This window comes from Monodon monoceros, unplaced genomic scaffold (assembly GCF_005190385.1).
Source record: "Monodon monoceros isolate NGI ecotype Baffin Bay Population unplaced genomic scaffold, NGI_Narwhal_1 Super_Scaffold_20, whole genome shotgun sequence".
NCBI lineage: Eukaryota > Metazoa > Chordata > Mammalia > Artiodactyla > Monodontidae > Monodon > Monodon monoceros.
This window is the reverse complement of record NW_021703777.1, coordinates 107,850,616-107,992,759: the sequence shown is the minus strand read 5'-3', so window position 1 is coordinate 107,992,759 and position 142,144 is coordinate 107,850,616. Positions and strand designations below refer to the sequence as shown.

The 142,144-nt window shown below is 37.5% G+C and overlaps 1 protein-coding gene across 2 annotated transcripts; it reads right to left on the bottom strand.

The window, feature by feature from the left end:
- Positions 1-38,032: 38,032 nt before the first annotated feature.
- On the bottom strand, positions 38,033-141,929 carry ENPEP (glutamyl aminopeptidase). 2 transcript variants are annotated; one of them, XM_029235927.1, is made up of 21 exons: positions 141,399-141,849; positions 140,934-141,368; positions 126,681-126,822; positions 124,286-124,417; positions 99,579-99,699; positions 97,113-97,267; positions 96,570-96,683; positions 92,000-92,134; positions 90,092-90,157; positions 85,033-85,098; positions 84,745-84,896; positions 68,836-68,915; positions 58,676-58,812; positions 58,495-58,550; positions 51,548-51,698; positions 50,446-50,519; positions 50,230-50,334; positions 49,971-50,141; positions 47,943-48,083; positions 39,834-39,912; positions 38,033-38,800 (listed from the first exon to the last, which is right to left on the bottom strand). In XM_029235927.1, the coding sequence occupies exons 1-21, from the start codon at positions 141,587-141,589 to the stop codon at positions 38,654-38,656; spliced, it is 2,850 nt and encodes a 949-aa protein (XP_029091760.1). In that variant the 5' UTR covers positions 141,590-141,849; the 3' UTR covers positions 38,033-38,653. The 2 variants fall into 2 exon arrangements, with proteins under 2 accessions (XP_029091760.1, XP_029091758.1); XM_029235925.1 differs by having other exon boundaries at positions 140,934-141,929.
- Between the last annotated feature and the right edge of the window lie 215 nt (positions 141,930-142,144).

The following is a 142,144-nucleotide window of genomic DNA, read 5'->3' as shown; positions in this document are numbered from 1 at the left end:
GTTACTCAGCCAAAGAATGACTAAAAGAACCGTCTACTTTTAAAAGAAAAAATTTTTTTAACATTTAATGAATATATGGTAAAAGTGTTTACTTTTAAGGGGTTGTGTGGAGGACTGCATTTTTTTAATTCTCTCAAAAGGGCTAAGAGAAGTTCAGACTCACTGGGCCCTCCCTGAGCAGGGTGTGTGTCTGCATCCCCTGACTTTGATGGATCTTTCCAGAGCCAGTTCTCCTATTCTGTTTTTCCTGCAAAAATGTTTAGGGTGTTCGCCCCACCCCTTGTTTCCCTGTCTTTTCCTCCCCCTATCTTTTCTCTCTTCTGTTTTCTTTATCCACTCCAAAGTGGGGTTTTTGTTTATTGACTTGCTTGCTTGTCTTCCATCAACTTAGAAAATGATCCCCTGATGCTGTGACCTGTTGTACCAGGACTAAGGCATGGTGTGGTTTCCTTAGAGCTCCGAGACTCCCTCTCCCAATGCTTCCTCCGTCCAGAAGCAGTAAAGTCTTCTGACTCGGCCACCAGTTTACATCAGAGCGGGACCACCCTACTCCCCCCCCCCCCCCACCATTCCCAGACCCACCTCCCCCCCGCCCCCGCACGCAGTCCTGGGCAGGACCTTTATCCTAGTCCCTTCGGGGAGATGAGACCTAGAGCCGTTTCCGCTGTCCCCGAGAAGCCAGTAGAGGAGCATACGGAATGTGACTTGGAACCTCGACCGGTGGCAACCCAGTTCTTGGGTGCTTTCCCCCGTTCTGCTAGTGTCAGCAGCCCCCTCAACTCTGCTCCTCTGGGCGGGGTTACTGCACCTATTTGAAGCTTGGTGGCGTCTTTCCTGGTCCTCTCGGATGAACTGGCAGGGCCTTTTCTAGTGTCACTTTACGCGGCCGCCTGTGTTGAATGGACCGCGAGTCTGACTGATTCACCCCGCTGTGTGTGGGCACGGGAGGACGGGAGCGCTGTTGTGGGCAGAGGCAGAGACCCTGCAGGCTGTCCCCAGCGCCACAGAAGGGGATTTGCCTGCAGAGCCCAAGGCGACAAACGACAGGTCACTTTGTTAGAAAATAAGATAATATCAAATAAAAGAAAGTCAAATAAAACCCTTCTTCTGCGGACCCTGGGCCTCCGGCGATGTTCATTCACAGGGCTCTCCTAACCTCAACGCCTCCACCCCCGCCTAAAATCCGTGAAATCGTAGGAGCCATTCTTATCGGATGAGGCAGAGTCTTGTTTGTCAGTTTCTCTGACGGCGGGGGGTTGGGAGGGGGGGAGCCTCCTGCAAACTCTGGGCTGCAGCTCCCGGCGCGAAGCTCCCTTCCCCAGCCCGGAGCCTTCTTCCCCCGTGCAGCCCCGCCAGCCTGTCAACTGCCCAGCGCCAGGGGATGGCAGCCTGGACTGCGGACCGGGGCCTCCTGGACCCCTGGATTCCTCGGGGCCACGCGGCCCAGCCCTTAGGAGGACCCGCGGCGCCGCCGCTCCAAGTGAACGTGCCCCCGAGGGCGGCATCGCCTTGGGCCTCACTGGCCACCCGCCCTGTGGCTTGGGCACGACCGTGTCCTACCGCTTTCTATTGACCACAACAGCTGCTTTATCTTAATGTTCAATTTTTGGCCGGCGACGTGGGAGAAGGGCGGTGGCAAGACGTGCTGCCTCGCATGACCCTGACGGTATTTTCAGAGGCACCCGGAGAAACAGCGGCCCCGAGGGCAACCTACGGAACTCCGGGGACTCCTGTCGTGTCCCCGGGCTGGTGTTTGCACGTCCCTCCGGACAACAAAACAGGAATCGAATCTGCAGCTTCCGCCACGCGCCCACCTCCCTCCTCCCGCGGCGTCCGCAGACTGCCGACCCAGGCGAGCGTCGGATCCGGGCGGCCGGGGCGCCGCAGCCCGCCCTCCGAGCCCGCTGGGCCGAAGCGCCGGTCCTCGCGCCCGCGCGCCCTATGCCCCTGCACGCGCCGCTCCGGGCCTGGGCGTCGGCGTCGTGGGCGGTCGGGGCCTGTCCAGGGCGCGGCCTCCCGGCTGCGCCTCCAGGGACGCGCGCTGGGCCCGGGCCGCGGATCCGCCCGCTTCTCTGCCCCCTCAGAGTCGGCCTAGGGAGGCCCGGGCCGGAGGAGCCCGCCGCCACATCGCCCTCACCCTCTCTCGGGCTTCTGCGCCTTCACTCCCGAGCGGCCATATACCTTGCACGGGTCGTCCCTGTCTGCTTCCCTCGAGCTGCCTCTCGAAGCCCCGGGTTGAACATTAACCAGCCAGAGCTATAGAGTGGGGTAAAACGTTACATATAAAAATGAATCATCTATCCGATCCTGGGAGAGAGGACCTATAGCGAGCTCGGCGACTAGAGCTGCCCCAGCCATGTCCCCGGCCCGATGCACCGACCCTTCTGGCGGCCACTTCCCAAGGACCGCTGCTGGCGGCTGAGGTCCAGTGGGGGCGGGAGGGTTCGGGGTTCTCGGACCAGCCTTTCTATTTGAGTAGCCGAAGTTTAGGTCTTCTAACACAAGCGAGCGCCCTTTCCTCTCACACTTGAGGTGCACAGAAAGGTCTGGAACAGCCTTTTCTCTCTTCCAAAGGTTAGTGGGAGCAGCTGCAGTTCCAGGAAGAGACGCAGCCCACAGGGTCGAGAACCCAGGCTGAGCGGTCGACTCCCGGGTCGGTTGCCAGCCCTGACGCTCCAGGTAGACCCTGGGAGGCACGTCTGGGTGGGTAGGGAGTGGAGCGGGTGCCGGCAGGGAGTGGAGGCGAGCGGTGGGCGGCGCAAGGGGCGCGGGCCTGGTCCCGAGGCTGAGACCGCGCGCAAGCCCTGGCCGGAGGTCGGGCTGAAAGCCGAGGTTCGGGTCCCACCCCGACCCGCCCTCGCCCGGACTCTGCTTCTTTCCTAACTCAGACCTATTTGTTTCTTTAAACATAAATAGTAGAAAGTTACAGTGGTACTTCAGCACTGACATGTGCTAGACCCAGCTGCCCAGTCAACTGTACAGAACTTATGAAAAGATAACAGAGCTGGAGAAGTAGTGCACCTCCTGAGTTCTTGTGGCCTCACCTGGAAACATTAGCATATTCCTGAATAGGAAGGTGATTCCCTTTACGTACCTCTCTCCCTCTCTCTCTCTCTCTCTCCTCCCTCTTTCCCTCTCCCCCATTCAAGGAAAGAGATAAAGTGGGTGCAAACCCGAGAAAGATGTGATGTTACAAGAGCTTTCAGGAATTGCCAGCCAACACGCGGAACAATTCTTCTACCTCTTAAGAAGATTTGTTTAATTCTATGCAAAATAGCTGCTTTACTCAAACTAGAGTGCTTGACCCATAATAACCTCTGGGTAAATATTTTTGAACAGGTAACCTCCACCTCACCCTACAACCCTACCTCTGATCTGTTCATTGAAGCAGCATGATTTTTACTGAGAGCATTCACCCAAATCCTTGTATTAGGTGTGTAATAAAGTGGCCGTGGTAGCGTGGATGTCTGGGGTGAACTCTGCATCATTCCATTACCCTCATGGTCATGTCTTAGCTTCCTCAAAGGCCACTGCTTCTCCTTCAGTGTGTGCATAGCGATCCTGAGAGTTTCAGGGGACAGGGGGAGGGTGGCAACTGAGACATTGGAGAACAAGGTTCTTCAGAGAATCAGAGGGTATCAAGCACGTGGTGAGTATCATGTATGAGTATTGTTGGACATTAATCAGTTCCAGAAGAAATGGCTTTGAATTTAAGATGTGTTCACAGGATATGCATTGCTTCATGTAGTGTCACTGCTCTAACTTCAGTGCACACAAAATTCTATGTGATTCCCATAGAGCAATACAGCCCTTTTGTCATCACCCAGCTTTGTGTTATCCCTCTTCCCCAAGAAAAGGAGGATTGACTCAAATGTTCTGCCAGTTAGCTCCCCAGAGAGAGTGAACACATCAAAAAAAATAAATTTAAAAAGGTATGAATCACAGTCAGTTGCCCTCCAGTGACTTAGACACACGGAGAAACATAGGTGGATAAAGGGCATCTACTTTTAAAGGTGTGTGTGTTCGGGGAAAGGGGTATTATAGAGGGTCTTGTGGTGCTCACTCAAGCTGTCTTCTCCCCCACCAAATTACCATGTTATCTGACACCCTCAATCTATTTGTGTCCTGGGTAACAGACAGTTTGACCAAGAGGTCACAGACTACAGGGCTTGGGTGATTGGAAACAAGTTTGACAAGAAAGGAATCTGGATGGGGTGCCACAGTGGAGGTGGAGAGAGGATGAGGCCACAGTAGCTAGAGTAGCCTGGCAACCCTGAGCCTCTCCTGGACCTTGCATTCGCACACAATGCCTTGTCAGAGAACAGGGGAATAGGAAGAGGTATCAGTACAGCTTCATGGATGGGAGAAATTTCAGTACCTCTCCTCATCCCTTTTCTTTACCTTCCCTTTATTTCCTGCCTTCTTCATGTCCTCCTTTTTGCCCTTCTCCCATCTCAGGAGCCTCTCCTCAGAATTCTAGCTGCTCCTGGATTATCCTCTGCTTGTCCCCTCTTTTGAATTAAGGCTTCAGATTGTTTGTAGTGTTTACTCTTCCAGATAGGAAATGTTGTTTTATCCAATCAAGAGTCTACCTGTAAACCATTTGTATTCATAAATATCGAGTGCTTAAATGAACAATAAAGGTGTCAGGGCCAATAGGTAAAGCATGCAATACGGAAATCTATCTTTTCATGGCAACTGACGGACTGTGCACCATTCTTTTGAAAAGCCCCATTGCATTCTGGGTATCCCGGAAGGGTCAGTGAGCACACTCCTTTCATCCCAGGCAGCATTACCCTTAGCACTGGGACTGCCAAAGTGGTAAATCTCAGTTCAGTTTACTAATTCTCACTTTGGAAGCTCCTTCTCTGCCTGAAACTACCAGCTCTGGATTTGCACACATTGTCCAAATTATGTGTTCCAGGAGAGCACAGATATAGTTCTGTGTAGAGTTTATGTGCTAATGCGAGTTCCTTTCTGAATCTTTCCATATAAAAGTATTTATTTTTCTTGTGTTATATCCTATTGTTATTATCTTAGCAGTATCTTGTGGTGACTTTTCTTCCTTTCATGGTTGGGAAACACCATTATTGGCATTCTGTAACGTTCAGATTAGAACTTGATGGAAAGTCTTCTTCCTCCCAGAAGGGCGGCCCCATTTCCATCCTCCTCTGTGTCCTTTCCTTTCTTATGTCTTCCAACATGTCTGTTGGAGGTAAGTCTGATTCTCACATCTCTCTTCCTTTTTACTTTTTTTTTTTTTTATGCGGTACGCGGGCCTCTCACTGCTGTGGCCTCTCCCGTTGCAGAGCACAGGCTCGGGACGCGCAGGCTCAGCGGCCATGGCTCACGGGCCCAGCAGCTCCGCGGCATGTGGGATCTTTCCGGACCGGGGCATGAACCCGTGTCCCCTGCATCGGCAGGCGGACTCTCAACCACTGCGCCACCAGGGAAGCCCTCCTTTTTACTTTTTAAATTTCATTTCTGGGCGCTCATTGTTCCCACACCTGAAAACTATCTTTTTTTTTTCATTGTCATGTGTATACGTTAATCCCGAACTCCTAATTTATCCACACACCCCCTTCCCCCCTTTTCCCTTTGGTAACCATAAGTTGATTTTCTAAGTCTGCGGGTCTATTTCTGCTTTGTAAATAAGTTCATTTGTATCTTTTTTTTTTTTTTTTTTTAGATTCCGCATATAAGTGATATCGTATGATATTTGTCTTTCTCTGTCTGGCTTACTTCACTTAGTATGATAATCTCTAGGTCCAACCATGTTACTGCAAATGACATTATTTCATTCTTTCTATGGCTGAGTAATATTCCATTGCAGAAAACTACCTTTTGTCTATATTATGCCTTTGTTAATTACCACGTGGGAAGTTTTAATATGAGTTAAGATTTGGGGGATCATTTTCTTTTAAGCTTTTTGTGGGAGCGTGGCATAATACTTGGTAAATAGTAGATGTTCAATAAATGCCAGTGCATCAAACAGTGTAACTAAAACGTTGTTCACAAAAATCAAAGTTCAAAGACATTAAAATATATTGAATTGGCATAAATTAAATCTCAGATTAATTCTAATTAATTTCTAAACTTTTCTCAACAAATCAAACATGTAAAAGGATTCTACAGAAGAAATTTCATCTTAATCTTTTTTATCATCACTACTATTACCTTTATGTCAGCATTTTTATGATGATGAATCATATCATTCATCATTTTTCATCAGGGTTCATACAATAATGTATATATTTTAATGTTTCTTAATATATCTCTATTAAAATAAAGGTTTAAAATATATATAGCTTTGGGCATGTGTGTGGTAAGGGAGACAGGAGATTTGTGTGTGTGTGTGTGTGTGTGTGTGTGTGTAGGGGGCGTCAAGACACATAGAAGACAGAATTTTTCCAGCTTACAATGTCAAAACCTAGGATCATTTTACTAGTTAAGAGATTATGATCTCCAACTCTCACAATTATTTTACACTTTTAACAGTTTCGCTATTCACAATATACAGTAAAATTCAGTGCATCAAAATATACTTGGGGGCTTCCCTGGTGGCGCAGTGGTTGAGGGTCCGCCTGCCGATGCAGGGGACGCGGGTTCGTGCCCCGGTTTGGGAAAATCCCACATGCCGCGGAGCGGCTAGGCCCGTGAGCCATGGCCGCTGAGCCTGTGCGTCCAGAGCCTGTGCTCCGCAACGGGAGAGGCCACAACAGTGAGAGGCCTGCGTACCGCAAAAAAAAAAAAAAAAAAAATATATATATATATATATACTTGGACTAAGTTGTTTTTTCACTTTTATAGTTAAAGACAAAGAAACTTGAGAAGTTAAGAATGTTGGTCAACCAAAAAACAACAAAAAATTGTTAACCCAATTAGATGTTAATTAAAGTCATAAGTTAAACAAACCATGGTTATATTTATCTCTGCTAATTGTTGCCCAGTAAGCTTCAAATATTTTTTTATTAATTTGTTGGTGGCAAAATATTCCTTAGATCACTTATCCCATCCACTCCCACTTTCTAGCGGCTACAATAAACACATATCACTACACCAATGGGAGAGTGGCTTTACTTTTGATGAGACACCTATGAAGCACTTAATAATTCTTATTATACCAGAAAAAACAATGTTTTGCCTTATCCAGCTAAATAAATGAACATACAAACAAATACATACATGAACAAACAAGTAAATGTAGGGATTGGGTTGGTAGGGAGTTACAATGAAATGGGTTTTGCAGTGCCCATAGAGCTTTCAAAGACCCCAGTTTCTACTGAAGAATCACTAGCCCTGGCCTGGCTGTTTCTTAGGAGCACTCCAGAGAGGGTTAGATGACTGGGGATTCACAAAATCAAGGGGGAGGATGCCTGGGAACTTACAAAATGTGATAGAGTAGACAAATATCTTTGATTGGCTAAGGCACTATAATCATCATTTAAAAAAATTATCTACACACTCATAAGACAGTGGGCCAATATTATTTTGATAGCACTCTACATATATTTTTACCATTATTTTTTGAGTTATTTTATATATAACCTTTTCTAAATGTGACTATAGAGTGATACAGAAGATCTGATTTGTTGAGTACTTTCTATGAGTCAGTGAGCTAAGTGATTTTCATATGTTACCTCAATCAGTTCTCACAACAACCCTACAAAGTAGGTACTATTACTTCCTTATTTGACAGATGAGAAAACTTATGCTTAGAAGTAACTAGCCTCAGGCTACCCATTTAAAGAATGGCAGAGGTGAGCATAGAATAGGACTCAAACTAGGCACAATCTCCCAACTAATAAGCAAACTGCCACTGTGAAAGAATTTAGTCTTCGGTATCACTTTCTGTTGATGTGATTAGAAAATGCCATTCATAAAAGGCACATATAGGGGCTTCCCTGGCCGTTCAGTGGTTAAGGCTTCGCCTCCCAATGCAGGGGGTGCAGGTTTGATCTCTGGTCGGGGAGCTAAGATCCTAGATGCCTCTGGGCCAAAACAAAACAAAACATGAAACAGAAGCAATACTGTAACAAATTCAATGAAGACTTTAAAAATGGTCCACATCAGGGGACTTCCCTGGTGGTCCAGTGGTAAAGAATCCACCTTATAATGCAGGGGACATGGGTTCCATCCCTGATCAGGAAACTAAGATCCCACATGCGGTGGGGCAACTAAGCCCGCGTGCCACAACTACTGAGCTCGCGTGCCTCAACGAGAGAGCCTGCGTGCCACAAACTACAGAGCTCACGCACTCTGGAACCCGTGCCACAACTAGAGAAGAGAAAATCCACACGCCACAACTGAAGAGAAGCCCACACGCTGCAACTAAGACCCAACGCAGCCAAAAATAAATTAAATAAATAAATTAATTAAAAATCTCAAGAAAAGATATAAAGTCATTTAAAAAATGGTCCACATCAAAAAAAAACTTAAAAAAGCACATATATTAAGGAAATATATGAAAAGTGCTATGAGAATAATATTGCTTAGTTTTTGAGATGAATAGTGTTTGAAAAAATGATTATAGTGACTAAGCCAATCAAAGGTAAAATTGTTCTTCACTTTTCACATGCATTTCAAGGCACATTTCTTAGACTAAGGCAATAGACACAACCTCTTAAGATATTTTGAAATGTGACATGTTAGATATGATAGGAAAAGGAGCATTCTTACTGATATTAAAGAAAGGATACACACACACACAGAGACATCAGTTGGCATATGATCAAGTGGTTTTTCCTTGGTCTTGTACATTACAACCTGCTTCACTCCCATTGTGCCTTTTCGAGGCTGACTCTAGATCTCAGCCTAGACATCCTTACTCTGGAAAAGGCCTTCCTACATCTTGGCATTGAATTAGGTCAAGGTGCCGCTCCTGTGTGCTCCCACAGCTGTATCAAAGCACATAACACAATTCCATGAATTTAACACTTGAAGATTATAGGCCAGTTATTTTGAAGAATGTCTCAATTTGTTCTGTGTGAGTGATATTTTCATATAATTAGATTCAGATTGCATATATCCTATGATATTCAGGAATATCACAGAAGTGATGCTGTGTTCTTAGGCACACAATGTCCACTTAGACAGTATTTGGTGACATTATATTGATCACTTGATTAAGGTGGTGCCTGTTAGCTTCTCTATTGTATTATTACACCTTTCCCCACTGTAGTTAGTATTTCACCAGCAGCTTTATGGTGAGGCACCGAAGCCTCCTTTCATCAGCCATCTGTGTGAGCTTGGGAGCAGATTCTTTAGCTCTTCATATGTCTGCAGCCCTGGCCAACAACTGACTGCAACCTAAGCTGCTTCCAGATTCCTGACCCTCAAAACTGTGTGAGATAATAAATATTTATTGTTTTAAGATGCTAAGTTTTGGAGTAATTTGTTACATTTCAAAAGATAACTAAGACACACTATACCTACCTCCCATCTTCCGAAAGTTTTTGTCGCTTTTCATCTGTTATAGTCTTTTGCCTTCTTCTTTGCACTTAGGGGTTTATTCTATTTTCCTTTCTTGCTGCCATTTTAAATGCATTTGTGGGAAAATAAAGATAAACAAATATATTCAATTTTCCACATTTTATCAGAAGTCCAAGGAAGTGAATCTTAAGTACAGATTTGAAGGAAGGCAAGGGTAGGACTTAATGATGCTGTGTAAGAAAAACATTTGAGACAGAAGAAATATGAGATAAATACCAAGAGGCAGAAAAATACTTTTATAGAAAATAATAAGCAACTGAAAAGTATTTTAATTTCATATTTAGTAAATGTAATTCTGATTTTTAAATGTATAATTTTAAGAATAATTTTTTTGTCTGTCCAGCATCTCACTCCGTCTTCTGGAAGCAGAACTGTCTTCCTTTCGGAGGAACTGCTCTTCTCTTTATTCAAACTCTGTTGTTCTAGTCAGGCTGCCGATTATAGAACTGGTCATTCTGTTCATAGGAGGAGGCATATGATCTAAGGCTGGTATCTTTTGTCCTTCCCTGAGAATTTTCAAATGAGATTTAAAGAAGAGAAGTAGTGCTTTTCATGATGAAGAGATGAGATGTCAAAAGCCAGGTTCTCCAGGGCAGAATGTTGTAGTGTCTAGTAAGACCGAAAGCTGACTCAGAAAAGCACAAATGAGAGCTGGCTGGAGAAAGTCTAGCTGTGTCCTGTTCCTGTGATCCTGGAGGTCCAGCTAGATCCATGCCCTTCCTGAGGTTTTGCTGCTCAGGTCAGTATATTTCTTGTTTCACCCATGGTAGCTCAGATTTGGTTTCTGTTACTTGCAACCCAAAGAGTTTTTGCTTCAACAGTGTCCTCTCCCCGACCCCCATGAAGTCTTCTTCCCTGAGGAGAGCAGAAGAGGGTGCTTTGGGAACCGTGATTTGAGATAGCCTTTTGGGGTCCTCAGGGGCTCCAGTGTAAGTAGAAAATCTCATCTTCTAGTGGCCTTCTGCTAACACTGCTCAGGAAGTATTCAGGGGGTGAAGAAGGAGAGTTGTGTACATAAACACACACACACACACACACACCTGTCCAGCTTTTTTGCCAACACAATAATATTTATTGAAGGTCTATTATATTTCAGGCACTTTCACAAACATCTGTTCTGCATTAGTCTAAGAACCTAGATTTTCAGACTGTTTCTAATTATAGATGAGATAACACCTTTAATACAAAAGATGTTAAATATTAGTCTTTATGAAATGGGAAAGTTATGAGCAAAGACTCATTCTGTGCACTTTTCTATACCTTCTCCAGGTTTAATCACCATTTGGGTGTCTCTTTTGCTTTCATAATAAAAGGTTATCCCAAGAAACTTGAAAGAAGATTGCAAATGCAAATGCTATTTCAGTATTACTGTTTGAATGACTTGTTTCTAAAGACATCTTGAAAAAGACTATAAAAAATGAACAAAAAATCCAAATTAAACTATAACTAAATAGCGTGACTTGCCTTGAAATTCTAGCTTTATTCATGTAAGTTTGTGTCCTCCAAAGAAGCGGACTGAAACAAGTCAGCCCAAATCTATATAAACAGACTTAAGTTTGGGAGAGCTGCGGTGTTAAAGGCATTAATTCCAACTTTGATTATTACTTTGAAACTTGGACAAGTAGTGTTTGTCCAGTAATTTCTCATGTGTTTTTCCCCCCTCAGTCTTCCTGGGGGAAAATGGTTATGACAGCTTAGAGCTTTCTTCTGAAGAAATTTCCACACTGGCAAAGGTACCAACTTTTCACTTTCACAGTGGGTGGTCCAGCACAGAAATTCCCCAGTGGCTGAGATTCTGGAGCCTGACTGGGCCTCCCATAAGCTAAAGTGTTTAAACATTTTTATATGTAATTTAAGATGTGAACTGTTATAATTAAGAATGGGTAATTAGATTTTTCCCATTGGAAAAGTGTAAGGAATTCCCAGTATATTCTGTAGAGTTAAGACTATAAGTCCATGTCAAAAATTAAATTCCTTCTTGCTCACTTTTTAAAGCAATGTAATTTCTTGATTCCTTATTTTGCTTTTCCGTTTTTTACCCTGTATTCTATACCCTTCTAATGTTTTTCTTAATTGTTAAATATACACATATATTTAACGTATAATTCATAATGTTTTGTTTTCTAAATTTTTTAATAAAAAGTTGTTGAACACTGTTGTAAGACTGTTCTAGAAACAATAGAGGATAGGAAGCTAATAATCATATATACACTACCAAACGTAAAATAGATAGCTAGTGGGAAGCAGCTGCATAGCACAGGGAGATCAGCTCGGTGGTTTGTGACCACCTAGAGGGGTGGGATAGGGAGGGTGGTAGGGAGGGAGACGCAAGAGGGAGGGGATATGGGGATATATGTATATGTATAACTGATTCACTTTGTTATAAAGCAGAAACTAACACACCATTGTAAAGAAATTATACTCCAATAAAGATGTTAAAAAAAAAGAAAACACTAGGATGGTTTGATCTGACATCAGCCATAATGCTGCATTCATTTTTTATCTCTGAAAAATAAAATTTAAAAATACTATAAATCAACTAAAAAAAAAGTTATTGAACACTGTTGTAAGACTGTTCCAGAAACAATAGAGGATAGGAAGCTAATAATCATTTATTAAGATAAGTGTTCTATACACAACACCTCATTTAATTAATCATTTAACAAATCTATGAAATAGGCACTGCTATTCCCATTTTACAGATGAGGGAACTGAGGTGCCAAGAGATTAATTTGCCTAAAATCACCTAACTAGAAACTAGTAAAACTAAATTTAAATCTGGTATTGTTTGACCTCCAAAGGTTTTTCTCTTAACCACACTATACTGTTGTTTCTACTCATTGAACCAAACCAATTTATAATACTTACTCAACTCATTACATGATGGTTCCAACTCAGAAACAACCACCTCTAAGTAATGCAGATGTGCTAACTACTACACATAGAATGATACAACCTATGTAGGTAGAAAGTTTAAGATAAACAAGAAGAGATAAATCATGTAAGCCTATAACTGAAACCTAAGTTAGAATTCAGTAAGTACTTTAGGGGTGGTACAAAGTATCTTGGACTTTCAGAAAGAGTGAGCATACTTCTGGTTGGGAGGATTAAGACATCATGCTTGAGATTCCTTTAGATTTTGACTTTGAAGATGAGCAGGGTTTTAATAGAAGTGGAGGGAGAGCATTTCAGGCAGAGGAAAAAGCATGATAAAGACTTAATAGTAGCTGTGGGATGAGTTCGGTGAACCAAGAATAATGCAGCCTGGGGAAGTAGTGGAAGATAAAGCTGGGAAGCTAAACTGTGGCTAGAATGTGGCAATCATTGAAAGCTAGACTAAGAAGTTTCGAGTTCACTGTGCAGGCACTGAGCAGACGGGAGTGAGGTTTTTGTGCAGTATAATGAATGGAGAGATGCTGTACTTTAGTAAGTTGATGTGGCAAGGATGTGTAACCAGACTGCAACAAGAAGTAAACTAGATAGTTTAAACTGGGGTATGATAGAGAGAAAAGAGGAGATAGAGCTGAGAAAGGCAGCCAAAAACTACATTGCATGAGACGGTTTAGAGAAAGGACAAATTCAGAAAAACTTCAAGTGTCTGAGTTATAAACTTCAGTTATTCTGAAGTTATAAACTTCAGTTATTCTGCTGAATGATGATGCCATTAGCAGAAATATGGAAATGATATTCATTTGAAAATGATATTCAAATGATATTCATTTGAAGAATAATTTCTTAAGTTGGGTTAACAAGAAAAGGAATCATGGCAAGGCAGATAGGGAGAAATACAGTTTTGGAATCCCACCATCAGGAAGTCCAGATTTTCCTGATACAAAATTCCCCAACTGACACATTCAACCAAGACTGATTTTACTGAGAGTTCAAGTTGCTGGCAACCTATTATGATTTATAAGGCAGCCAAAAGCTTACCAAAAACTTTTCATTTATTTGTCAACTGTATCCAAAAATCCACACCATTAGATAGTCTGATATGGATTCAGGCTTCGACAAAAGGTCCCTAAATGTCATTAGATTGTCCACCTTTTTTCAAAAAGATCTGAATAGGCTGAAATACAGAATTGAAACTACAATTGGAATTCAATGATAGATATGGGTAATTTTTACATTAAAAAAAATCAATAAATAACCAAAGTGATGAAGTTGGCTTACAGAAACTCCTTAAAACTAAATTATCAGGGATTTTAGTGGACATAGTAGCCAGCCTTCATGATGACCCCAATTATTCCAGGCTCCTATAATTCACATCTTGCAATCCCCTTTCAAAATGAATAGGGTTAACCTGTGTAGCTAATAGGATTTGTGGAAGTGATGATGTGTGGCTTCCAAGGCTGGGGCATAAAAAATATAGCACCTTCTGCTGTGCTTTCTTTTGGATCACTTTCTCTGGGGGAGAAGTAGCTGCCATGTCATGAGGACACTCAGGCAGCCTTACGAAGAAATCCATGTGGTGAGGAACTGAGGCTGTCTGCCAACACTCAGTATGAACTTCCAGACATGTGAGGGAGCATCTCTGAAGCAGAACCTACAGTGCCAGTCAAACTTTCAGATGGCTACAACCTCAGCCACTCTCTTGAATCCAACCTCATGATAGACCTTGAACTAGGACCACTTCTCTAAGCTGCTCCCAAATTCCTGACGCACGGAAACTGATATTAAACTGAGATACGGTTGTTTTCAGCCACTAACTTTTGCAGTAATTTGCTACACATTAATAGATAATATATTAGGAAGTGGGTTGCTGCATAACAAATCCTAAAAATGAGGGAGAGGCATTGGAATTAGGCAGTAGTAGAAACTAAAAGGATGTTGAAGAAAGTATTAGTGGAAGTTGAAAATATCTTGAACAGACTGTTATTATAAACCTGATGGCCTTTGAGGAGGGTGCTAGTGAGGAAAATGTTATAGGAAACTGGACGAAAGAGGATATTTTTACTTCAGTGGCAAAAGCTTGAGCAACAATATCACCTGCAGTGATGTGGGAACTGGAAAATGAATCTAATAAAATAGATGATCTAGTTAAGGGATTTTCAGTCAGAGTGTTAAAGGTGCTGTTTGATTTCTTCGTGCTGTTTATGGTCAAAGGAGAGAGGGGGAAGATAAGCTAAAGGATGGATTGTTAAACTAAAAAGAAAGCCAAGACTTAGTCTTGAAAATTTCCAGCCTCTCAAGATGGGAAACAATGCAAAAACAAAGAAATGGCTTCTGAGCAAAGATCAAATCCAGGCACTGTCAGGCAATCATAGCATAAAAATGAAGCCGAGGATATGATTGTAAAATCCTTTGCTAAGATCTGAGAAAGATCTAAGATTATGACTCATGAGAGCTAGTCAGTCAGGCATTAGGGCTTCTAGGAAGCTTTAGGGTACTGTCCATCAGTAATCTCAGCAGAAACCCTGAGTAGATAAGGGATTATCTCAAACAGATTTGTAGGTGTGGCTTTTGTATGATGGAGTAAACCCCAGTAAGATTCACAGGACACCCGCAAATTTTTAAAAAATACTTAATTGTTAGAAACATCAGCAGCTTGGACTGAAAGGAACAGAGATAGAACAAAAGGAAAAGAGCCTTTGGACGTATAGGCAGGAACCAGACTGAGAAAATTACACAGCTTCAAACGTAGGCTGCCTTTCATGGAAAAATAAGTTAACTCAGAAGGCAGAAACCAAGAGCTTAAAGGTCAGAGCCAAGATTCATGGAAAATCATTCCCAAGAGGCAGTAGGAATAAGTTCTAATGAAAGAAGCTCCAATATTTGTCTAGCTGGACTACAGAATCACTATGGACCTATATTCCTCTTGCTTTTTGCCCTTTGAACAGGAACATGTATAATGGTTAACCTATTCCTCCTCCATCATTGTATGTCAGGTGTCGGGGGGCATTGGCGGTGGGTGGACAGATATCTTACCTCTTTAATCACAGGTCTTCAGATCAAAGACCTGTTCTCAAGGAGCTATGCTCAAGGAACCATACCCAGAAAGCTTCATCCACACCTGGGCCTGGTTGAAATGACAAGATTCTAGACTTTGAGATGATGCTGTAACGGGATGAAACTTTTGGTGGCCTTGAGAAGGTGTGAGTACAATTTACCTGTGGGATGAAGGATAGAGGATGGACTCCAGGGTTAGCCTCCAACATGGCCCCCAAATAATTCTTGCTTCCTGATATTCATGCCCCTGTGTAGTCCCTCCCTTCCCACACTGGATAGGGCTGACTTGTGTAACCAGTAGTATATTATGGAAATGACAATATGTGGCTGCCAAGACTAGGACATAAAGGTTATTGTGGCTTCTGCCTTGCTCTCTCTTGGATCACTCACTCTGGGGGAAGTCAGAAATCATGTCATTTCATGAGGCCACTCAAACAGCCCTAAGGGCAGACCCATGTGGTAAGGAACTGAGCCAGCATGAACTTGACTGCCATATAAGTGGGCCATCTTAGAAGCAGATCCTCCAGCCCCAATCAAACTTTCAGAGGATTGGAGATCTAGCTGAAATTTTAACTGTAACCTCACGAGAGACACTAAACCAGGATTACCCAGCTAAGTTGCTCTCAAATTCCTGAACCACAGAAATTGTGAAAGATAATAACTGTTCATTGTTGTTTTCAGCCACTAAATTTTGGGGTAATCTTTATGAAACAACAGATAACTAAAACCATGAACTACAATCTTATGAGGTAATAAATGACTGCTTAAAAATATTTTGTGTTTTTCAACTGCATCAATTGAACAAAGGTTCCGTATCAGCTATGGTAATAGTTCACTTCTAGACTTATATCAATTTAAGATACCATATATAGTTTGAGTCATATACTTTGAAAGACATTGGCAAACACACTGAGAGCACTAAAGGACTATCAGGATAGTGAAGACAACAAAATATAACATGAAGAGTACGTGAAAACAACTAGTGATTTGTCCTTAAGAACAGCTGGTGACCCTTTGAGTAAACTTAGAGGTGACATGGCCTCTGTGCATGTGTTTAAAGCATGAGCACAAGAAACATGTAATAGATATATCCTGCATATCCTACGTTAAAAGGGCAGAAAGAGAACAAAAGGCTAAAAGTTATAGAACAGTAGATTTCAAATAACACAGAGAAGCATTTTTTGATGCTTCCAATTCTCTAACAGAAGAATAATCTCTTCATAGGAAGAGTTGAAACACAGGCTAGATTATCACCTTGAAAAATGTAGTACAGAAAAATACTGGATTAGGATGTTGGATGAACTTTGCAAAATGTCTTTAAGGCTGCTTTCCGAGCTGATCTAAGATACATTTATTCAGTTGCCTGCAATAAATAGCAGATTTATAGGAACTCCCTTCCACAAACTTCCAAAGTCTTGTAGAAGTTTCATCACAGGTGACACAGTGGACATTTTGCAGATCCATGGAATGTAATTATTGTTTTCCCAATTACATGAGCATCTAGAAACAAACCAGAGGGACAACTACAGAAGGAAGACATCTCCATGATCCTAATTTGTCCTGAAGATTTAAAAAAAAAAACGTCTCTGGGATAGATGTATTTTCTGAAGCTAAGATTCACATTCAGTTTTGACCTCACTTTAAAGCAGAACATTGTGGATTAGATTGATTTATAAGATTTAAAGTCAACTTGCATATCACAAGGTACAAAGAAGGTAAGCAAAAATCATTTTCTCCACTGGGAGTCATTTCATTATCTACTGTTTGAGGAACATCCAGAGGATCCATTATGTGCCATATTTGTAAGTGTTAAGCTTTCAATCAACTAAGCAAAGTCATAAAATTGTTGATGACAGAGTTCAGAAAAGATCTGAGGATTCTTAATTCTTAATGTAATCCTCACAATTTTGGGGTTTCTTAAGAGCTATATTATTTTTTCTGGAGGGATAAAAATAAAAACTACACAGGAGGCACAAACTTCTATGTAAAAAGTAAATAAGTTACAAGCATATATTGTACAGCACAGGGAGTACGGCCAATATTTTATAATAACTTTAAATGGAGTATAATCTGTAAAAATATTGAATTACTATGTTGTACACCTGAAACTAATATAATGTTGTAAGTCAACTATACTTAAACAAAACAAAAACATACACAGAAGATGAGTTGATATCCTCATCCTTAAAAAGTATCTTAGGAACTACTGCTGGGAAAATATTTACAATTATAAAAACAATATGCCTGCAACACTTTATTTATTAGATAATTTTGTCTAATGTAATAATAGTTCTTTAAACAGAAATGTGGTAAACAAAACTATACTCTTTTCCAATTGTCTCTGAAGTTATTAAGGAATCTTTTCTCATTTTTACCATCTATAAATTGGGATTAATATTTATGTAGAATATATATGAATGTTATGCAAACACTGATTTGTTATCTACTGTGCTTTGAAGAGGAAGATTCTGACAATTGTGAAATACTTTTTAAAAAAAGTTTCATTTCTCAAATTTATTAAGACAGTGATCGTATGTTCACTGAATAATGCATATTAAAATGCCAACCTTAAGCCTAAAGTAAACATTTTTTTTGATGTTACACAGGCTCAGTGTCCTGAGCTCTTCCCAGGGAATGTAAAAGCCCATTCTTAGGTTGCTGTCTTAGAAAAAGCTCATGTTCAGCATCTTTTCTTATCATTGATCCCCGAGGCTAAGCCTCCCAAGTTATTTTTCCATCATCATTATTTTTATTTTATATTACCAGTATAGATTAAGTAGAAAAATATATAAGGCAAAGTATTCATAAATATATCAACATTTGAACATGGATACTTGCCTTTCAAACTCTTAGTTAATATGCCAAGATTTTTAGATTGTAGTTCAAAGTTCTTAAGTTCTTTGCTTTATAACTGAGGGGGAATGTCTGCTTTTTTCACTTCTTACAAAATGTTTCTAGCCTATGAGCCTTCACCAGTCCCTGGGATCCACTGGGATTAACATTTATAAACTGCAAATACACAAAAAGCAAAGGGACAAGGCTTTCCAAATAGGTATAAATTTGTTTTTGTGGTGGTAAATGAGGTAATCTTAATTATTAAGAAGAATGGAGAACACTCATTTTCAACATATATTGCAATTAAATTCAGTTTGTTTAAAAACTGAATTGTTCCGGGTTTAGAATCTAGAAAATGTATAAGAAAGTATATTTCTGATAATGATAGGAGTACCCACTTTTCATACTGGATGGCTACTTATATGTGACAATGCTAAATATTTAAACTACTGAAAAATTAATGTATTTATTTCCCTTCTTAGAAAGGCTGCAGGCTTTTTAATTCGAAAGGCATTGTTAACCTATGAAGGTTTAATGTTAAGGACATTATAATATAAACTAACTAAAACGTTGAATGTCTTTGTACATGGAGTATAATTTTTTATAGCTATGTATTTATTTCCTATAATGGAAACTAACCTCATATAATTTTTATTTTATCTTTTTTACTCCTTTTTTTTTTTTTTTTTTTGGCAGTGCCGCGCGTCTGGCGGGATCTTAGTTCCCTGGCCAGGGATGGAACCCTTGCCCCCTGCAGTGGAAGCGCGGAATCCTAACCCCTGGACTGCCAGGGAATTCCCTATAATTTTGAAAAGAAAATAAATTTTAAAATGTAGAATGAATGGATTTCTATTTTCTCAACCATCTTTATAAATCATATGCCAATATCAAAATGTCTCATTGTTATTGGCATACAGAATATTTATGGAAGTTCAATATCCCTTTTCTTTTAAGTCACAGCTTAAAGTAAGTTTTCAGTGTTTGACTTAAAATTAATTCATTCTCAACTTGTATAATCCTTAGCCCTAATATATTAATTACAGTTCTTCCTTTGTGGCTCTGATATTTACAGTTTAATTCATAGTAAGATAATATTTGAAATAACACTATCAGTGCAACAAAGAACATGCATCTTCATATTTTAGAATATAATTTCCTAGAGACTTTGATACATTATTATAGCTATAAAAGCCTATGGTTAACTCCGTGCATTAAAACAACAGTGAAGAAATAAATACATACTATTTCAGATGGTATAATGGAAAAGAAGAGAGATTCAGTGTGGAATACACTGACCATTACCAGGGATTCATGGGTCACCTATCCTCTTTATTCATTTTTAAGTAAAAGCAAGATCAAAACCATCAATTCAATAGCACAAGTATTCAGACTGCATTTCTTTAAAAAGTGTTTTGGGGAATGCAGTTTGGAGAACATCTGGCCCATCGACATGCAAATAAATACTAGTAAATACTTGACTTGGAGGTGCTAATATTGATCACTTATAGTCTAAACATGGCACATAAGACTCTAAAACTTTTCTTTAGCTCTGAGCTCTTATGATGGTTTCCCACTGATTAAAAAAAAAAAAAAAAAAATGCAGAAATGCCATTCCTTTCAGTAAAGGATTTGAGGGAAATTTTTAAGGACATAGAGTTTTTTTTTTTTAATTTAACATAAATGTAATTAAATTATTGGGGAAATTTTTTCTTAAAAACAAACACTAAATTATGAGCTAACCTGGATCTTATATATCTTTGTATCCTCAGATCCTAACAGTATCCAGCACCAGGTAGAAATTCACTAAATAGGAATTGAATTAATTATTTTACGAATGAAATAAAACAAATATTAAAAAAAATTAGCATCATTAGTATTATTAAGTTTGGCATTAATTCAATGATAACAACTCAGTATATTTTGTTTTCAAGGGTCAAATCTGTATCATTAAACATTAATATTTTATAGGTAATTCAAAACTTTATACAGTTAGGCACAATTGTATAAATACTATTTATTAACTCATATTAATTTTAAATTAATATGGAATTAATAAATGTTTTTCTGGTTAAAATCCCAAGCATGAAATATATCAAATAGGATGTAAATGAACTGTTGATGTAAAGTCACAAACAGCTAAAAAATAGAAATGTATAATAGAAATGTGAATAGGTCTGAACATCTGTCACATATTGCTAACTAGAATAAGTGTCTTTGTTTAATTGAATCTGGAGTTTATTTGCACTTATTCCAGACACTTGGAAACAAGCTATTGTTACTGTGATTGTTGGTGAACTTTTAATGGATCAGATGCTATGCCAATTTTAATAGGCAGTAATTTTTGGTCTAAAAGTATGAATGTGTGAAAATTAAAACAAAATGGAAATGCTGACAGATGTTCAGCTTGAAGATCACTACCTTGGACTTTATCTTGTGTTTTCAAGTTCTTTTCTCATCAGATGCTGTAAGAAAACCTCTAAACAGCCCTTGAAATGACAGTACATCTTTGCTGAGATGTCCTTCTTGAATCTGCATATTTTTATTCTCAAATTATGTTATATGTCCAGATCTACTCTAGGACTACTAAATATATAATAAGTAATACTAATTTACTAAAAAGAATTGCTCCCTCTAGTGAATTCACAGTATTACTTCAATCTCTGGCACAGTGGCACTGAGTAATTTAATAAATGATCAAAATGATAATGACTATTAGGTTGATGATAGTGGTCTGGCCTGCTTTTGCGGTATTAACTTTTAATGTTTTCTGTGCTTGAATATAGGGAAGTTTCATAATGATCAATTAGAGCTGCTTTCTGGATATTTCAGAACACTACATTTAAAAAACCTGCATCGAAAAGATAATTTATTTCTAAAACTCTTCGGATTACTTTGAAACACATTTGGTGCCAAGTTATCTCCAGGGCTATGACCATGTTAACTTCACAAAGTAAAGAGGGTGATTTAAAGCAATTGTCCTAATAGTTAGATTATGGTAGAGTAAGTTTAACTAGAAATCTAATTCTAGACATACTGCCTGTCTTTGCTCTGATTGTCATATACCTCAGAAAAATTAGACATTTTTAACCTTTTTCCTCTCTGCTAGTCAGAAATGCTGTGCAACTAATGATACAGATATAAAAATATTTGACATTCTTTGGAGTTTCATTTAAATTTCTATTACAATACCTTAAAATAAAGTAAAATAGTGGGGCTGCTGTGAAAGGAAGAGCACCATTTAATTCTCAGTTTGTTAATGCAAGACCTGCCTGGCCTTCAAATAATTCATTTTAAATCACAGGAAGGAGAAATTAAAATTGTGAAGTCATGCAGGTGATTACATTTATACAACTAATTAATTTAAATGTGACAATAATAATAGAGCAAAACAAAACGAAATCAGTCAGGGGACTCACTTTTCTTTCAAAGCAGGATTCCATTTTCTGGGGAATTTGAATTACCTGGATAATTATTTCCGTACTTGACCACTTTGCCTGAACAGGCAAAACCTTTTTACAGTGTAATTTCAGTTAATAAAACAGATGGTATGGGTTACCAATCCCATCATATTATTCTCTGTATCAATAATAACAGAGTGACTCCATCAAGTTTTATGTAGTTTTCACCTTCCAAGTGCTTAGCAAACATTAATTTATCATCGCAGCACTCTCATGAGGTAGGAATTTTTAATAAATAAAATATAATAAAATATATTCTAGATTGATTTACTTGAAAGCACCTGTGAAAGACAAACAGAGAAACTCTAAAAATTAAATGATTATATTAATTATATGAAAGAAGGTAATATTGTTTTATGACTAACTCTTCTTGGAAGTCATTTCAGGAGGAACTCATGGGCGTAAGGGGCCTGTCAAGGTTTTACAAATTTCTCTTCTTTCTCAAGTGAAGGAACCATTAGCGACTTTTCCTTGGAGACGTGACTGAGCCCAGGCTAGGTGCAACCCTGGTCTCACGAACCCATGCGGCCGGCTTTTCCCGGTATTCCCCGGACACCCCGGAGCAGAAGCCCCGCCCCGAACACCGCCGCCGCCCGCGCCCGCGCCCCCTTCGGCCGCTCGCCCGCTGGGTGAAGCGGGGATTCCGGTGCCGGGAGCCCAGTTAGGTAGGTCATGCTCAGGGTTTCAGTCACCTCTGCCTTTCTCGAGCCTTCCTCCCTCCCCTCCAAGGCTAACTGCGCCACTAATTCTGAAAAGCCTGCAGCTTCGTCCTCGCCCCCGGCCTCTCCGCGCGCACCTCTTGCTCCTTGCTCCGAGGTGGAGCGGCGCTCTGAACTGGAGGAGGCCTGGGCCGGAGCGGGAGGCCCGCGGTCCTGCGCGCGAGGCCGGCCTGGGACTGGTGGGCGGTGGAGGGCGAGGCGGGCCCCGGGCCGGGTGTGCGGGCGCCGGGCGCGGCTCGGGCCTCGCCAGCCTGCGCTCCTGTCGCGTCGCGACCCCGGCGCGGCCGTGCCAGGAAGGAGCGGAGCAGGCGGTGCTCTAGGCTTCAGAGAACGGGAAGGGTATCCATACACCGGGAAGGCGAGCGACGCTTGCGGCCTTCGCCGTCCCACACGTTCCCAAACGGTGGGGCCTGATTACAAGTCGAGGGAGGCGACCGACGTCCAACTGGGCGCGGAGTGACCTCCGTCTTACTCGGAGTCTGCAGTTCGTGTCACAGCTCTCAGTGACTTTCCCAATTCCCGGGCTCTGTCCTTTGTGGAAACTTAAAGAATGGCTGCCCCTGAACGTACTTAAAGCTTTCTGGTTGTCCCTGTGTGGAGTGTTGAACGTTGGTTTGCTCCAAAGCGGTTGAGGTATCACTATGGGCAAACCTCACATCCCAGCACCGCTCGTTGAGTGACGTTGAGTGTCCAAAGGTGACATCGGTGCCTTTTTAGTAGTAACTGAGGAGGAAGAACATTTTATTTACTTATTTATTTAAATTTCATAAGTAGAGAGAAATCAAGGGTTTGGTTGAGTGTATAAGAGTTCAGAGGAAGGAGAAAGGCAGGGGTATAAAACCAGAAGACATTTATTTGGTATATTCCCGGCCTTTCTCTTGCACTGTACGAGAAAAGGGCCCCCTTTGAAAAGATGAAATGAGATTCAGGAAGGTTCATTGTTTCTCAGATGGAGAAGATATTTCTGTTTTCCTCATAATATTTCTGCTTTTGATCACCCTTGATTTAGGGAGATAGAAAGGCTAAGTACGAATTGGACTTCATTTCATCAAACCTATCTGTCTTCACTGAGGTTTTGTTAGCCCTTTCGTTCCTTACAGTTAAATACGGCACCCCTCTCCCCCCACCAATGGTTCAGATATAGCGCATTCAGTTAATAGTCTATCTCTGTCTACAAAGAATTTGATTTGGTTTTTAAAACTACACATACGGAAAAGAATACAAATAAAATAACTATTAAGACTCAAAGTGGGGGTGAAATTATTGTTGGCTAAAGTTGATTAGCATATTTGGCTCTGAGCTTCCCCATATTCCTTGGACGAAATGTATTGATACTTTCTGCTCAGACTGAATAGTAAAAGAACTAGAAGGCATTTTGGTTTCTGCAAGGGCATTCTGTAACATCCTTAACCTGCCACTAGAGGCTGCTCTTAATTCTTAACATGAGAGGACTAATCACAGTCAATAAGGAACAGGAAGTTACTACTTTGGAAATTGCATTGCTTTGCTATTCACATGTTGATGTCTTTTTCCCACTAACAGTTCTTTCTTTTAAGAAATATTGTTATTATTATCATATATTTTTGGACTCATATCAATTCTGTTTGTTTGGTTGTTGGTATCCAAATAGAAGATGAAGACAGTCTTACTTTTGGCTTATACTCTTGTATTTCAGCATGGTATGTAGGTAGGCCTGGGTTGCTTTTGGTTGCTATTACTGAATTTCCTTTTATGCAGTTAGAAAGAAAACTCACTTTTTATTAAGGCACAATTCATGACCAAAATGCATTGTGTCTATCACTTTTCTTATTAACCATTATGGTGAATTAAATGGTTATTCTCATTTACCCGCTGTCTTTTTTAATAAAATAAGGGATATTCAGAAAGGACTTTTCAAATAGGCAAGATATAATTAGGTCTCAAATAAGCAAAGAACGAATGAGTACAAGGTGAAGACTTATGAAAAGTTCCGACAGCTGAGAGAGGCTTTATTTCTCATCAGAGGCATATTGCATTCAAAATATTTTAATTTCTGACAAGTGAGATCCACCACTTAAGTGTCATATGGCAAAGTATTAAGCTGAAACATGAGTCTTAAAGTAAACATTCAGCTTTCTACATGATATACAAGACCTGCCCTTTTTGACTTCCAGGTCTCATTGCAACTTGCAAAGGGGATGGATTTTAGCATTTATTGAGCTCCTGCTATGTGCCAATTACTGTGCTAGGTGTTTTATGAACAGTTATTTCATTTTATCCTTACAAGTCTTATGGAGCAGATATTAGCACCTTTTTAAAATGAGGAGATAGGCTTAGTGAAGTTAAAAGTAACTTGTTCAGGATCCAACAGCTATTGAGGGGCGAAGCTGAGATCAGATCTGGTCTGGTTGATGACAAAGCCATCTTTCTAATTCATCGTGCTTGAAGAAGTTTAGCAAGAACAAGGGTACTATTAAGGAATCATTCATATATTTGATAAATAGTTCTTAAATTTTATTTTCATCAATTAAGTTCCATACTTATTCAGATTTCCTTCATTTTTATCTATTGCTCCTTTTCTGTGTCAGGATACCATATTGCATTTAATTGTTATATGTCCTTGAGGCTTCTCTTGGTTGTAACAATTTCTCAGACTTTTATTGTTTTTGATGCCTTTGACAGTTTTGAGTACCAGTCAGGTATCAATATTTTGTAGTCCATCCCTCAGTTGCAATTTGCCCCATGTTTTTCTCATGATTAGATGAGGGTTCTGGATTTGGGGAGAATGACCAGAGCCGTGAAGTGCCACCTCATCACATCATATCAAAGGTGTATACTAACAGCATGATTTATCAGTGATGTTGACGTGGAACACCTGGCTGAGGTAGTGTTTGCCAGGGTCTCCACCTTAAAGTTGCCTTTTTTCTCCCTTTTCATGCTGTACTCTTTAGAAGGAAGTTATTATGCATAGCCTGCACTTAAGGAGAGGGAAGCTATGCTCCACCTCCTTGAGGGTGGAGTATCTACATCAATTATGTGGACTTCTGTACAGGATATTTGTGTACTCTTCCCCATTTATTAATTTATTTAATCACTTATTTATGTCAGTGTGGACTCATGGTTATTTATTTTATACTTTGGGTTATAATTCAGTACTACTTCATCTATCAGTTAGTCCAGCTTTGGCCATTGGGAGCTCTTTCAGTTGGTTTCTGTGTCTCTCTCTTTTATATGCCCCCATGATGATGATGCGCTGTTTTGTTTTGTTTTTGAGCACTTCCTTACTTTCTGGCATTATAAGATGCTCCAGACTCATCTTGTATACTTCCTGCCCTAGTCCTAAGATTAGCCATTTTTCCAAGGAGTCCTGGTTTCTTTTCTTGGAGAACAGTATTAGAAATCAAGATATGGGTGCTAAATGTGCTCAGTACTACTGGGGTGTTGTTGCTTCTAGTCTGTCAGCTGACAGAACAAGGAAAGCTATGTGTGTATACTGAGCTCTCTATATACATATATCTATAAATATCTCTATATGCAACCATCTGTCTCTGTATGAAGCTAAACATGAGTTCATACTGATGCCTCAAACTCGAATCCATTATCACATGGATCATTCTAGCCCCCTTCCCTTCCTTATTTGTAACCTCTCATTCCCATAGTGCAAAACCTGGCTCCCAGCATCTGCCATCCATTTGCTTAATTGTTCAGTTCCACCAGATATGTATAGCAGAGTCAGAATTGTTAACCAGAACTTCTATGGGAAACAACTTTATCAACTAAAATACAGTGCTTATATATAGTTTCTTCTGCCCTTAGTCTTATAGAATCCACTCATTTTCACAGTTACAGAGGTCAGCATGTTTCCCTCCACCCCATTCATTGACGTTGTAAATAAATTTGTAATTTTTGGTCACATTCTGTATTCAATCTGGGATCCTCTGACCTCCTAAAGGTTTTTTTTTTTCTAATTTGCACACGTTAATGTTTATTCTTTGTACTGTAAAGTTCTGTGGGATTTGACAAATGTAAGGGATATAGATTTTTCAGGTATAGATTTTGGAGGCATCTCTGTATATACAACAGTTAAAGTCATGCAGGCGTGGCACCCCAAAGGGTAACATGTGGAATAAAAAATAGGAAGGAGTACAGAACCTGGGAAACATCAACACTTAAGGGGCAGGTGGAGGAAGAGAAACCAGAAAAAGAGAACAAGAAAGAGTGGTCAGAAATGTATGAGAGAGAGAGAGAGAGCTCTAAGGAAGCCCAGGGAGGAGGATGTCAAGAAGGAGGATGTTAGGGGTTCAGTTGTGTCACCCCAAAAATTCATATGTTAAAATTCTAACCCCCAGTACCTCAGAATGTGACCTTATTTGGAGATAGGGTCTTTACAGAGGTAATCAAGTTAAAGTGAGATCTTTAGGGTGGGCCTAATCCACTATGACTGGTATCCTTTTAAAAAGGGGAAATTTGAACACAGAGATGCACAGGGAGAGTGCCATGTGAACATGAAGATAGCTATCTAAGCCGTCAAGAGAGGCTTGGGACAGATCATTCCTCCACAGCCCACAGAAGTAAACAACCCTGCGGACACCTTGATTTCAGACTCTAGCCTTCAAAACTATGAGACAACAAACTCCTGTTGTTTAAGCCACCCAGTTTGTTATGACAGCTTTGGCAAACTAATACAGGAGTGGTCAGTTATCTTGGTTGTTAATGATTGTTCACGTAAGATAAGGAATGAAAACATGCCCATTGACTTAGCAGGAACCATTTCAGATGCAAAAATTATGATGTGGTGGATTGAGGAGTGAATAGTAGGTGACCAAGTAGAGACTAGTCATAGGCTTTTGCTTTAAATAAAATTGGTGATGCAGGAAATGAAGGCAGTTTGTTGAGGCTCGCACCACTTCAAACTTCCCACTTAGTTGTACTTGATTCTCTTTCTACTTCTAAACACCTTACAGTAGAAAAATCAAATTAGTATTTCTAATTCTTTATTTTCAGTTTTTTTTTTTTTTTTTTTTTTTTTTTTGCGGTACGCGGGCCTCTCACTGTTGTGGCCTCTCCCGCTGCGGAGCACAGGCTCCGGACGCGCAGGCTCAGTGGCCATGGCTCACAGGCCCAGCAGCTCCACGGCATGTGGGATCTTCCCATACCGGGGCACGAACCCGTGTCCCCTGCATCGGCAGGCGGACTCTCAACCACTGCGCCACCAGGGAAGCCCCATTTTCAGTATTTTATTTCTCTATTAAAAAAATTTTAGTGGTTCTGCCATGACTTTGTTAAAGTAAAATTTGTTACGTAGAGCACAGGGTGCTGGATGGTGAATCATGGTACAACAGACCAGTAGAGAAACTGGAAGAGAGGAGTATATTGCTCACAGGTCCTGGAGGAAATACAAGGCATGTCTTGAGGGGCCGCATGGGGAGGTCAAGGCAGAGTGCAGACAGAACAATAGGAGCTGGGGAACATGCTTTCGTAAGGGTTCATGGGTGGAGTGCTTTGGGGTTCCCTGGGCTAAGGCAGAATTGGTCAGTTCCGACCAAAAGAGCGAGGTTTGGGTAAATTCCATGGGGGTTTTATCTAAGAAACACACAGGGTCCTGGGAGGAGGGTAGACTGTTGCTTACAAGGGCTATTGAGGGAGTCATATCAGGAACTTAATTTGTGACTTTGTGGGTTGTTATCTAGGGTGTGTGCTTGCATGTTTAAGGTCCCTCTAGGCCACTTGGTCAAACAAAATGATGCCGAGGCAGCAGTACCATGAAGTAGTTTACCTGAACTCTTGACAGTTTCCTTAGTTGCCTATGGGATAAAGGCCTCAGGTTAACTTTCAGGACTTCACGTATTCTGGACCCTATACATAAATTCAGGTTTGTGATCCTGCGTTGTGATCCTCGTCCCTTCCTCTCTTCTACATTATATCAAGTTTATTAAAAACTCTGGCCTTTTCCCCCCAACTTTGTTGTGTTCCTCTAGCTGTATCTTACTCATCCTTCAAGATAAAGTTTGAGGCCTAATTCAGTTAGGACTTGGCCAACTCTTTTTTTTTTTAGTTTAATTTAATTTTTTTTTTTTGGCTGCGTTGGGTCTTTGTTGCTGCACACGGGCTTTTCTCTAGTTGTGGCGAGCAGGGGCTACTCTTTGTTGCGGGGCGTGGGCTTATCATTGCGGTGGCTTCTCTTGTTGCGGAGCACGGACTCTAGGCGCCCGGGCTTCAGTAGTTGTGGCACTCAGGCTCAGTAGTGGTGGCTTGTGGGCTCTAGAGTGCAGGCTCAGTAATTGCGGTGCACAGGCTTAGTTGCTCTGTGGCATGTGGGATCTTCCCGGACCAGAGCTCGAACCTGCGTCCCCTGCATTGGCGGGTAGATTCTTAACCACTGCGCCATCAGGGAAGTCTGGCCAACTCTTTAAATTACTGTTTAAGGCCAACTTTTGTTATTAAAATATCAGTTTAAAGCTAACAGTTTCTATTTACTAATATACATTTAAAGATGTATCTTCAGAGGCAAATAGTAGAAAATCGGGAATGTTTCTGAAAAATGCTAGTCAAACAGCCCTACTTTTATCTAAAAACCTCACATAGTACATCGGTTTAGCTGATGTGGTTGAGCAGATATAGTTTCGTGCAGCCCTGGGAGGGACTTCATGTTGGTGTCAAGTTTCAATCCATCAGCAGTTTATATGCCTCCTTCCTCCTAGCTGAATTCTCAGCCAACTGAGAGACAAATAAAGAGTTATTACAGATAAAGACTAGGTTGGAGGACATAGCTTCGTAAGCAGTAAAAATAACAAACCCAGAGAATTAGATAGACGCCCCACTCTGCCATGACTCCGTGGGCAACTTCATGTCCACTTCCCCTACCCCACAGGGAGCCTTTATTGCTAAGTTTGTTTTATTTCTGAAAATGTATCAGAACATTACACTCTCTGGACAGGTAGACTCCTAGAAGAGAAAAGAAGTATGAATTGACCCAGGTATGCCCCAAATATGAGGGGAGAAGTGAGTAAAGAGACAGAGAAGGGTCCTACTCCTAAATATGAGGGGAGAAGTAAAGGGGCAGAGAAGTGTCAGTACTTTTGCTCCGTTAGAAGATACCTCTGCATTGAAGGACACATTAGGTGTTGGAAATACATTCATTTCTAACATTTGGGGAGAAAGAAAAGGGATTCTTGCCAGAGAAATTTCCTAGGGACTTATAGCACTTGCATCAATAGTCTTGAAAACTTCGAGAAAGAATCTTTCTCTTCTACAATCTCTGAAATAATCCAAAGATCACCCTAATTCTTTTTTTTTGGCTGCATTGGGTCTTTGTTGCTGTGCACGCACTTATCTAGTTGCGGTGAGCGGGGGCTACTCTTTGTTGTGCTGCACGGGCTTCTCATTGTGGTGGCTTCTCTTATTGCAGGGCACAGGCTCCAGGCTCACGGGCTTCAGTAGTTGCAGTATGCGGGCTCAGTAGTTGCGGCACGCGGGCTCTAGAGTTTAATGTCCCCTGCATTGGCAGGTGGATTCTTAACCACTGCACCACCAGGGAAGTCCTTATCACCCTAATTCTTGAGTTTGCTTTGTGGATAGCTACACCCTTGACTTAATATTTATAATTTCCTATTATCTGTTGACAGTGTCTGGTTTGAAAAAGATTGGCAGTTAACAAAACAAGGCACAACTAAAACTATGGCCATATCTGTAAGGTGTACATGAAATCGAAGTGCCCATGTTGGAACTTGTATACTTAAATCTTATTCTTTATTGTTTCAAATTAAAGACCCTCCTTCCCCAATACCAACATGAAATATGAAAATAAAAACGTCCACGTGAGAAAATCTAAGCATGGCAGTCAGAACCAGAACTTAGGGTAGATTCTGGGGCAGTGTTACATGCAGCATGAATTTGGTGAATGAGGTTAGAAGATCAGATCCCAGTTGACCACTAGGACTCTTCTCAGCTAACTGCTGAAAATGTTGTAGATCCCATGTTGCTCTGTTCTATTCTCAAGTTATGACTGCACATTTGATTTAAAAGTTTAACCTAAACTTTGATAATTTATATACAGTCATTGACTAATCTTAGCTGGATCCAGAGTGTAGCCTATCACTGTATATTTGAAAGAAAAAAAAAAAGCACAGCCCTTTACTTACCCCAAATTATGCATGTGTTAGTTTACCAGGAATTTTGTCTAAATTTTTTATAGCTTCCTTCTTGATAAATTTCAAGTTTAGACGTTCCTGAAAAATCAGAGCATTGAATCTCCTTATTGTCATGTTGTGGGTAAATTTTTCAGGAACAGCATACATTTATTTGAGCTTTTATTGATTCTTATACCTAGACCTTTAATTCCTTGGGTAGGAATCATTTACACCACTCAGGGATAATCATTGTCATAATGTTGACATAGATCCTTCCAATTATAATACATCTTTAATTTATCTTGAAGTGTTGATTGCAAAGGTATATTAATTAAAGTTATAGATTTTATGATACTGTATCAAGAGTTGTTTTATTTTTTTCCCCTAAGAGAAGATAGCTGAGGAGGAAGCTTAGCAATATTTTCTTTAAATCTTTTACAGGCTAAAACAACTGGAGCCATGCTCTACATCCTATAATTTTGGACCTTAATAATTAGCCTATGTGTTAGATGCAAAATTGTCTATCTGGGAAAATCTTACCTTTGTACAGTGGTTCTACTTTTGGAATGGAAGTCTATTCATACAGCTGCTTCTCAACTTTCATAAGAATATGTCAACATTTCTCTCAGTTTGTCTGTCTGTTAAAATAACAAGAGAGAAAATCTGTATTCAGACTCACTACTATTTTGATAAAACATCAAAACTCAGTTGAAAATAGTATTTTGGAGAGGTTATATGAAGAATATATAGTCCATTTCATTTGTCTAGAAGTCTTAAAATTTAACTTTGGATTAAGTCAGATATCAGTTAGCTGAGAATTGACTTTTGAATTTAGCAAGTCCTGACCTCAACAAGCGCACTTTAAGTGGAATGGTGGGGATTAAAGCCTGATTAGAATGGGCTCAAGGGAGAAATTTTAGGTGAACCTAGACAACTCTGTTTTGTTTTGTTTTGTTTTTGTCTTTTATTTGCTGATAAAATCTTGGACATAACAAATGCTGTATAATATCGGTTGAATGAATAAATGAATATCTCTAAGTACTTATCTAAAAGGGATCCCTGATATTGGAATTGCTAGGTCTGATGGCATACCCATTTAAAATCTGATAGTTTCTGCTAAATTCTCCTCTAAAAAAGAATGGACAACTCTTTAGAGAAATTTGCAGTAAGTAGGAGAGATCTGGAAAGAGAAATAGGGTTAAGAGATTTTGGGAGGGGAGGTTATTTTGGGGGAAAATAATACCATGGTTCTCTGCTGTTGCAAAGAATCCAGTAGATAAGGAAACACTGATGGTATGAGAGAGGACGTAGATTTATTAGTGCAGTGCTTTGGGAAGTTGAACAAAGATGAGACCTAGTGCATTGGCCTTAGCTAGGAGCTCAGCTGTAATGGAGGAGAAGGTAGAGCATATGGGAATGGGAATGCTGGTATCTTATTCTGGTGTACGGGAACATCATAATTTATTTAACAAGTTTAGTAACTGCTATAAGTTTTTCACTTTCAGGAGCTCTGAGGTGAAAATCCTTTCATCCCTGTATACCATGTGAGTGTCTTTATATAGCATCTAAAGGATAAATCTCTAGAAGCTGTATTGCTGGGTCAAAGGAAAAGCATATTTAAAATTGTAAAATATGTTGCCAAATTCCCATTTAAAACACTGTTCCAATCCACACTGCTACCAGCTGTGGTGAGAGGGCCACTTCCCCATCCCTGCATCAAAGTGAATTTTACCAATCTCTTTAGTTTTGGTTGATCTGGTAGGTGAAAAATGGTATCTCTGTTTTGATTTTGTGTATTTGGGGATATTCTTTCTCTATTTTCAATTTCTGGGTGGCTTTTAAAAACATCTTATTGAGACATGATACACATACCATAAAATTCACCCGTTTAAAGTGTACAATTAAATGATTTTCACAGTTCATGTATGTTATATCATGTATCAGAATTTCATTCCTTTTCCATAATATTGCACTACAGGTATATACCGTCTTTTTAAAATCCATTCATAATTTGATTTGTTTCATTTTTGACTATTACGAATAATATTGCTATAAACATTTGCATACAGCTTTTTGTGTGGGCATATGTTTTCATTTTTCTTAGATATATACCTTGGAGTAAAATTGCTGGGTCCTATACTAACTCTGTGTCTACTATTTGGAAGAACTGCCAAACTTTTCCAAAGCAGCTGCAGCATTTTAAATTCCTACAAGCAATGTATGAAGGTTCCAATTTCTCCATATCCTTGCCAACAGTTGTTATTGTCTGTCTTTTTTAGTATTGCCATCCTAGTGGGTGTGAAGTGGTATCTCATTGTGGTTTTAATTTGCATTTCACTATTGGTTTGTAATGTTGAGCATCTTTTCATATACTTACTGGATATTTGTTTATCTTTAGAGAAATATTTATTCAATTCTTTTGCTCATTTTTTATGGGTCATTTGTCTTTTTATTATTGAGTGTAAGAGTTCTTTATATAGTCTGCATACCAGTCCCTAATCAGATATTTGATTTACAGATAGGATTGTCATCACTTTCCTGATCGATTTACTTGCATTTTTTATTTTTATTTTTTAGCAGTTTTGTAGTTTTATCTTTTAGGTCTATGATGCATTTTGAGTTAATTTTTGTGTATGGTGTAAGAAAGTGGTCCAACTTTATTTTTTTGCATGTGGATATCCAGTTTCCCAGCATCATTTATTGAAAAGACTATTTTTCCCCACTGTATTGTTTTGTCAAAAATCAAATGACCATATACATAAGTATTTATTTCTAGACTCTCAGTTCTATTCCATTGACCTATATATCTGTCCTTATGGCAGTATCACATTGTATTGGTTACTGTAGCTGTGTAGTAAGTTTTAAATTTGAGAAACGTGAGTTCTACATCTTTGTTCTTACTTTGAAGATTCTTTTATTTATTCTGTGTTCATTTCAATATGAATTTTATGATCAGGTTTTCAGTTTTTGCAAAAAAGCAAGCTGGGAATTTTTAGGGATCATGTTGAATCTGTAGGTCAATTTGGGGAGTATTGCCGTTTTCACAGTATTAAGTCTTCCATTCTATGAACCTGAGATGTCTTTCTGTCTGTTTAGATCTTTACTTTTTTTTAACAGTGTTTCCTAGTGTTAGGCCTACGAGTCTTGAACTTCTTTTGTTAAATTTATTCCTAAGTATTTTATACTTTTAGATGGTCTTGGAATGTAATTAATTTTAATTTCATTTTCTTATTTTTCATTGCTAGTATATAAAAATACAATTACTTTTTATATATTGACCTTGTATCCTGCAACTTTGCTGAACACATTTAGTGGTAATCATGTGTATGTGTGTGTGTGTGTGTGTGTGTGTATTCCTTAGGATTTTCTATGTGCAAGATCATGTCATCTGATAATAAAGATCATTCTCCTTTTTCCTTTTTCCAATTTCTATGTCTTTTATTTCTGTTCCTTACATAATTTCCCTTGCAAGAACTTCCACTACAGTGTTAAGTAAAGTTGCAAGCGAGAACATCCTTGTCCTGTTACTGATCTTAGGGGCAAAGCATTCAGTCTTTTACCTATATGTATGATGTTAGCTGTTGGTGTTTCTTTATTTATTTTTTTAATTAATTTATTTTTGTCTGCATTGGGTCTTTGTTGCTGTGCGTGGGCTTTCTCTAATTGCGGCTAGCGGGGGCTATTCTTCGTTGTGGTATGCAGGCTTCTCATTGCGGTGGCTTCTCTTGTTGTGCAACATGGGCTCTAGGCACGCAGGCTTCAGTAGTTGTGGCACATGGACTCAGTAGTTGTGGCTCGCGGGCTCTAGAGCGCAGCCTCAGTAGTTGTGGCCCATGGGCTTAGTTGCTCCACGACATGTGGGATCTTCCCTGGGCATGGCTCGAACCCGTGTCCCCTGCATTGGCAGGCAGATTCTTAACCACTGTGCCACCAGGGAGGCCCCCTGTTGGTGTTTCATAGGTGCCCTTCATCAGGTTGAGGAAGTTCCCTTCTATTCCTAGCTTGTTGATTGTTTTATCATGAGAGGGTGCTGGATTTTGTCAGATGCTTCTTTTGCACCATTGGTATGATTATGTGGTTTTTGTCCTTGTTCCATCAACATAGTATATCATGTTGATTGATTTTCATATGTCAAAACAATCTTGCGTTCTTGGGTAAATTCCAGTTGGCACTTGGTCATGGTCTTTCATCATTTTTCTTTGTTGCTAGATTTAGTTTGCTAATATTTTGTGGAGGATCTTTGTGTATACATTCGAAAGGGATGTTGACCTGTAGTTTGGGGTTTTTTTTCCTTATGATGTCATTGCCTAGTTTTGGTATCAGTTTTGGTATCTGTGATCTCATAGAATGAATTGAGAAGTTCCCTCCTCTCCTATTTTTTGCAAGTTTATGAAGGATTGGTGCTAATTTTTCTTTAAGTGTTTGGTAGAATTCATTAAGGAAGGCATCTGGTCCTGGGCTTTTCTTTGTGGGAAGTTTTTTGTTTTTGTTTTATTACTAAATCAATCTCTTCAGTTGTTATAGGTCTGTTCAGATTTTCTATTTCTTCTTGAGTCAGTTTGATAGTTTGTTTTTCTAGGAATTTGTTCATTTTGTCTAAGTTGTTGACAACACTAATTTGTTGGGGTATGGTTATGCATATTCTCTTTCTTTTTATCTCTGTAGGTTTGGTAGTGATGCCTCCTCTTTCATTCCTGATTTCAGTAATTTAAGTCTTCTCACTTTTTTCTTGGTCAGCCTAGCTAAAGGTTTGTCAATTTTGTCGTTCTTTTCAAAGAACCAATTTTCGGTTTCATTGTTTTCATTCTGAAATTCAGGCTAACAGAGCAGCCTCTATATGAAACATTGCTGGATGTAGGGTGGCAGAAGAAAAATGGCAAAACATGTGCTGACTCCGTATATTTCTGCCTGAAATCAACATAGATCACTTTCATTCATATTTCACCAGCCAAAAGCAACATACCCATGTTAGACTTCAGTGGGGTAAGATAATGGAATTCTCTCCAGGGAGGGCCAGTGACTATTAATGAACAATAACATAATCTGACACACTGCCTTTCCTTAGTGCCTTTAGTTGCTTAGGTTTGGTTATTCCTGAACCCAACTTTATTCTCCAAACGGGTGTCTTAAATGGGGACTAGGAGATATCATAATAGTAACAATAATAGCATCTAATGTTGAGTGATTATCATTTCCCATACATGCGTCCTTTACATGTATTTTTGCATTTAATCCTCACAACAACGCAGTGAGGTAGTGATTATTTTTATCCCACTTTATAGATGAGGAAACTGAACAATAGAGAGATTAAAGGCAAGTAGTTGAGATTCAAACTCAGGTCACTTTAATTTTAAAATGCATGTTTCTACTTTAATATGTGGTTAAATACATAGATTCTGGTGATAAACTGACTAGGTTCAAATCCTGGCTTATGCCAGATACTATTTTTTTGCCTTGGGCAAGTTTTGTTACTTCTCTGTCTGTTTCTCCATCTGTAAAATGGGGATATTAACAGTACCTACCTCATGGGGTTTTTGTAAAGTTTAAATATATAAATTGATGTATGTGGAGTGCTTGCGTTTAGAACAGGGCTTGGTATAAAAAGGAGTTTGATATTATTAGGAGTATTAGTATTATTACTACTATCACTATTATCATTATTTAGCAAAGCTTTGGAAAGCTCCACTGGTTATCCTGCTTTCTTCCTTCTGTTCCCTGCTTCTTAATCCCCTTTGAGAATTACGATTCTAGATTTTTGTTCCCACCTTATATTTATCTATTTTTGGATTAACACTTCACCAACATGGAGGGTAACTGTAGGAGTACCATTGTCTTCAACCCAGCTGTATATCTCTGCTTCCCAGAACTTCCCTGCTGGTCACTTTTATATTCATAGTTTATTATTTAAACTCCTACTTTATATTTATGTGGGTGCACAGCAATGATCTGAAATATAGAAATAAACTGCCTGGGGGGGCAATCATTATTACTGGCACTGCTTCTTGCTACATGACTTTGCTGATCATTTCTTCCAATTAATTCTTTAAAGTTGATGGTTTACCGTGGTCTAATTTTGGATACAACGTACTAAATTTTTTCGCTGTAAAAATCATGACACAACCAAGAAAGCACAGTAGCAAACTGTTCTTGGCGTAGATCTGTCTACTGGTCATCAGCCTTTTAAAAACCAGATGCTGTTTGAGAAAGGCCTGATTAGCTAGTGGTGTCATAGCAAAGTGTGCACAGTTCTTTTTCACGTGGGCTAAAGAGAACTAAGCAATTCATTCTCAGTTTTAGTGCTTAAAGTAGAATGGAACAGAATGACTTGTAGGCAAGTTGGAATCTGTTTCATTTACCATCCCCCTCAAATTTATATTTTTCTTTTAAGAATTTATTACATAAAGCAGAAGGATAAACGATCCCACTTCCTTATTTGTCCACTTGATACAATACATAGACTTCAAGTGCTGGTTTTGATTGCGGTCAATTTGAAGTTAGGGTGTTAATCCCCATGAGGATAGTGGCATTTTTTTTTTTTTTCCCTGATGATTTATGATGTTAATGTGTTTTTTTCTTCTGAAGTAATTTAAAATAATACTTTAAAAGTTTTAGTCTGAAAATTTCTTCTTTTTTTGTCTTTTTTTCCCCTCCAGTCTACATTTGAATTTGCCAGTTTAGCTATGTGGATTGAAAAGTGATAATTAAGAGACAGCGATAGGAAAGGTTACAAAATTTGAGAGTCCTTGATTAGGGCACATTTTTATGTAAAGTCAAAGCTAAGATTTTGATTGTTCCCATGTGCTTCAATTATCATCAAACCAATCTTAAATTATCTTATACTTCTGAAGGTTCCAAATAAATTTAGATTTCCAGATATAGCAGATTGGAACATAGTAATTTACCATCTTTTCTGCCTATTGGACTTGTATTGTGGATCTGCTAGGCATCGAGTGCCATATTAAACATGTTCTTGCCACCAGCTTCTACAAAATTGATGTCTTTAATCAAGTCATGAATATAAATTTGATCAATGCTATTCTGTATGGATTAGGATCTAAGGATTTATGCATAAAAGTTATATATAAGAAGATATATCCTCACATATGCAGAGTCATGTTGGAGACATCCATGGGTTTCCTCATTTTCACACTTAGATTGCTAGGTTAGGTCAAAGCTAAATTCTAATTCCATATAGTTTTATGGAATAATCAGCCTTCTCTCTTTCCTAATCAGTTTCCAATTATTTAGCCCTTTTCCCCTAAAATCCATGGAGTAGAGTTAAGCACTATCTTCCCTTTAATTTCATAGCTTATTTGAAGGAGCTTTGTAGGGAATGGAGCAAGATGACAGAGTACCAAGCATGAAAAAGACTGGGTTCTTGAATCTTATTTGCCTCCAGCTAAATTATTTGGGGGATGCTGCAGTCATTATTATTCAAGAGTAAAGTGACACTGGAAAACAATGTATTTTTTCAAGGTAATCGTTCAGATTTATTTTAAAAAGGAGAGGAGAGTTCTTTTTTGATATTATGGGAACAAAGGCAACAGTCAGGCATTTCTTTGGCTAACTCATGCAATCCTAGAGTAAAATATAAGCCCAGGTTACTTTGATAGGATTTAAAGGAGTAAAAACATATGTGAATACAATGATACTAGATCTGTGTAATTCTGAATAATAAAATAAAGATTAAGATGATACTATTGGTCCCTCAAGTACTGGTATTTAAACTTTAAAAATCAATCAAGAGAGAAGATTAAGTGGTTTTTCTTTGGTACAAAAAATGTAAAGCTAAGACCAAATTGTTCTATTTTCACAGATTTAAGATACAAAGAATGATATTTAAAGACATTAAAATGGCTCTTAAATTCTCTTCAGTTTGTAAAGAATCTCCTATGAAGTACACTTAGAAGAAATCCCTGAGTACATTAACTACTCTATTAGTATCTTCATAAACAAAGAGGAACAATTTAAAGTACTTAGCAAAAGCAGTATCTATGTATAAGACTCCCTCCAGAGTGCTTGTAAATTAGGCCACCAAATATTTAACGGGAGAAACAATACAGTCACAAAATTAAAATATGATAATTTGAACACATTAACCATTCAAATCAAAAAACCAGTCTCTTATGGTGTCTCTGTTTTGTTTTAGCCACTCGATATTGTTTTTCACTGTTTCCAGCACTTGCTCCCTAGGTTTTTCTCCTGCTCCAGCTTCTGGATATCTTTTGAAAAAGCTCTCCATCTATAAAAGAGAAGGAAATAATTAAGAAAGTAATTTTAAGCCCAATTATTCTTCAAGGATTTTCTTTACACTCTGGATTTATTTCCTTCTTCCCTGGACATTCAGTATCACTGAATAACACTGAGATACATTTTCTGGTGCATCATTTAGATTGAGCCCATCTCTCAGATTAGCAATCATTACCCATGGCTTTTGGACACCTGGCAGCATGTCACACAAAAAAGGCCCTGATGTATTGGGGAAGGAGAGCAGCACACTGGTGGCCGGCATGCTCTTTCTGCTGCTTCGGGTTTCTCAATTTTCTGCACATTCCCCAAGGTGTTCCCTGGACAATCTGGTCTGTGGAATGATGGCTTTGCTTAGCCTTTCATTCCAGGAATCTGGAGTATTTTAATACGCGTTCAGTTCATTTATTGAGGGCTCATCAAAAAATCTCTGTTAAACTTGGTTCATTTTCCCTCTTCCCTCCAAAATCCTCCCCCAAACTCCACCATAGTAGTATTTGTTATTTATAAAAATAAGGATTATTCTGTTTCTTAATACAGAGGAATGTAACATTCCAGTATCTAATACAGGTACTGAAAATTCATACAATCTCTATTTATGCAACATTAATGAACATTCCCTGCCCCCCTGGGAATTGAGATATTTGAAATCTGAAAGATTTGGGCTTAGTTTTGAAATTCCAAAACTATGACTTCAGAAAGGAATCAAATCTTGACCAGCTTATCCCAGGATTACATTTACCTGGAAAGGGGAGACATACTGTTCATGCTTTGTTAAACCAAATGGTCTCATGGAGCCTTCTAATCCTCCCAAGGCCTCACGTTTCTCAACTTTTAAACTTTATTTATTTCTTGGTTGTTTGAATTTTTTTCAGTTTAGACAAAACTAGGTGTACATTTAATTATATATAAGAATTATTTCTTTTTTCTTGTCTTCTGGGATCTGAATAGAGAAAATATCACTTCTCCTAGAAAAAAAATTAATTCTGTTCCTTCCTTGACAAGTATAGAGGTATTTATCTTCATACCTGCCAGAGTTGTAGTTCAGTGTTGAATGGCTCTGCTATAGTGACAATCCGGCCAAGGTTTCTGTCATTGAGTGTATATCTGAAGAGAAATTTAGGGGAGGAAAAGGGTATGTAAGTGCCCAGAACTTTAAATATTTTCTCTAAATGCAGACATATCCTTTTTATTTTGGGAGTTTTTTAAAAAGTAATTTTCAAAGTACAGAAAGTACAAAACACAGTAAGTAAACATATTTAATTTAAAATCCAATTCAGGAGAAATTCTCAGCAAATTCTACACTTCTTTTTGTAGACATATCCACACCACTTACTCAGAGATGGTAGACTGCTTGTTACATTCCCCAAATCTGTTCTCCTTTTTTCCTGCACACATGAGAACCACAGTCAGATGACATTTCTCAGCCTTCCTCATAGCTAGGTGCAGACAGGTGATCCAGTTCTCATCAGTGGAATATGAACAAAAATGATATATTCGGGGCTTCCTTGGTGGCGCAGTGGTTAAGAATCCGCCTGCCAATGCAGGGGGCACGGGTTCCAGCCCTGGTCCGGGAAGATCCCACATGCTGCGGAGCAACTAAGCCCGTGTGCCATAACTACTGAGCCTGTGCTCTAGAGACCGCGATCCACAACTACTGAAGCCTGTGTGCCTAGAGCCCATGCTGCACAACAAGAGAAGCCACCACGATGAGAAGCCCGCACACCACAACAAAGAGTAGCCCCTGCTCGCCACAACTGGAGAGAGCCCACGCACAACAACGAAGACCCAATGCAGCCAAAATAATAAATAAATGATTAATTTTTTAAAAAAGAAGTGATATGTTCAACTTCCACCTCCTTGCTTAAGTAAAGGGAAATTGCTTGCCTTGGACTTTTTTTTTTTTTTCCCCTCCCCTTTTTCCAAACTTCAACCACACAGATAGAATAAGGTCAGACTACCCTAACAACTTGGAATGCTCATTTCAGGAGACCAACCTGAGTGAGAAATAATTATTTATGTCCTTTAAGCTGCTGCATTTCTGTGTTTCTGTTACAGCAGAATAGCTCTATCACCTTTATCCTAACTAACACTTCCTGTCTTCCTGCAGGTGCAGGAATTTGAATATAGGCTATTTATTCTGCTTTCAAAAAGCTTTATTAGCTGCTTGCATATTTGGGGTTATGATCTATATCAGTCTGCTAAGCAAAGACACTTGAAGCTGGGTGCAAAGATAGCACTTTAGAGATAATATTCTATTCCTATCTCTTTTGCATTTTCTCTCTTAAAGAACAAGAATCAGAAATTTCTTTATAGACCAAAATACAAATCATTGTAATACAGGTAAAAATTTCATCCCAATTAATCACAGTGTAAGAAAAATAATCACAAGAATTATTTGTAAACCTTGAACTGTTGGAATGTTGGGGAAAGATAAAGGAAAATATATCAATATATAAAGAGGTAAACAAACAGGAGAAATTTTACATTTAAAATTTATCACATAACAGAAGCAGAAATTGTGAAATAAAAAGTCATAAAGTTTGTCACATACACATTACAAAATTTTATACTAAAGAAAAACTGCCATAAAATTAAAAATTTATTATTTTGTTTTAAAAAGGGCAAATATTTTCACTATAAAAAGAACCCTTACAGATTGATAATAGGGAGAAATATGCCAACATGAAATTAGTGAAGGAATGAGTCAGCAGTTTTCAAAAGAAACGTAAAGAGAAAATGTATTAATGGAAACAGATGAAATGTTCTAATAATTATCCACAATTTCAGTATACTAGGTCCGGTGTTCACTCTTATCACAGACACCATTGAATTTAAATCCATTATGTCTTTCATCTTTCTTCTCTTAGAAATCTAAGGCAAGCAGTTTCCCTTTACTTAATGTCATCAGCCATTATTCAAAATGTAAGAATCTCAGTCATCTATGCTCAACACTGTTCTTATAATGTGTGTACCTCCTTGCCTCTGACTTAGCTGTCTAGAGCTGCCCAACCTCTCAAACCCGCCACCTGACCCTCTGGAACTGCCCCTTTACAGGGAATACTACTTATTTGGAGAATGTTTATTTTCCCACATCCTCCATAGCACCAGGTCAGAAAGGGAATTGGTGTGGTCATGCTCCCCATTGTGGATTCCCAACCATTATTCCTCCACTCTCTCTTTAAGAACCTCTGTTCCTTCAGGTTATTCCCCTTCATCTCATTTATGATACACTTTGGCACCTGACTCCTATCATCCTTTCTACAGGCCATGATTTCAAGGTCCACATGGATGAAGATATAACAGCTTAGCGCCTTACTTTCTTGACCTCCTCATTTCCAATGGTATTTTCTCCACTCTACTCCAGCCACCAATTCCCATCATCATACCTTGTGATTATCCATAGGTACTCTGACTCTAAAATTATTAATTTATGCATGCTCCATGACATAATTTACCATTCACTTTCCACTATGACCATTCTTTGACGTTATCTGGATTTCTGACCCATTGACCATCCCTACCCCTACTTTCTTCTGGATCATCAGCTCTTCCTTTGCTTTCATTTGTTTCCTTATATAGTTTAGATTCCATGGTCTACCATTTTCAGTAACATTTTTGCCTAAGCCCTAAGCGCCCTTATATTTCAGTAATTTGAGTCTGGCAAAACTCCAGCTTTGGGTGAAATTAACTGCTCATTTCCTTTGTTTGTACCACCTAGACACATTCTGTCAAGGGAGGTCACCCAACATTCCCCATATTGTTTCACTATAAATTCATGGCTGTCAATCTTAAATGGGCCCTTCACATTGACAGTCCTGCATTATCCTGGTCAACTCATTCTCTTCCTCTTTGAATTGCCTTTTGCAAATGTTTTCACTCTCTTAAAACCTCCAAACACTCTCCCTCTTCCCTTCCTCCTCAGATGATCTTGTCTTCTAATTCACAGAGAAAATACATAGTAACCTCTACATCTTTTAGCTTACAAACATATAAATATACCTGTTTTCCTTCTATCTGTGCTTTGGTTCCTATTTCTCCCTCACTTTCTCAAAAACATTAATTTTCAAAAAATCTTTTTCCTGTCTTACATATTAAATCTCTCACTCTTCACTGGATCTGTCTCATCAGCTTTTAAGTATATTAAACATATTAAAATATCTTCCATATAAAAAAAGGGAAAATCCTCTCCCTTGATCTAGCATCGCTCTCTTAATATCTTCTCTCACCTCCCCATTCATAGTCAAACTTTTCAAGAGGCTTCTCTACATTTCTTGCCTCTATTGTCTTACTACTGACTGTTATTTGCTTCCATTTGAGTTTTGCCCCCACCACTCCACTGAAAGACTCTTTCTGAGTTACCAATAAGTTTAGTGAGCATTTTTATTCTTTGATTTATTCAAACCTTAAGCAGCATTTGGCAAGGGACTCTAACTTCCTTGAAACAATCTCCACTTTAACATCTCAAAGGAGACTCAAAAGGCAGATATATATATATATATATATAGAGAGAGAGAGAGAGAGAGAGAGAGAGAGAGAGATAGATCTGAACTCATGGTTCTTCTGCAAACTTTTTCTGGAAATTTAGACATTTAATTCTTGTCACCTCACTTGTCTCCCATTTCTAATCTACCAAATTCTAAATGTTCTTATCTTTTCATCTTCACCATTACATCCATAGTACAGTGTCTCACTGTCTTTTGCTGGGACTACTCCAATAGCTCTGTAATTGCTTTCCTCAAATTCGCTCTGGTCTGTGCTTTACTTTACCACCAGAGCTTTCTTTTCAGAGTAAAATTGATCATTTTACTTTCTTACTTAAAACCCTGTAGTGACCTTATCATTGCTCTTAGAACAAAAGCCCAAATCTTAATGTGACCCTGAAAAACTTAGCCCTTATCTTTTCTCTTTTCTGATAGTAGGCATTCAACCAGGAAAGCTTTGCCTCCTGTTCATATAATTCACTCCTGTCCTTCCTTCAGAATTCAGCTCAATCATCACTCCCTTAGGAAAGCCCTTAACCTTCAATTTCTCTTGACTTGGTCAGTTTCCCCATTACACTCTTTCAGTGTGTCCTGAACCTCGTCTATTTGTAGTTATTACAGTTTTAACTGTACTACATGTATTTGTGTGATTCTTTACTTAATATTGATCTTCATTATTAGACTCTAAGCTCCTTGAGAACAGAGAACCAGATGTTTCTCCTTGTATACTGTTGTACTTTGAGTACCAAGCACTGTGCCTAGCACATAGTAGATGCTCCACAATATTTACAGGATGAAAGAATTATAATTTAAAATGAGATATCAGTTTTCATGTACTCAATTAGCAAGAATATTTTTAAATGGCAGCACTGGGTATTGTCAAGGGTTGGAAAAATAGTCAAAGTTAATAGTAAATTTTGTTGTGGATGACAGTTTTGCAGCACTCATCAGAAACTCTAAAAATGAACACATCCTTTAACACAGCAATATTACTTCTACTATTATTTTTATCCTAAGGAAATTCTCAAGGATGTTCAAAGAGAACAGAGGTTCAGTTTCAAAGATGTTCATCAGTACATCATTTATACAGTGGAAAGTTTGGAACAATTTTATTATCCAACAGATGGAGACTGGCTAAGTAAACTAAGATGTATCTACACATTGAAATATGACTGAGAATTTAAAATAACATCGAAGAAGCATACTTAAAGACATGAAAAGATATCCACAATATAGGATAATGTAAGAAAAAGCAGGTTATAAAACCGTATGTCTGGGCTTCCCTGGTGGCACAGTGGTTGAGAGTCCGCCTGCTGTTGCAGGGGACACGGGTTCGTGCCCCGGTCCGGGAAGATCCCACATGCCGCAGAGCGGCTGGGCCCGTGAGCCATGGACGCTGAGCCTGCGCGTCCGGAGCCTGTGCTCCGCAACGGGAGAGGCCACAACAGTGTGAGGCCCGCGTACCACAAACAAAACAAAACAAAACAAAAAACATATGTCTAATATAATAAATAAATGAACAGCCATAGAAAAATGGCTCAAGGAAAAACAGTGTGACAACAGAGGTTATTTTTAGGTGGTGGGTTTATGGGTGATTTTTGTATCCTTATTTTTGCTTATCTGCATTTTGTGCAAAACAATACACACCTATTTTATAATAAGAAAATTGAGATTTTAAAAAAGGAAATCACACTAAGTTCCTGTAATGATATTTTACAGATTCAAAGAAAGTCTGTTATTACAGGTAAGGAAACAGTTTTTCCAGTGACTTTCTATAATTTCTATAATATTCCTCTTCTGTTTTGTTCTTTGTGACTAAAAATTGAAGAATATATTTAGAAACTAGCAATGAATAGATTGAATAAAAACTGCAACTACCTGTATAAATATCAGAAATATAAAAACAAAATATGTTCATTCCAAGAAACCATCATATGAAGTGTACCATTTAAGGGGAAATATGCTGTATATTTATCATATTTGATTACTTTTAAAACTAAAATAAGGATTTAATTATATCTTAAATATTTTGAAAAATAATTATGTAAAAATAATCTTCTTGGATTTAATATTTATGTAAGTACTATTATGTTATCCAGAAGAAATGGTTTTGATGCACTTAAAACTTTTAGTTAAGTGCTTATTAAATTATCTTGTTTATGAGATACTGTTTAAATGACTTCAGTCATGTCCCATTGACTTAATTTTTCATTCATAGTCATAAATTTAAATCAAACTTTATCACACCACACTATATTGGCTTATTGAGTTCATTCAACTTCATAGTTTCATGTAAGAGTTTAATGGAATAAACAAAAGCAAATAATAATTTCTGAAGTATCTTTGGAACTTTGTGGTTAAGTCTCAAAGTGGAAAGGACATTAGTGGTGTGGCCATCAGCTGTCATAAAAATCACGTAACAAAAGCTTTATAAAAAAGCAGCTTATTTATTTTAAGATGACAATAAATTGTTCAGAAACAAAGGCAATAAAACCACACATTCTGAAGTCTGGAAAACATTTAAGAGTTTGAAAATATTTGGCTAATGCTTGGATCATTTCTATTTAATTTGTCTTATCCAATTTTAATGGGGAAATTATATATTTTTCAAACTAACCATAATTAATATTGGGCTTTTTTGTATCTGACATGTGGTTATTATATAATTTTATGTTTTAGGCTATTTGAAATGATATGAGAATTAGATCATTAGACTATGAAGAAATATTAAAAGCCTTGGGAGAGGGTTTTGGAACTAGCACTGCAAATACTTCATCAATTTGTTTTTCCTGAAAATTTCAACATTAGGTCTAATAGATTTAAGGCCAACTGTTTATGACTTTATGGCAATGTAACACCTATTCTTTTTCCTACTTCTTAATTCTCAAGAGGTATAACAATGAGCTAATTTTTAAAAATGAAATATGCATTATTTGAAATAACTCACATGACAGCAATTCAAATAAGCCTTGAGAAATATTCTGTTTAATAAACAATAAGGAAGTGCCCACTTTATTATGTAAAATAGGATATTATTTACTTATATTTTCACAATAATTTAATAGTAAGCATTTTTTTTCATCTACATAGGTTTCTTACAGCATGTACCAAAAAAAAGTTGCGTAGTCTTTTCGATTAAAACAAAATACACAGTACGTGTCATTAGCCATATATCTTTCAAAATGGAAAGTACTACCTTGCATAATATGAACTATTACCTCCAGATAACATGTTCTCAATAGGTAGATTTATTAATTCTAAACCAAATAGTTTATTGAAACAATTATAAACAGATGAACAGAGCATCATATACACACCACACACACACATACACAAGCATGCCAATCAATCTTCATAGAAATGGATGAGCAGTTACATTCAATAGTTGCAAGAATACAAAAGACAAAAATTTATCACAAGTAAGCAAAAGCAATGTAGGGTATCTTTGCTGAGAGCTAGAGATATAATTTGGATCTCAGAAGGATAAGAAATGTGAATGAACATAATGGCACACTGGTTAATTGTAGGGTAGAAAAGAGTATAGAAATAAAAAGTTATCTTTGCAGTTAGTATTTCTGATAAGGTGGTCATTATGCACTAGGCAGTGCTGAAGGGAAGACGAGAGATTAGGAGGAGATGACAGAGGCCATTTCTTGGTATGGGGATTATAGATGGTATAGTTCTTTGGTCAGTGTTTACATATTTGTTTGGGACATATAATCTATATTTTATACCCTGTCAAAAGAAGTATCTTTTTAATGGAAATAAGCATTAAATTTAGAGGATCAAGACCAAGAGTAGCAACATTTCTTCCATATGAGGCGGAAGAAATAAGAAATTTAGGAAACCATCTCTTTAGCTCATTTGTTCATCTCTTGTCCTTGTTCCTTATTTTAAAACTGCTATTGCCCGGGAAATATAGTTTGCTTTTAAGAAGGGAGGAATTAGGAGATTGGGATTGACGTATATACACTATTGATGCTATGTATAAAATAGACAACTAATGAGAACATACTGTATAGCACAGGGAAATCTACTTAATGCACTGTGGTGACCTAAATGGGAAGGAAATCCAAAAAAAGAGGGGATATATGTATATGTATAGCTAATTCACTTTGCTGTACAGTAGAAACTAATACAACATTTTAAAACAACTATACTCCAATAAAAAATAATTTAAAAAAAAAGAAATTTTCAAAATACCTAAAGCTTAATTATCTGGTTAAGAGTGGCAAAAGTTATCCATATGAACTCAGTAAGATGTAGGGCTCTAATGGGAACCAGGTCCAGGAATTATCATTTCGTTTTCATTAAAAATTAATTCAGAACTAAATATGTGCCTGGCATTATGCTAGGTGCTAGCACAATAGGCAGAATTAACTTGTTTTAACCAAACTAAAAATAATGCTTAGTCATCTTTGCAGATTTCAAAATTCTTTTGATCAGTTGGAAACACTACTTTCCAGAAAATGAATTATGCTTCAAATTAACTAGTACATTGCTCCCCTGGAAGGAAAATACCATGATCCTTACCTCTGATAATATACCATTTCAGATATCGTGTAGATGTCAGAGAAAGCACAGAAAAGAGAAAAAGAAAGAACTTGTGGATGGTATCAGACAGAACAATAAGCCATTATCTGATCATCCCACCTGTTGACTAGATATTCCCAGTTGAGCTGTATCCAATTCCAGGCCATAGTCTTCCCATAGCTATTATATGAGATGTATCGAATGACTGTAAACACATCCTGAGTTTTAATAAGATTTGAGTCCTTGAGCAAATCCAAATATCTAAGAGAAGCCAAACAGAAACACAATTCAAAATGAACTTTTAGTGTTCACCCTTAGCTAAATTCCAATAGAACATCGCTTTCATTCCAGTAATTCAATTCTTGAGTCACCAGTTGACACAGTCAATTAAGTAAGACAAATGATAAAACACAATTTAATATTTTCTAAAATATTTAACTTTTTAAAGAACAACCTATAATTTTGAGGACTAGTGTAATGTAAACTTTAGGAACATTTAAATTATTTTGGAGGTACTAAAAACAACCACAATTTCAACTATTAATTTAAAAAATTATTTGTATTTATTTAATAGAAGTACTTCATCCATTTTACCTGGTTATTCAATTATACTAAAAACCCCCCCCAAAACCAGCAAATTAAAGGAAAGTACTTATATTATTATTTTATATGGGATTACAGTTGTCTTATTTGCTCTTCCCTAGATTGTAAAAAAACAACTTTCTAATGTAACTTGTATGGTTGGATTAGTTGGCTATAATTATGGTATAATGCAAATAAGTGCAAGATAAATTAAGTGACCAAATCAATAGATTTTTGTTAAATTTATGTCGTGGCTGTACCCAGAGGGAATATCTGAACGTGCTCTGGTAAACTTCCAGAAACTGCACTGGTGTGGTGGGCTCCTGAATTTTGTACAATTTATCTCTTATCCTCTAGTTCACAAGAGTCTTAGTAAGGCATCTAAGTACTTGCTAATTTTCTCATCATATACAATTAGCACAATGCCATCAAAGTAATGAATCAATATAATGTTTTGTGGAATGTCAAGATGATCAAGTTCTTGATAGACTATCTTAGGGCAGAGAGAAGAATTCACATATAGCCCTAAGGTGAGATGGTGAAAGTGTATTGTTAGCCCTGCTAAGTAAAAGCAAACTGCTTCTGGTAGTCCTTATAGAATGGTTATTGCATTGTAATTTACTATTTATATTCTGCTTCTCCCAGGAACCTTTAAGTTTCTCAAGGATAGATTTCATTCTTGTTCATTTTTATTCCCACAACCTATATACCTGTACATAGAAAGGACATCTTAAGTGTTGTTTAAATGAAGTAAATAACTCAGAAACCATAACTAAGCAAAAAATAAAAAAGGCAGAAGCTAGTTGATTTGGGACATAGATGTGGAGTGGGAGAACATTCATAAATGGGCTTCAAGCAGTCTTTGTACCTTCTGAGTGGAATGTAAATACCTTTTGGGTGTGTGTCTATGCATGTTGTGGCAGACACTCCTCTGCTGACAGAGACCAGTTTTGTTCTGGGCTTGGGTCAAGGTATCCTTGATCCTAGGGAAGGTAAACTACTACCCCTTCCTCAGAGTATCATGATTGACCCAAATCAGTCAAAGGAATTCAAGTTCATCCTAGTCAGCAAATGATCAAATGGTAGATCCAGAGTATAACCCAGAATGATCAAGGGTGACCTAGTTCTGGATTATGAGGGGAAGTGGAGATAACTGACATCTTATCATAAAAGACAGAGCCTTGTGAGGAGGAGCTCTTTTGCTCCTGTCCTTCTTCCATTGAATGTATTTGTGTGAAGGCAAAATGCTTGGAGCTCTGGAAGTCATAAGACGTCCAACATGTAGAGGATGGCAGAAAAGAAAGAGAAAGAGCCTAGGTCTTGGATGAAAATGTTGAACCACTGTACACAACTGGAAGTTCCCTACCTCCAGAATTTTTTATATGAGATTACATGTCTTTATTTTTTAAGCAACTCTTACAGGGATATTTTGTTTCTTGCCAGGAAAATAATTATTTAATAGATTTTCTTGGAAACATATCATCCATAATTAGCATTTTAAAGAGACTGTGACATATAAATTATCAAGTACCAATACACGTAATTTTTTCAAAAGTTCCAGCTTACCTTGACAAAATAGTAACATTCTTCAATGATGCTAATCCGTACAATAGCTTTTCTTTTTCTTGAGCTAATGAAGTTTTCTGGTATTGCTGAAGAGTGTAGTTCCATGAAGTCTCATTGCCAGAGTTCTGCATTCCATACCGATATACCAGAAGCCTGAGATTTACAGGAAGACTAGAAGAAGAAACAGTATTTCAGAGATTTTAATTCCTCACTTCTCAGTTTAAAGTCTTCCAGAAATGAAAACATGGTGAACAGTCACCTTACAGTCCCAGTTAGCCACGCCTGAAATAGCTGGGAAGCATTGTTCAAGGCATCGCTGTCTCCCATCTTGCATGCGAGCCCTAATACAGAGGCACGGAGTAATCTAAGAAAAGAAACACACACAGAGCTGGGGCCTTGACCACTTTTCAACATGTCTTAACATATACAAACGAATACTAAATGAATATTAATTTTTAAAAAGGTAAAAAATAACTTTGTGAGGTGGTCTCCAGTATCGTTCCATCCCAGAGAATCTGCAATGGGTTTCACTTGATCTCGGAAGTATTTCTGAAATAAAAGCACCATGCAGAGTGAGTAATAATTTACTATTTAGCAACAGTCTCCCGTTTATTATAATCTACAGTTCCCTGTGGTAATCTTTTCCCCTACTAGCTCAGAGAACTTTGGGCCTGTCCTAGGAAAGGGATGTATTAAAGTTTTTATAACATTGTAATTTTACTTCAGTCCCGAACATAAGAACATCCTGGATCACTCACTCTCTAATGTTTTATAGAACTTTGGGTAAGCCCCTTTTAACCTCCACTTCTTAGTTAACATGTGTAATAAATAGAATAACACCTGACATACTTACCTCACTAAGGAAGATTGCTCAAGTATCGATGAAATGATAACTAATATTTGTATATTGGCTTAGGATTTAAAAATGACATTTATATTATATGATTCTCACTATTCCATTACCATAGGCAGCCAACTGCTGACATTCCTATTGTACAAAGGAAACAAAGACTCACAAATATGAAAGCATTTGTCCAAGTTATTTTATAAAGAAAGTGGAAGAGCTAGACATTGGAATCCAGAATTTGTTTAAAATTACAAGTGTCCTGCAAAAGTGCTGCAGAAATCACAAAGCCAAGAAAACCATTTAGAATGACTATCTTATAATAAAATCTCAATGTGGAAATAATAGCAGTAAGAATAAGGAAAAATTATGTCATATTTTGATGAGAATAGATTCATTTTAACGTAGATAAATCCATTAAAAATAGGATCTAGTTTGTATCTATGGTTTAAAATATTGTTTATTTTAAATAAAATATTAACTATTGTATTGCTTCTAACACTAAAATACACCTTTAAGTGGTATACTGAACCAGAAATACTGATACATTTCAAGTTGAAAAAACAAATAGCATCTCTTTGATTTGATTAGTCAAGTCATTATAATTTCCTTTGATTTCACTTGGCAGGCAAGATATGCTTTTGTGTTTCCCAGGAGCTCCTTCTCTCAGAAATCTTCCTATTCTGCTAATGGCTAAACATCTCCTTTCATAAGATAATAGCATTAACATTACCTCAATCATAGGGTATAGCTCTTTATCATCTTCAAACATGCTAATAATATAGGTTACAGCTGAAATGACTCTCTGCCATGGTAAAAATTCCTCTTCCATTTTGAGATACTTGGTCAAGTTCAGAGCCTCCTTGTAATTTAGAAGTTGAGCTCTAAGAAAGAAAAAGAAAGCCCACAGTAAATTAAAAACCACAGACTAGTTTCCTTCGACTAAAAGTACTAATATGGGGATCATAGACTTCAGTGTTAATGAGAACCCTTCCATTAAACAATTAAGAAAATGCATTACTGTTAAGGCCCAATCAAAGAGGTTTGTTCACAATGATGTATTAGTGCTTTCATATGTTCAGTAATAAAGGGGAAGAGAGAACATTAAGGTGTGCATTTGAAAAATTGCTATGGCAGAATTTTAGATAAAACGAAAGCCATTTAGCTATACAGTTAATATTGACAAATAGAAACTTTAAAATTTTAGGTTCACAAGCTGATTGTAGTATACAAATGCACCTTTATAAGTGTATTGTATTGAATTTTTTTACATTTGACATGAATAGGAAATATAACAGTACTCGAGAATCGTGAATGTTTAAAACATTCCAATTGAACTTGTATTTACCATAAAAACATCTCCTTTTTATACATTTCCCAATAATATTGATAAATAAAAATAGATTTTGTTTCTCAAAAAAATGTGAAGTTACCATCGACATTTCAAAGTTTAAAGAGTTCGATTTCTTCCTCCTTAGAAAAGATTTTGGAACCTTTTGAAATAATGTTCTCAGAAATCTGTTATGCCTCAAATTTCAGCCTAGGTTTTGGAAAGAATCTTAGATAGGAATCCTGTCTTTCCAAATTACATTTTGAAAGTTAAAATTAAAGAATAAACTTTAAATTATTGAGAAAGTAATACTGATGCATTGAGTGCTAGTATATTTGAGGTCATTTTTTGTGAATGGCAAATAATGTAACCATAACTTGATTTTTCCCCTGAGAGTTGATAAGATAAACTGGTATTGGAGAGCTAGATAAGAATAAACACCTTTGGTATCATATGATTTGCACTAATGTGATATGATACAGTTTGTTTTCAGTTCAGAGAGCTGATTTCTTCTATTTTCTCAGTTCCTGATCTTATTTAGAAGAATTTATATTTTGGAGCATTCAGCCTGTCTTAATAAAAGTATAAATAATATTGAGAAATGGAGTGTTTTATTGAGAATGTTTGTTGAGTAAAAAAAAAAAATTGTAGAGTTTTATGTTGACGGTTGAAACTTGAGAATTTTCTAATTTTAATGATTCTCTATTTTCCCGGGTGGATAGCACAACAGTCAGTTGTGCAACAGTCCAGTCAGTATTTTCTTAGACTACTTATGAAGAATAATTGTTGCTCTGAGGATCAAATTAACGAAAAGGCTAATGAAAGTTCAGGAAGAATGGCAGGTAATTTGGTTAGAAACCTCGTGGGCTGCACATTTATAGTAGGTGAAAAGATTAGAAGGAGTGGGTCTTGGTTACAAAGGCCAAAAGAATTGGCTAAATTAGCATAAGTAGAAGTAAGGAAGTAATCCAATGATCCAAAGGTTAGAGGCCCTGATGAAATACTATATATTTAACTGTTGAAAAAATCAATATCCTATCCTAGTGCCTTGTTTTTTCAACATACTTGATAGCTATGCAGTTGTTCCACTTTGGTATCACTTGTTTAAGTTTGAGTCACATGGTCAGAACACTGGACTGAGAGTGAATTTTTTGCTGGTTATTATAGAGATAATATTTCGAGAATTAAGTTGATGCACTTTTCATTTCCCACAAATCATGTTACTCTGTGGTATTTGATACTTCCGAGGAAGAGCAGTATCATTTAGAATCATGATTCTCAAGTTTGTGCATGTATCAGTAACACCTGGAAGGTTTGTTAATCACATACCCTTGGGCCCTATCCCTAGAATTTCTGATTCAGCAGGTCTGGAGTAGGGCCTAAGAAGTTGCATTTCTCATAAGTTCCTAGGCAATGCTGATACTACTGGGACGACGAGTGAAGAATCTGTTTTTAGAACAAAGACATGTATAGTGCCCTTCCCTCCCAGACCCCCTTACAGTGCTGCGCTGGCTCATAGCTGCACTTTCCTCAGAGAATAGCCCTTGACCAAATACATCCATCTGGCTTAAAAGGTTATGCTACCCCCACCCTTGGCCATTAATTGTCTGATTTAGGAATGCAACAGGCCAGCCTGCTTCCCTCAAGTTGGATCCACTCTGTAGTACAATTCATGGATATGGCTTCCTACTGGAATCTGGCAAAGCTAGACTCCAGCTGAGACCATATTGTTGCTCAGCCTTTTTCCCTGCCCCAGCCTGCTTCTCACACTCCCTATCTCACGAGAGTACTCTCTCAGTAAACCACCTATTCAGGAACCTCCATTTCAGACTCTGCTTTGAGGGAACTCAACCTAAGACAGCATTTTTACTCAGCTTTGAGTCTCAAACTCTGTTAAATCCATAGACCAGCAGCAGCTCTGAAAGCCAGATTTGGTTGAGAATTTTCCTTGTTCAGAAATCTTCCATTTATAGTAAGAGTCCAACCTGAGGAACTTAAATCCTAGAATTGTCCTGTAATCTATAGTGTGGAGAGGATGGAGGCTATAAACTTAAAGTTCTCACAAAATGCTGTAAAGAAGAAGAAAACAAAGAGGTCTTTTGAGGGAATTCTTACTTTCCTGTCTTGGCCTGAGGTACCCAGAAGATCGGGGAATCTGGAACAAAGGGTTTGTTTTTGCTTCCTCCGGTGTGACCTGGAAAGACTGCACAGTCCTTCTCCAAGAAGTTCAAATTAAACATAGTGTCATGGCTTTCGAATGGGACATTAGAAATGGTTGAGAGAGGTGGTTATGTGGATAGAACTGACTCCATGGTCTCTCGTTCTTCAGCAGAGCCTTCAGATGGTGTGGAGACTTTTGAAAACTTCCCATGTGTCTGGTCTCTCGATGTTAACTTACTAATTAAATTCAGATTTCTGGCTTAAAACAGTCTCTTTGCAATCAGCTGGATCCCTTTCAGAGTCTTTCCGCATTCCCCTACTTCTCCCTTCTTTAAAAGGCAGTCCTTGATAGGGTGCGAAAAGTTGCTTATCTAGTTCTGTGTTGTGGTCTGGTCAGCTCTGTTAGCACCTGTAAAATGGTAAATCTGGTGTACCTAGAAGTCTGTAATCTCGGTGTGGCTGATGTTCACCTTGTGGTCTTTATTTGCTAGCCTGGCCCTCATCTTGGAAAGCACTGGAGCCACTACACCTTGAAGGCTGACTGAAAGTCTGTTTGGATCATTAGCTTAGGGGGCCTTTGAAGCCATCCTTTCTGCCACTCCTCCCTTGCCTAGGGACTCCTGGTCCCTCCCATGTGCCTGCTAGCCAGCACTCTCTGCTTTCCCTTGTGCTGTTCCTCACCCACTCTCTTTGTCACACAGTGGGCTGCAGAGTGCCATAGAAGCTACTGAAAAGGTAAAAAATCTGTAACAGGTAGACAAAAAAAGGATTTTTTCTGTCTCAGTTTTGGCAAGGCCTCCAAACCAAGCCCCTTAACCTACACTCCAAAGTAGGACGCAGGCCCATCAAATTAGGACTGACATGGTTAGGAACAGGTTTTTGTGACCCTTAGCTGATAGCCCACTACCAGCCTGCGAAAGAGATTGGAGCGGCAAAGGGGGAGAGGGAGACATTTTAGAAGAGGGCTTTTGGAGGATTCTGTCAGTGTACTGTGAATGCTGTCCTCCCACAGGGGACAGGAGGGTGTAGGATGCTTTTCCCCTCACATGAAGCCTAGAAAAGGGGCTTTAATGGAACCACCTGGAGAGTTTTATCTGTGTACCCTGGAGCTTGGGGGCACAGTGGTCTGGTGTCTGATACCCCAAGAAATCTAAAGGATGAGAGGCTGTGGTTGCTACTGCTCTGACATCGGAGTGAAGATAAAGGACTGCATGAGGTTGCCCATCCTTCCAGACCTTGTCGGGGAAAGGATATATGAATACTTCCTGTAGACTGGATGCGGTTCAGAGGTTTTCACTTCCTCACCTCAAAGAACTGCAGGAGAAAGACCCTTGGCAATGGAATGTGTGTGGATGGTACATATTCCGCGTAAGCACCACACAAGGAAAAGGATCGGTGTTAGACATCTGCAAAGTTCAGAGAGGACCAGAAGTAGACAGCATGTCAGGATCTTTCCTGCCTTCATCTGCCCTCCTTCTGCTCTCCTTGCCTTAACACTGGAGGAATCAGAGGCAGCATGGTGAGAAGTAGAAGTTCCATGCAGCAAAATGGAGAGGAAATCAAGCGCTTTATTCCCATTGCAGGGGGCTGGCCTGAAACTAGCCTGAGCTGGGGGCTGGGAGGAACTTTAAATGAAGTTGAACATTTGAGGGTTTTACTGGGCAGGGCATATAGTTGAAGTGAGTCTGTTGTGGGGACTCAGAAGTGACTGGGTGAATTTTTACTCCTTATCTTCAACAAATGTGCCCAGCTGGATATTCCATCCAGGGCAGTAAGAGTACTAGCTCCTCAAACCTGGGGGCAGGGGTATCAAGCATATTTTTGTTTTTAGATCCGCCCTTTTAGTCTTGCTGATGAAACAATAGTTCCATTTCTTTTTGAATACCAGAGTAGAATTGTGTAAATTCTAATGCAACCACATGCACTTACCCATCTAAGTACGCATTTCTGCTTTTCTCCAAAGTTTCAGAGTGATCTGGACCTGACTCTAACCAGCACAGGTGGGGCCTGTTTCTCTTTGAGTCCCTTTTACCTCATGCATTACAGAAGGAAACTGGGTGATAACTCAATAGCTCAGGCGATATTTCAGGTGATAGCTAAGGTATTTTCTGGATTGGTTGCTGTGTGATTCTACATGTTTCTTGGCTTTCAAATTTGTTTCACTTTCTACCTTTCTGAAGCTCTTCAAAATTTTATGGGCTATGGCCAAGGAGCTGAGCAAATGTGAGAAAGTCATTCAGTTGTGTGAGTTATCTGCTTTGTACACAGTTCCTCAGAGAAAGCTGTTCAAGAGGCTTTCACTTCTTAAAGCAAAAGAACTGTCTGCGTTGTGTTGTGATGGAAATTAAACTATAAGGTTATTACAGCTCTGTGTAATTTTTAACAGCCAAGATTCTAAGCTTTGGAAGAGATCACTATGTTTCCACAGCAGAGAGTTTTCCTGAAAAAAAAAATCTAAATGGTCCTATTATGTTTTAAAATGTTTATTTTTAAATTTTTTGGCCGCACCACATAGCTTTCGGGCTCTTAGTTCCTCGGCCAGGGATTGAACCCGTGCCCTCCACAGTGAAAGCGCGGAGTCCTAACCACTGGACCGTCAGGAAATTCCCTAAAATGTTGCTCATTTTCTTTCACCACTAAATTTCCCCAGTCTACACAGTACCAGGTACAGAGTAGGTGCTCAATATATATTTATTAAATGAGTGATTGACATACCATAGCATAATGAAAATAATTAATCTGTTACATATTCAGGAGATTAAACTTGGAGATCCACCAAAGAAAATCAAGTTGTCTGTTACCTACAAAGGGAATCTAGATTGCAAATTCATAAGAGCTTTTCTAAATGCTTCTTTGCTGCTACTAAACAATGGTGGATGCTTTTTCATCAAGTAATACAATCTACTGAGCACTTCCTAAAGACCAGACAGTGTTTGGTGTCCCTTATGTGCATTATTTCATTTGCTCCTCATGAGAGTCTTATAAGGTCATCTCCATTTTACTAACAATAAAATTGAAGCAGAGACAGGTTAAGAAACTTTCTCAAGGTTATTCAGAACCAGGATTTTAACCTGGTTTGAGAGCTTGTTTTTTAACCCTATAAATTCCCTCCTTAAAAATGTCACAAATGTTTTCTGACTTCCAGTATACTATCTAGGGAGTCCATGTAAGATAGTTCTCCCATGCCTTTAGTGCTGCTATACTATCCTTCCAGCCATGTATTCAGCTCATATTTAATGAACATCTACTAGGGGCCGGGCACAGTTAGGAGCTGGGGATAAAATGAATAGGAACATGATCTAGGTGCCTACCTTTGTGAAACTTGCAGTTTGGTAGGTGAGATGGATAATTAATAAGCATTGACAATATAATATTATTGGAAATGCAGGACCCCATAAAAGGGACACCTAACACAGACAAAGGGGCCATGAGGCTTCCTGAGGAACTAGCATCTCATTCTCAGTACCTTGCTTATGTCTAAAATGAGGCCACTACAAAGCCAGCAGAGCAAGTTGGCTGTGTCCCTAGCTCCTACAAAAGTGCCAGAAATTCAAAAAATACTTGTTGAATTACTAGTGTTAGACTACCTGAGAAAAATGTCTCAAAGGTACTGTGGTTACTATTCTTACATTACCCCAATCTATGTTGATTATTTTTTTCAAAGTGTAGGTTGTTTTTTTTTCTAAGTGTAAGTTACCTTCAGGCCATGAGAAAAAAATTCAAATTTCCTAAACAGTACCTTAATTCAATCCTAGGGTGCTATGTCTCATACTTCTTACCCCAGTGACCTGAATAAGATTTGACAACTCTAACCATAAAATCTTACAATGGGCTTGGGCTCACAGAGATGAGTTAATGAAACACACTGTTCGTCTTTTTAATAAATCAAATTGTGACAGTACACTTTTGTGCATTTGCAAGTGTCACTCCTAATTAGCTCAAGGACTCTGATTAGACAAACCCTATCTAAAGTCAATAGGATAGGTGAGTTTTTGTGTATGTTGAGTTGATATCAATATTTTAGCTATAAGGCTCATATTAATTTTAAAAAAAGTTATGAAAAAATAATGTAAATAGTGGCTTCAGATATTTAAAACTATAAATTAGTACTTTGTTGTAATTCATTTTTAAAAAGATTTATGACAAGATCCACAGTATTTTAAACGATTGAATCTCATTCCAAAACCCACCTTGCCAAGGCAAAAGCGTCATCGATAAGACTTGCACGATCAGCAGAAGAAAAGTACTGGGAAGAGAAAGAAAAAAAGGTAAGAAACATGAATCTTAAAATGAAACGTGTTGAAAAATTAATGTCATTATGATGCTGTTCTTAGAACAAAAAGAAAACAATTCACAACCTACTATTCTTACCTTGTGGTTGAGGGAAAGATTGGTAGCTATCCATTCCCAAGTTGATACTTCATAATTTACACGATAAAACCCAATATGGTCTGGGTTTATTTTGAGAAAAGTGTTTCCACTAGGTTTAGGAGAGTTCAAAGTGATTCCTGTGGTAGTAAATAAACACTAATGAGAAACATGTTTGCACATACTATAAACACAGAGAAATTAGACCCAGAGGGTAAAAAGAAAAGAAAAGAAATATTAGCTCAAGGAGTCAAGTTTGATTTGGATCCAAAGCCCCAAAGCCTAATTCTTATTTAGTTGCCTAACTTTAACATGTCATTGTAGTGTGTGAGCTGAAAAAGAAATAGGTAATGTAAATAAGTGTCCTGTAATTTGTGACTTATTATTATTTCTTACTGGCAGAAGCTTATCATATGGGTGAAATAATTCTGTGCTTGTCAGTCCTTCAATAAGTAAAACAATGCTTAAAGACAGAGAAGTCCATGCCCTTTGGGGGTAATCCATATATTCTTAATTGTGATGGATTAACTACCTAAAGAATATTCACTGGGGCAGCCTGGGGAGGGGATAAAAATGTAAACATTTAAAAGAATACTTTGTTTATTAAAATCAACAAATTGATGGAAGTGGTGATTGCTAAGCAGAGCAATGATTTGAGGGTCAGTAATGCTTTTAAAATGTCAAGAAGGCTTGCAATAGGACTAAAATCCAGATAACAACATTCTTGATTTTGTGGTCCATTTCATGCTCGTTCTCCCAATTTTATTTATCTTTGTAAAGTCTTCTGCTTCCTTATTTCAACTGATTACATCAATGTTTTTTCATCAGTGGATTTACCAAATTAACTTTCTGAAGTAGCATTCAGAATTTACATAGGACTCTAGGATATAGATTTTGGAAGTTCAAGATTGAGGAACAAAGACTTATGTTTTAAGTAAAAACTACTCAAAATAATAGTTATGCTCTGACATGACCAGTGTTTGTTAGCATTAGCGAATGAACATTAGGATGTTCGTTAGCATCCTGTACTTTTATACTTATATACTCTTTTGTTTGTGTGGACAATATGCAATTTAAATAATGATGTGGGAATACTTAGTATATTTAAATAATTTCAAATAGTTTAATGTAGTGATAATGTGGGATGTGATATTGGAAAATAGGAGATGAGGCTGGAAGTAAAAGTGAGGCCTCAGTGTGAAGAGCCACAAGCTGTGTTAAGTTCATCTTCTTTTTTTTCTTTTTTTTAAAATTTATTTATATTTATTTTGGCTGCGTTGGGTCTTTCGTTGCTGCATATGGGCTTTCTCTAGGTCTTTTGTTGCTGCGTACGGGCTTTCTCTAGTGATGAGCAGGGGCCATTCTTCTTTGCAGTGCGCGGGCTTCTCATTGCGATGGCTTCTCTTGTTGCAGAGCATGGGCTCTAGGCACATGGGCTTCAGTAGTTGTGGCACGTGGGCTCAGTAGTTGTGGCACGTGGGCTCAGTAGTTGTGGCTCATGGGCTTAGTTGCTCCACGGCATGTGGGATCTTCCTGGAGCAGGGCTCAAACCCGTGTCCCCTGCATTGGCAGGCAGATTCTTAACCACTGAGCCACCAGGGAAGCCCAAGAAGTCCATCTTCTGAGAGATGGTAAGAATAGAGAAGATTTTTAAGCAGGGAAATAATATGCTCCAGCCTGTTTCTAGAAAGATAATTTTGATGGTGGTATGGGAAGGAGATATTGGAAGGAGATCCTAGAGTCTACTGTAATAATCTAGGGCAAGAGAGAATGAGGGCTTACACTAATGTGGAGATGATGAAAATAGGTGATGTGTTCAAGGGACACATCACTGGTAAAATCAACACTGTCCTTTTTCTGAGTTGATGAGGACAGTTAGAGGAGGGAAAAATAGCTTGCATGATTGGATGAATAATGGTGTTGCCCTTACAGAATAGAGAAAGATGAGTCAGTTTGGGAGGAAAGATGATTTAAATTTTGGAAGCATTCACAAGGTTTGGAGGATATCCAGGACACAGTAGTTTTCCATAATATATAAGTAAACTCTTCAATAAAGTTTCTTTAGGAACGTTCAGAGTAGGTTCTTGACAAATTGTAAACATTTACCTCACTCATATAGTATTTATCTTTCTTTGTCATCCTCCCATGGACATGTTGTTGAAAGGAAGCTAATCTTTTGGCAGCCATACACTTTGAATGTTTGTATTGGGAGGACAGCCTCTTGCTTAAGCACAGAGCCATATATTATAGGAGAAAGAGCATGAACTTTCCAGTCTGAGAGACTAAGGATAAAATCATTGCTCTGTGACTTACTAGCTGTGTGATCTTGGCCAAATCACTTGACCTCTCTGTGTCTCAGTTCATCATGAGGGAAGTAGGGATAAAAATCCCTCACAGGGCTGTTGTGAAGATTAAATAAGATAACATAGGTAAAGTGTTGGTCACATAGTTATGTGTCCAACAGATGGTAGCTATCCCCATTATTATGAAAGGGGATATGCCGCCAGTTCTATAAATAGCAAAGCAAATATAAATAACGTTGAGAAGTTCCTGGCAATCCATCCAAATACTGCAGTATTTTATAAAGTGTGCTTTATATATACCTAGTTAAGCCTGTCTAGAGTTACAGTGATTTTTCTCACTTTATAGATGAGGAAGCTGAGATCCAGGAAGTCAGTAGTTACCAGACTTTCCAAGTTCATGCTACTCTTGGAACAGTTGTCAACAATAAAATACTGTTGGGTTGTTTAGTTACATAATGAAGTAAATAGGACTAAAATATTGATGCCTATTCCAGGTGGTGCATAGAAGTAAGGGTGTATGTTTCATTCTGTTTCTCCAATTACTATTAAGAATTTTCTGATTATAACAGTAGTATGTGTTCTTTAGGTTCCAAATATGTATTTGGAAAATACAAAAAGAGTATAATGAAGAATACAGAAATTACCCACCACCAGTTGACATTATGTTTTTATCTTGTGTGCATGTATGTATCTTCCATATATATGTACATATGAACACACAATACACGTACTGGAACCTTACTGTGTTTATTATTATTAATCCTTTTCATTTGAAATTATATTGTAAGCACTTTGCAATTTCATTTTCTATATATGAAGATTTAAATTTAATGGCCATATAGTACTCTATCATTCAGTTTATAAATTGTTTTGTGCTATTTCTTGCTAGTTTTACACATAAAAGTGGTGAACGAATTCTTTCTGGGTAGGGGCTCTTTCTAGAAAAATTTTTTCCTTCTATTATTTGTCTGATAATTATCTTTTCAAAATTTCATCCAGAGGCTAGTTTCAACTCAGATTTCAATAACAGCATGCATAATAGTTCTCTAATAGACTATTTTGTATAAATAATTATAACAAGCTTCAGTCAACTAGACAGCTTGTGACAGCCTGAAATTTTTAGAGAAGGAAACATTTTTCTTTGTGGACATAAACACTGTGTTGCATCGATCCTTTAAGCAAGTTATTTTTCTGTGTAAAATGACAGTTTATATCTATCTTATTAAATTTGTGTATCAGTTAGTAGTAAAACAGCTGAAATACACAAGAGTAGTATTTTTTGACTAATTACACACAAATTATATTTGGAGACCTAAAAATTTCAAGTAGGATGCACTGTCAGAATTTGGGGGGACTTCCCTGGCAGTCCAGTGGTTAAGACTTCACCTTCCAATGCAGAGGGTGTGGGTTCGATCCCTGGTCAGGGAGCTAAGATCCCACATGCCTTATGGCCAAAAAACCAACACATAAAACAGAAACAATAATAAATTCAATAAAGACTTTAAAAATGTCTCACATCAAAAATATCTTTAAAAAATTCCACTAGTATTCTGACTAGTTACAGTTTAAAAAAAAAAAAAGGAATTTGGGGTCAAGGAAGAAAAGCTCAATCTCTGAAACGAAGACTAACATGACCCATTGTACAAATGGATTGGTTCCATTTGTGACAATGTTTTCAACAAATTACTTATTCAAGGGAATATTATTGATTGTGTTAATAATAATTATAGAGTCCTGTCTAAATCTCAGCAAGTAGCCTAGAGAATCTCCCTGAAAAGAAAGATGTAGGATTAATATGTAATGTATAATAAGTAGGAATCGGGAAAAAATGCAATCTGACTATCGTGATGAAGGATTATCATAGGCAATGGTTTTGGTGATTGTGAAGAAATAATTGCAAAGGAGAGTTGGATAGTGAAGATCTGTTGATGTGTCCCTAGTCTGCCTAGGAAAGCAGGTGCCCAACTTAGTTGGTACATGTGTTCCAGATCATTTGACAGATCTGCTCTTATAGAGAACAGTGTATATGGAGAAACCTGTTGGTTGTTTACCATACTGTTCCCTTTTCCTCCTGGGTACACAGCTAGACTATATTTATTAGCCTCCCTTGCAGTTAGGTGGCAACATATGATTGACACCGAGACATAAAGTGTGGGGAGAAATAATAGATGCATTTCTAGTTCTGGTCCCTCCATTATCTTCCTCTGTATTCTGATCAGATGCAAAAGATTCAGCAGAGAATTATTTAAAAAGGATAACCAACAAGGACCTACTATAAAGCACAGGGAACTCTGCTAAATGTTATGTGGCAGCCTGGATGGGAGGGGAGTCTGGGGGAGAATGGATATATGTATATGTATGGCTGAGTTACTTTGCTGTGCACCTGAAACTATTGCAACATTGTTAATTGGCTATAATCCAATATAAAATAAAAAGTTAAAAAAAAAAAAGAGAAAAAGATCCAGCAGAGAAGTCCAAGATTGGGTCGAGGGGAGGGAGGAGGTGGAGCCATGAGAAAGAAAAAGCCAGGAATTCTAAGTCATTATCTGAGAGTGAGCTACCTAGGAGAGATGGTAGGTCAGGAACACCTCCATTGGAGTGTTGCATGAATAAGAAATTTTTATTGCATGGAGCCACCCCTGATAGCCTCTCAATGCAATAATTAGACTCCCCTAGTTAATGCAGTATATATACAAAGCAGTCACAGCTTATGACCTCTTTAAAATAATTAATATACCCCAACTCTCTATGTACCCTTATTAAGTAAATTTTCTTCCTGGAAGAGATATCTAATTAGCTGAAGTGAATATTCTGTTTCACCTTGGCCAGTATGTTTTTATTTGTGTAAATTAACAAATTAGCATTCTTATATGTATGGTTCACGTGAATAAGATTTCTGGGACTTGGTTGACCAGGGCTGAATTAAACAAACTGAGCTTCTGAATCTGCAAAGCGGAATCTGTAATGATTCAATCAAAATTCGAAGATTCCATGAGGCTCAGTTTGGAGGAATGAAGAAAGTTTCTCTCTCTCTCTCCCCTGCCCTATTTGCCATTAAATTAAAAAATATATGCCCATCATTATTTTGATATGAAATATTTAAGTATAACTACCATCAAATTTTAGTAATATTTATATGGTAGTCAGAATTTGGTTATCTAAACCATCCAGAATGCATCCTCAATCTGAAAGAGTTATGAAAACAGTCATCACAAAATCTATTCCACCTCCTATGCCCTAAACTGTCTTTTAGACCCTATGTGCTTATGAACCCCTCTTTTTATTTACTTTTTTATAAATATTTTGTAAAGCAATTAAAATTTTTTTTTCCTTTTTTAAAAAAATTAATGAATTTACTTTTTGGCTGTGTTGGGTCTTCACTGCAGCGCGTGGGCTTTCCCTCGTTGCAGCGACCGGGGGCTACTCTTCATTGCAGTGCACAGGCTTCTCATTGTGGTGGCTTCTCTTTGTTGTGGATCACAGACTCTAGGCGTGCCGGCTTCAGTAGTTGTGGCTCGTGGGCTCAGTAGTTGTGGCTTGTGGGCTCTAGAGCGCAGGCTCAGAAGTTGTGGCGCACTGGCTTAGTTGCTCTGCAGCATGTAGGATCTTCCCGGAGCAGGGATTGAACCCATGTCCCCTGCATTGGCAGGCAGATCCTTTTTTTAAAAATACATTTATTTATTTATTTATTTGGCTGTGTTGGGTCTTCATTTCTGTGCGAGGGCTTTCTCTAGTTGCGGTGAGCGGAAGCCACTCTTCATCGCGGTGTGCGGGCCTCTCACTGTCGCGGCTTCTCTTGTTACAGAGCACAGGATCCAGATGCGCAGGCTCAGTAGGTGTGGCTCATGGGCCCAGTTGCTCCGCGGCATGTGGGATCTTCCCAGACCAGGGCTCGAACCCGTTTCCCCTGCATTGGTAGGCAGATTCTCAACCACTGCACCACCAGGGAAGCCCCGAGTTAGATTCTTAACCACTGTGCCACTGGGGAAGTCCCAAATCCCTATTTTTAAATACTATGTTTTAGCAAGATTGGTTGTCTGATATCATGTGATAATCTACAAGTCTTCTAAATGTTAGAAAGCAGCAGATTAGAAACAAAAAGGTGGTATACTACTAAATGTAGATGTGCTGACAGTAGCCAAAATAGTAGCTGATGCTAAAGATAGAGGCATTACTATACACAGTCAGCCTCTAGAAGCACAGCGGTCTGCAGGCAAACAAACGTTCATTAAGCAAGTACTTCCTGAACTCCTAGTAACTCTTAGGATGCACACAGAACCTTGTTGGGAATAGGGGAGCAGGAGACAAGGAGTATGATGTGTAGTTCATATCTTCAAAGAGCTTATAATTTACTTTGAAAAGAAAAGACAGAGCATATGAATCGTAAATAACCATGCTGCTGCTTAAAATCTAAGGAATAATACTAAGAACAAGGATGGATGAAACTAATAGCATAAAATATACTCTCAACAATGAGAGGAGAGATAATTCAGGGTAGGTTAGAATAGCCAGAGAAGCATCTGAGATGGAGATCCTCTTCTTTTGTTATAAAGTACATGTTTAATTTAAAATACCGTGTGTAACACAAATGTAAATAAACGACCTTAGGGGAAGTCCCACTCTTGCCTGGGAAATTTCTAACTGATGAATCACCAAAGAAAACGAGAAGAGGGAGGTGGGGCTGGTAACCTGAGCTGATTGCCCATTCAGTACACTCAGGACACGTTGTCATCTGTGCTCTGAGCTGAGAGCTGAAGATGTCCCCAAACAGGAAACCGGAACTTATTGCATAGCCTAAAAATGGAGCAGGCACTTTGAAGTAGGAAGGGATGTCTAGTTTGCTTCTGGCTAAGTGACCAGTCATGATTCTGAAGTTGCAGATAAAGATAGGTTTGTCATCAAAGCTCTGTGAACATTAGAGCCACTTCATTCATTCATTCATTCAATAAACAATTACTAGGTACCTGCTGGAGATATAGAACAACCACACAACAACAAAAAATAAGCTCCATTTCTCAAGGAATATTCTACAGAGAGGGGAGAGACAGATAAAGTCAATAGTTACAGCAAAAAATGTCTTAAATGTAATGACAGAGGGATAGAGCTTCCCCTAGGAGCCCTTTGCTTTCTCACTTCATAGTAGCATTTTCTGTCTGTAGCACTGTTTCAGCCTATACTCAGTCAATCCTGTCATCCACTTAAACTCTACCTTTAGCCCCCCCTAACTCTGAGACTAGATGTCCCTTTCTTTAGTAACTTTCCTCAACCCCTAAATCTCCGCTGGTGCTTCTCCTGCGAGTGCCTTTGGCTGCTACCACACCAGGCCCTTATGACATGGTATTATGTTTGCCTGACTCGTCCACACCCTCCCTAGACAGTAAGTACCACAAGGTAAGGATTGTGGGTTCCCCCCCACCCAGCATTATCTCCATACCTATCTCTGTGTTTGGCCCATAAGTTAGTTCTCAGTAAATACTTGTTTGAAATAATTAATTAATTTAATTCATTATTTAATTCATTATTCAAATATTCTGTCTAATAAGTACATAATACATACAAGAAGAATGTTTATTGTTAACTCCTGAAACCTATTTTACAAAGCACTTGAATAAGCTTTAGTTATCTGGAAAATTTACTTTTGTGGAAACCTCATTTCATGAAAATGCTAGGTACATTGTGTTAGTGTATATAAATTACTCATGCTTTTAAATCTGTAAACAACAAATCAAGCAGCTTCCCAGACATTCCCCCAACCCTCAGTTAACCAATGGTGACCAATGGGGAAAATATGTAGTAATATTTAAACCAGATCCACTGAAAACCTCCCAAGGGAATCCTAGCCTCATTATGCCTTTTATCGGTGCTATTGCACATTTTTTAAACTTTTTTTCTGTCTTCTCCATTTTCCTTTGGCTTGAGTAATGTACTTGAGTAAGAAAATGGTCAGAAGACGGCCCACAAAAGATAGAGCTTGGTACTCAAACACAAAATTATCCTATATAAAATACTAAGACAAAATGGCATTGATCTGGGAATTCTAAAAGAATTCAAGAGAAATTGCTAACTACATCAGTTAAGGTTAGCCTAAATGACCAAAAGAAAGTTTTGTTGTAAAGGCAACAGAAAGGGGTCTTACCTCGACTATAGCAAAGCTGGTAGAGTTTATAGTAAAAATTAAAACTCACAAAATAATTTATAGTAAAAGTAAAAACCAAAGCTGAAAAAACTATATCGGAGCCACATAAAGCCTTGTTCACAAATGTTTATAGCAATATTATTCATAACAGCCAAAAGGCAGAAACAATTCATATGCCCATCAACTGATGAACAGATAAACAAAAGGTAGTATCAATATGATACTACCTTTGTAATATCAATATGATATTACAAAAGGTAATATCAATATGATGTGAATATAATTTGGCAATAAAAAAGAATGAAGTACTGATACATGCTATGACATGGATGAACTTGAAAACATTATGTTAGGTGAAAGAAGCTATCACAAAATGCTACATGTATCATTCCATTTATGTGAAATGTCTAAAATAGCCAAATCTATGCAGATAGAAAGTAGATTAGTGGTTGCTTAGGGCTGGGGTTATAGAGAATAGAGGAGTTGATAGCTAAAGGATATGGAGTTTCTTTTTGAGGTGACTGAAATGCTCTAAAATTTACTGTGATGATGGTTACAAGTATCTGTGAATGTAATAAAAACCATTGGATTGCACACTTTAAATGGGGGAATTTCCTAGTATGTGAATTATATCTCAATAAAGTTGTTTTTTTAAAAAAATCTACTGGAAATAGTGTAAAAACTTACTTGCCAGAGGAAATTAATTACTATTTTAGAATATCTTACAGGAGCAAATAGGCATATGTAAATAGAGGATAGATGATCTACTTTTATCCCTGAGAAGCCATGGGGGAAAGTCCATGCCAAATGCTATTCTGAAACCAAGTCCTCATGGGAAGGGATGAAGAAGAGTCTCATTTGTCTTAGATAAGAAGTGATTTTGAAACACAAAACAAGCACAATAGCAAAAGTGTAAAAAGCAAGATTCTTCTGGGATGGTTGCTAAAACCTGTCTTATTTTTTCAGCGATCTGTAGTAGAGAACATGTGATAAGGTCTCCCATGTTTTTATGTAACTCTAAAATTTTTCAAGAAGGGAAAAGACAAATCAATGGAGATAGAATACAGAAATATATTTCTAGTTGGTTTAAGTGAGCAGAACAGTCACAGCTGAATTTAACACAGGCAAGTGCCAAGTCATTCACTTAGGGAGATGGTTAGATGGATGGATATAGATATAGGTAATGCCTTGAGCTACTGGTGACAACTTGACAGCTTAGAAAAAATGATTTGGAGTCATTAAAGATTCTAATGTCGTGCTAGTTGAAAAAATGATAGGTCTAATTTAATGGCAGCATTTTAAAAATCAGGCTTGTTACATAACATTCTAAGAAATTCAGTGACTTATCTGATATTTAAAAAGAAGAAAGGAAAAGAGAAGGAACGAAGGAAGGAGAAAAAGGGAGGAAAGAAGGAAGAGAGCAAAGAAAGGATGAAAATTGATACATTGATCTTCCAGTGGTTGGGTATCTGACCCTTCTCCTTTGGATATGGGTATTTATTATTGTACCAGTCATGGTAAATCATTACAAAGAATTTCTTAAGGTAAAAAAGTTCTCATTATTATAGATAAGGATTTTGGCTCACCAGTTAATTACTTAAAAGGTTTCTTTTTGCTGAAGTTTACATCATAAGTTCCATCTTTATTGTTGTTTCTTTACACTTCTATTCATTTAATGTAGTACATTAATTCAAAGAAGAAATAAATCAATTGATGATATTTACCTCTTGTTTCTGACCTATTGTAGAATGTAATCCTTGATTCATTATCTTCAGTCCATTTAACTGGAATATTCCACGTGTAACTAAAGTTTTTTAAAAAGAAAAATTTTAACTTTTATTACTAAAAAATAAAAACATTTCCAAAGTAAAAATAGACAAGCATAAAAAGCAATAGACAAGCGTATTTTCCTCATAAGCAATTGTCCAGTGTATAGTATACAATTAATACAGTTAATACAGTACTCTTTTGTGGTAAAGATAGGCTATGTAATTGCTTTCAATTTATATAAATCTCTAAAATTTGGAACTTTGTATCAAAAATTAGCTAAGGATGAAGAAGATTATTTCAAGAAAAATGGCTTGAAGCTTTGGAATAAAGATATTGCATAAATATAACACATATAAAATTGAGCATTCACATACATACTTGCACAGACTTTAATATGCTATAGTTTCTGTCAAGGAACACAATACATTTTTAGAATTCAGAAGACAATATTAAAATGCTGTGAAGGAAATAATGCATTTTAGAAATTATGTTGCAATGACACCACCACCATCATCCCTTAAAGCTTATCATGCTCTTTAAATATCTCCTATTTACAATCATGTGAACCAATGTGTTGCAAAGAAAACTCACCAGGCAAGCATGTTTCAGTGGGTTTTAGTGTTCTTTTTAGCTTCTTAGTATTTTCTTGTAGAGCAGGGGGAGGAGGTTAGCTTTGTACTTTGATACAATATATACTTAACATTTTAGTCTTGAAATCTCATAAAAGAGGTCTTAAATGTCTTTTAGATTGTTCTCATATCATATCTTACCAGTCAGAAAACACAGGAGATCTAGAGAAAAGATGAATCTGTGTTTGGGTTTAGGTTTCAACTCAGAGTTGGCCTTGTTTTTCTTCATCTGTGATCATTCAAGTCCCTAACAGAGAATGGAGGAATGATATTTCTCCCTTTCAAGATACAATAAAATTTATGTAATTCAGGGAGAATATATATTTGCCATCTACATGAAAGAAGTCATCCTTTGTTGTCTAACTAGTGAAATGTTTTATAGATTGAACTTTTACTAGCTTTCTTGAAGGAGTTTATTGCAGTGGAATGTTTTTGGATGTAAGTTTCATAGAACCAGTACATAAATTGTTTCTTGGATCCTATAGGAGACATTGTCAGTGCTCCACCCTTATCCCCTTGAATTTCTTTGTCATTTTTGTACACTCTGGATTCCATTATGCTTTCCCTGCCCACAGCCAGCACCTGGGTCTCTCTGTTAGAGGACTGCCCTCTGGCTGCCTGAGCAAGGAAAGCTAGAAGTTCCTGGGAGTTTACATCCTTGGATGCAGCCCTTAGCCAATGATGGATGGGCATGGAAATGTTCTTTGCCCCATCTGCAGGACCACACTGAAGCACTGTCTCTAGAACTTCCCTGCAGGGTAGTCACCCTGGACAGAACCTGTTTATTGTTGCATCTTTTCTGCTTGATATCCCTCTTGCCAATCCCCCTACCAGCCTTTCCTAGACTTCCTAATGAGTCACTTTCACTTGAATGATCACCTCAGGGTCTGATTTTAGTGAAGCCAACCTAAGAACGATCCCTTTACCAGACTAGTACTTGTAGTCTAGTAAAGTCTGTGTGTAGTTTAGATAGACTAGTAATATTGCCAGAGCTTCTCGACAGATAGACAAAGAAGCATTTTTTTAAAGTCACATTCTACCTACAGATTGCACTCTTTCACTGCTCTGCTGATGTGGTGTTGCCATGTAGACTAACATTTCATTCCTCCTCACCTTTCCCCAATGCCAACCCGACTGAAACAACAGAATACGGAGTATCTTGATACACTATATGCACAGTTAGGATTTCACATTTCCACTGTCCCCTCTAAGACACGGTCTCTGGGACTAGGCTGTGCCTAAGAGTAGGCATAAGATATACTGCTAAGGTCATGTAAAAAATGTTACTCTGAGGTCTGTAAGAGCATCATAAGACAAAAAAGGATGCAGGGTTGAGGCTATATAATTTTATAGTTTTGGAGCCACTTACAGGATCTAATGTGAGTAAAATTATAGATTGGAGAGTACAAAATGTCAAGAAATAGAAATTACATAAATGAAATGATAGAGTTTCCTATATGTTTTCTAAAATTCAAGAGTATCAGATTTAATTTTTTAAAGGTATAATTCACTTTTAAAATATCTAACAATATAACAGTTTCTGACAGTATAAATATGGCCAATCTAATTTTCACTAATGAAACTGACTTTGCCCCAACATGACATACCTACTACCATTCTTCCACCGGTTTACATTGACTGGGCTGCCAAAGACACGTAAACTTGTCCCATAGAGAACTCTCCCTGATGGAGATGTGAAACTGGCCCATTTCTAAGAGATGGTTGAAGCCATAGTGTAAAACAGTAACTTACAAATGTGTGGTCCATTTAAATTATAAAAAGTTTCTGGTCAGTAAGAATTCCCTAATATTGGAATATTTAAGCAGTGAGAAAAGGGAAGAGGCCATTTAGTTTATAATACAACTTAACATTGTCTACCAGATAGTAATATACCTGAACAGACAGCAGGTGAACACTAGGGTTGGAGAAAAAACTAATTCCTTTCTGGGGGCATTACGCCCCATATAATCTAATCTATAATTAGATTATATTATGATCTAACTTTTTAATCAAATCGAAAAATAAGGAATGATAACTTTCTATATAATGTCTTTTTCTCTCTTATTTGTTCAAGAGCCACTACAGATTTTTGAGAAATGTTCTCAAGAGGATAGCCTGTCTTTTCTAGGTTTATTTTCCTATGCATATATAACTTGTAACTTTTTTAAAAAAAACAGGGAACACGTAGATTGACTTTATGATAAATGGTCACTAAAAATCATTCATCTATGAATCTAAAATTTTTTTAAAGTCTCTGAAGGTTAAAACTAAAAAAAAATTAGAGAAAAGTGTAAATGTTAGTATGGTTCCATGTTCTAAATCTTGATGAATACAATTTAAAGATTTATTATAACTTTAAAAGTGATTTTAGACCTGTTGATATGTTTAGTTCCCTTGGTAATAAAGTTTTTTGTTTGTGTGGAGAGGAATCTATAACCCAGGAGTAGTCTTTAAAAATGTAATCCCACAGGTTTAAAAACAGTGTTGGCTATGTCTCTGGCTTAACAAATCAGTGGATATGAAAGAGAAGGAAACAACTACTGTGAAGCTTTCCCAATGGAAGTTTGTTTCGCAAGAAAGAAATATATTTTTTAAATTTTATATGTGCAAACACTATTAAATAGCAGTGTTAAATATGGCCAGTCTGATTTGCTAGAACATAAAACAGTAACTGTAAAAAACAATTTATGGTTAACAGAATGATCACAGAAATTATGTTGATTTATGTAATTGAATTATCACCTGATAACAAGTCAGATCTAAGTTTCAAATCATTCATATATTATGAAGAGGAAAGAGTGAAAAACAGAGAAGTTTTCTCCATCATAGTCTTTCCTCTCCAAAATAAAGATAAAGAAGGAAATACAGACACTCCCTGACTGATTTCATTGGGTCTAAGACCTCAAATTTTCCTTTGTTTTGGCATGAACTATTAATTTTCAGAACCTGCATTCCAGCAAGATATCCAGTTTCTCTGAATTTCGTTTACTGTGGAAGAGCTGAGTGAGGTTTCCAGGAGGAGAGGCTGGTAACAGGTTTCAACAAGGTGAGCACCACTGGCTTCTCCAGTTCAGGTGCCAACCAGTTTCTTTTTTATTTATTTATTTTTATTTTTTATTTTTTACATCTTTATTGGAGTATAATTGCTTTACAATGGTGTGTTAGTTCTGCTTTATAACAAAGTGAATCAGTTATACATATACATATGTTCCCATATCTCTTCCCTCTTGCGTCTCCCTCCCTCCCTCCCTCCCTCCCTATCTCCCTCCCTCCCTATCCCACCCCTCTAGGTGGTCACAAAGCACCGAGCTGATCTCCTTGTGCTATGCGGCTGCTTCCCACTAGCTATCTATTTTACATTTGGTAGTGTATATATGTACATGCCACTCTCTCACTTTGTCACAGCTTACCCTTCCCCCTCCCCATATCCTCAAGTCCATTCTCTAGTAGCTCTGTGTCTTCATTCCTGTCTTACCCCTAGGTTGTTCATGCCTTTTTTTTTCTTAGATTCCATATATATGTTAGCATATGGTATTTGTCTTTCTCTTTCTGACTTACTTCACTCTGTATAACAGACTCTGGGTCCATCCACCTCACTACAAATAACTCAATTTCGTTTCCTTTTATGGCTGAGTAATATTCCATTTATATGTGCCACGTCTTCTTTATCCATTCATCCGTTGATGGACACTTAGGTGGCTTCCATCTCCGGGCTATTGTAAATAGAGCTGCAGTGAACATTTTGGTACATGACTCTTTTTGAATTATGGTTTTCTCAGGGTATATGGCAGTAGTGGGATTGCTGGGTCATATGGTAGTTCTATTTGTAGTTTTTTAAGGAACCTCCATACTGTTCTCCATAGTGGCTGTACCAATTCACATTCCCACCAGCAGTGCAAGAGTGTCCCCTTTTCTCCACACCCTCTCCAGCATTTATTGTTTCTAGATTTTTTGATGATGGCCATTCTGACTGGTGTGAGATGATATCTCATTGTAGTTTTGATTTGCATTTCTCTAATGATTAATGATGTTGAGCATTCTTTCATGTGTTTGTTGGCAGTCTATATCTTCTTTGAAGAAATGTGTATTTAGGTCTTCTGCCCATTTTTGGATTGGGTTGTTTGTTTTTTTGTTATTGAGCTGCATGAGATGCTTGTAAATTTTGGAGATTAATCCTTTGTCAGTTGCTTCATTTACAAATATTTTCTTCCATTCTGAGGGTTGTCTTTTGGTCTTGTTTATGGTTTCTTTCCTTTGCTGTGCAAAATCTTTGAAGTTTCATTAGGTCCCATTTGTTTACTTTTGTTTTTATTTCCATTTCTCTAGGAGGTGGGTCAAAAAAGGATCTTGCTGTGATTTATGTCACAGAGTGTTCTGCCTATGGTTTCCTCTAAGAGTTTGATAGTTTCTGGCCTTACATTTAGGTCTTTAATCCATTTTGAGCTTATTTTTGTGTATGGTGTTAGGGAGTGTTCTAATCTCATACTTATACACGTACCTGTCCAGTTTTCCCAGCACCACTTACTGAAGAGTCTGTCCTTTCTCCACTGTACATTCCTGCCTCCTTTATCAAAGATAAGGTGACCATATGTGCATGGGTTTATCTCTGGGCTTTCTATCCTGTTTCATTGATCTATCTTTCTGTTTTTGTGCCAGTACCATACTGTCTTGATTACTGTAGCTTTGTAGTATAGTCTGAAGTCAGGGAGCCTGATTCCTCCAGCTCTGTTTTTCGTTCTCAAGGTTGCTTTGGCTATTCGAGGTCTTTTATGTTTCCATACAAATTGTGAAATTTTTTGTTCTAGTTCTGTGAAAAATGGCAGTGGTAGTTTGATAGGGATTGCATTGAATCTGTAGATTGCTTTGGGTAGTAGAGTCATTTTCATAATGTTGATTCTTGTAATCCAAGAACATGGTATATCTCTCCATCTATTTGTATCATCTTTAATTTCTTTCATCAGTGTCTTATAATTTTCTGCATACAGGTCTTTTGTCTCCTTAGGTAGGTTTATTCCTAGATATTTTATTCTTTTTGTTGCAATGGTAAATGGGAGTGTTTTCTTGATTTCACTTTCAGATTTTTCATCATTAGTGTATAGGAATGCCAGAGATTTCTGTGCATTAATTTTGTATCCTGCTACTTTACCAAATTCATTGATTAGCTCTAGTAGTTTTCTGGTAGCATCTTTAGGATTCTCTATGTATAGTATCATGTCATCTGCAAACATTTACAGCTTTACTTCTTCTTTTCCGATTTGGATTCCTTTTATTTCCTTTTCTTCTCTGATTGCTGTGGCTAAAACTTCCAAAACTATGTTGAATAAGAGTGGTGAGAGTGGGCAACCTTGTCTTATTCCTGATCTTAGTGGAAATGCTTTCAGTTTTTCACCATTGAGGACGATGTTGGCTATGGGTTTGTGATATATGGCCTTTATTATGTTGAGGAAAGTTCCCTCTATGCCTACTTTCTGCAGTGTTTTTATCATAAATGGGTGTTGAATTTTGTTGAAAGCTTTCTCTGCATCATTGAGATGATCATATGGTTTTTCTCCCTCAATTTGTTAATATGGTGTATCACGTTGATTGATTTGCGTATATTGAAGAATCCTTGCATTCCTGGAATAAACCCCACTTGATCATGGTGTATGGTCCTTTTAATGTGCTGTTGGATTCTGTTTGCTAGTATTTTGTTGAGGATTTTTGCATCTATGTTCATCAGTGATATTGGCCTGTAGTTTTCTTTCTTTGTGACAGCTTTGTCTGATTTTGATATCAGGGTGATGGTGGCCTTGGGAGTGTTCCTCCCTCTGGTATATTTTGGAAGAGTTTGAGAAGGATAGGTGTTAGCTCTTCTCTGAATGTTTGATAGAATTCGCCTGTGAAGCCATCTGGTCCTGAGCTTCTGTTTGCTGGAAGATTTTTAATCACAGTTTCAATTTCAGTGCTTGTGATTGGTCTGTTCATATTTTCTGTTTCTTCCTGGTTCAGTCTTGGCCGGTTGTGCATTTCTAAGAATTTGTCCATTTCTTCCAGGTTGTCCATTTTATTGGCATAGAGTTGCTTGTAGTAATCTCTCATGATCTTTTGTATTTCTGCAGTGTCAGTTGTTACTTCTCCTTTTTCTTTTCTAATTCTATTGATTTGAGTCTTCTCCCTTTTTTTCTTGATGAGCCTGGCTAATGGTTTATCAATTTTGTTTATCTTCTCAAAGAACCAGCTTTTAGTTTTATTGATCTTTGCTATCATCCTTCATTCTTCTTCATTTATTTCTGATCTGCTTTTTATGATTTCTTTCCTTCTGCTAACTTTGGGGGTTTTTTGTTTTTCTTTCTCTAATTGCTTTAGGTGCAAGGTTAGGTTGTTTATTCGAGATGTTTCCTGTTTCCTAAGGTAGGATTGTATTGCTATATACTTCCCTCTTAGAACTGCTTTTGCTGCATCCCATAGATTTCGGGTCGTTGTGTCTCCATTGTCGTTTGTTTCTAGGTATTTTTTGATTTCCTTTTTGATTTCTTCAGTGATCACTTCGTTATTAAGTAGTATATTGTTTAGCCTCCATGTGTTTGTATTTTTTACAGATCTTTTCCTGTAATTGATATCTAGTCTCATAGCATTGTAGTCAGAAAAGATACTTGATATGATATCAGTTTTCTTAAATTTACCAAGGCTTGATTTGTGACCCAAGATATGATCTATCCTGGAGAATGTTCCATGAGCACTTGAGAAAAATGTGTATTCTGTTGTTTTTGGATGGAATGTCCTATAAATATCAATTAAGTCTTGTTTAATGTATCATTTAAAGCTTGTGTTTCCTTATTTATTTTCATTTTGGATGATCTGTCCATTGGTGAAAGTGGGGTGTTAAAGTCCCCTACTATGAATGTGTTACTTTCGATTTCCCCTTTTATGGCTGTTAGTATTTGCCTTATGTATTGAGGTGCTCCTATGTTGGGTGCATAAATATTTGCAATTGTTTTATCTTCTTCTTGGATTGATCCCTTGATCATTATGTAGTGTCCTTCTTTGTCTCTTCTAATAGTCTTTATTTTAAAGTCCGTTTTGTCTGATATGAGAATTGCTATTCCAGCTTTCTTTTGGTTTCCATTTGCATGGAATATCTTTTTCCATCCCCTTACTTTCAGTCTGTATGTGTCTCTAGGTCTGAAGTGGGTCTCTTGTAGACAGCACATATATGGATCTTGTTTTTGTATCCATTCAGCCCATCTGTGTCTTTCGGTGGGAGCATTTAATCCATTTACATTTAAGGTAATTATCATTATGTATGTTCCTATTCTCATTTTCTTAATTGTTTTGGGTTTGTTATTATAGGTCTTTTCCTTCTCTTTTGTTTCTTGCCTAGAGAAGATCCTTTAGCATTTGTTGTAAAGCTGGTTTGGTGGTGCTGAACTCGCTCAGCTTTGCTTGTCTGTAAAGGTTTTAATTTCTCCATCAAATCTGAATGAGATCCTTGCTGGGCAGAGTAATCTTGGTTGCAGGTTTTTCTCCTTCATCACTTTAAATATGTCCTGCCAGTCCCTTCTGGCTTGCAGAGTTTCTGCTGAAAGATCAGCTGTTAACCTTATGGGGATTCCCTTGTGTGTTATTTGTTGTTTTTCCCTTGCTGCTTTTAATATGTTTTCTTTGTATTTAATTTTTGACAGTTTGATTAATATGTGTCTTGGCGTGTTTCTCCTTGAATTTATCCTGTATGGGACTGTCTGTGCTTCCTGGAGTTGATTAACTATTTCCTTTACCATATTAGGGAAGTTTTCAACTATAATCTCTTCAAATATTTTCTCAGTCCCTTTCTTTTTCTCTTCTTCTTCTGGAACCCCTATAATTCGAATGTTGGTGCATTTAATGTTGTCCCAGAGGTCTCTGAGACTGTCCTCAGTTCTTTTCATTCTTTTTTCTTTATTCTGCTCTGCAGTAGTTATTTCCACTATTTTATCTTCCAGGTCACTTATCCGTTCTTCTGCCTCAGTTATTCTGCTATTGATCCCTTCTAGAGTATTTTTAATTTCATTTATTGTGTTGTTCATCGTTGCTTGTTTCATCTTTAGTTCTTCTAGGTCCTTGTTAAATGTTTCTTGCATTTTGTCTATTCTATTTACAAGATTTTGGATCATCTTTAGTATCATTATTCTGAATTCTTTTTCAGGTAGACTGCCTATTTCCTCTTCATTTGTTAGGTCTGGTGGGTTTTTATCTTGCTCCTTCATCTGCTGTTTGTTTCTCTGTCTTCTCATTTTGCTTATCTTACTGTGTTTGGGGTCTCCTTTATGCAGGCTGCAGGTTCGTAGTTCCCGTTGTTTTTGATGTCTGTCCCCAGTGGCTAAAGTTGGTTCACTGGGTTGTGAAGGCTTCCTGGTGGAGGGGACTAGTGCCTGTATTCTGGTGGATGAGGCTGGATCTTGTCTTTCTGGCCAACCAGTTTCTAGAAGTAGCTAATTTAATAATTCTGAGTGTTCTTCATTCTCGGTGACAGGGACAGAAAGTTTTAGGCAATTTGAATTTTTGGAATCATCTGAGTGTGCTGTTCATGTAACAATTCCCAAAGCCCTGAATTGGAAATCAGGAAACAGGTTCTGTTACCTGCTGCATGTAGTACGGTATCATAAAGTGGGTCTATAAAGATTTTTCAGTGCTCTAGAAATACGGCTATGAGCTATATAGAGCAAGATGAGAACAGTATTCTAAAAGGAGATTGTTCTCTGTAAATTCATCTGATTCAATTCCCTGCACACTGTTTATTCTTTAATTGGAAATTTTAGATCAACTCAATCTTTGGAACATATGCCACACATCCGCAGCCTGGCCGTTCTCCTAGGGCAGGCCCCATCAACTCCATCACCTCTCACATGGGTCACTAGCTACAATATCATCCTAACTGGTCTCCCTGCATCCACTCTTGTCCCACCTGATCTGTTCTCCATAGTGCAGCCAGAGGGGAACTTTGAAAAATGTAAACATGATCCTGCCAGTTCTCTCCTTAACATCCTTGAATTTTCACACTCTTTTGTTCAAAATCTTTAACATGGTCTGCATGCCTGCCCCTGCCTTCCCCTCCAACTTTATCTCCCACCAGTCTTCCCAGTGCCTCTCTGTTGTCCAGTTCTTGGAGCCAGACTGCCTGCATTCAAACCGAGGATCCATCACTTACACTCTGTGCAGCCTTGAGTAAGTTATTTAAAAATTTTCTGCCTAAAGTTCTCTATCTGTTATAATAAAATACACTGAAGTACTTAGAATAGTGCCAGCTACTTAGTAAATGCTCAGTAAGCATTGCATATTATATGTATAATGCTCCTTTTAAACTTTAGAGCCTTCATATATGTTGCATTTTGTTTTGAAAACCCCAACAGTCATCCCTCAACACCAATTTACTCAGTTTAAATATCACTTCCTCAAGAAAGAAAGTCTTCTGTAGTCCTCTCTACTCCACCACACCTCCTGTCCCACAATTAATTCAGGCTCAGCGTATCAGTGGGCATATGGCAGGAGAGAATAATTACTGTGAAACTTCCAAATGGAAGCTAGTTTTGCAAGAGAGAAATATTTTAAAAATTTTAGTATCCAAAGGCTCTAGCAGTATTAAAATCGGCCAATTTAATTTGCTAGAACATAAAACAATAACTGTAAAAGAACCAGTTTATAGTTATTAAATGATTCCTGAGACACCTTCTACACTATATTTCTCCTTTCTCATGTTATATTAATTGCTACTGAATAATTGATCTTGTGATGATTTATATATGAGACTAAAATGAGGTCAGTGAGACTATTAAAAAAGGAAGAGGGTGAAAGGTCTTTTCGGTGGAAATCGGGTAGTGGAGATTAGAGGCCACCTGGAGTGTGGTGAGTGCAAAATTCTCTCCACCCAAAGCACGTATTAAGAAGTTAAAAGACAATTAAAATCGGCATGGGTGAAATTGGAATGTTGTCCAGGGGACCAAGGTGTTGCTCTCATTTAGCCAGGATCCTGTCTAGGAGGGGCCTCAGCTGGGCAATGAAGGTTGGAGATGACATCCCCAAAGTGGTACACCCAGGTTCCTGTGGCCAGCTACAGTGGCTAGGGGGGGCGTCCTGAGATCGTGATTTTGTTCTCTTCATTTGGGACCGGTTGGCACCCCGGAAGTGTATACAGAAATAACTAGTTAGTTATACAGAAATGGCTATATTATTAATACTTTTGTAAAAGTTGTAGTCATACAAGTGTAATAAGTTTTGAAATCACTGGCTGTGTGGCACGTGTTTTGTCAGCTTTTACAATATTTGGTATGTTTTAAAAATCTGGCAAATTAGAGGAAATGACGTATTGGATTTGTAATTTTATCTGACATTCTTAGAATACCTTAACTCAGTAGTCATGTTTAAATGCCTATAAAAGTCTGATTTGGGTGAGGTTTTTTTGTTGTTGTTAATTTTATTGGAGTAGAGTTGATTTACAATGTTGTGTTAGTTTCAGGTGTACAGCAAAGTGATTCAGTTATGCATATACATATATTCATTCTTTTTTCAGATTCTTTTCCCATATAGGTTATTACAGAATATTGAATAGAGTTCCCTGTGCTATATAGTAGGCCCTTGTTGGTTATCTATTTTATATATGGTAGTGTGTGTATGTTAATCCCAAACTCCTAATTTATCCCTCCCCTGCATGTTTCCCCTTTGGTAATCATAAGTTTGTTTTCGAAATCTGTGAGTTTGTTTCTGTTTTGTAAACAAGTTTATTTATATCATTTTTTAAATTAGATTCCATATGATATTTGTCTTTCTCTGACTTACTTCACTCAGTGTGATAATCTCTAGGTCCATCCATGTTGCTGCAAATGACATTATTTCATTCTTTTTTATGGCTGAGTAATATTCCATTATAAAGATGTACCACATCTTCTTTATCCATTCCTCTGTTGATGGACATTTAGATTGCTTCCATGTCTTGGCTATTGTAAATACTGCTGCAATGAACATTGGGGTGTGTGTATCTTTTTGAATTATGGTTTTCTCTGGAATATGCCCAGGAGTGGGATTGCTGGATCATATGGTAGTACTATTTTTTGTTTTTTAAGGAACCTCCATACCGTTCTCCATAGTGGTTGTACCAATTTATATTCCCACCAACAGTGTAGGAAGTTTCCCTTTTCTCCACACCCTCTCCGGCATTTATTGTTTGTAGACTTTTTGATGCTGGTCATTCTGACTGGTGTGAGGTGATACCTTATTGTAGTTTTGATTTGCATTTCTTTGATATTTAGTTATGTTGAGCATCTTTTCATGTAATAGGAAATTCTGATTTTGTAAAGTTAAAGGTTTGATTCTTTTTTTTCCTTTTTGGTTTTTAAGATTTAATGTGTTTGAAAATGCCCAAGAAATTTGATATACTATACTTATGATTTTTAATTTGTTAGATTCATAAAAATGTATAGAAAACTCTTTTTAGAAATTAGATTCATAAAACTGTGTCTTTCGGTGTTTATATTTGAAATTATAAATGGAATTTAATAAAATTTTAAGTGGTGATGTTTAGAAGTCTCTTATAAATGATATATGCAAAATAATTTGATTGATTGAGTGTGTAATTGCTGTTAAAATGTTTGGAGAATTTCATTTATGCATTGTAAATAAAAACATCCTTAATCAAAAACTGGGAAAACCACTATTGAAAAGGCACTGTCTCCTACACCCTTTCCACAGACCAGCACCTCTCTCAGAAGGAGCCCCTTTTAAATGCTTCTGGTTTTAGTTCTTCTGATGTCTAATACTGTAACTCTAAATACCTCTATATTTTTTAGATAGTATTTATTAACTCACCCATGAGAGAGGGTGACTTAGTTCACTTATACTACTTTCTTTTTCATTCCCCCTTTAACATTCAAATTATAATAAAGCAAAATTATTATTATTAGACTTTCTATAGGTTACAATTGTTCCTTTAAATAATATACCCATACTGCCTTTTCTTGTTTTATAGATTTTAGTATTGTTACTCTCTCCTAACTGTAGAATAAGGTTATCTTGTGCAGTGCTGATAAATGCTTAACAACCAGCTCTCAGGGCAGGGGTGGGAAGTGGAATGTAGTATTTGCTGATTTCCATTAACTCACATCATGACCAATTTCAGGCTACTGGAATGATGTCACTGAGTTGGGATTAAAGCCAGCTTCGATCCACCACTGAACCAGTATCCAGTATCCTTTTTTTCCACCTTTTCTTCCTCTTCCACCTCCTTTCTTCTGTCAGCTGTTTTTTCTTGTTACAGTGTTAAGATTGTTTATATTTACAATCTAACCTGTCACTATAACAAACATTAACATGTTATCCATTGGCTGATTATAAAAGCCAAAAGACAATAAATAACACAAACGAAATTATGCTCTATACATATTGCTGGCCGAGAAGTGTGTTGGAGTCATATTTCCTTCTCAATGGTCTGATTTCATGGCCCTTGAGTCCCTTAAATGCAAATTTCCCCTAACACCCTAACATAAGGGTAAAATAGACTCCTCTTCCTTATACTTTATCAATGGCATAAAATCATTCTACCTGCTTCATATTTTTGGATCACAGTTTTTACATACAGCCTTGATTTTGTTTTTTGCTAATTTTCTTCTTTATAGTTGGCCAGACTGATGGGCCTTCACCAATTCCCCAATTCTTCCATCCTCCCAATTATACTCTCTTTTCCCTGGGGATCACCTAACTCAGCCCCAGTCATCCTGCTCTTGCGGCACTGTGAGCCCACTGGATCGCTGTTGGTCTGCATTTCCTTTCATGGCTCTCCTAGGTTGGATGAACTGTTTCCTGGATCCTATGTCTTCCTCTTTTTTGGATTCATTCATATTTTTTTTCTCTCCAGGCTCCAATCCCCCTGGACTGTAGCCTTAGTAACTTTCTAAGAAGTGCTGTGTGGAAAGCATTTTCTGGGGCTGCACGTCAGAAAATGTCTTCACTGTGCTTATACGTTTGGTTTAGGGAACTGCCTAGAGAATTAGAGGTTGAAAATATTTTTTGCATCCATGTTTTAAATGACTGCTTCATTTTCTTCTTGAGTTCAGAGTTGTTGTAAAGAAGTCTAATGCCACACTAACTCATGTACCCTTGTTTTCTGAAATTTCATGAGGCTATAGCTAGGTATGTTTTTTTTTTCCTTTTTGTACTGTGTAGTCAATGGGGCCTTTTAATCAGAATCCTTGTGCACTTTATTATTTCTTTGGTACAATTCGCCCCTTAAGTTTCTCTATTTTCTTTTTTTTGAGAGACTTCTATTAGTTGGGTGCTAGATTTTCCATATTTGTCTTCTGTTTCATATTTGCCAGTTCTATGTGTGTTTGTCCTGTACTTTTAGGGAATTGCCCAAATTTATTTCTAGTTGGTCTGTTAATTTTTTTGACAACCAAAATTTAATCTTTCGTAGCTCTTTTATATTCTCAGTTTGTCTTTTCGAAAACATTCTGCTCTTAGTTAATGGATATAATAGCTTCTTTGATCTCTTAATGTATTTCATAAATTTATTTATTTTAATTATGTCTCTTATAGAGATAGGTTTCTTTTTTTTTCGGTACGCGGGCCTCTGACTGTTGTGGCCTCTCCCGTTGCGGAGCACAGGCTCCGGACGCGCAGGCTCAGCGTTCATGGCTCACGGGCCCAGCCGCTCTGCGGCATGTGGGATCTTCCCGGACTGGGGCACGAACCCGTGTCCCCTGCATCGGCAGGCGGACTCTCAACCACTGCGCCACCAGGGAAGCCCAGAGATAGGTTTCTTGTTTGTTCATGTGAGATTTACCTTTTATGCTTTTAGATTTCTTTCATTTGTCTTGCGATCCTTGATCATTCATATTTAAGAAAGAAGGACTAAATTGGTTATTCTTGGTGTCTTGTATGTAACCCCTCTACTGTTGAGAAGGGAGGTATATATTTTAACATCTTTATTGGAGTATAATTGCTTTACAATGGTGTGTTAGTTTCTGCTTTATAACAAAGTGAATCAGTTATACATATACATATATCCCCATATCTCTTCCCTCTCGCGTCTCCCTCCGTCCCACCCTCCCTATCCCACCCCTCTAGGCGGTCACAAAGCACTGAGCTGATCTCCCTGTGCTATGCGGCTGCTTCCCACTAGCTATCTGTTTTACATTTTGTAGCGTATATATGTCCATGCCATTCTCTCACTTTGTCCCAGCTTACCCTTCCCCCTCCCCATATCCTCAAGTCCATTCTCTAGTAGGTCTGTGTCTTTATTCCCGTCTTACCCCTAGGTTCTTCATGACCTTTTTTTTTTTTTTTCTTAGATTCCATATATATGTGTTAGCGTACGGTATTTGTTTTTCCCTTTCTGACTTACTTCACTCTGTATGACAGACTCTAGGTCCATCCACCTCACCACAGATAACTCAATTTCGTTTCTTTTTATGGCTGAGTAGAGAAGGGAGGTATATTTTTGAAACTGACTTCTCCGCTGAACAGGAAGCCTGACTAGAGGCTCTGTGTATGTATGAGGGGAGCTGGCAGCTCCAGCCCATTCATACTACAAATGCCACAAGGAGGAAAGCTTTACTTTGGGTGTCCCAACCAGATGGAAATCCTTAGCTTTCCTCTACGTCTTGGTCAATTTCTTTAGGAAAAAAAGCCCTCTGGATTTTTGCCTTGGGTCATTGCCAGACTTTTGAGAGCTCTATGCAGAGGAAAGAATGGCAGTCAATGAAGGGAAAGTGGAGGGGTAGGGGTCTGGCTGGCACAACTGTCCTGAATCCAGACTTCAAATTAATTGCCCTATTTTCAGCCTCACTCCTGCCTTCCACTCTGAGTGCTGACACTGAGCCCAGAGCCTGTCTACGGATAGGGGAAATCAGCTTCCACCTCTACTGAAAGTCTCTTTTTATCTGGCTGCATCTTCCTCTGTTTGTTTTCTGTCTATATTTCTCCCTCTGCTTTTCTTCATCTAGAATTTTATGATGCATTTAGCCCTTCCTATTTTCTTTGCTTCTCTGAGTTTATTTCTTTTAGTACTTCTGTTTCTTTATTCAGTGATTTCTGGGAAGAATAGTACTTGCATGCATGTGCTCAGTCCATCATTTGGAACCTGAAGACAACTGAGCTATTTCTGAATGCCTTTGTTTCCCTAAAGACACTGTGCTTAAGCATCAGGTACTGAAGAGCAAGGTCTAAGCAAATGGCCAGTATTTCCATCAGATTTCTGCTTTTCTTCTGAAATGCGTTATAGATTCTTACCCCAAAATTGAATGTGGCTCAGAAGAATTAACTCTCGAGTCCAACAGAAAGCGTTTCTGTGTGATGTTCCTCATATCTTCCACATTAAGTACAGGATAACCCATCTGATTGGTCCAGGTGTCCATTACTTCTTTCACTGGTAGATTACTTGCCTAAGATTTTTTTTAAAAATAGAGAATAATCAATCAACAAATAAGGGGAAATAAAAGGATAGAATAATCAGATAAAGAAATGATTGATAAATCATTTGTTAATCAAAGAAATGTTTGAGGATATACTCCTCCTTACCTCTTCAAGTGCTGCCCAAAAATCTGAAGTTTTGGCATTCTTAAATTTGTATTTTTCCAAGTAACTCTGCATGTGAAAGATAACAAGTATTTCAAAAGTCAATGTTTGCTTTTTCCATACTTCCACAACATGAGCTGAACCCTTCAACATGTCTCGCTCTAATGAATAATATAGCAAATGTACCTAGAATGAAAATCAAATGATATGCCGTATGCAAAACATTTTGTAACCTATAAAAACACTGTACAAATAACGATTTATTTGTAAAGCATAAGGAATATTTTTTATTAATGAGATAATTCTCTTTTTTTGTTGTTTTTTTTTAGTCTAATGGAATTGTGAACAGGTGAGGGAAAGAGTTTAATTTTTTCAGGACAACCAATATAAGATGCTTAAGGACCGTCAACTATTTAGCAAGCAGTCAACAGTCCAAAACATTTTTGATCCACTAGGAAAAAAGATCCATAATTCTATGATGTTCACTTATTGGTGTTAACCTGTCCACTGCTGGCTGCATCCCCTACCTTTATTTACACCAGTTGTGTTTTCTCATCTCACACACTAGATGACCCCATCACATATGAGTGATTGAAGTGATATGCAAAGATAAAACTGGTGAGCTTGGCTCTAAGCCAAGGCTCAGCAAACTTTTTCTGTAAAAAGCTGTATAATAAAGATTTTAAGTGTTGTGAGACATATAGTCTCTGTCACAACTACTCAACTCTGCCCAAATAGCACAAAAGCAGTCATAGATAATATGTAAGTGAATGAGAATGACTGTTTTCCAATAAAATGTTATTTATGCACACTGATATTTGAATTGCATACAACTTTCACATGTCATGAAATACTCTTTTGATTTTTTCCAACCGTTTAAAACTGTAGAAGTGATTTTCATTTGCAGACCTTACAAAAATGGGTGGTGGGCTGGATTTGGCCTGCAAGCTGTAATAGTAGTTTGCAGACTCCTGCTCTAAATAAATGAATATATAGTCTTCTGAATAATAATAATCATGATGATGATGGCTAAATTGGGAAAATTTTTCACTCTAAAGAGTAAGATTTCATTTTTCAAATATTTTAAAAATACAAATCTTTTAACTACAAGGCTCTCTTTTTGTCAGTTCTAGTCACAAAACCTCTCTATATATGAGTTTTCAGGCATAATATGATATCCCTAGAGAAAATTCCTTGTCTTCTTCTAATCTCATAATTGGGCACTACTTATAGTTCTCCAGGAGACCTTCCAGAATTCCTGCTGTATAACTCCTCTATTATGCTCTAGAATTGTCCTGCTTAAAATGTGGACGTCTTTGATAGAAATCGAACGTTCTTAAGTGGTCTTTGAACCTTCAAAGAAAATAACCAGTGGTTGACTTTGCTCATATCATTTTCACTCTAAGTTGCTCTAATTTTCAGGAGGTGCTATACCTTAGTCCTGTTATCTTCTAAATTCCTCTTTTTAGGCATAGAGAGAGAAAAGAATATTATCTGGACTGCTCCAAGATGCCTGGGAGAGGGTTGAGGCCAGTTTGGAATGCTGCCTTCATATTTGTTCTTTTGATTGGCTCACTGCTCAGCACTGCCACTGGAGGGCAGGCGAAGGAAGGGAGAAGAAGTGAAAGGCACAGATTCTGTATCAAATTTAGGTGTTCGTTCCAGAGTTTTGCATAGATCATTCATTCCTTCTTAGTAAAATAATTGGATGCTCGGAATAGTAATAATTATAATCATAGCTACCTGGTAATGATGATTTCTAGTGAATAGTATCTTCTTAAAATTAATTTAGAGGAGTTTCTTTGTATATTCATGGTGACTTGTACTTAGAAACATGCAATCTTGGAACTGAAAGGAACCTTAAATACTATTTTATACAACTCTCACATTTTGGGCATGAAGGAAACTGGTGTCTAGAGAAGTGAAGAGATTTGCCTGAGATTACGGTGAAGAGACTTCTGAATCCTGGATCAGTTTGTGTGGTTTTCGTCACTGTTGTTATTGTTACTGTTTTTTAAATTGCAGTTTCTTGCTTCACCTTAGCTAGAGGCTTATATAAACAGTATATTAAAAGGAACTAATTTTATTTTGTCTAGATTAGTGGTTTTGAATATTCTATATTAAGAAATTTCCTTCTTCACCTTGCATAATCACGATGCAGTCATTCCAGTCAAAAGTTTACGATGACCTAGGTCCCCCAGTAATAGTCCCTCGGTTAGTATCAGTGTGCACAAAGGAAAGGAACAGTGTTTCTATGACTAGTATCTCAGGAAGGGACAGGACATTTTCCAGTTGAACCATTCCTGTCTTATCAGCGATACTACTGATACTAGGAGAAAAAGAAAGGATGGATATATTTCTCAGCTTCTATTTCATGACCATACATTGTTATCAATGCTCCATAATTTAATGTGCTTTTTTACATACAAGCACAGCCTGAAAGATTTTCCAGTTGATGGTTTTACTCTTTTTTTTTTTTGCGGTACCCGGGCCTCTCACTGTTGTGGCCTCTCCCGTTGCGAAACACAGGCTCCGGACGCGCAGGCTCAGCGGCCATGGCTCACGGGCCCAGCCGCTCCGCGGCACGTGGGATCTTCCCGGACCTGGGCACAAACCCGTGTCCCCTGCATCGGCAGGCAGACTCTTAACCACTGCGCCACCAGGGAAGCCCTGTCTTTACTCTTAATTCCCCTCACTCTGTACCTACTTTGCTGTCTGAGATTGGGTTTGGGGTTAAAGTGATGAGCATGAAAGAGAACAGAGAGCTGGCCATCCCCAGAGTTAGCACCACACCAGGTTAGCTAATGAAGAGTCACTTTTGGTAGAAAGTTAGTATTTGCAAGGGAAAAGTCTTGGACAGTGTCACATATTGTGGGGTTTAGGGGCAGCAGTCATAGCATGATGATAAATCAAGGAGAGATACATTTGGATACTAGAATTATGTGAAGGGATGTTCCAATTGGTTTGAGAGCTTATTGAGTGTGGCCTATATTGATCATATGTTATTTTCAGATATTAGCTAGTGTTTGAAGATTGAAGGCAAAAAATGAGCGTTTCAGTGTCTTTTTGTAAATGAATTCCATAGCACTATGATGATATGAAAATTAGTATCTATTCATTCTAGCGCCGTTTGTAGTCGCAGTTAGGGTGGAGGAAGATGGTTTTAACGTGAGAAATATTAGTTTTAGACTGGACTGGGTTTTTAATTAATTATATCACAGATATGAGATAAATAAAATGCAAGAGTATTATTAAATTTTTAGAATAGGTATTCTCTTTTAAAGACTCTTTTGGTACTTCTCAAAAAAAGTTAATATGAAAAATTATTTAATTTGAAGTCCAATTTGAAGATTCCAAGAACGTGTTATTCATCAGTTTAATTTAGAATGAAAACTATGCAAATGAAATTTTAATTTACTTTTAAAAATGAATTGTCCTTGTTTATTTTTATATTCTATATTATTTATTATAGACCATTCATTCATTCAAGAGGCGTTTTTTGGATCTTCTAACATCTGTAATGCATTCTCCTACTATATGCAAAGATACAGAAGACACAGTTCCTCACAAAAGGTGCTTACAGTTAGAGAACTTAAGAAATTTGAGTCTGAAGCTGATGAAAAGTTTACAAGATGTTCTAATGTACACTTAAGAACAAACACATAGCTTCTCTCTTTCCATCTAATGTCCACACAGAATATTTTTATTCATGGACAAAAGTAGTAAAATGTACTGATGTGCTCCCTGAATATTTCCTAAATCCTGGTCTTATTTTTTACTTTAATAGTCACCTAGGAATTTAAGTATTGGGTAGAAGGGGACCATTTCCTTTTATGGTATTATGGAGAATGCTGATTGCCACATAAGAAGGCTTGGCAGTAGTGAGAGCTGTAGGAATGGTGGGCAGGCACTGTCCTGGGGAATCACATCCAAAGGAAGTACTGGTACCCTTTGGGAAAGCTAGCAGGGCCCTGCTCTCACCCATTTTCTATTTTATGGATTGGATACTATCAGCGCTGCTCTGCCTACTACCTGGGATGTCACAGTAGGGGGGATGGAGATGGAAGAGAAAGAGTAGGAAGACAGTTCCATCCCTAGGCTACAACAGAGCCAACCTGCAGACAGGACAGTTACAGGGACATTGTAGCAATGGTGGTAATATAGATAATATAAAACCCTGAGAGAACTGGCTTATGGTCTAGAAGAACAGCAATGGAATTGAAACATCCACTGGAGGAATAAGCTTAAGTGGGATGTGTGAAATGCTTTAAGAAATTGACTGTTATTTCTCTTTCCAAACGAAAGCAGGCCCTCTTTATTCACTGACTTTATCATAATAGGAATATGTGTGTTAACCATTTTATAATCCAATAATAAGGGAAAAGTCCTTTTAAAAACTATAATGGAAGAGCTTTATAGATAGATTTAAATTTTTATATTATGTTGCTATGGACTGAATTGTGTTCCCCCAAAATTCATACTTTGAAGGCGTAATGCCCAATGTGATGGTATTTGGAGATGAGGCTTTTGGGAGGTTTAGGGTGAGGTTTAGATGAGATCATGAGAGTGGGAGCCTCATGATGGGATCAGTGTCTTATAAGACGAGGCACCAGAAGGTTCTCTCTCTCTCTGCTATGTGAGGACACAGCAAAAAGGTGACCATCTGGAAGCCAGAAAGAAAACTCTCACTGAAAACTGAGTCTGCCAGCACCTTGGTCTTGGACTTCTTAGTCTACAGAACTGTGAGAAAATAAATTTCTGTTGTTATGCCACCCAATCTATGGTGTTTTGTTATGGCAGACTGAGCTAATACACATGTAAAGGGTGTAAAAAAATAAGTAATCTGTTTCACTTCTCTGTGAAACTTTTGTTAAATGACAGTTACAGATACAACGTAGGTAATAACCTGGATGTGATCACCTTTTTGTGTTTTGAATTATTATCCTTGAGCAAGGAAAAGAAAAGTAAAAAGGGAATTGTCCTTAATTAATCACATATCTTAACATTCATCAGCCATATATCAGTGTAGTTTTTTAATAATACTAAAAGTAATAAATCATACCTGACATCCTTTTTGAAATTTCTCTGGTGTTATCCAGTCTTCAAGCATTCTCAGAATGGAAGCTCCCTGTGATGGAAAAGAATGGCAAGTTAAATTAATAAAGGATATGTAAGAAACAAATATCAGTGATCACTATTGTGACTAGTATTTCATGATCATATATGTGAGATAATGTCTTTAAGATGATTATGCTAAATTATATGGCTATCAATTTGTGATTTTAGGATGAAAATACCACTTGGCATACCCCCTGTATCTATGCTTCTAAAATAACTGAAAGGCAAGGAGAAATTGATAAAATGGCCATCGTTTCAGTAACAAGGTTCAAATAATTATTGCACTTCACCACATGAACCAGTAGATGGGGCTTTCCTAATGAAAGAGAAACTGGAGAAAGTTTTAGAAAAGTCATGTTCTTTGATGAACAAGGAAAGCAACTTCAGGATAAAATTCTGGCTACTTCTTAAGTATATTGGAATATTTGGGAAAAATAATTATATTTTAACAGAGGGGGGTAGACAGTTGAGGAATTAATCTGGTCAAATAGTTTAATATAGATTATGTATATAATTTAGGCATAAAATGCTACTCTTCCAAAGTGGTTTATCTCATTTGATTTTATTTAGTCTGAAGAGTCTGATGAATACTTCTGCTGTCTACTTGCATTTCATATGTTATAAGATTAATTTTAAATGCATTATTCATAGATTTAAAAATCAATTTTCAAGTAACTGACCAGAAAAACATTGCTTCCCCATTTAAGTTAGCAATTTCTACTGTAATTTATTAAAATGTTATTTTTGTACCTAGTATAAAGCTAAAGGCTTAGAAACATGTATTTATTTCTGACCTAATACCTTATACCCATGGAATATCTAGGATTTAGGAAGAAGCTGATTTAATAAATATAAATGTCTCTATGTGAATTATTAGAATATACTATAAGTGGATTAGAGATTTTCCTTTTAACAGAAAGATAAAAAGAATCATTGACAATATAAAAGAAAATGAATAAAGGAAGCCTGAAATACTGCCATGAGAACATATGAGAGGGAAAGCCAAAAAATATGATGCTATAAACTTCAAATACTAATATATAGAAGGCTTTTTCACTAAAGCCAATTTTATCTAGTATTCATTTTCATAATTGTAATATTTTGTCTTAAATAAAACTTTGGGTATCCCCAGAACAGTAAAATGTATTAGTTTGCAGTGGCTTTTGAACAACTTAACCTAGTGGGTAAACCACAAGAGGCTGGGGTGGAAAATCGACTAAAATGTGTTGCATACAGGTGTGGAATATGTTTAGAGGAGAAGCTACAGGAGAAGTTGTGGGAGAAAAATGGATAGCATAAAGCTTCAGGTCACTATGGGTTATTAGCAACTTTTCATAAAATTTTACTGGATAAAAATGCCCCATCTATGACATGCTAACAAATTCATCTTTAAATCGTATATAAAAATGGATGAAAGTAATTCCTTCAAATGGAATTGGATTTAAGTGCTTACTGGAAGCATTCTACTAGAAAAGGTGTCCACATATATGGCACTTCTCATTGACCACATGGCAGAGAAAGAAGATTTACTGTGTTTTAAAAAATCAAGTCAAATAACTTTAAATTGGATGCCTAAAGGGTAAATGTTCAGTTATCAGAATGATAGCTGTTATAAACAAAAGTAAAAAGAGAAACTTTAAAAAATCTGCTTCAGAATTCTGTGACAATGACCAGTATTGATCATTTCCGCTGAAAATTACAAACTGTTGAATATTCAGCACTTGGAATAAGTTCTACACTGTTTCCCAAAGCCCATTAACATAGTATAACCATTCTTACCATTTTTAGGCATTTACTAAGAGAAAAACCACTAAACAGGAAGACATTCAAAACAGTGTTATATTTTCCGCACCTTGCTATAGGAAATCCCATCAAAAACAGATGTTATTTCATCAGGACTTGTCACAGTGACTATAATTGGGTGTGAAGATATCAAAGAATCATCCTCTTGTACAGGTAATACATCTTCAAGTAGCATCTGATCACGCTGAAATGACAGAATGAACCAAAGAAATCTAGCACTTCCTTTATAGTGGTTTATATGTCAAAATATCATTTATATAACACACATTGGGGGGAAATAAATATAAATGACTCATATTATTTAAAACAAATATTAGATGTTCACATTAATCATATTTTGCACTGATTTTTCTATACTGATTCCATTCCCTTCTACTTATAATTCCCTTGACTTCACCCCTATATGGCAGGCCAAGAAGACAGAAGCATTTATAAATTCTGTTTCTGCTACTTCTGTGTGACTTTCAGACACGAGCCAAACTTTTCAAGCCCTGTTTCATATGTGTGCAATAAGAATGATGATATCATCCCACAGATTTGTCTGAGACTTAAGGAAACGTGTTGATTTGTCAAAAATTGTTTTAGGGGTCTTTTTCCATTAATCATTGGAATTTGGATGATTCGTAATTAATTGAAGAAAACATTAACTTTTGCTTTAGTTCTAATAATTACCTTCTCATTCCTGTCCTAGGTTTTCTTAGCAAAATAGAGTGTTTGAGAGGTCTAGCACTATAGTCAAACTTCCTAGGTTCAAAGCTCAGTTTCTCCACTTTCTAGACATGTGAGTTTAATTTCCCTCACCCATGATGGCAGCTACATTTTCAGAAACGTGCAGAGGATTTAATGAGATAATGCATGACAGGCATTTGGCATAGTACCTGGCACAGAGTGAAAACCTAACACACTAGCTGCTGTTATTATTTTGATTCTTAATCAATTAGATTCTGAAATCTAGTTCTATTAAATCACTAATAATAAAAATCAAAAGCTTTATTGATCTTACTTAACCAAAAATATTTCCCAAAAGGAGCATGCTATATTAGTTTACATTTTCCAATTTTGTGAATTCCACTTATAATAGGCAAGATACTATTGTCAAGTGATGACTGTCAATCAAGGTAATTTTGTCTTGGATTTTAATTTTTGTTCCCCTAAAATGTTTAGGTAAGAAGAAAGGATCTTAATCTCAGTGTCAGGAAATTTGACTCTCATCTTGGCTGTGCTACCAGTTGTCTGTGTGACATTTGGAAGGTACATTACCTTCCTGGGCATCAGATTTTTTCACCTGTAAAATGAGGCTCCACTATTGTGGTACTTATCAAGCTCTCTTACAATATATCTTTGTTTATCTATTCCCTCCACCACCAGAGCCTAAATTAGGAACTTCTTTAAGGGCAGGAAGTGTGTTTTATTCAGTTTTGGGTCCTCCGTAGTGTTCACTGAATGAAGAATGAATGAATAGATGAAGAATGAATGAGTTGGATCGTATGATTAAATTTCATTTAAGAACTGCATACTAAATTTTTCCAATATTTAATTGTTTTTGAAACACTAAAAATGGAATGTTATAATATTACATATACAATATATTACATAAACAATACATCTTGATATAAGAAGGGTTACTTTATAGAAAATACAGGACAAAATAATTTTTCATTTATATAGTTTAATTTCAATAAATTATGAAATCAGCGATTTTCAACATAGAGGAATGGTCCTCCACTAGGGGACATTTTATCATTCAGATGACATCTGGCAATATGTGGAGACATTTTTCGCTTGTTTTCTCTCTTTTTTTAATTGAAGTATTGTTGATTTACAATGTCATGCTAATTTCTACCGTACAGCAAAGTGACTCAGTTATACACATACATACATTATTTTTTATATTCTTTTCCATTATGGTTTATCCCGGGGGGCTGGATATAGTTCCCTGTGCTATACAGTAGGACCTTTTTGTTTATCCATCCTAAATGTAATAGTTTGCATCTACTAACCCCAAACTCTCAGTCCATCCCTCTCCCTCTCCTACCCCTTGGCAACCACAAGTCTGTTCTCTATGTCTGTGAGTCCATTTCTGTTTTGTAGATAAGTTCATTGTGCCATATTTTAGATTCCACATATAAGTGATATCATATGGTATCTGTCTTTCTCTGTCTGACTTACTTAGTGTGATCATCTCTAGTTGCATCCGTGTTGCTGCAAATGGCATTATTTCATTCTTTTTTATAGCTGAGTAATATTCCATTGTATATATGTACAACATCGTCTTTATCCATTCATCTTTTGATGAACATTTAGGTTGTTTCCATGTGTTGGCTATTGTGAATAGTGCTGCTGTGAACATAGGGGTGCATGTATCTCTTTGATTTATGGTTTTGTCCAGGTATACGTCCAGGAGTGGGATTGCTGGAGCATGTGGTAGTTTTATTTTTATTTTTCTGAGGAACTTCCATACTGTTTTCCGTGGTGGCTGCACCAACTTTCATTCCCACCAACAGAGTAGGAGGGTTCTGTTTTCTCCACACCATCTTATGGAGACATTTTTGGTTTCACAGCTGGGGTGGAGGGTTACTGGCATCTAATAGATACAGGCCAGGGATGCTGCTAAATACCCTACAATACACAGGACAGTCCCCACAACAAAGAATTATCTGGCCCAAATGTCAATAGTTCCATCCTTGAAAAACCACAATGTAGATTAAATTTTAAAGAAGCAATTGTTGCAAATTAACTTTTTCACTTTTTTTTATCTTTCAGTTTTAATTTATAGACTAACTTGTTCTCAAAGTATACTTTTGTGATATGAGAAAATAATAAGGATGCAATACCAAATACTAATTGAACATTTTTTCAGTAATTTCAGTTTTTATAACCTGAAGACATTTATTAGAAGTTAATTGTTTAATTAATTTTATAATTTAATTAATGCTTTTCTTGGTCCATTTTTAAAAAGTTGTTTGAAATATAATTTACATTATTAAGATTTACCCTCTTAAAGTAGACAGTTTGATGAGCTTTGACAGATACAAACAATCTTAACTACAATCATAGTCAAGATATGGAAAAATTTCTTACCCCCAAAAGTTCCCTTGAATCCTTTTTCAGTCTGTCTCCTCCTTTCACCTTAGTCCCTGACAACCAGTGATATATATTTTATTCCTATAGTTTTGTCTTTTCTATAATGTCAAATAAATGGACTCATTCAGTATGTAGTCATTCACAGATGCCTTTTTCCACGTAGCAAATGCTTTAGAGATTCATCCACAATGTTACTTTACCAGTAATTTGCTCCTTCTACTGTTGAGTAGTATTCTATTGTATCAATACGCTACAATTTATTTATAAATTTGAGTTGTTTCTAGCAGTTGGCTATTATGAATATTCCCATTATGTGCATTTACATGCAGGTTTTGTGTGGACAAGTGTTTTTATGTCTCTTGGAGTAGGATTGCTGGATTATATGATAAATGTATGTTTAACTTATAAGAAGTGGTCACACTATTTTCAAGGCTGACTGTATCATGTCTACCAGCAATGTATGTGACTTGAAATTGCTCCACAAATTTACCTACATTTGGTATTATCAGTCTTTTAAATTTTAGATATTTGGGATGGTTAATTTTATGTCACATTGATTGATGGGGCCATGGTGCCGAGGTATTTGCTCAAACATTATTGTGGGTGTTTCTGTGAGGGTGTTTTGAATGAGATTTACATTTAAATTGGTGGACTTTGCGTTCACCAGTTTAACTTTTTTCACTTTTTAAAGCAGGTTGTGAAAACGGCAAGGGCTGCGAGCATCTAACACTCTTCTTATTGTATCCAGTGGAGGGCAGTAGTCTATACAGTACACAACCTCCTGCAATGCTACTTTCACATAACCACACACTTATACTTTTATATATACAAACTGATAAGAATACACCACCTAAATACAGATGAAAACAGGTGTAGCTTTTTGGAAAAAATACCTGCAGAGTTCATAGAAGCCTCTGTTCCAGGCCCCTCAGAGACACAGAATAATAATAGTAATTACATGTACATTTTGGAAGCTTTTAAGCTTACAATACAGAGAACAGTGTTCTTCTTTCATAGAGGAGAGAACTGACTCAGAGAGGATATGTAACTTGCTCGAGGTCACATTCCCTGTAACGCATCTAAGAAATGATGTGTGCAAGATTTGAACCAGAGTCTACTAAGTTTATGCGTTTATCTCTTTACCGTGTCATTTCAGCAACCTGTGTAAGGGAAGTCATTTATAAAATTAGGCTTGGGCATTTTTCAAAGGGTTAGCACTACAGATAATTTCTTGAACACAGAGTTGGCATTGTCTAAGCTAGATGTTTTTTTCCTGCCCTGGCACGTGTTGTTGAATGACTCTACCAACCACATTCTTGGCTCGTGGTGGTCAATTGCCCTCTAGGGCCTGGGCATAGGCTCTGAGCATGGTGTAGTTCAGTGGAGGCAGCTGGTTCCACCCCAGCCTCCCAATGGAATTCCCAATTCGATACTGCACTTGGCCCCAAACTCAGGGCCACTGTCATAGTCCAAAGGCTTCAATCAGTTTGACATGAGGAAAACAGAGATTTGGAACTTATATATTTAGGGCTCACCATTTGCCACTCTTTTTCTGCATGGTCTACTCCCAGGAACTCAAAGAAGGAAGCAAACCCTTCGTTTAACCACAAGTCTTCCCACCATTCCATGGTCACAGTATTTCCAAACCACTGAAATTATAAGCAAGAAAGAGGGTTAAATTCTCATGCCTTTGGTAGAAAGGCCTAGAAAATGTCAGTACATTCATTTGTTCATGCAAATTTTGTCACTTGACACAAAAGTGGCAGACATCATACTTAGCATTTATTTCCTGCTTTATTTCTCCTGGTTTTTAAATGATCTGAAATTCTCCTTATTATCTTCATTTTGGTAGTACTGGGAATATTTAAAGTTATAGGAAAACCTCGTGTATTTACTAAAGGCAGAACAATGTGTCTTAAAAGTTTCTTTATGGTAAAATGTTTATTAGCAGTAAGAAAGACTTTCAAGCAGGATTTTCTGGGTTGGCTACTTTTTATTTGCTAAGTTATAATTTCAATCATTCCTATGGTCTTAAGCCACTTTTTAAAATAAGCTAAGTTGGTGCTAAGATTCTATACCTGATGCACAAGTTCATGGGCAACCACAGTGGCCACCCTCTGTTGGTTTGATGAGGCTGATTCATTAGGGTCATAAAGCAGGTTTGTCTCTCTGTAAGTGATGAGTCCCCAGTTCTCCATAGCTCCAGTGCCAAAATCTGGAATAGCGATTTTATCTATGGAAAAATAGTCCAGTGAGAAATACATTCTTTCCATTTTGTTCATAACACTTCATACCAAATTAAGTTCTTTAGGTTAACGTTTTTTGAAAGACTAAAAATAATTTCTCAGAGTGAAAAACAATCATCTATTTGTGTAAACTTTTCAGCCTTTAATGCACTCAGAATATCCATGGAACTCTTCCTGTTGGCTCCAGATATCAATGTGTCTTTTATTTTTTAAGAATACTATTGGCAATGCTCTGTTCAAGTCCTCTATAATTTTATGTCTTTTGTTCCTTTCTGTATTTCATTTTTATTTGCTTTTTTTCCCCATGACTTTCACTTAGATAATACCAATCTTCTGTTTGGGGGGGTATGCTGTAAGGAATAAGAGAATGAAGTTTTCAAATGAGGTCTTAGAAGTACAGAGCTTCCAAGTGTGTAGAAATATATTTCTGTCCAAGGAAACAGATTATTAGAGAACACAAAATTCCACTTTTTCCCTAATTCTGTACAATTTGTGGTCAACCAGATTCCCTACTAATTGAATAGCTTACCATCCACTTGTATGTATGTATTAAATTAGTTGGATCAACATGGAATTGACTATATTCTCTGGAAATTCCCTTCCAGGTCTAAAATGTTGAATTCAATCTAGACTTTCTAGTCCTTATTTTTGCTGGGACCTATAATGGTAGACATGCTATCTGACAGAAAGAGGCAGTGTTGATCAGTTCTATGTTAAATCCCGAAACAGAAAAGGTTCAGTTGGATTGGTGGACAGAACGCAGCTTCTCCAGTTAATGAACTATAATAAGCATGGGATTTATTTATTATTACATATAATTTAAATTAGGCACATAAATGAAAATAAATTAAATTTTCATCTAACATAAAGAAAAGGTCCTTTATGGTTAAAATAAAGATTCTTAAAGCTTTTTATAAAAAGAATGAAAATGGATACATCTTAAATGGAGGTCAGAATTACAGCAGTAGTTTACTTTTAGTGTTATTTTCATTCTTAGGTTTGGTTATTTTGTCACAGAGTACCTCTTAAAGTTTGGAGAAATATTCCCCCCAAGGGCCAGTATTTTCCATAATGTTACAGAGTGTAATTTGTACCTAACCCATGAACAAAAGGAATTTTTTTAAACCTCATTTCTTTGGTGAGTATTGACATTATAATTAACTCCAGTGCGTTTAATTTAGGGGGTGGATAAATGCAGTAATCAATTGTAAGGAAAGTCTAAGAGTCAATTCTGAAAGAGTTGAAAATGCATATAAAAGTATGAAGAAGAAGAAGGAATATGGGAGAGAAGGAGGAAGAAAAGAGAACAGAGAAATAAATTTGTGAGATTTCCACTTCCCAGGTTATCATGGGTGGTACAAGAGAGATAAAGAGAAAAAGACTTTTAAATTAATGTGATTAACATTTTATTAGATGTTATTCTGATTTTGTGGAAAGTTGTTTCTCTTCCTGTCTCCTTCTCTAATAGCTGTTAAGCAATAAAAAAAAAAGAAAAAAACCCGGAGCATCCACAAAGTTGCTCAGAGCCACAGACATTCCCATGTAGAGAATTTGACATTCCAGTTGCTTTGCATTGGTAATTTATTAAAGTAAGGGAAGAAACAGAAATAGAGAATTCGATTGTTGGTTTGTTGGTTTTCTTATTGCCTTCATTTCATCCCTACAGACATCTATATGGGTGTTACATTTAAAGTCTTTGCTAATACCACTCAAGCTTACTATTAAAGCATTTCTGCTGTTGATAGAAGTGTCATGTCCATACCATTTTGATTATAGCACTATTTTTATTTTAAAAAGAAAACATGTTCCCCACATCTTCCATATTAGAAAAAATACTTATGGAAGGAGCACCAGTTCATTTTAACTGCTGAAGAATCTAGAATTAGTCTTGTACAACAGTGGAAAGACTGGAAGTACATGGGACTCTGACAGCATTATTTATCCCTATTATTTATTAATGTAAGCTATTGGGATGGGTACTAATTTTGAAATCAGCTGATCTAGGTTGCTCTTTCTGGTTCCATCATTATCAATGTCTGCAGTTTTATGTATATACTTCAATCTTTATTTGGAAATAAAATACTATACATTCATCAGGTAAGAACAGAGTATAGACATTATTCTTAGAGGAATCCAGAAAGAATCTTTAAGTATCTAGTAAGTATTAGATACATAGTATAGGCATATGATGAAAAGACTAAGGGATGACCATTAACTAAGGATGCTAAAGCTGGAGGAAATGAGTTAAGTGAAAACAAAAGCGATATTAAAAACAAGAAAATAAAATATGGTTCTCACCTAATTTAGGAAGAGAATAATTCATAGCGAAGTAGTCTTCAAAATAATCAAACACACTTTTAGTTATATTTGCAGCATATTCAGCTGTGTGCTTTTGCTCTGGCTGGACATATATAGTGAGCTATTAAAATAAAAAAAATTCAGTGAAAATTTTTCATTTGAAAAAACACAAAAACTATGATACATGACATAGTACAAAGAAGGTGGGCTTTGGAGCCAGGTAAGTCTAATTGGAATCCCAGTTCTGCATGGTCTTGGACAAATCACTTCACGTCTCTGAGACTCATATGTAAAGGAAAAGAATACCGCATAACTCACTAAGTAATTTCAATGACTAGAAATAATGTAATAATTTATAAATAAATAATATATAAATAAAATATACTGTACGTAATGTACAGTATATTTTTTAAATGTTATTACTTTTTTCTACTTAGAACATATATTGTCTTCTTAATATTTGTGTATCTATGTTTTTATCTCGCTTTGTGTAATTCGTCTTTGAAGAAATAAGGCATGTGATTTTTTTCTCATCTAAAGAGCCCTTAGATACGTGTTTTCCATTTGCTTTTCTATCCATTGCTACCCACACTACCCTTTGATATATTAACTATTCTACTTCCAGAGTCTAAAATACAATGACTCAAAATTTTATTGAGAGGGAGGCATCTTGATAAGCCAAATCTTGATAAGCTACATCTCTAAGTATCTAGGATATTATTTTTATGCCATGACATAATTTATAAATCAAACCAAGTATAGACTTTTTACTCCCCAATTCTAAGCATGTATAACCCCAAGTAGCCATCACAATATTGAAGGAGAAAAACAGTATTGGAAGATTGATAATATCTGACTTCAAGACTTACTGTAAAGCTACAGTAATCAAGACAATGCGGTATTAACAAAACAATAGAAAAACAGATCAGTACAAGACAATAGAGAGCCCAGAAATAGACCCACATAAATATAGTCAACTGATCTTAGACAAAGGAGTAAAGGCAATACAATGGAGCAAAGACAGTATCTTCAGTGAATGATGCTGGAATAACTGAATATCCATCTGCAAAAAAATAAATCTAGACACAGACCTTATACCCTTCACAAATATGAACTCAAAATTGATCACATACCTAAATGTAAAACACAAAACTATAAAACTCCTGGAAGATAACATAGGGGAAAATCTAGATGACTTTGGATATGAAGATGACTTCTTAGCTTTACCACCAAAGGCATAATCTATGAAAGAAATAACTGATAAGCTAGGCTTCATTAAAACTTTTGCTCTCTGAAAGACAATGTCAAGAGAATGAGAAGATAAGCCACAGACTGGGAGGAAATATTTGTAGAAGGTCCATCTCATAAACAACAGTTATACAAAATATACAAAGAACTCTTAAAACTCAACAAGAAGAAAGGAAACAACCTGATTAAAAAATGGGCCAAAGACCTTAACAAGACACCTCACCAAAGAAGATATCCAGATATCAAGTATGTATATGAAAAGATGCTTCACATCATATGTCATCAAGGAGATGCAAATTAAAATAACAAAGAGGTACCACAGCACACCTACTACAATGCCAAAATCCAAAACACTGACAACACCAAATGCTGGTGAGGATGTGGAGCAATAGGAATTCCCATACATTGCTAGTGGGAATGCAAGCTGGTACAGCCATTTTGGAGGATAGTTTGGCAGTTTCTTACAAAACTAAACATACTCTTAACATATGGCCCAAGAATTGTGCTCCTTTGTGTTTACCCAAAGGAGCTTAAAACATGTCCTGAGGTTGGTTCAAGATGGCAGGATAGAAGGACACGCTCTACTCCCTCTTTCGAGAACACCAGAATCACAACTAACTGCTGAACAATCATCGACAGGAAGACACTGGAACTCACCAAAAAAGATACCCCACATGCAAAGACAAAGGAGAAGCCACAATAAGATAGTAGGAGGGACGCTATCACAATAAAATCAAATCCCATAACTGCTGGGTGGGTGACTCACAAACTGGAGAACACTTATACCACAGAAATCACCCACTGGAGTGAAGGTTCTGAGCCCCACATCAGGCTTCCCAACCTGGGGGTCTGACAACAGGAGGAGGAATTCCAAGAGAATCAGACTTTGAAGGCAGAGAGATTTGATTGCAGGACTTCGACAGGACTGGGGGAAACAGAGACTCCACTCTTGGAGGACACACACAAAGTAGTGTGCACATTGGGATCCAGGGGAAGGAGCAGTGACCCCATAGGAGACTGAACCAGACCTACCTGCTAGTGTTGGAGGATCTCCTGCAGAGGCAGGGGGCAACTGTGGCTCACCAAAGGACAAGGACACTGGCAGCAGAAGTTCTGGGAAGTACTCCTTGGCGTGAGCCCTCCCTGAGTCTGCCATTAGCTCCACCAAAGAGCCTGGGTAGGCTCCAGTATTGGGTCGCCTCAGGCCAAACAACCAACAGGGAGGGAACCCAGCCCCACACATCAGCAAACAAGTGGATTAAAGTTTTATTGAACCCTCCCCACCAGAGCAACAGACAGCTCTATCCACCACCAGTCCCTCCCATCAGGAGCCTTCAACAAGCCTCTTAGATGGCCTCATCCACCAGAGGGCAGAGAGCAGAAGCAAGAAGAACTACAATCCTGCAGCCTGTGGGACAAAACCCACATTCACACAAAGATAGACAAGATGAAAAGACAGAGGGCTGTGTACCAGACGAAGGAACAAGATAAAACCCCAGAAAAACAACCAAATGAAATTGAGATAGGCAATCTTCCAGAAAAAGAATTCAGAATAATGATAGTGAAGATGATCCAGGACCTTGGAAAAAGAATGGAGGCAAAGATTGAGAAGAGGCAAGAAATGTTTAACAAAGATCTAGAAGAAATAAAGAACAAACAGATGAACAATACAATAACTGAAATGAAAACTACACTGGAAGGAATCAATAGCAGAATAACTGAGGCAGAAGAACGAATAAGTGACCTGGAAGACAGAATGGTAGAATTCACTACTGCGGAAAAGAATAAAGAAAAAAGAATGAAAAGAAATGAAGACAGCTTAAGAGACCTCTGGGACAACATTAAATGCAACAACATTCGCATTATAGGGGACCCAGAAGGAGAAGAGAGAGAGAAAGGACCTGAGAAAATATTTTAAGAGATTATAGTTGAAAACTTCTGTAACATGGGAAAAGAAATAGCCACCCAGTCCAAGAAGCACAGAGAGTCCTATACATGATAAACCCAAGGAGAAACATGCCGAGACACATAGTAATCAAATTGGCAAAAATTAAAGACAAAAACATTATTGAAAGCAGCAAGGGAAAAACGACAAATAACATACAAGGGAACTCCCATAAGGTTAACATAAGGTTAACAGAGGATTTCTCAGCAGAAACTCTACAAGCCAGAAGGGAGTGGCACGATAGAGTGATGAAAGGGAAGAACCTACAACCAAGATTACTCTGCCCAGTAAGGATCTCATTCAGATTTGATGGAGAAATCAAAAGCTTTACAGAGAAGCAAAAGCTAAAAGAATTCAACACCACCAAACCAGCTCTACAGCAAATGCTAAAGGAACTTCTCTAAGTGGGAAACACAAGAGAAGAAAAGGATCTACAAAAACAGACCCAAAACAATTAAGAAAATGGTCATAGGAACATACGTATCGATAATGACCTTAAACGTGAATGGATGAAATGCTCCAACCAAAAGACACAGGCTTGCTGAATGAATACAAAAACAAGACCCATATATATGCTGTCTATAAGAGACCCACTTCAGATCTAGGGACACATACAGACTGAAAGTGAGGGGTTGGAAAAAGATATTCCATGCAAATGGAAATCAAAAGAAAGCTGAAGTAGCAATAGTCATATCAAATAAAATAGACTTTAAAATAAAGAATATTACAAGAGATAAGGAAGGACACTATGTAATGATCAAGGGATGACTCCAAGAAGAATATAGAACAATTATAAATATATATGCACCCAACATAGGAGCACCTCAATACGTAAGGCAACTGCTAACAGCTCTAAAAGAGGAAATTAACAGTAACACAGTAATAGTGAGGGACTTTAACACTTCACTTACACCAATGGACAGATCATCCAAACAGAAAATTAATAAGGAAACACAAGCTTTAAATGGCACAACAGACGAGATAGATTTAATTGGTATTTTTAGGACATTCCATCCAAAACCAGCAGATTACACTCTCTTCTCAAGTGTGCATGGAACCTTCTCCAGGATAGATCACATTTTGGGTCACAAATCAAACCTCAGTAAATTTAACAAAACTGAAATCATATCAAGCATCTTTTCTGACCACAACGCTATGAGATTAGAAATGAATTACAGGGAAAAAAAGTAAAAAACACAAACACATGGAGGCTAAACAATACGTTATTAAATAACCAAGAGATCACTGAAGAAATCACAGAGGAAATCAAAATATACCTAGAGAAAAATGACAATGAAAACACAACGATCCAAAACCTATGGAATGCAGCAAAAGCAGTTCTAAGAGGGAAGTTTATAGCTATACAAGCCTACCTCAAGAAACAAGAAAAATCTCAAATAAACAATCTAACGTTACACCTAAAGGAACTAGAGAAAGAAGAACAAACAAAACCCAAAGTTAGCAGAAGGAAATAAATCATAAAGATTGGAGCGGAAATAAATGAAATAGAAACAAAGAAAACAATAGCAAAGATCAGTAAAACTAAAAGCTGGTTCTTTGAGAAGGTAAACAAAATTGATAAACCATTAGCCAGACTCATCAAGAAAGAGAGGGAGAGGATTCAAATCAATAAAATTAGAAATGAAAAAGGAAAAGTTACAACAGACACGACAGAAATACAAAGCATCCTAAGAGGCTACTACAAGCAACTCTGTTCCTATAAAATGCACAACCTTCAAGAAATGGACAAATTCTTAGAAAGGTATAGCCTTCCAAGACTGAACAGGAAGAAACAGAAAATAGGAACAGACCAATCACAAGTAATGAAATAGAAACTGTGATTAAAAGTCTTCCAACAAACAAAAGTCCAGGACCAGATGGCTTCACAGGTGAATTCTATCAAACATTTAAAGAAGAGCTAACACCCATTCTTCTCAAACTCTTCTAAAATGTTGCAGAGGAAGGAAAACACCCAAACTCATTCTGTGAGGCCACCATCACCCTGATACCAAAACCAGACAAAGATAGTACAAAAACAGAAAATTACAGACCAATATCACTGATGAATATAGATGAAAAAATCCTCAAGAAAACACTAGCAAACAGAATCCAACAACACATTAAAAGGATCATACACCATGATCAAGTGGAGTTTATCCCAGAGATGCAAGGATTCTTCAATATATGCAAATCAATCAATGTGATACACCGTATTAACAAATTGAAGAACAAAACCCATATGATCATCTCAATAGATGCAGAAAAAGCTTTTGACAAAATTCAACACCCATTTATCATAAAAACTCTCCAGAAAGTGGGCGTAGAAGGAAGCTACTTTAACATAATAAAGGCCATATACAATAAACCCGCAGTAAACATCATTCTCAATGGTGAAAAACTGAAAGCATTTCCTCTAAGATCAGGAACAAGACAAAGATGCCCACTGTCACCACTAGTATTCAACATAGTTTTGGAAGTCCTAGCCACGGCAGTCAGAGAAGCAAAAAGTAAAAAAAGGAATACAAACTGGAAAAGAAGAAGTAAAACTGTCACTGTATGCAGATGACATGATACTATACATAGAGAATCCTAATGATGCCACCAGAAAGCTACTAGAGCTAATCAATGAATTTGGTAAAGTTGCAGGATACAAAATTAATGCACAGAAATATCTTGCATTCCTCTACACTAATGATGAAAGATCTGAAAGAGGAATTAAGGAAACACTCCCATTTAACACTGCAACCAAAAGAATAAGATACCTAGGAATAAACCTACCTAGGGAGACAAAATTCCTGTATGCAGAAAAGTGTAAGACACTGATGAAAGAAATTAAAGATGACACAAACAGATGGAGAAATATACCATGTTCTTGGATTGGAAGAATCAACATTGTGAAAATGAGTATACTACCGAAAGCAATCCCTATCAAATTACCAATGGCATTTTTTACAGAACTAGAACAAAAAGTCTTAAAATTTGTATGGAGACACAAAGGACCCCGAGTAGCCAGAGCAGTCTTGAGGGAAAACAGTGGAGCTGGAGGAATCAGACTCCCTGACTTCAGACTATACTACAAAGCTACAGTAATCAAGACAGTATGGTACTGGCACAAAAACAGAAATATAGATCAATGGAACAGGATAGAAAGCCCAGAGAGAAACCCACACACCTATGGTTAACTAATCTATGACAAAGGAGGCAAGGTTATACAATGGAGAAAATACAGTCTCTTCAATAAGTGGTGCTGGGAAAACTGGACAGCTACATGTAAAAGAATGAAATTAGAACACTCCCTAATACCATACAGAAAAATAAACTCAAAATGGATTAGAGACCTAAATGTAAGACCAGACACTATAAAACTCTTAGAGAAAAACATAGGAAGAAAACTCTTTGACGTAAATAACAGGAATATCTTTTTTGATCCACCTCCTAGAGTAATGGAAATAAAAAGAAATAAATGGGACCAAATGAAACTTAAAAGCTTTTGCACAGCAAAGGAAACCATAAACAAGATGAAAAGACAACTCTCACCTTGGGAGAAAATATTTGCAAAGGAATCAATGGACAAAGGATTAATCTCCAAAATATATAAACATCTCATGCAGCTCAATATTAAAAAAACAACCAAATCCAAAAATGGGCAGAAGAGCTAAGTAGGTATTTCTCCAAAGAAGACATACAGATGGCCAGGAAGTACATGAAAAGCTGCTCAACATAACTAATTATTAGAGAAATGCAAATCAGAACTACAATGAGGTATCACCCCACACCAGTTAGAATGGGATCATCAGAAAATCTATAAACAACAAATGCTGGAGAGGGTGTGGAGAAAAGGGAACCCTCTTGCACTGTTGGTGGGAATGTAAATTTTTACAGCCACTATGAACAGTATGGAGGTTCCTTAAAGAACTAAAAATAGAATTACCATGTGATCCAGCAATCCCACTACTGGGCATATACCTTGAGAAAACCATAATTCAAAAAGACACATGCAATCCAGTGTTCATTGCAGCAGTATTTACAATAGCCGGGTCATGGAAGCAACCTAAATGCCCATCGACAGACGAATGGATAAAGAAGTTATGGTACATATATACAATGGAATATTACTCAGCCATAAACAGGAACGAAATTGGGTCATTTTTAGACGTGGATGCATCTAGAAACTGTCATACAGAGTTAAGTAAGTCAGAAAAAGAGAAACAAATATCGTATATTAACGCATATATGTGGAACGTAGAAAATGGTACACATGAACCCATTTGCAGAGCAGAAATTGAGACACAGAAATAGAGAAAAAACGTATGGACACCAAGTGGGGAAAGCGGCAAGGTGTTGTGGTGTGATGAATTGGGAGATTGGTATTGACATGTATACACTGATGTGCATAGAATGGATGACTAATAAAAAATTAATTGATTAAAAAAAAAGTCCTGCACGAGGATGTTTATAGTAGCTTTGTTTGTAATTGCCAAAACTTGGAAGCACCAAGATGTCTTTCATGTACCAGATAAACTGTGGGCAATGGAATATTACACAGTGCTAAAAAGAAAGAGGCTATGAAACCATGGAAAAACAGGGAGGAACCTTAAATGCATATTATCAATATTAAGTGAAAGAAATGAATCTGAAAGGGCTACACACTGTATGATACCACCTATTTGACATTTTTGAAGAGTCAAAAAGATGGAGACAATAAAGAGATCAGTGGGGCTTCCCTGGTGGCGCAGTGGTTGAGAGTTCGCCTGCCGAAGCAGGGGACACGGGTTCGTGCCCCAGCCCGGGAAGATCCCACGTGCTGCGGAGCTGCTGGGCCCGTGAGCCGTGGCCGTTGAGCCTGTGTGTCCGGAGCCTGTGCTCCGCAACGGGAGAGGCCACAACAGTGAGAGGCCCACATACTGCACACACACACACAAAAATCAGTTGATGACATGCTGGGGTGTGAGAGGTGGAGAGATGAATAGGTAGAGCATAGAGGATTTTTAAGGCAGTGAAAATACTCTGTATGATACAGTAATGATGGATATATGCATACAACTTTAGCCATATTTTCTCAGAAGTGAAGAACAGCAGAAAGATCCAATAATTTAAAGGATGAATTTCTAAAAAGTATCCCTCGGAAGACCTTCAAGATGGCAGAGGAGTAAGACGTGGAGATCCACTTTCTCCCCACAAATACATCAAAAATGCATGTACATGTAGAACAACTACAGAACACCTACTGAACACTGGTAGAAGACTTCAGACTTCCCAAAAGGCAAGAAACTTCCTACATACCTGGGTAGGGCAAAAGGAAAAACAGAGACAAAAGAATAGCGATGGGACCTGCACCTCAGGGAGGGAACTGTGAAGGAGGAAAAGTTCCACACACTGGAAAGCCCCTTCACTGGCGGAGATGAGGGGTGGGCGGGGGAGAATCTTTGGAGCCACGGACGAGAATGCAGCAACAGGGGTGCGGAGGGCAAAGTGGAGAGATTCCCACACAGGATCAGTGCCGACCAGCACTCACCAGCCCAAGAGGCTTGTCTGCTCACTGGCCGGGGCAGGCGGGGCTGGGAGCTGAGGCTGAGGCTTCAGAGGTCAGACCCCAGGGAGAGGACTGGGGTTGGCTGCATGAACACAGCCTGAAGGGGGCTAGTGCGCCACAGATAGCAGGGAGAGAGTCTGGGAAAAAGTCCAGAACTGCCTACGAGGAGAGGGGATTCAGAGCACTGCCTAAATGAGCTCCAGAGGTGGGCGTGAGCTGTGGCTATCAGCGCAGACACAAGAGACGGGCATGAGGTGCTAAGGCTGAGTCTGCAGCCACTGAGAATCCTGTGTGCAAGCACAGGTAACTATCCACACGTCCCCTCCCAGGAACCTGTGCAGCCCGCCACTGCCAGGGTCCTGTCATCCAGGGACAGATTCCCCAGGAGAACACGTGGTGCGCCTCAGGCTGGTGCAATGTCACACCAACCTCTGTTGCCACCGGCTCTCCCCGCATTCTGTACCCTTCCCTCCCCCTGGCCCGAGTGAGCCAGAGCCCCCTAATCAGCTGCTATTTTAACCCTGTCCTGTCTGGGCAAAGAACAGACACCCTCAGGCAACCTACGTGCAGAGGTGGGTCCAAATCCAAAGCTGAACCCCAGGAGCTGTGCAAACAGAAGAGAAATTTCTCCCAGCAGCCTCAGGAGCAGTGGATGAAATCTCCACAATCAACTTGACGTACCCTGCATCTGTGGAATACCTGAATAGACAACGAATCATCCCAAAATTGAGGTGGTGGACTTTGGGAGCAACTGCAGACTTGGGGTTTTCTTTCTGCATCTAATTTGTTTCTGGTTTTATGTTTATCTCAATTTAGTATTTAGAGCTTATTATCACTGGTAGATTTGTTGATTTGGTTGCACTCTTCCTTTTTTCTTTATATGTATATATATTTTTCTCCTTTTTTTCTTTTTCTGATTGTATACGTGTATGCTTCTTTGTGTGATTTTGTCTGTATAGCTTTTCTTTGATGGTTTGTCCTAGGGTTATGTCTGTCCGTTTTTTCTTTTTTTTTTCATATAGTTTTTAGCACTTGTTATCATTGGTGGATTTCTTTTTTGGTTTGGTCATTCTCTTGTTTCTTTTTTTTATTACGTCTTTAATTTTTATTTTTAATAATATATTTTTTAAATTTTTTATTTAGTAACTATTTTATTTTTTCCTTTCTTTCTTTTTCTTCTCCCTTTTCTTCTGAGCCGAGTAGCTGACAGGGTCTTGGTGCTCCAGCCAGGTGTCAGGCCTGAGCCTCTGAGGTGGGAGAGCTGAGTTCAGGACATTGGTCCACCAGAGATTGCATGGCCCACATAATATCAAATGGCAAAAGCTCTCCCAGAGATGTCCATCTCAACGCTAAGACCCAGTCCACTCAACAACCAGCAAGTGACAGTGCTGGACACCCTATGCCAAACAACTAGCAGGACAGGAACACAACCCCACCCATTAGCAGAGAGGCTGCCTAAAATCATAATAAGTTCACAGACACACCAAAACACACAACTGGACGTGATCCTGCCCACCAGAAAGATGAGATCCAGCCTCATCCACCAGAACACAGGCACTAACCCCCTCCCCCAGGAAGCCTACACAAACCACTGAAACAACCTTACCCATGGGGCACAGACACCAAAAACAATGTGAATACGAACCTGCAGCTTGTGAAAAGGAGACTCCAAACACAGTAAGTTAAGCAACATGAGAAGACAGAGAAATACGCAGCAGATGAAGGAGCAAGGTAAAAACCCACCAGGCCAAACAAATGAAGAGGAAATAGGCAGTCTACCTAAAAAAAGAATTCAGGGTAATGATAGTAAAGATGACCCAAATCTTGGAAATAGAATGGAGAAAATACAAGAAACGTTTAACAAGGACCTACAAGAACTAAAGAGCAAACCAATGATGAACAACACAATAAATGAAAAATTCTCTAGAAGGAATCAATAGCAGAATAGCTGAGGCAGAAGAATGGATAAGTGCCCTGGAAGATAAAATAGTGGAAATAACTACCACAGGGCAGAATAAAGAAAAAAAATGAAAAGAATTGAGGACAGTCTCAGAGACCTCTGGGACAACATTAAACGCACCAACATTTGAATTATAGGGGTCCCAGAAGAAGAAGAGGAAAAAAAAGAACTGAGAAAATATTTGAAGAGATCATAGTTGAAAACTTCCCTAATATGGGAAAGGGAATAGTCAAGTCCAGGAAGCACAGAGAGTCCCACACAGGATAAATCCAAGGAGAAACATGCCAAGACACGTATTAATCAAGCTACCAAAAATTAAATACAAAGAAAAAATATTAAAAGCAGCAAGGGAAAAGCAACAAATAACATACATGGGGATCCACATAAGGTTAACAGCTGATGTTTCAGAAGAAACTTGCAAGCCAGAAGGGAGTGGCAGGACATACTTAAAGTGATGAAAGGGAAAAACCTAACAACCAAGATTACTCTACCCAGCAAGGATCTCGTTCAGATTCCACGGAGAAATTAACACCTTTACAGACAAAAGCTAAGAGAATTCAGCACCACCAAACCAGCCCTACAACAAATGCTAAACGAACTTCTCTAGGCAGGAAACACAAGAGAAGGAAAAGACCTACAATAACAAACCCAAAACAAGAAAATGGTAATAGCAACATTGATAACTACCTTAAATGTAAATGGATTAAATGCTCCAATCAAAAGACATAGAGTGGCTGAATGGATATAAAAACAAGACCTGTATATATGCTGTCTACAAGAGACCCACCTCAGACCTAGGGACACATACAGACTGAAAGTAAGGGGATGGAAAAAGATATTCCATGCAAATGGAAATCAAAAGAAAGCTGGAGTAACAATTCTCATATCAGACAAAATAGACTTTAAGATAAAGACTATTACAAGAGACAAAGAAGTACACTACATAATGATCAAGGGATCAATCCAAGAAGATATAAGAATTGTAAATATTTATGCACCAAACATAGGAGCACCTCAATACATAAGGCATTGCTAACAGCCATAAAAGAGGAAATTGACAGTAACACAATAGTAGGGGACTTTAACGCCCCACTTTCAACGATGGACAGATCATCCAAAATGAAAATAAATAAGGAAACACAAGCTTTAAATGATACATTAAAAGGATGGACTTCATTGATATTTATTGGACACTCCATCCAAAAACAACAAAATACACTTTCTTCTCAAGGGCTCATGGAACATTCTCCAGGATAGACCATATCTTGGCTCACAAATCAAGCCTTGGTAAATTTAAGAAAATTGAAATCATATCAGGTATCCTTTCTGACCACAATGCTATGAGACTAGATATCAATTACAGGAAAAAATCTGTAATATACAAACACATGGAGGCTAAACAATACACTACTTAATAACCAAGAGATCACTGAAGAAATCAAAGAGGAAATCAAAAAATACCTAGAAACATGGGCTTCCCTGGTGGTGCAGTAGTTGGGAGTCCGCCTGCCGATGCAGGGGACACGGGTTCGTGCCCCAGCCTGGGAGGATCCCACATGCCGTGGAGAGGCTGGGCCCGTGAGCCATGGCCGCTGGGCCTGCGCGTCCGGAGCCTGTGCTCCGCAGCAGGAGAGGCCACAACAGTGAGAGGCCCGAGTACCGCAAAAAAAAAACCCCAAAAATACAAACAAAAAAAAACCTAGAAACAAATGACAATGAAAACACGGTGACCCAAAACCTATGGGATGCAGCAAAAGCAGTTCTAAGAGGGAAGTTTATAGCAATACAGTCCTACCTCAAGAAACCAGAAACATCTTAAATAAACAACCTAACCTTACACCTAAAGCAATTAGAGAAGAACAAAAAACCCCTAAAGTTACCAAAAGGAAAGAAATTATAAAGATCAGATCAGAAATAAATGAAAAAGAAATGAAGAAAACAGTAGCAAAGATCAGTAAAACTAAATGCTGGTTCTTTGAGAAGATAAACAAAATTGATAAACCATTAGCCAGACTCATCAAGGAAAAAAGGGAGAAGACTCAAATCAATAGAATTATTAATGAAAAAGGAGAAGTAACAGCTGACACTGCAGAAATACAAAGGATCCTGAGAGATTACTACAAGCAACCAAATGCCAATAAAAGGGACAACCTGGAAGAAATGGACAAATTCTTAGAAAAGCACAACTTTCCAAGACTGAACCAGGAAGAAATAGAAAATATAAACAGAACAATCACAAGCACTGAAATTAAGACTGTGATTAAGAATCTTCCAACAAGCAAAAGTCCAGGACTGGATGGCTTCACAGGTGAATTCTATTGAACATTTAGAGAAGCGCTAACACCTATCCTTCTCAAACTCTTCCAAAATATAGCAGAGGGAGGAGCACTCCCAAACTTATTCTATTAGACCACCATCACTCTGATGCCAAAACCAGACAAGATGTCACAAAGAAAGAAAACTACAGGCCAATATCACTGATGAAAATAGATGCAGAAATCCTCAACAAAATACTAGCAAAGAGAATCCAACAGCACATTAAAGGGATCATACACCATGATCAAGTGGTGTTTATCCCAGGAATTCAAGGATTCTTCAGTATATGCAAATCAATCAATGTGATACACAATATAACAAACTGAAGGAAAAAACCATATGATCATCTCAATAGATGCAGAAAAAGCTTTTGACAAAATTCAACACGCATTTTTGATAAAAACCCTCCAGAAAGTGTGCATAGATGGAACTTACCTCAATAAAATAAAGGCCATAGTTGACAAACGCACAGCCAGCATTGTTCTCAGTGGTGAAAAACTGAAACCATTTCTACTACGATGAGGAAAAAGAGAAGGTTGCCCACTCTCACCACTAGTATTTAAAATAGTTTTGGAAGTTTTAGCCACAGCCATCAGAGAAGAAAATGAAATGAAAGAAATCCAAATCAGAAAAGAAGTAAAACTGTCACTGTTTGCAAATGACATGCTTCTATATACATAGAGAATCCTAAAGATGCTACCAGAAAACTACTAGAGCTAATCAAGGAATTTGGTAAAGTAGCAAGATACAAAATTAATGCACAGAAATATCTTGCATTCCTGTACACTAATGATGAAAAATCTGAAAGAGAGCTTAAGGAAACACTCGCATTTACCATTGCAACAAAAAAGAATAAAATATCTAGGAATAAACCTACCTAAGGAGACAAAAGACCTATATGCAGAAAACTGTAAGACACTGATGAAAGAAATTAAAGATGATACAAACAGATGGAGAGATATACAGTGTTCTTGGATTGGAAGAGTCAACATTGTGAAAATGACTATAATACCCAAAGCAATCTACAGATTCAATGCAATCCCTATCAAACTACCAATGGCATTTTTCACAGAACTAGAACAAGAAATTTCACAATTTGTGTGTAAACACAAAAGATGCCGAATAGCCAAAGCAATCTTGAGAAAGAAAAGCAGAGCTGGAGGAATCAGGCTCCCTGACTTCACACTATATTACAAAGCTACAGTAATCAAGACAGTATGCTACTGGCACAAAAACAGAACTATAGATCAATGGAACAGGCTAGAAAGCCTAGACATAAACCTATGCACATATGGTCACCTTATCTTTGATAAAGGAGGCAAAAATATACAATGGAGAAAAGACAGCCTCTTCAATAAGTGGTGCTGGGAAAATTGGACAGCTACATTGAAAAGAATGAAATTAAAACACTACCTAACACTATACACAAAAATAAACTCAGAATGGTTTAAAGACCTAAATATAAGGCCAGACACTATAAAACTCTTAGTGGAAAACATAGAACACTCTATGACATAAATCACAGCAAAATCCTTTTTGACCCACCTCGTAGAGAAATGGAAATAAAAACAAAAATAAACAAATGGGACCTAATGAAACTTAAAAGCTTTTTCACAGCAAAGGAAATCATAAGCAAGATGAAAAGCAACCTTTAGAATGGGAGAAGATATTTGCAAACGAAGCAACTGACAAAGGATTAATCTCCAAAATATACAAGCAGCTCATGCAGCTCAATATCAAAAAAACAACCCAATCCAAAAATGGGCAGAAGACTTAAGTAGGCATTTCTCCAGAGAAGATATACAGATTGCCAACAAACACATGAAAGGATACTCCACATCACTAATCATTAGAGAAATGCAAATCAAAACTACAATGAGGTATCACCTCACTCTGGTCAGAATGGCCATCAGAAAAATCTACTAACAAGTGCTGGATTGGATGTGGAGAAAAGGGAGCCCTGTTGCACTGTTGGTGGGAGTGTAAATTGATACAGCTACTATGGAGAACAGTATGGAGGTTCCTTAAAATACTAAAAATAGAACTACCATGTGACCCAGCAATCCCACTACTGGGCATATACCCTGAGAAAACCATAATTCAAAAAGGGTCATGTACTACAATGTTCATTTCAGCAGTATTTTGAATAGTCAGGACATGGCAGCAATCTAAGCAACCTAAGTGATAAAGAAGATGTGGCACATATATACAATGGAATATTACAGAGTAAAGTAAGTCAGAGAGAAAGAAATATATGCTAACACATATATATGGAATGTAAAAAAAATGGTTTTGAAGAAACTAGGGATAGGGCAGGAATAAAGATACAGATGTAGAGAATGGACTTAAGGACATGAGGAGGGGGAAGGGTAAGCTGGGACGAAGTGAGAGAGTGGCCTGGGTATATATACACTACCAAATGTAAAATAGATAGCTAATGGGAAACAGCTGTATGGCACAGGGAGATCAGCTTGGTGCTTTGTGTCCACCTAGAGGGGTGGGATAGGGAGGCCTGGAGGGAGATGCAAGAGCGAGGAGAAATGGGAGTGTATATGTATAGCTGATTCACTTTGTTATACAGCAGAAACTAACACACCATTGTAAAGCAATTATACTCCAATAAAGATGTTAGAAAACAAAAACACTGTAGTGTTTCAATATGGCATAATGGTATGCTTTAACAAATAAAATGGTAGTTTTTGAATATATATATATAATTATATATATATATAAAACCACATTAAATCATGAATTTTAAAGCACATGCAAAGATGCTCAACATCACTAATCATCAGAGAAATGCAAATCAACACCACAATGAGGTATCACCTCACACCAGTCAGAATGGCCATCATCACAAAATCTACAAACAATAAATGCTGGAGAAGGTGTGGAGAAAAGGGAACCCTCCTGCACTGTTGGTGGGAATGTAAATTGATACAGCCACTATGGAGAGCAGTATGGCGGTTCCTTAAAAAACTAAATATAGAACTACCATATGACCCAGCAATTCCACTACTGGGCATATACTCTGAGGAAACCATAATTCAGAAAGATACACGTACCACAGTGTTCACTGCAGCACTATTTACAATAGCCAGGACATGGAAGCAACCTAAGTGTCCTTCAACAGATAAATGGATAAAGAAGATGTGGCACATATATACAGTGGAATACTACTCAGCCATAAAAAGACACCAAACTGAATTATTTGTAATGAGGTGGATGGACCTAGAGTCTGTCATACAGAGTGAAGTTAAGTCAGAAAGAGAAAAACAAATACCATATGCTAACGCACATATATGGAATCTAAAAAAAAAACGGTACTGATCAACCTAGTGTCAGGGCAGGAATAAAGACACAGACGTAGCGAACGGACTTGAGGATACGGGGTTTGAGCGGGGGAAGGGGAAGCTGGGATGAAAGGAGAAAGCAGCACTGACATATACACTACCAAATGTGAAATGGATGGCTCGTGGGAAGCAGCTGCATAGCACAGGGAGATCAGGTTGATGCTTTGTGTTGACCTAGAGGGGTGGGATAGAGAGGGTGGGAGTAAGGCTCAAGAGGGAGGGGATATGGGGATATATGTATACATATACCTGATTTACTTTGTTGTACAGCAGAAACTAACACAACATTGTAAAGCAATTATACTCCAATAAAGATAATAAAAAATAAATAAAAATAAAAAGAATCCCTTAAATTACTATCGCTGACTCACTGTTCTCCCAAGCTACTGGGTGATTGACGTTCTTGCTTTATTTGTCTAAGTAAAGATGTGTTCATCTCCAAAGGCTACAAAATTCACTCATGTATCATCCCCTTTCTTTTAAAGTTTGTTTTGTTTTATTTATTTATTTATTTTTGCTTTCTAGAAGAAGTGATACATTTCCTCACCGCCCTCCTGTTCTCTTTGTGAACAACATGCGTTTTCCAAGAAGTTAAGTGAAACTAAGGATCCAGTTGGTGGCCACTGAACAGAGAGAAGGTAATTGCCCCCTGTGAAATCAAAACTATCACGTTCATATAGCATTGTCATGTTGTAAACTGAGATTCTCAGAATTTCCACCACATCTGTTCTCTTCTGTTAAAAACTTCAGAAAGGGTAGTTCCTCTTGCCTCACTCTGCTGTTGTGTACACACTCTGTACTTTTGTGTTGCATGTAATATTTAGAGAGTGAAAGAGGGTTGAAAAAGAGGAAGAAGAGATAACAGTGAGGTCTCCCACCTTAGGTGGAGCAATGGGGAGGAGAAAGACTATGTGCTTTTTCTGTCAATATGTTCACATTGCCCATGCTGGTTGATTGACTCCCTTCAATCAGAATGCTTCTGAGACAATATAATCAGGTTTTTCTTCCTCTCCATATTTCTATTGTTGGCAGCAGCAGGAATGCAGTGTCCTTAAATAGGATTGGTGTTAGTGTAAATTCGATCCAAATAAAAGCAATGCCTTCCTTTTTTGTTTCTGAGAAACTCAACACCACAGAGAAGTATGTTCTGTCTTTACAGTCTGGCCAGTCTGCAGATCACCTGTGATCGATGACCCTTATTTTGATATATAATCCATCATATTTTATGACCACTGCTTTGATCAACTGAGCTAAGCAATCACAGAATATATAGATACAGCCTGTTAACCTTGTAACATTATTAGCCAAAGCATATCTATGTGTCCTATCTGCCATATATCAGAAACATTTTTATGTTAAAGATCACTTTCTATGGGTGTCGGTAGAAGCTGCTAACCCACCTCCCTCATTTGCTGAGCCTCAGCACTTCTGTCCATGACAAAATTCAGTAAATTACTCCTGAATTGTCATTGCTTTGTAATAATTACTATCATTCTAGTTTACATGCTTGCTTTACTGAGATGATTTTTTTAAAGCCTGTGATAACCATATTGAAATAGCATGGGGTGAGGAAGGAGATATGCATGCATATTGTTTCTTCTTCTTACTTTCTGAAAAGTCATATATGCCTTTATTATTCAAAGACTCTATTAAAGGTTAAATATAAAGGTTTTTATATAAGCTTTATAACTATATATATATATATATGAAGTTTGTAAGGCTTCAAGAACTTAACTTGAATGCATATATTTAGTTTTTAAAGATACTAAGTTTCCTAAGTGAATTAAGTTACCTAGATATACCACTGTTGGATACTATTTTGTAAATTTATTTATTTTTGGCCACACTGCACAACTTCTGGGATCTTAGCTCCCCGACGAGGGATTGAACCCATGCCCCCTGCATTGGAAGCGCGAAGTCTTAACCACTGGGCTGCCAGGGAGGTCCATGGGTACTTTTAGTCATAACTCAAAGCACTGCATCTATTGAGCTAGTGTCAGGTGTAAAATCTGTGCTTTCTGCAGCTTATATGCAGCTGATTATTCTTTTAGGAGGTGTGATACATCTTACATCTGCTTTATCACTGTTGTTGTTGTTGCCTTTCTTTTATCATATGGCAACCTACTGTAAAGGATGCTTTTAGAGTTGTTAATATTGTCCTTTTAATTAAGGGTCTCCAGGAATTTGAGAGATGGAATGTAAGTCCACGACAATTTATTCTAATTGGTGCTGTCACTTCTTTTATGTGTAATCATTATGATTAACTATTAGTCTTACTGGATACTTAAAAATTCCCGGGTAATGTGATAAGCACTTACCATGCAATGTCTCACTCTACACACCAATTCTATGAATCTGGCACTATTAATAATAATAAAATATAATGTTTTGCATCACTTATGATATCTTTACCCCAATCCTTTCATTAGCCCAGTTTTCACAATTATAAAGTCCAAAGAGTTCTGAAAATCAAAAGTTGTTTTATATGTTCTAAGCAAACAAATTTGTCAGTAACATCTGACCTGAACTGATAGGAGTTTTTAAAAATAATTTTTATTTTCTCACTAAAAAATATTGCTGCAGAAATACTACTGTTTGATTATAAGGTGCTGCCCTAGAGCCCATTGTAGTTACTCAATAATACTCAATATTCGTACCATATTACCTTTCACAAATCTGAAAATTTCTGACGTCAAACATACAACTAGACACAAAGGTTTTAGGTAAGGATTGTAGACTTCTATTTCAAATTTTAGAGTTGGAAGAGTTTTAAAAATAAACTTCCTCATTGTGTACATTGTGTGCGTGAGAAAAATGTGTACATGAGAAAAACGAAGTGAGACAAAACTGACACTAAACTTCAGCGCAAAGTTTGTTTTTTACTGTATCATACTTCTTCTTTTCTCTACTCCTAAGAATGAAACCTGACTTTCCCTAGCTACAAAATAGAGGTAACAACAGTACCTATCTGATAGTGTGAGCAGTTAATAAGCTAATGCGTAAGCAGTTCTTGACACATGATAGCTCTGTGAGTCCCATCAAGAACATTAGTATCATTAGAGATAATACACTGAATGATTAACCTCTGTAATTTTCTTTGTCTGCACTTCCTTATATGTGGGTGGTATCCACATTACCATTAGGAATACTAGGAGAATGAAGGGGGAAAAAATAGAGCTTAAGTTTTTGAAGTCCAGAATAGGCTTTTCATGCCTACACAATAAATTTGAAAGCCAAAATGTTTTAATTTGCAAGAGCCTGGTTAAAATGGATTTTAGCAATAAAAACAGAAGGCAAGGAGAAAAGCAAACCACAACGTTTATGCTGTAACAATAGATTGTAAAGAGACTGGAGGGACGTCCAGAGGGCTCTGTCTCAATAAACTAGTACCCCAGGAGAGGGGTACTAAGATTGAAGGGGCAAGGCTCTGGAAGGGTGTCTTAAAGTCTGAGGTGAAGGCACTGAACTTGGGAAGACCATGTGAACAGAAAAGAATCAGATTGAACAGATGCTACCCACCACTACCACCATCACCCTAGTCAGAAGCCCAGTCAGGGCCTACAGGGTTCCCACTACCACCTGGCAGCCCTGCAGGTCTGCTGTGTCCTGTGTCCGTGTTTTTGTTGTCCTTGTCTGCTGAGCATCTTCCATTGACAAAGGTGACCAAACATCCAGGTTTGCCCAGAATGTCCCAGGAATGTAAGTCTGTTGCTTATCTGCTTACACCTCTTATGCCAGCATAATTAATAACACCTTCTCTATTATTTATATTTTATAAATGATAAAAATGTATGATCACTCTCCCCATTGACAACAGTCTGCCTTTCCACTGCCGATCATCCAGCAGAGTTAGCACCTGTTCATCTCTTGAGATTTTTGTATCTTATCTCTACTGTTCCAAATAGACACACCCCTTTAAATGGCCCAGGACCCTTGCAGGGGCCCCTAAAGCAGAAGATGAGATCTTTGGCACTCAAAAATGGCATGATCAGCAGAGACCTTAAAACACAGTTGGGAGACACTGGACAGTGGTGACCACTTCTGTTTCACATCTTAATTGAAGTGCAGATACCTTAGCATATTTCACTCCCTTCAGGGCTTAGCATCCTCCTTGTGCACATAGTATGTGCTCAACAAAGACTGATAAAACATTCTGATTGGAGGAACCCTCAGTTTTATTATCAATGCTGATGTAGCCAGGATGAGAAAGAGAAAAGAACTTGATATTGTTTTTAATTCTATAAATGTGTGTTTAAGGTACATGGTTGATATTACAGGAGGTCATCAATGTGTTTAATTTTTTATAAGTTTATGTTCTTCTAAATATTCTTCCAGCAGTAGGCAGAAATTTGGGGGAAGGGGAATACTTAGTAGAAAAGAATAGTGATACTTTGGGGTTTTTTTCAACTTTTCTTTGTGACTGCTTTATCACAGGAATGTGATATACACTTCCTAAATTTTAGATTGCCCCTTATCCATAGATAAATTTTTATAAATATGCAGAACCTTGGCTTGAAGTTTGGGTGACTAAGGACTGTAATTTCGCTGTGGCTTTGAAGTTTCACAATGTGTTCAGAACTTTGAGTTCCAGAGCTCAGCTGCCATGAGGTGTTGTTTGAGAAGAAACCCAGCATCGTCACTTAGGTTACACAAAACATTTGTTGACAGCTTACTTCTCATTTAACTCAAAATTTGAGTTGTTTGATGCTTGGTGATTATCATTCCTGCAGTAGAATTTTTCAAAACAAATAATAAACATTAAAAAATCTAACTTATCTCATAGAATTTTATATTCTTTTTTATTTTTGTATATTTAAATAAAGAATAAGGATCATTAGCAATCTTCTGTGGCTTCCTGAATTAAATACATTCCTTCAGGAAAGATTAAGAGACCTTAATTTAGAATAGTCCTTCCAGTAAAGAAAGAAATTTTTAAAAAATTCATTAAAATGTTATAAAAATCAAACTCATTCTGAAAACTTGGCATCAAAAAGACCACAAATAACAAATGCTGGAGAGGGTGTGGAGAAAAGGGAACACTTGTACACTGTCAGTGGGAATATAAATTTGTGCAGGCACCACGGAAAACAGTATGGAAGTTTCTCAAAAAACTAAAAATAGAACTACCATATGACCCAGCAATTCCACTGCTGGGTATACATCCAAAGAAAACAAAAACATTAATTCAAAAAGGTATATGGATTGGGTTGTTTGTTTTTTTGATATTGAGCTACATGAGGTGCTTGTATATTTTGGAGATTAATCCTTTGTCAGTTGCTTTGTTTGCAAATATCTTCTCCCATTTTGCGGGTTGTCTTTTTGTCTTGTTTATGGTTTCCTTTGCTGTGCAAAAGCTTTTAAGTTTCATTAGGTCCCATTTGTTTATTTTTGTTTTTATTTCTGTTTCTCTAGGATGTGGGTCAGAAAGGATCTTACTCTGATTTGGGATATGGGGATATATGTATACATATAGCTGATTCACTTTGTTATACAGCAGAAACTAACACAACACTGTGAAGCAATTATACTCCAATAAAGATGTTAAAAAGAAAAAGGTATATGCACTGCAGCGTTCATAGTAGCATATTTACAATAGCCAAGATATGGAAGCAAACTAAGTGTCCATCAACAAATGAATGGAGACGATGTGGTGTATATATATATACAATGAAATACTACGCAGCAAAAAAATAATGAAAATTTGACATTTGCAACAACATGAATGGACTTGGAGTGTATTATACTTAGTGAAATAAGTCAGACAGAGAGAGACAAATATTGTATGATATCACTTATATGTGGAATCTGAAAAATAAAACAAACTAATGAATATAACATAAAAGAAACAGACTCACAGATATAAAGAACAAACTAGTGGTTACCAGTGGGGAGGGGGAGGGGAGGGGCAAAATACAGGTAAAGGATTAAGAGGTACAAACAGCTATGTGTAATATAAATAAGCTATAAGGACATATTGTACAGCCCAGGGAATATAGCCAATATTTTATAATAGCTATGAATGGAGTATAACCTTTAAAAGTTGTGAATTACTATGTTGCACATCTGAACTTCATTGTTAACCAACTATATCTCAATAAAAAAATGTAATGCAACTAATATTCAAAAAAGGAAATAAGCAGAGTTAAGTCTTTTGAGCTGCTTTCCAAACTTGGTTACCTTTTTTCCTAACAATTTTTTAGGGTTGGGTCCTCTAATCTTCATGAGCAACAAGGACATTTTAAGCGTAGTGAATGGTTCAAGCACTAATATCTGCTACTCCAGGTAAACAGTTAAGAAGAACATAGGCCTCGATTCAGTATTTACTGACATAAAGGATTCTTGCCAGAATGGTGAGTTCAGTCAGGGTATTATAGATTTTTGGACTGCACAGTATAATCTGACTATGAATAGCAGGTGATAAATATACCAGAATAATACTGTCAGAAACAGAGTGGATAAGAATAGTTTTTTGATTCATGAAATTTCTACTAAAAATGTTGTATTACACAAAAAGTAACTAGCTTGATCTTTTTTTTAGCTGAACAAGTAATATAGAGATTTTGGCTCTAGATCATGCAGAATATTGATGCTTTAATGTACCCCCACTGCAAACAAACAGAAATGATAGTTGCAATATAAAAGTGGAAAACCCACGAGACGTATCAGGGCTTCAAACAATATAAGCATCTCCGTGGAGTTGATAAAGACACAAAGAAGTTGGCAGGAACTAAAGCTATTCGCTTATTGGGCTCTGGTTTTTGAAGGAATTAGCAACAAATTCCTGGAGGTTAGAGTAAGGTCATGCTTTGGAAATTATTTTTTTTAAACTCTGACTACTATTGCTGATTGTTTTATCATAGTTTCCTGTTTTTATTTTATTGTGATCATATATTCTTGAATCTCTGAGTGTAATAATTAAAGGTTGTGTTGTCAGAATATGTTTAATTTTTTATGGCTTTTTTTTTGTTTCCCTAACTATTTTTATTTACTCACACTGTGCTTTTCTGTTGGTCTTGGATTTTCTCTTTTATGTTGCTTGTTTTCCTCATATGTCTGTTTGTCTTAGGTTGTCTGTTTAGCTCCAAGAATGTAGTACTGTGAGACTGGTGTGGGTTCCCACCGATGTTACTTTCAAGTAGATATAAGTAGTGTGGTTTTCCTGTAATTCCCTCTGGAGTGGGAAATTGTACTGGAGCATTTGTGCTTGGGTGTTAAGGGCTAGATTTCAATTTAGAGTGAATGGGTAGGGAGCCAGTCAAATGCCAAAGAGGTGGAATTTACCTTGAATTGACATTCACATTAGATGCCTTTAAGTTCTCCTGCAAGGTTCTGTTCAGTTGTGAAGAAAAGAACCCCACAGGTTTTTGCAGGAGGGAAACTCTGGTTGCCTGTCTTCTGTAGATGGGGTGGAGGGAGGAGCATCTCTCCCCGCCAGTGAGGTAAAGATATTTTTCGGAATATCACATTTCAGAACGTTTAGCAGGGCACATTGTTTGAAAAGAATCTGGAATTTGAGTCTCCACCACTTGCCAGTTGGGTGATCTTGAGCAAATTAATTAAACTCATTATTTCAGTTTTCTCATCTGTAAAAGTAGGAGTGATGATTTCTTCCTTATAAAATTATATTGCAAAGATTATAATGTTTTATATATATAATATGTATCACAGAGGCAGACTAACCGTTAGACAGCTTAGCAAGTGTTCAGGGCATGAGCAAATTGGGGGCCCCCCAAAAGAGAAAAATAATAAGGTAAAAGTATTTAGAATTATTTTTCTAATTTAGAATCTAATTTAGAATCTACTTTTCTAAGAAAATTATTCAGTTCATTTTGATTTAAAAAAAGCTTATTTGTATTTTCTTACACTTTTAGAAAATGCTTTTTGATACTTTGCTGTTGTCCTATGTTGAATTACATATTGGAATGGCACCACAGACATCTCAGTGCTTAGTTACTTGAAGGATTTTCATCTCCCTCTGGTTTCCTCCTCTCCCTCTGGTCTTCATCTGGGACCCCCAAACACATACACCCAATCATTTTACTAAATTAAGCATGTGCAAATATTTAATACCTTTGTGCTGATATACTTAGGAGCTAGCTTTGGACTTATAGTGAATTTTCACCTTAAATAATTCAAGACTATCCATTCCTATGGCTGTTTTGTTTGTTTATTTTTCACCTGGGTCCTTTCAGCTTACATTTTTCTATATTATTCAGTGTATCAGGCTCACAGAGCCTGGTGACTAACGGGCTTTTCTGGTTTGTTGTGTGAAAAAAAAAAAAACTATTCAAAAACATTATAAAATCACAAATGCATAGGTGGTAAATTTAAAATATATATAATGGTACTCACAGGTATCCCCCTATTTGATATCCTCATTATGGAGTCAAATTGATGTACAGCAAAGCACACCAGGTAAGTGCTCATGGGAACAGACTTTTGGAAAGTTGTTCGATTCCATTTATCATCCACTGACTCTTCTTTCTGTTGAAAGCAAAAGATAATCTTTTATTTATAAAAAGACCAATCATGGACAAGACAAACAAAAAATTACTCCAAACCTAGCTTTCCAGTCAGAAGTCCTTTGTCAAAGCTTAGGTGTAAAAAGAAATTTTACCCCTAACTGGCGATGTTGAAAAAAAACTAGAGGAAAATTCATTTTATTTTTAGTACTGTGAAAGAGTGATGGAACTATATACCATATGAGGTTTCTCAGGGAGAAATACAACTTTGTGATATAAACTGGACAGGAGTTTATCTTTCTACATTAAACACACAATCCTGGCCATAATATTTGAGCAGGTACTGTGGCCTCTTAATGAAGAACAGGCTAGTGCTCAGTGCCTTGCACACAGGAAGAACTAAGCAGGTATTTGCTGATTTGACTATGTGCAAGAGGGTAATAGCTGTACCAGGCATAGCAAGATGTCAGGTTGTCTTTTTCATGTCTGGTTGTCTCCATCTGAGACCCAGGGTATGGTCACTAAAGTCACTGCTTTGGTTACCGTGGAGAGAGAGAAGGATTGCATTACTTCATGCAACTACCGACCCCATCTGTCTGGTTTTCTGTCCATGCCAGCTTTGCCTTCCTCTCAGCCAGTCATCAGTCCTAATACTTCATCCATGAATAGTTGCCTAATTCCTGCTACCCATTGTTTAAACATTTCCACATGCCCTGCAGCCACACAGTGAGTCACTCTACAGTGGAAAGCTTTAAAAAAGGATTTAAGAGAGGGAGGCTAGACTAGAACTTGGTGCATCATCGGCAAGGCAAGCATGTTATGTGCACGTGCTTATAGAGAAGAGTTGGAGCCCCAGCAAAGTTACTCTATGATAAAAACCTAGTAGTAGTTTTGATCTCCTAAGGACCCAGATTATTCACCTTCTTCCAGGACTAGTTTCTGGAACTAGGTGAAAGTGAAGAAGTATATACTCTGCAAAACAAAAAGGTCATGTGAGGAAACTGTAAACAGAGGTTAGTAAAGTTTGCATTCTTACTCCTCCCACCTTCATTTTCTCTGTTCTATGCCAAAAAATTCTGATGGCACTTTATTCTGATCCAGTCTTCTGGATTAGAGTGTCATAGTTTAGGCTTATCCTTTCCTCTTTCTTCTCCAATCAAAACCCAATTGCCCAGGTGTCTGACACCAGAAGAAAAGTTGATAAGCTTACACCAACAGTTTACTTTTTAACCTTCTTAAAGCTTTGGTTTGCTTTTTCAAGGAATATTTGTAATTAAAGAGGATGAATTTCAGTGATGATATTTCACAAAGTGGATCAGAAAGATGGGAGTTGTAAAGTAGGCACAATGCTTTTCTGGTATTAGATAGGTGACAGTTATATCTAAGGATGAGCTTCACCCTTTTATTTTATTTTATTTTTTTTGCGGTATGCGGGCCTCTCACTGTTGTGGCCTCTCCCGTTGTGGAGCACAGGCTCCAGACGTGCAGGCTCAGCGGCCATGGCTCACGGGCCCAGCTGCTCCACGGCATGTGGGATCCTCCCGGACCGGGGCACGAACCCGTGTCCCCTGCATCGGCAGGCGGACTCTCAATCACTGCGCCACCAGGGAAGCCCCAAGCTTCATCCTTTTACATGTCAAAGGTATAAGGAATAATAAACCTCAACCTTGAGGTAATGATGCTTTAGTTAACTGCGTTACCCATTCTGGAGAGGAGGAGCAGTAACAGGAAAGAGTCATGTTAATAATTATACAAACAGAACTTACTGTAGCCTATTTTTTTTTTTAACATTTAGTGAGTACTTCTTGTTCACTAGAATACCTATAGGCATGGTGTTTCCTGGAGTTGTGGCTATATTCCAATATTTAAGTGATGATTTTTTGTAGTAGCCCTATATTAAAAACTGGGTTTATATTCAACTGAAAACCAAGAATAGTAACTAGGCCCTTGAATATTTTTAAATCTGTAATTCCATTAGTTTGCCTTTAATTTGTCATGATTAGGGGCTTCTTTCATTTAAGCAGAACCCAGCTAATGTATGTCTACTGTATCCATTCTTGCTTAGAAAACCTAACATGGTGTTTTGATTGGAATGTGATATCTTGAATTAAAGATGTCTAGTACTCAAAGAAAAGAGATTGCCCAAATGTATTTTCAAGCCTCTAAATAAGCTATTAGAGCACATTTATTTTAGAGTTCAGTAGGTTCTTTCATAGAAAAGCAGGTAATTTACCTGATATTATAAACAGACTATCTGCATAAATTAAAAAATTTAAAATACTCACCTCCACTGGCATATTTGAAAGTGCCTTGTATTCTTTGGGGTGGACGATAGAGATTGTATAAGTTGCCTTTTTGTTGGGCTCATCAAAACAAGGGAAGGATTTCCTGGCATCTGTTGGTTCATGATCAGTGGCTGCTATGCTCCTTAGAAATAAACACACAAACAAAATATATGTTGCCTCTTCTGATAGCCCCTATGTTTCTATTCCTATAGAAAAGAATCAGCTATGTAATTATAACTACTGCATTTCTTAAAATGAGTTTCCATCCAGAAAACTATCAAATAGTTGTCAAAGTCTTTCCTGGAATTGTTAGGTTAACAAATAAATGAAAATTCAGAAACTGCTTCGGATATTTTATATGAGTAGTTAGGTATTTTGTTGCCATAACTAAAAATCTGTGAACTCTAAATGAGCAAAAATCAATCCGATTCTGAGCTATCACTCTTTCCATCCTAAAGCCATCAAGCGACAAGTAGATAAACACAAAGCCAAACTCAAAGGCTTGCTTGTACCTGTCCTTGTGAGTGTGAACAGCTGTGTCCTGTCACGGAGTAGAGGAGTATATTCCAGAGTCCACAGCTCCTGTCCCTAATAGTACATTCTTTCTTACTTATGTTACACCAGGGACAAATCCCTTAGTTTTCATTTTCATGCAAAGTCAGTCCCTGAGCAATCTCCCAGTGAAGCAACCTTTGGCCAGGTTTAAAGTCCACTTCTGGAAAGAGACAGTATTCCTTTATAGCTCTAACTTAATGCTTATTAAGCTAAAATGTTAATGTTTCCATCATTTCAAAGTGGAAATATTCTTTTCTGAGTAATTGCTCAAAACAAATCAATGAATGTAAACTTTTTACATGTAGTTATATTACAGTAAGATATTGTACATTTGCTCATTAGAAGAGTAAGCAGAGTAAAAAGTGTAAAAGGAAAGAAATGTTGACTTATATTCATTAATAATTTGTGTAAGGAAAATATTTCATCCTTCAGAATTCTCAGAGACTAAGGAACATATTTCATAAAGAATAACAAATTGTTACATTGTTCATTGATCCAATAAATATTAATTGAACCCCTTCCTACACACACACACACACACACACACACACACACACACACACACACACACACACACACACATACATCTACCAGGCATTATTCTAGGTTCTGAGGGAATAACAAAGAATAAGTAAATAAATAGATAAATAAGGAGAGTGTTAAGAGCTATATAGAAAATGAAACAGGGGAAGTGACAGAAAATGACTCAGGAAAAGTGGTGAGCAATATTAGGTAGAGTAGTCAGGGACAGTCTCTTGGAGTAGGTGATGGTTTGCTGAGATCCGAATGATGAGAAAAACCCAGACAGGTGAAGATTAGGGAAAATGTGTTTCCTTAACAGAGGGAACAGCAAGTGCACAGTCTCTAAAGTGGAAAAGAATTTAATGTGGTTGAGACCTGAAAGATGTCCAGTGTAGCTGAAGTACAGTGAACTGGAGGGACTAAGGGGTCAGCAGAGGCCATGGTAAGTGCCTTCATTTCATTTGGGTTCAAGGATGCATTATATACATTAACTTATATAAAAAATAATATGTCATAGGTCAACATCCAACTACAAGAAATTAAAATATTTTTGAATTTCTTTTAAAACCCCTCTGGATACAAAAATTAGTTGTTAAAAACTCAGCCAAAAAAACTAATCTGTAAAAAATAAAACTGGAAAAGGTCTGTCTTTTAGGACACTGTTGACTGAGGGGGACAACTTTCTGGGATGACTGAAAAAATCTATACCTTATGTATAGCTGATTCATTTTGTTATAAAGCAGAAACTAACACACCATTGTAAAGCAATTATACTCCAATAAAGATGTTAAAAAAAAAAAAGCTATACCTTTTTATGGGTGTGGTTAACAAAGATGTGTGCATTTGTCAAAATTCATTGAATTGTTCCCATTAGATTTGTGCATTTAATGTATATAAATTTTACCTAAAAATAACTGTAAATCAATATTGAGCTCCAGTAAATAGGTTTAGATTTGGATTGTTGCAGTGGCATGAGTTAACAGTTCAGAAACAATCTCTTCTGTATCCCAAGCTTGAGCGAATGAAAAAAAAATGAGGATAACAGAAGGCAGGTTTCTCACAGCTGGGGAAGAGAGTTATAAATTTGTAAAAAAGGAAGACTAGACCTTGGTATTGAACTGTAACTGCAGGTTCAGTGTATACTCAATGATTTTTCACATACACATGTATCTATATATGTAAATGGATATAAAAATACACAGAGACATGTATTTCCTAGTTTTGTCTGCTGAACAGGACTAGAAGAAATGACAAGCTTGTAGCAATGAGCACAACTAGTTCCCATTACCACTCTCCAATAAAAGGAACCAGAACTCTTCATAAAAATGGCTGATTCCAGTGCTGGATCAGAAAGGTCCAAAATGATCCTGGAACATCTTGCTTTGCCAAAAAGCAAGGAAGTTTTCAAAGAATCATAAGAATAAGTCAAAAGGACACAAAAGTCAGCTGGAGGGGACTACCCCTGGCCAGATCTGGGGGAACATCAAAATAAGTAATGGAATTATAAACTATTGATTAAAATAAGAATCCATGATAAAACATATGAATAAATAAATAAGTGGGGCAAAGGAAAGCTCTTCTTTACAGTAGATTGCCTACTAATAATTTTAGGAGGAATGATGGATTTAGAAAATCATCAGTGGATGCCAAAACAAAGTGGATGAAAGTTTGTTGAGGAAAGGGATATCTGAATAGTTTCAAACACTTTCTCTGAAAATTACTTACAAATTAAAAAATTATAACTTTACAATGAAGAAAACTGTTGGATACCGCCTTAAACAAGTAATCAAAGATCACTAATAATTGTACGGATCAACATAACGTGTCTCCTGATGTGACTTCGTGAGAGGGACTAAGTATCACTTCTCTGAAATTCCTGACAAAAATGCTTGACTTGCATTTTTAAGTCATGAGGAAAATCAGACAAACTAAAACTGAGGGATATTCTCAAAATAACTGGCCTGTGCTCTTCAAAAATATCAGGGTTGTGAAAGACAAAGAAAGGCAAGGGACTGTTCCAGTTTAAAGGAGTCTAAAAAGGCATGACATTAAATGCATTGCATGAATCCAAACTGGATACTGGACTGGGAAAAAAATACTGGGTTAATTGATGAAATTTGATTATGACTGTGGATTAGATGATTATCATATCAATGTTAAATGTTCTGATTCTGATAACTGTACTGTGGTTATGTTAGAAAATGTCCCTGTACTTAAGAAATATATACTGAATGTGAAGAGGTAAAGGGAGACAATGTTTCAATATACTCTAAAGGTCTAGAGAGAGACAGAGACATGGGGTTGCTGGGGAGAGAGGAAATAGGACAAAATGTAAACAATTGGTAGTGTGCCTAGGAGTTTCTTGTATTGTTCTTGTAACTGTTCTGTTAAGTTTGAAATTATTTCAAAATAAAGTTACCGAAAAAGTCCCAGCCAATAATTTATTCTTCAGTATTACTGATAAGTTTTTGTGATAACAGTTTAACTAATCAATTGAAGTTTCTAACACATGTAGACTGTAGTGAATTGCAAATGCATCAGAATATAAAGAAGCCTGTACACTTCCCCAGTGTACTAAGGATGTATAAGAAGATCCACCAGGCTCCAACCCCATGTTTAGTCGGCTGCTTTTTTCTTTTGAATTCCTCTGGATTCTGATTTCTTCCCCAGGCAAAGGAAGAGGAAAAGTCACTCTCTGCAAGAATGTTTCAATTTAGTCACACCTCAGAAATAAGCCAGATAACTAATTTGGGAATATGAGTGTGATTAACAGACAAGGGAGAGATTGACAATAATACAATAATAGTAGGGGACTTGGTCACACCACTTACATCAATGGACAGTCATCCAGATAGAATCATCAGATAGAAAACCATTAAGAAATCAGTGGTCTTAAATGATACATTAGACCAGTTGGACTTAATATGTATCTACAGGACATTCCATCCGAAAACAGCAGAATACACATTCTTTTCAAGAGCCCATGCAACATTCTCCAGGATAGATTGTATGCTAGGCCACAAAACAAGTCTCAACAAATTTAAGAGGATAGAAATTATATCAAGCATTTTTTCCGACTACAATGGTATGAAAGTAGAAATCATTTACAGGAAGAAAAATAGGAAAAACACAAACAGGTGGAGACTAAACAACATGCTACTAAAAAACCAATGGGTCGGGCTTCCCTGGTGGCACGGTGGTTGAGAGGCCGCCTGCCGATGCAGGGACACGGGTTCGTGCCCCGGTCCAGGAAGATCCCATATGTCGCGGAGCGGCTAGGCCTGTGAGCCATGGCCGCTGAGCCTGCGCATCCGGAGCCTGTGCTCTGCAACGGGAGAGGCCACAACAGTGAGAGGCCCGCGTACCGCAAAAAAAAAAAAACAAAAAAAACCACCAATGGGTCAATCAAGAAATCAGAGAGGAAATTAGAAAATGCCTTGAGACAAATGGAAATAAAAACATAACTATCCAAAATCTATGGGATGCCTCAAAAGCAGTTTTAAGAGAGAAATTTATAGCAACACAGGCTTACCTCAAGAAACAAGAAAAGTTTCACATAAACAACCTAACCTACCAACTAAAAGACTTAGAAAAAGAAGAACAAACAGAGCCCAAAGTCAGCAGAAAGAAGGAAATAATAAAGATCAGAAAGGAAATAAATAGACACTGAAAAAAAATAGAAAAGATCAATAAAACCAAGAGCTGGTTTTTTTTGAAAGATAAACAAACTTTATAAGTGTTTAGCCAGGCTCACCAAGAAAGAAGAGAGAGGACCCAAATTAACAAAATAAGAAATGAAAGAGGAGAAATTACAACCAATATAACAGAGATTTAAAAAAATAAGAGAATATTATGAACAGCTATAAAGCAATAACGTAGACAACCTAGAAGAAATGGATAAATTTCTAGAGACATAAGATCTTCCAAGACTGCATCAGGAAGAAATTGACAATCTGAACAGACCAATCTAAAAAAAACTCCTAGCAAACAAAAGTCCAGGACCAGAGAGCGTCACAGGGGAATTCTATCAAACATATAGAGAAGAGCTAATATCTATCCTTCTCAAACTATTCTAAAAAAATTGAAGAGGAGGGAACACTTCCAAATTCACTCCATGAGGCCACCGTTACTCTGATACTGAAAGTAGGCAAAAATACTACAAAAAAAGAAAATTACAAGCCAATATCTCTGATGAATATAGATATAAAAATCCTCAATGAAATATCAGCAAACTGAATTCAACAATATATAAAAAGGATCAGACACCATGATCAAGTAGGATTTATTCCAGGGATGCAGTGATGGTTCAGGATCCACAAATCAATCAATGTGATACACCACATTAACAACAGGAAACATAAAAATCACATGATTGTCTCAATAGCTGTAGGAAAATTTAACAGAATTCAACATCCACTCATGATAAAAACTCTCACTGAAGTTGGTATAAAGGGAACATATCTCAACATAATAAAGCCCATACATGACAAACCCACAGCTAACATCATACTCAGTGGTGGAAAGCTGAAAGCTTTTCCTCTAAAATCAGGAACAAGACAAGGATGCCCATTCTTGTCAATTATTTACATAGTATTGGAGATCCTAGCCACAGCAATCATACAAGAAGATAAAACAAAAGGCATCCAAATAGGAAAGAAAGAAGTAAAATTGTCACTATTTGCGTGGTACTATATATAGAAAACCCTAAAGTCTCCACTAAAAAACTATTAGAACTAATAAATGAAGTCAGTAAACTTTCAAGATACAAGATTAGTATACAGAAATCTGTTGCTTTGTCTATACACTAATAATGAACCAAAAGAAAGAGAAAGCAAGAAAATAATCCTATTTAAAATCATATCAAAAAGAATAAAATGCCTAGGAATAAACTTAACCAAGGAGGTGAGAAACCTATACTCTGAAAAGTGTAAGACATTGATGAAGGAAATTGAAGGTGATGCAAAGAAATGGAAAGATATCCTAGGTTCATGGATTAGAAGAATTGATACTGTTAAAATGTCCACACTACCCAAAGCAATCTACAGATTTAATGCAATCCCTATCAAAATAGTAGTGACATTTTTCACAGAACTGGAACAAATAATCCTGAAATTCATATGGAACCACAAAAGACCCCAATTTTCCAAAGCAATCTTGAGAAAAGAGAACAAAGCTGGAGATATCACTCTCTGGCTTCAGACTTCAGACTACAAAGCTACAGTAACCAAAACAGTGTGATACTGGCACAAAATCAGACACGTAGATCAGTAGAACAGAACAGAGAGCCCAGAAATAAACACACGCACTTATAGTCAATTAATCTGTGACAAAGGAGGCAAGAATATACAATGGGGAAAAGACAGTTTCTTTAATAAATGGTGCTCAGTAACCTGGACAACTACATGTAAAAGAATGAAATTAGAACATTTTCTCACACCATATACAAAAATCAACTCAAAATAAATTAAAGACCTAAATATAAGACCAGAAATCATAAAACCCCTAGAAGAAAACATAGGCAGAACACTCACATAAATTGTAGCAATATAGTTTTAGATCTGTCTTCTAAGGCAAAGGAAACAAAATAAAAAATAAACAAATGGGATCTAATTAAACTTAAAAGCTTTTGCACAGCAAAGGGAATCATCAACAAAACAAAAAGACAGCCTATGAAATGGGAGAAAAGATTAGCAAATGATATGACCAGTAAGGGGTTAATATCCATAATATATAAACAGCTTATACAACTCAATACCCAAAAAATGAACAACCTGAATAAAAATGGCGGAAGACCTGAATAGACAATTTTCCAAAGAAGACATACAGATGGAGAACAGGCACACAGAAATATGCTCAACATCACTAATCATCAGAGAAATGTAAATCAAAGCAGTGAGGTATCACCTCACACCTGTCAGAATGGCTTTTATCAAAAAACACAAATAATAAATGTTAGTAAGGATGTGGAGAAAAGGGAACCCTGGTACACTGTTGGTGGGAATGCAGATTGGTACAGTCACTATGGAAAACGGTATGGAGGTTCCTCATAAAACTAAAAATTGGACTACCATATAATCCAGCAATTCCAGTCCTGGGTATCTATCTGGAAAAAAAATGAAAACACTAATTTGAAAAGATACATGCACTCCAATGTTCATAGACAAGATATGGAAGCAACCTAAGTGTCCATCAACAAATGAATGGATAAAGAGGATGTAGTATCTATGTATACAATGGATATTACTCAGCCATAAAAAAGAATGAAAGTCTGCCATTTGCAATAATATGCATAGACCTGAAGGGTATTATGCTTAATGAAATAAGTCAGCAAGAGAAAGACAAATATTGTGTGTTATCACTTATATGTGGAATCTAAAAAATAAATATAACAAAACAGAAATAGACTCACAGATATAGAGAACAAACTAGTGGTTACCAGTGGGGATAGGGAAGGGGGGAGGGGCAAGATGTGGTAGGGGATTAAGAGGTACAAACTACTATGTATAAAATAAATAAGCTACAAGGATATATTGTACAGCACAGGGAATATAGCTAATATTTTATAGTAACTTTAAATGGAGTATAATCTATAAAAATATTGAAACTAATATCATAAATCAACTATACTTCAATTATTTAAAAAGGCCCTATTTGTATATGCTAAATTCCATCTAGAGTTACTAAAGTTTTTCTAAATATATGCAGATTTGAAAACAACGTATATGAGATAGCAATACAAAACCATTTTAGATCACAACTTCTTTGGGGAAGTTTTATTCAGTGATTAAAACTTCTTTTTAAAGTTAGATGAATTGATTTGCAAATTAATGGAAAAGGCCTGGCTAATCTCACAGTATGTTCAGGAGTAACTCTTGGGTATGTCCTAAATAATTATAATGCCAGGCAAATGTGCTGAGGTAAACCATTTTTACATAGGGGCCTCTCTGTGTTGTAAGTCACTTACTAGACCCAGCACATTAAAAGTATAATTCTGTGTAGCTTGTTAATTTACAAAAGGGAAGGCATTCCTCTGACTTCTCTGAGTGCATCAGATCAAGCTGACCTTAGAGAACGCTGAAGAGAGAGGAAGTAATGATTGCAAGCACCAACCATTCACTCTGAATCAACTTTAAAAAAACCAACTACTTGATTACCTCATAAATCATCTGGCATACTGTTTCCAATGAAGACTCTCAGGCTATGTTCAGCAGTTTAGTATCTTGAGCCAGAAAAATAAACAGCAAGGTCTGAGTGAAAAACTTAAATGAAAGACTTCTGATGCAGACGAGGCAGCCACAATGAAGTATCTTTGCAGACTAGTAAAGGGTTCCAGAATTCAGTAGAGGAGCTGATCAGTGCAAGACAACCCATCTAGATTATTCAAACTCCAACCAATTTTTTTTTTTTTTTTTTTTTGCGGTACCCGGGCCTCTCACTGCTGTGGCTTCTCCCGTTGCGGAGCACAGGCTCCGAACGCGCAGGCTCAGCGGCCATGGCTCACGGGCCCAGCCGCTCCGCGGCATGTGGGATCTTCCCGGACCGGGGCACGAACCCGTGTCCTCTGCATCGGCAGGCGGACTCTCAACCACTGCGCCACGAGGGAAGCCCCTCCAACCTATTTTTATGGTGGTTTGAACCAATTAATTATTTAAATTTATTTTCCAAATGCTTTTTTTCTATGCAGAGGATACTCAAGGTCAAGTAAAATTTCTTATTGTTTCCTTGCTTCCAAAATAAAGGAAATTACTATGCATCCTGCAACAAGTAAACAAGACACCCCTGCTGAAGCTGTTCCTGGTTGATAATGGGCATACTGATAGCTCGACATATCAATATAATGAATAAACTGACATACAATTAAAATTTCAAGATCAAAACTACAAATAAGTATACATATCTGTGCGTAAGGATATAATGCACACACACGTGCACACACACACACACACACACTTAATTATGACCTTCTCAATGATTTCTGCTCTGTTTCCACTTAACTGCTAAATCTTTATCACAAGCCCTAACCTTGTGCTTCAGATTTAATTATCCAAATGCCTACTAGACATCTCTTCCTAGATGTCTGACAGGCATTCAACACATCTGCCACCGAACTCATGACCTTCCTTCTAAACCTGATTCTTCTATTTTCAATATCAGTGAAAGGTGTGGGCTGTCAGATCAGATATCTGGAGCATCCTAGATCTATAACTCATCTCTTCCCCACAGCCAGTCAGTCTTCAAATCCTGACTGCGTTACCTGCAAGCTATTTTCTCCATTATGTTCTCTTCTGTCTGTCCTGAAATCACTGTCCTACCTGATCCTCATCATCTTCTCTTTCCTGGATAACTGAGTTTCTCTCATATACTCATGTACAGATTTAGTTCTTTCCTCCCCATGTAGATAGTCATTGGTTAACTTTTCCTGCATAAAGCCTGTCATTAATTATCCTTACTTTTTTTTTTCCTGTGGGTTTTCCAGAGTTATCTCTAGCTAGCCTCTTCATATAAACCTCTCCTACAAACTTATTTCTTCTCCCGACTATGCTTTTTTGACCTAATGCCTTTCCTGTTTGCCTGCTTTTTACCTTCTTGCTTGCCTCTGCCTATTGAAATCCCACCATTACATCAAAATTCAACTTCAATCCCAGCAATGCTGTAAAAACCCAGAAAACCCAAACCGGAAACCATGTGTCCCTCTTTTAAATTCTTGCAATTCCTGTCAGTTCCAATGGTTCTCAGTCCTTAAAGTATGAAGACTGCATTCCTAAGTCAAAAAAAGATTCTACTGACTTCTCTTGCCTTTGACAAGACGGGGAGAAAAGGAACCACGGGAAGCTTTCCATCCTGAGTGGGAAGGTGGAGCTGTCATTGGTTGAAATTGGATTCCTCTATGGGAAAGGGGCTGTGGCGATGCAGCATGTCCCAGCATGTTCCAGAGGACACTAGTGTGAGAGCCTATATGAAAATTTCTATATATTCATTTAATAATCATTAAGTTCTCTCTGTGTGCTAGGTAGTGAACAAGAGACACAGGGACCCTACTCTCAGGGACCCACAGAAGATTCCACAGTCTAATGCAGTTGGGAAACTACATACTATGGCAGCTTCTAGAGGTTCATAATGAACATTATCATATAAAAGTCTCTGAAAAGTCCCACCATTTTAAAAAAACTTTAAAGTTTAAAAAACTTTAACATAATTTTGTGTTTAGTATTATTTCCCAAAGAAATTTGGCCACAGAATCCCTCCCTTGCATTTTTCTGACAATATCTATTAATATCCCATGCAACTAGAACTCTCTGGAACAGATAATTAGGAAATGCTGTGTAAGAGCAATCCAAATGCAGAGAAGGAAATGCTGAACCTTGGAGAGGAGAGAATATTGTTATATACTTCGGAGATGTGAGTAGAGGGGAACTCTGAGAACAACTGGAAATCCTACATAACTATTGAGAAGGAGTGTTGAAGTGGTTTGGTGGTGTGGGCAGGAAAACATTCCAAAGGTTCCAATCCTTCGAAGTGGTTTTCCTCAGACCCGAAGGAACAGACCAGAGAGTAGGAAAAGTGGCTGTTAAGTTTCCCAAACTTTCTTCTCCTGAGCCTCGCTATAGCTGTCTCCCCGGTGAGATGATACGGTTATTATGGCTAGGGAACTCTAAACTTGCTCTACCTTCTCCAAGTCTCCATTTGCCTCTGAATTTTGAGGGAAAGAAGCTCAGATAGTTGTCTCTTCTCCGTGAAGTTCAAGTGTCGGTTGTATTTACAGAAATCAAGTAATTTTGGCTACTATTGAGTGCACTAATGTTTATTTGCATTGTGGTTGCGACGGTCATATCCCATACCGCATATGGTATGGGATATGGGTAACTCAATCCTGGAGTTAATTTTACAATAAGGCAGAAGGGTTGGAAAGTATAATCTTGATGGTATACATAAAATATATTACTCTGATGGCATTTGAAATTGCATGAGCATCAAATATTACAAAGTTCACTCTATAATCTGAAAGGACGGTGCTCTTCCCCCTGAACTCACGCTTGTGGCCCTCCTCTGCACTCTGTAGATGAGACCCACTAAAGAGGCCTGCACTGTCAAAATGTTATTCACAGGCTTGAAAGAAAACAATGCACTTTTCTCATATGCTTGAAATATTTCAGAATAAGAAAAACAAAAAGTATTCCATTGAGCCTAAATGAGGTTATTATGTTCCAGAACCATTCCAAAACCATGTGTGCAGTGCAAAACTGGCTGCATCCTGTGTTATGTGAGAGCCTCATCTGCTACCACTGAAAACAGACAAACCTGGTGACACCAGTCCTCCATGGGAGCCTAACTGAGCACCAGCCTTCCTCCCCAACCTTGCGTCACTTAGTATTTCTGAGTATTTTAGCAACTAAGACAGCTAAGTTTCAGAATGTCATCTCTCAAGTATATATCTTATCATAAAACTAACTCATACAGTAAAATAATCCAGAGTTAGAATGAATAATATATATTTTAGCATATAGTAATTTTTTGTACTTATAAAATATATAACAGAAACTTATTAGTGGAACTGTGTTCCATATTTTTTGGCCTTCCTGTAGTGTATAGAATTTTATAAAGTATTTTGATGGCTTTACCCAGATGCAATTTCTGTTGTTTTCACAATCCAAAAAGCAGTTTTAAACTCAGCAATAATCATTTAAAAGTTTTGACTTGTTTTCACTTTACACTAACAGATTTTTAGAATCTCTTGAAAGTAGATATTCTTTAGAGTATTATTCCTTTACCAAATTGCAAACACTTAAAAAAATCATCTTATCGTTAGTAAGGCTCAGAGAAATCAGTTCTTTCATTCATTGTTTGTGAAAGTGTAATTTGGGACATATTTTTGAAAGTCAGTTTGGAGATACACACATATACATATGTGCATGCACATGTGTTATATATGTGTAGATGTGTGTATATATACACACACATGCATGCACTCGTACATGTGTAGTTTGAGCCAATTTCCTAAGAAATTTCCTATAGAAATATTAGAAAATACTATTCATAGTTTTTTATAAGGCTGTTCATTACATTTTATAGGTGTTTATAGGTAAAAAAGTAGAAGAAATTTAAGTGCCCAAATCTAATGGGAAAGTTGAATGAATTACATTTTATTGGTACAATGGGCTATCATATATCCATTAACTCATTTGTGGAAGAATACCAAATTATATGTTAAAGTGTTGATACATTGTAAAAACATGTTACACAATACTATATACAGCATAAGAATGCCATGTTTATCTGTATCCAGAAAAAATAACTAGAAGAATGTCTGCCTAACTGCTAACAATGACTATGCTTGAGTGATGGACTTACAGATGGATTGTTTTTCTTACAATTTTCTGTTTCTCAAGTTTTCTGTAGTGAATGTGTCTTATTTATGAAATAATTAAACAAAATAAATGTTACATGTTTCTTGACATATTTGTACCCTTTGACCCAGCAATTCTATTTTTCGGACTATATCCTAACATGAGAAAATAAACAGATACACACTTACAGAGGTACTTACAACTATGTTCTTTCTGACTTGTTTATAGTAATAAAACACTGGAAGCTACTTGAATGTCCAACATTAGGGAATTGGTTTTAAAAAAATAACTGCATTCATGCAGTGAAATATTGCACAGTCTTTAAAATCAGATTCTTGAAAATATTTAACAAAGGGAAATGCTTACAGTATATTCAGTTAAAAGGTATATGGACAGAGAGATATGTAGACATAATTACAATTTTGATTACCTAAAAAAATTTAGAATATACATTAGTGTTTTAACAGGGCTAACCACTGGGTGGTGAAATTATTTATAGGTTCTTTTTTTCCTTTTTATAATTTTCTATGCTTTCAACATTTGTAATTTTTATAAACAGAAAGAATATGTAAACAATAAAGAAGCTTGTTTTTTGCAAGTAATATTAAGATACAGTATCTATATGAACATGATCGCTCCAAATATTTTTTCAGACTATCATTTCTACTCAGTTTATTGCTGTATTACACAGTGAGATAAGAATGTATAATATTTTATTTTAATCCCTGGGTCTCTGTGACAAACAATAGGAAGAATTCTGACCAAAAGATTTGCTTTGCTCTATAAAATGCTTAAAACAACATAGGAAAGGAATATTCAGAGGGCTGGCCTCAGTCTCACTCTGAACAGTGATATAAGGTTTCTTAATCATTTACTTGTTCAGAATCTAAGTAGGCAAAGGTCAAAGCAGTTTCAAGTTCACTGTTACCTCAGGTGTAGCCTTCCTCTCTGATGCAAGGACCACACCCACAGAGTGAAGGTTTTTTGAATTCATTGAGAGAGTTTATGCCTTTGACAAAGCTCTAGTAATAGCCTCTGATTGAGCGACAAGGCAAGTAACCATTTGGCTAGACTCAGGGAATGCAAGTATATATACATGTATACTAGGAGGGCTGTGTCGGGGGATATATTTATGTTCTTAATTGCTTAAGGCTTAGCATAACCATTGCATACTGCATGATAGATAATAAGCCTGAAGAGTTATCCGTGTGCTACCACTAATGTATGGACTCAATGAGTATTTATTGAAAGCTTATCTGTAAAACATGGTTCTGGCCATATGAGATTAAAAAGACATAGTCCTACCTTCCTTCCTAAATGAAAACACAAAAACAATTGCGTGAATTTTACATACTCTCAATGTTTCTTCTCCAATAAAACAGACAAAATTATAATTGATATTTACTGATTTTCACTTAAATTTAGTGTGATATAATTTTAAAAGTTCACTTTAAAATCATTGCCACATAGCCCAAGAATATCACCAGTGAAATTTACCAGACACATGTATTTTTAAAGTTTGAGGTAGTTCATGTAAATATTAAGGATAGAATGCAGTATATTATGATTTTTCCTGATGAAATAAAGGACTTACACTGATTTTTTAGACTCCATGCAGCTCATTCAATACTTTCAAATTTTGTGATAGGCTTTGAAAATATAAATGGGCAAGAATTTTTGCTTCCCAGATGAACAGGCAGAAATGAAACCAAGTTTAGACAAAGATCAGACCATCAATATAATTGAAAGGTGGAAAGTGAAAGGGAAGGAGAAGAAATGGAAAGCAAATATATAGCTTTGGAGAAATAAAGCAAAAAAAAAAAAATTTTACTTGATTTGTCCTTTCTCCACGTATGTTGTTCTATAAAACCCCACGAGCGAGCCGTTCAGCCAGCCGGCGAACTCCATGGTCAACTGGTAGAGACCCTTGCCACCGTTGGGTGCAAGCTCTGCTTCTGTCTCCACTACCACGTACTCCTGCTTTTTGTATTTGAAGCACCGCCTGACTTTCACCTGCTCCCCAGAGGGCTTCCTCAGCACCGGGAGCTGGGTGATCCTCGTCTCCCGGAGGTGTAGCCACAGGTTCCGGGTGGGTGAGCTCACGTTGATGGAGATGTTCACGCTGCCCGTGTACGTGTCCTCCTCCAACAGGGGCTTCACCTCCAGGTCGTAGTGCACTGGGTTGATGAAGTCCGGCAGCCTGAAATCTTTCCAGCCTCCACTTTCATCTTCACTGGCAGGGCAGACGCCCTGGTCCTGTGGAGGGCTCAAAGTGGGAGGCCTCGAAGTGGGAGGCCTCGAAGTGGGAGGCCTGTGGGAAGGAGCCTGGGTTGTGCCCTGTCCTCCGTCGGTAGAGTCACACGATCTGGTCAAGCCCACGGAAAGTCCTACTATTAATCCGACACCCACCACCACCGCACAGATAATGGCCACATGTTTCCTTTTAATGCAGTATCTCTTAGAGCCTTCTCTCTCCTCCAAGATCATTTTTGTTTCCAAAGTCAAATGTTACACATAAAAGGTCGTTAAATTTAACTAACTAACGTCAGCAGTCTTCCTTTTTCAATTGGAAGGAATTCCCTGGTTTGGCAGCCTGCTTTCGCCTTTCCCACACCTCTCTCTCTCTGGCTGCTTGAATCTTTTCCTCTCCCTTCACGCTCCCACTAGACACTCAAGGATGAATGTGGAATCAAGGGGGTGGAGTAAGGACTCCAGAAGAGGAGCTGAGCTGGAGGAAGAGGACTGACGAGAATATTGTCACGGCTCCTCTTACAAATAACGCATCCCCCACTCCACCCCTCCTACTGGAGTGAGTTAAATATAAAACAGGGCTTTGCTTATCAGCCAGTGGGAGGATGATCCTTTGCCAAAGCTCTGTCAGCAGCTTTCGAGGAGAGAGCGTTTGGGAAGAGGTGTGCTTGTGGTGGAAAATCTCACCCTTTGCCACTGAGTCTGTGGCTTCTTCCTGTTGTGTGCACAGTCTCTCTCTCCTAACCAAAGGGCTTTTTGCATCTCAGCTATTTTTTAGGTAGCTGTGTTTTC

Coding starts and splice junctions, on each gene's coding strand:
- ENPEP (XM_029235925.1), bottom strand. CDS start 141,589: ATGATCTTGGAGGAGAGAGAAGGCTCTAAGAGATACTGCATTAAAAGG. Junction 126,823..140,933: donor GTGGAGAAAGGACAAATCAA/GTAAAATTTTTT, acceptor TTTATTTCTAAG/GAGCATAGCAGCCACTGATC. Junction 58,551..58,675: donor ATCTTTCCCTCAACCACAAG/GTAAGAATAGTA, acceptor TTCTCTTCCCAG/TACTTTTCTTCTGCTGATCG.